Source organism: Erinaceus europaeus, chromosome 9 (genome assembly GCF_950295315.1).
Source record: "Erinaceus europaeus chromosome 9, mEriEur2.1, whole genome shotgun sequence".
Taxonomy (NCBI): Eukaryota; Metazoa; Chordata; class Mammalia; order Eulipotyphla; family Erinaceidae; genus Erinaceus; species Erinaceus europaeus.
The window spans coordinates 55,537,566-55,681,744 of NC_080170.1; the positions used below are offsets into that span (position 1 = coordinate 55,537,566).

Here is a 144,179-nt window from a genome sequence, read left to right on the forward strand (position 1 = left end):
TGTAGGTGGAAAACAAATGATACCGTTTTTGCAGTGCTAGGGATTAGTTGCCATTTTTTACAGTAATCAGATATCAGAGACATGTCTTTCGTGAGTGTTTCCTCGAGGATGTCAAACTTGGATGCCTGAGTTGCACAGTTGGTGCCTGTACTGTGAATCCACTGCTCCTGGAAGCCATCTTTTTTCTTTTTTTAAAATACTTTATTTATTATTGGATAGACAGAACTGAGAGGAGAGGGAGAGAGACAGAGAGACACCTGCAGCACTGCTTACACACTCATGAAGCTTTCCCACTGGCAGATGGGGACCTGGGGCTTGAACCTGTGACCTTGTAATGTGAGTGCTTAACTAGGTGTGCCACCACCTAGCCCCCATCTTTTTTCCATTGTTGCTGTTGTTGTTGCATAGGACAAAGAGAAATTGAGAGAGGAGGGGAAGACAGAGAGAGGAAGAGAAAGACGCCTGCAGACCTGCTGCATTGCTTGTGAAGCACCCCCCCCCCCATACACACAGGTGGGTTGTCTGGGGCTCCAACAGTGATCCTTGCATGGTCCTTGGGCTTGGTACTATGTGTGGCCTTAACCCGGTGCACCACTGCCACTGCCCGACAGTCCCCATTTCCCTCATGCTCCCCATCCCCAGCTTATTTTATTTTTAATGAGAGAGATATAGACAGAAAGACCAAAGCACTGCTCAGTTCTCGTTTATGGTGGTGCTAGAGACTGAACCTGGGACCTAAGGCATATATGTTTTGCATAACCATAATGCTCTCTCCCCAGCCCCTCTACTCTCTTAAAATGTTCTTTGTTAAGAGCATGTGCATGTTCTATTCTCCTATCTCAGCCTAGGAACTACAGGTTTGCTACCCACTAATTCTGTAGTATGTGTGGCTTCATCAAATGTAGTATCACTTCGCACTTCACACCCAATTCCCTACCATATCTTTCACCCGGGCCCTCCCTGCCCTGTCCAAGATTTAGGCTTCTCTCTGTCCCTCCTCACTCAATAGGCACACTCCGCCTCCTGCCTAACATTTCTGCTCATTCCTCTGCACTAAGGTCTATCATTGACTCTCTCTGCCTTCACTGCTTATGTATATAGAGTGAAAGAGCCCACAACATCAAAGCTTCCTTTTTAATGCGGAGGGGGCCGGGCTTGAACCTGCGTCTCACAAAGGACAAAGAAGCACACCGGGGCGGGGGTAGACAGCATAATGATTCATAAAGAGACTCTCATGCCTGAGGCTCCAAGTTCCCAGGTTCAATCCCCCGTATCACCATAAGTCAGAGCTGAGCAGTGCTCTGGTTAAAAAACACACACACACACACAATGAAGAAGCACACTGAGTGAACTGTTTCGCTGCCCGCCCCCTCTCAGCCATCAGCAGCCACCATTGTGTCTACTCCACGCTCCGGCCATGCAGGTCCCTCCTGTGCCACTCGTCTCTCCTCTCTGTCACTACCCTGTGCCCCAACCATTATTGGGCACTTCTGTCATCATTCGGGCCTTTTTTGTCAGTTCTCAAAGCTTCCGGCGTCCTGGGTTCTTCGCACCGCCACCTGGTCCTCTCCTCACCCCTTTCCACCACTTCCCGGCTTCTTCGCCGTCAGGGGGCACTCTGACATCATTCCTGGGCGCTTTGGCCCGTCTCTCGCCACCACCACTCGGGCCCTGGCGCCTCAGCTATCGGCTCTCGGTCTCTGCTCCACCTTCTGCGCAGAATCTCGGCGCTCTTACGTCACTTCTCTGCACCATCGGCGGCATTTCCGCCGCCAATATCTATCTTCGTTGTCGTCTCTCCACGCTGTTACTTTGAGCTCGGGTAGCCCTCTGCCCTTTCCACCACCACTAGGCCCTCCCTGTTTTTACCCTCCCCGACACCAGCGCTTCACCAGTTATCTTCAATCCGCCAGCCGCCACCCTGGGATCTTTCCGAGCAACGTACTTGTTTATTGGAAGCTGTGCTGCGCTGCCTTTCCTAGTCGCACGGTCCTCTGCGTCACTACTATGTGCCTGTGCCTCTTGTCACCCTGGACCGTCTACGCCACCACTCCATCGAGACTGATTCTCTTTAGTCTAGAGGTCCGTGGCCCTTTCCACCACTGCTTCGCTCTTTGGCTACCAGTTCAAGCCCCCATTCTCCACCTGCATGGGGGAGGGGGGCGGGGGAGCTTCACGAGTGGTGAAGCAGTGCTGCAGGTGTCTCTCCTCTCCTTCCCCCTTCTCAATTTCTCTTTATCCACAATAAATAAATTAAATTAAATAGTAACACTTGGTAGGCAGTAAAGACTTCACTGAATAGGGTGCATGCCTATGGAGCCCTGGCACCACATGAGAATGCCACAGCACATCTGAAGCTCTAGCGCTATGGTGTCTCCTTTTATCTGGAAAAACAAAAACAAAAAAAAGCTTGGGGCCAGTGGAATTACATAAGCATGAGGCCCAGGTATGACTGTCTGTGTACACACACATACAGACATACCTGTTTTGCTTCTCCATATACATCCTAGCTCTCAAAAGTCAGGACAATGTGTGCCAGCATATGAAACTTCCTTTCTTTTTTACCAGGATTATTGTTGGAGCAAAGTGCCGGCAGGGTTCCACTATTTTAGTGACCATCCCTCCCCCCTTTTTTTCCCCATAAAAGGTGAGAGAAATAGAGAGTGGAAGAGAATAAAGACAGACACCTGTAGCACTGCTTCATCACCCCTGAAGCTTCCCCTCTGTCGGTGGGACCAGGAGTTTGAACCTGTCTTTGCATATGATAACTCATGTACTCTACTGGTTGAGCAACAACCCAGAACCAAAACATTACCTTCTATTTCCAAAGAAGTAATAGTTTGAGGTAATAAGGTCCATTTCTGTCAATATAGGCTGAAAATGGTGGTCCCAGACCTGCCTTCATAGAGATTTATTTTACAGACAAATAGCTCCAGAAACCACCACCATGTGACAGGCACTTCAACTAGAATGTATCTCAAAAGGACTTGCAGATTTCTGGTGGGTTTTTGTGGGACTATGTGGAAGTTTGGTAGAGCTTAGGGAAGCTCCCCCCATCTTCACGGATGGAGGTCTGAAAAGACACCTCTCTTGTTAGCCTCTCTCCATAGAGATGAGCCAAGAAACAAAAGCCTATCAGACTCAGCTTGTCCTCTATAAGACTCCCGAAATTCACAAAGAGCCCTCATCCTCTCTCACCTAGTTCCCCTGCTGTCAGCCAAATGGTTACCTGCTTTAGAATTCATTCACTCAAAGTTCACACATTCCACTTCACCTTTTGATCACAAAGGAAGAGCACATCCTGTCACACACTCCTAACACTGGACAAGTGAAAAGCCCCCCAAGACCTTATTTCATGGAGCCCTTTTGATGTCTTTAAAGCCTTGTTCTTCCTTCTCTATCTCACCATACTGGTTCAACCACTATTCTTCTCTCAAATGCCTTTAGATAATTAAATGCCTGCATTAGGAGACCAACTGTATTGATCTTTATGTATCAACTCTTGTCATACCAGCCCCTGCCATAGGGGCATGCTGACCTTTAAGAAACCTGTGAATTCTGACGTATGTGAAAACTGTTCTTTGTCTAGCCTTCTATATTAACCCAAACCTGTTGTTTTTGACGGGTTATGTTGTTTTCGCCGGGCTGGCTTCATGGGCGGGTAACAAACGACCAGGGACTCATGGTTGAGCTGTAGGCAGTATCTCTTTATTCATGCAGGACGCAGCACAATCTAAGACGAGCTAAGTTAAACTCAAAGTACAGTACTCTAAAACTCACAATGCTGTCTTTATATATACTTGCCAAGTAGGGTGGAAACAGGATGTGACATAGAGAGGGTGGAGAGAAAAGTGACTGGCGAAAATCAGAGTGTGACAAGGAGGGGGTGGAGCAGGTGAGAATCCTATCACTGAACCACAAATGCCCTGGAGGGAAGGTGGTACTTGTTAACAGTGGTTATGTAAATAGGATAGTGTTAAGCAGGGGGGATTTAAACCAAATGAAACAGAAGGGGTCTCATGCATACCAACACAAACCCACCCCCCCCAATAAATGAGTGTGTTCGTACCAGAATCCTCCCCGAATTTCTTTCTTTTCACACCGTCTCTTGAACTAGTGATGGAAACTCGGTAAAGTTTACCTTGCTAGCTGAGAGTCAATCCATGTGAGCTCCAGCAGGTTTTAAAAAACTCATAATAATAAACCTCAATGTATATCAAATCACTTGAAACAGTAAAAAAATGTAAAATCTTACGAGACTTAAAATTAACTTGTAGGCCAATGATGTGCCATCTAGTCCCAGTTTGTGTTCTGGCAGCACATGGGAGTTCTACAACAGTGAGACGCTCCAGTGCTGTGGATGTGTGGCTAGTAAAACAGGCACACACCTAGGTGAGCTATCTTGCCAACCTCATCTCTACCAAATGAAAAAAGTCTGTCTGGAAGCAGTGAAATAGTGCAAGAGAGACCTAGGTGTCACACACAGACACACACACTTAAATAAATAAAAAGCATGTGTGCAAGCAGTATAGCTCACTTGGATAGTGTGCTGCTTTGCCATGTGAGTGACACAGGTTTCAGTCTTACCTCCTTACACTGATGGAAGATTCAATGCTGGAAGCTGTGCCTCTTTCTGTGTGCCTCTGAAAAAAGTCAACCTGAAGCAGTGAAGTCCCAGAGGTGACCAATAAATAGAATTTTTAGTGCTAGGAAAATACCATAGAGGTTTATGCAACAAATTTTCATGCCTGAAGCACCAGAGATCCCAGGTTAATCCCTGGCATCATTAGCCAGAGTTCAACAGTACTATGGTAAAAATAAGCCTTTAGTGCACAAAGGCCTGATACCCCATGATTAATCCACAGCATACCGTCTATCAAGTGCTGAGCAGTGCTCAGTTTTAAAAATAATGACAAGGAAGGTAGCTTCAATGTTCTGGTAATCTCCCACTCTTTCTCTGAATGAAGATATTGGCTCAGAGAGGCAAAATAACACATGTGTAAGGCCCAAGTAAAAGATGTTTTCACTTAATGTCATCAGTAGTTTATAAAAAAAAAAATACTGTGACAATAAGTGATCATGTTTCACTTTGTGGTCTCCTTCCTTGTCCCTGTTTACTAAGTCCTGCTTATAAATGAGATCATTCGGGAGTCACGCAGTAGCTCAGCAGGTTAAGTGCACATGGTCTGAAGCACAAGGACCAGTATAAGGATCCCGGTTTGAGCCACTCCCCACCTTCAGGGGCGTTGCTTCACAGGCAGTGTGAAGCAGGTCTACAGGTGTCTATCTTTTTCTCCTGCTGGGCTAGCTTGAGGGTGTTTCTTCCCGGGCATGTGCTCTCTGGGTTGGAGAGAATTCGACCTGAGCCAACCTAGGCTGCTGCTTACTCAGAGACGCGGGAGAGGAACCAGGAACTCTTGTGGCTGATGGGAACGCAATGCAATGTTTTATTGATCATAAAAACCTGCCCTTTACATCTTCTGAGACGGAAGTGGCAGGTCAGAAAAAGGACATGGGTAGGAGAGTGCGTGGAGAGAAGGAAAAGAGTGTGAAGATAGCAAGCTTCCATCTCACCAGTGGGGATTAAACCAATGCCCTGCAGGCAGGACGGGTCTCAGACAAAACAATGATTATGTAAACAGACCACAGCATCAAGCAATGGAGCAGGGGGGAGCTGGCATAATGCCCAACACTCTCCCCCTATCTTCCCCTCCTCTTTTTCTCTGTCCTATCTAACAATGATGGCATTAATCACAACAATAATAACTACAACAATAAAAAAGGCAACAAAAGGGAAAATATTAAAAATTATAAAAAAAACCCTGAGATTCAGTATTTTGTCAGTTTCTTTTTGCCTTATCTCAGTTATATAATGTCTTCAAGTTTGATTCATGATACAAAGGAGATGACTTTCTTTCTTTCTTTTTTTTTTTTTTTTTCTTACCAGAGCACTGCTTAGCTCTGGCTTATGGTGGTGTAGGGGATTGAACTGGGACTTTGGAGCTGCAAGCATGAAAGTCTCTGCATAACCATTATGATATCTACCCTCCACCCGACTTTGTCAATTTTTAATAGCTGAGTGTAACTACCAATTTTTAAGATGAAGATCCTAATAGTAAAGTTTTTACTTTGAAAAAATTATTTGGAAGGCAGGGGTAGATAGCATAATGGTTATACAAAGAGACTCTCACATTTGAGGCTCCAAAGTCCTAGGTTCAATCACCCACACCACCACAAGGTAGAGCTGAGCAGTGCTCTGGTTGAATTATATATATATTTGGAGTTGAACACATGGGTTACTGTTGTGATGCAGTATACTGGCAACCATAGGAAATCCAGGGCACACAGTGGACTGTGGGTGGATCCAGTCTGTGCAGATGTACAAGACATTGTGGGTTGACTGAATAGACTCAAAAAGCACAGCCAGCTGGAAGTCTTTTCTTTTGGGCTGCTGTTTCTTTTCCTGGTCAGATGCATCAGCTGAGGCTGTTCAAGGTGCTCGCAATAGATACTTCTCCTGGGAGTTGAACATGTGTGACTCAGCTAGCCAGTAAACTCTAACACTCCCCTACAGCCATGAGCAACCTATACCTCAGCTGGTAATTGTTTATCTTATGGGACTGAACTTTTGGTAACTATTCAGACTTTATGGACCTAGCATTTTTTTTGCCTCCAGGGTTATTGCTGGGGCGCAGTGCCTGCAACATAAATCCACTGCTCCTGGAGGCCATTTTCCCCTCTTTTGTTGCCCTTGTTGTTGTTGTTATTATTGTTGATGGTGTTCGTTGTTGGATAGGACAGAGAGAAATGGAGAGAGGAGTGAAAGACAGAGGGAGGGAGAGAAAGACAGATACCTGCAGACCTGCTTCACCACTGCCTGTGAAGCTCTCCCCTACAGGTGGCGAGCAGGGGGCTCAAACTGGGATCCTTACGCTGGTCCTTGCATTTCACGCCATGTGTGCTTAACCCGCTTAGTCACCGCCTGACCCTCTTTGCCTAGTATTCTTTTCTAAAAAATTTTTTTAGGTTTCTTTTTTTAAAATGTATTTATTCCCTTTTGTTGTCCTTGTTGTTTTATTGTTGTCATTGTTGTTGGGTAGGACAGAGAGAAATGGAGAGAGGAGGGGGAAGACAGAGAGGGGGAAAGATAGACACTTGGAGGCCTGCTTCACCGCCTGCTTCACCGCCTGGGAAGGGACACCCGTACAGGTAGGGAGCCGGGAGCTCGAACCGGGATCCTTACGCTGGTCCTTGTGCTTCACTCCACCTGCACTTAACCCGCTGTGCTACTGCCCGACTCACTCCCTATGGTATTCTTAGCCCCTGATAATTGCTTATTTTGCAGTACATAGATATTTGCCCTTTACCCTTGTATCACCCTAATAAAACTTTGATTCCTTTAAACCTACTCCAAGCCATCCCTCAGCTGAACTATTACGCACCACAGCCAAAGCCCCTTTTAATTTTTAGTTACAACAGGTTACTATATCAAGGACCTAGGTTCAAGCCTGTTAGCACTTGCAGAGGGTAAACTTCACAAGTGATGAGGCCGTGCTGTAGATATCTCCCAGCGTACATCCCCACCCCCAATTTCTCTGTCCTATCAAATAAAAGAAAAAAATGGCCATGAGGAGCTGTAGATTTATCATTCAGGCACTAAGCCCCAGCAATAGCCTTGTTGGCAGATTTTTGATTTAGGTTTATTTCGTTTTTCACTGCTGGGGCTTCACTGCTCCAAGTCAAATTGTTCAGTGATAGAAAAACACAGTACTCAACCTTCCTCCAATGTGCAGGACTTGGACCTGAGTCACAAGCATGGCAAAACAGTGCACTATAAACTAGATGGTCTCAACTCATATGTGGGACTTATTATTTTCTTTTTTTTGCCTCCAGGGTTATCTCGGTACCTGCACTACAAATCCACTGCTCCTGGAGGCCATTTTCCCATTTTTGTTGTCATTTTTGTTATTGTTGTCATCATCGATGGGTAGGATAGAGAGAAACGGAGAAAGGAGGGTGAGCCAGAAAGAGGGAGAAACCTGCAGACCTGCTTCACCGCTTCTGAAGCAACCCCCCTGCAGGTGGGAAGCTTAGGGCTTGAACCCAGAATCCTTACACTGGCCCTTGCACTTTGTACCACATGAACTTAACCCACTGTGCTACTACCTGGCCAGAATTTTTTCCAGTTTTTTTATAGAACAGAGAAATTGAGAAGGAAGGGGAAGATACAGAGGGGGAAAGACCTGCTTCACACCTTGTGAAGCTACCCCCCCTGCCAGTGGGGAGCTGGGGACTCAAACCAGGATCCTTGTGCTTTGTACTATGTATGCTTAAGCCCACTTCCACCACCCCGTTTTTTTTTTTTTAAATACAATATTATTTATTATTGAGTAGAGAGATCCAGAAAAAAGCGGTGGCAGAGAGAAAAACCTACAGCCCTGCTTCACCACTTGTCAAACTTTTCCCCTGCAGTTGAGAACCAGAGGCTTGAACCTGGGTCCTTATGCACTTTATGTGAGTACTTAACCAGGTGTGCCACCACTTGGCCCCAAAATACTAGCTGTGTTATTTCATTTTTTGTGTACTGTATAAAAGGCTGTGCCACTGCTAGCTGGAAACTAAGGACAGTAATGGACGGCAAGGTGAAACTTGCACTGGTTGTGAAAAGACAGGGGAAGAAATGAAAGAAATGGGGACTTCCGGAGGTGGAGCTAGAGCAGCAGATTGCTTTCTCTCCTCCCCTCTCCTCTCCTCTCCCGGATCAACTAGGAATACCAAAGGAGACCAACCAGGACCAAAACAAGACAGGACTAGAATGACCACAGGAACCCAGTAAATCACCTGTGAGTACAAACACATGTGGCTGGTGACAGAGAGGAGAGAGGAGAGACTCCTAACAGTTCAGCAGTTTATCAGTGGAGACACCACCTCCAGTCTGCTCCACCAACAAGGGGACAGCTTAAGGGAGGAGAGGACTCCCCAGAGACTCACCAAGTGCAACTCTGAGTCTCCATTGCTACTACCCTCAGAATCTAGAGCAGTAGCAGAAAGGGACACCAGGGGACAGAGATCTAACCGGGAAACTCAAGAGAAGACCTATACCTTGGGGGCATAGCTGAGGGGCTATGAAAGTCTCTTTGTATAACCACTGGATTATCTCTGCCACACCCTGCTTTATCTCTTGGTCAGAAGTCAGTGATTAAGCTAAGAAGCCTATGGATAGTTTAAAAGCCCTCAGGCTCCCATAGCCTACAGGGAAGAAAAAAAAAAGAGGCTTTTAAACCACTGAGCTCCAACTCAGGGATTGAAACAACTGTTAACTTCCACCACTGTGAACCCTTTAATTAATTTACTTAGACACAAGTCAATCCAGGCAATAGTGATAAATAATTTGAAAAGTACTGATAAAGGGAACTCATAACATAATATATAAAGAAGAAATATTGGAGAATCGAACCAGGACAAGAGTCCAGCTAAAAGTCCTCCAGAGGGTGAAGCACAAAATAATGAGTTCAACATCCAAACATTAGCTAAGGAAATAATAACAGGAGTGAGTAAAGAATTTGAAAAAATTGTAATCAGAAATGCAGGAACAACAAATGAGAATATGGAAGAAAATTCTAATTATCTCATGGTTATTAGAGAGCTGAAAGCTGAAATCGCTGAGATAAGAATGCAACTAGCTGAACAAGCTAAAACAGTATCAGAGCAGGGCAACAAAATAGATGAACTCCAGAAAGCAGTAGAGGGCAGAGAGAATAGATTTGATTTTCTTTTTTTTTTAATATTTATTTTATTTATTCCCTTTTGTTGCCCTTGTTGTTTTATTGTTGTAGTTATTATTGTTGTTGTAGTTGTTAGATAGGACAGAGAAAATGGAGAGAGGAGGGGAAGACAGAGAGGAGGAGAGAAAGATAGACACCTGCAGACCTGCTTCACCACCTGTGAAGCAACTCCCCTGCAGGTGGGGAGCCGGGGTTCGAACTGGGATCCTTATGCCGGTCCTTGTGCTTTGCGCCACCTGCGCTTAACCCGCTGCGCTACAGCCCGACTCCCGAGAGAATAGAATCTATGAGGCTCTTTTCCGCATAAATTTTAAAGACATTTTCAATGAAACGAATCCAATTACAAAGAAGACTAAGGCAAGTATAAACCTATGGGACTACATCAAATTAAAAAGCTTCTTCACAGCAAAAGAAACCACTACCCAAACCAAGAGACCCCTCACAGAATGGGAGAAGATCTTTACATGCCATACATCAGATAAGAGTTTAATAACCAACATATATAAAGAGCTTGCCAGACTCAACAACAAGACAACAAATAACCCCATCCAAAAATGGGGGGAGGACTTGGACAGAATATTCACCACAGAAGAGATCCAAAAGGCCGAGAAACACATGAAAAAATGCTCCAAGTCTCTGATTGTCAGAGAAATGCAAATCAAGACAACAATGAGATATCACTTCACTCCTGTGAGAATGTCATACATCAGAAAAGGTAACAGCACAAATGCTGGAGAGGGTGTGGGGTCAAAGGAACCCTCCTACACTGCTGGTGGGAATGCAAATTGGTACAACCTCTGTGGAGAACAGTCTGGAGAACTCTCAGAAGGCTAGAAATGGACCTACCCTATGATCCTGCAATTCCTCTCCTGGGGATATATCCTAAGGAACCCAACACATCCATCCAAAAAGATCTGTGTACACATATGTTCTTAGCAGCACAATTTGTAATAGCTAAAACCTGGAAACAACCCAGGTGTCCAACAACAGATGAGTGGCTGAGCAAGTTGTGGAATATACACACAATGGAATACTACTCAGCTGTAAAAAATGGTGACTTCACCGTTTTCAGTCGATCTTGGATGGACCTTGAAAAAATCATGTTGAGTGAAATAAGTCAGAAACAGAAGGATGAATATGGGATGATCTCACTCTCAGGCAGAAGTTGAAAAACAAGATCAGAAAACACAAGTAGAACCTGAAATGGAATTGGCGTATTGCACCAAAGTAAAAGACTCTGGGGTGGGTGGGTGGGTAGGATACAGGTCCATGAAGGATGATGTATGACATAGTGGGGGTTTTATTGTTAAATGGGACTCTGGGGAATGTTATGCATGTACAAACTATTGTATTTATTGTTGAATGTAAAACATTAATTCCCCAATAAATAAATAAATTTTAAAAAGAATAATAATTAGCAAAACTAAAAAAAAAGAGTATGATACCTTGAACATTTAGTAACATTAATTCCTAGTAGTTATAGGATTTGGACTTTTTAAATGCTGTTTTTGTTGTCTGATATTTGGCAGTGTCATTTTGCTGTTCTTGGACTGGTGTTTTCATTCTTTTTATTTCAGTTAGAGAAATTGAGAGGGAGAGTCACCACAGCACCAGATATTCCACCAGAGCTGTGGTATGTGTATTGGAGCTTGGACCAAGACATGCACCCTATCAGGTACTTCCTGAGTTCCTTCCGCTGCCGCCAGAGGAGAAAGAGGCAGGACAGATTTGTGTGGTGATTAGATTAGTTTTTTGAACTGTTTGCTCGTGAATAAAAAAATACAGCTTCTCCGCTCAGTCTTGCGTCCCTGGTTTCTGTCTCCTGCCCACGAAGCTAGCCCGGCATACTGGCACCCTGAACTTTGACGACAAATGGTGCACCAATGTGGGACCTGACCTGCCCATCCCCAGATAAGTGAAGACTTTGGCTACCTATCCACTATGGGCTGCTTTTTGCTTGTGAAGAGGTTTCCAAAGGCCTCTGCCCTTTCTTCATGAGACTGTTTCTCTGTTTCTGGAACATTTCGCTCTGGGCCACACTCTGGTTTCCACCCACTCCCTGCCCGCAGGAGTCCGCTTGCACCACGTGTCGCAGGACATTCGGCCTCAGCCACCGGTAGCACGGCGGCAAACATGGCGGGCAGGGCTGCGCTTTCTGAATGGCCTGCCCGCCCGTCCTCCTGCTATGAAGTCTGGGCAGATTCCGGACCACCCGGAGACCGCGGGCTCCCTGCTGGGACTGGGCCCCCTGGCCAAGATACCCAGCTCGGCTCTGAAGGCAGAGGAGCTAGAATACGCAGAGATTCGTGCAGTGATGGCAACCTGCAATTCCTGGAAGTGGAGCTGCGCGGGAGGCTACCTCCGGATGGCGCCCCCCCAACAGCTGGGACAGTGCAGATCTAGATTTGTATTTAAAATGACATGTCTTCATAACAAAAGTTTTTCTCCTTGTGTATTGAAGACCATGTTTATGTGTGTGTTTGAAATTTGGTAAACATTAACATTAAGGTTAAAAATGTAACTTTAAGGCTACATTCTTACCAGGCAAAGTTAAATGAAAAAGGTTTTCAACATAATTCTCATGAAGGTAAAATTAACTTACATTTAAAGTCTGAAGTAAAAATTAGTTAAAAATTAATATATTTTAACTAATTTGGTCTAAAAAACCTGCGCACACCTAGGGTGTGTCTCCATCTTGAATGGGTGTAACAAAAGGTTAAATAAGACGTTATTGATATGTAAAGCTCTCAAATACCTTCTCATTTAGAGTTAGAACCAGCCCAGGCGTAAGATAGATTGCACAATGGTTATGCTAATGATTCTCATGCCTGAGGCTCTAGCAGTGGTTCTTTGCCTTACCACATTTTATTGTGCTTAAATTGGTTAAGGAGCCTTAAAATGAAACAAGAAAGACCTTCCAAATTTATAAAGATACTTAAAGCAATTATAATCATCGAGTAATCAATTGTGGTAAACTTCTAACCCGCTACAAGTTTTGTTTCATAAGTAAGTAAATTGCAGCTGTCAAATTCTCTACAGAAAAGCAGAATTCCCGTGGCTGACCTTCCTCATGCAACATTTCACTCCCTGGCAATTCTTCCGTGGATACCTGCTTTGAACTGGCACTTCTATCGGACTTACTGGTACACAACTCTACAGTAGCTTTCCTTTATGCTGCTGGGTTTCTCAAAGACTGACTGCAGCCAGCTGCCTTGGGACTCTATAGGCCATACCCTCCTCCCTAATGCTAGGTAATGCCCACAAAGACAGGAAACACTTGTGGAGGCAAGAAAAGCCCACAGAAGCAGGAAAGGTCCTTTAGCTTGATAAAGCCTTGCCCACAGAGGCAAGAAACGCCCCCCTCAGGCCTTCCCTTGGCAGCACACTGGTTCTTGTTGCTCGCTTGTTCCTCTATGTTTGTGCCAGTTTTTTTTTAAAATGCCTGTACGATATAGGTTTCTATTCACCTCACACTCCTGATACTATGGTCAATTAGTTAGAAAGGGGGAATTGTTGGTATGCTTCTGGTTCTGCTTCTGGGATCTCTTCTGTTACACTGCTTGACATTGTGGTCTATTTACATTATCATTCTGTTACATTGGTTTAGTCTCACTCCTCTCCCCACGCCTCCGGGAGATTTGGTTTAGCCCTTGCTAGTTTCGAGCTTCTTCTTCCTTCTCCCCGTCCCCTACCCTAGGTACTTCCTGAGTTCCTGCCGCTGCCGCTGGAGGAGAAAGAGGCAGGACAGATTTGTGTGATTAGTTTTCTGAACTGTTTGCTTGTGAATAAAAAAATATAGCTTCTCCACTCAAAAAAAAGAAAGAAATGGGATAGAAGGGTAGAAGGGTCATGGGCCATGATGATGGAAAAGTAGATTGAGGAAGAGAGAATCTTGAAGACACCATTTATGGGGAGATGGGAGGCTTCTTTTTTAAGAACTAAACTGTCAACAACTATACTGTAAGCCATTAACTCTGTGTGTGGCCAAATCACCTTATGCTGGGTTGACTAAATACACTTTAATGAAAACTCATGAAGTCTTCAATCTGTTAAACAGCAACTACATTTAGATTTTCTTCATATATTGTACCTATGTTGTCCTTAATTATCTACTGGAAATTGATATACATGTCTCTCTAGTAAATGGAACCACCCCACCCCAATTTTTTTTTTTAATGGAGTACTCCTTTACTCTGGTTAATGGTGATGCAGGGGACTAAACCTGGGACTTTAGAACTTCAGGCATTAAGGTATTTTTGCATAACCACTAAGTTATTCTCCCCCATGAAGGATGATAAATGACATAGTGGGGGTTGTATTGTTAATGGGAAACTGGGGAATGTTATGCATGTACAAACTATTGTATTTACTGTTGAATGTAAAACATTAATTCCCCAATAAAGAAATAAATTTTAAAAAAAGGTATTCTCCCTGTCCACATCCCAAATCTTTTAAGCAGTAATGATCAATCATAATCACTTCATAATGATCAACTTCATAATCACTAGAAATGCAATTATCACAGTACTGACATTACACGGATATTATTCAGAATCCCTGAATATGGCTAGCAAATTGCTCAACTGGATAGTGTGCCCACTTTGCCATGCTCACCCTAGTTCAAACTGACCCCAACTGTACTGAAGCAGTGTTGCAGGTGTGTCTGTCTCTCCCTACCTCCCCCCTTCCCTCTCTATATAACTCTATCCAACAAATGAAAATCAAAAGCAGTGACACCACAGCAATCACACACACACATCAATATAGATACATTTCAATTATGTAAATTCAAAGTTATCTAATTTTGTAAAACATACTAAGAAATAGTCTAGATATTTAATTTGTAATATTCTCTAGTAAGTGGGTTAGAGTAATATATGATTGTGACTTTTTGTATTGATATTTGACTTTCTGAAATACATTTTCAGTGATAAAACATTTATCATTTTATTTTTTTAACAATGGTTCACAAATGAAATTTTAGGATTAGTTTTTATCAATATACATGTGTATATGACCCAGTAACACAACCACCAAAGTTTCAGTACCATGAAGCCAGACACCCCTTCCAGTATTCAACCGTTACAATTCCCTTCCCAAATTCCTCTGACAAATAGCAGTTTTCACAGCATATAGTCACTTTGGTTTTTACTACCTTTTGCAAGCTCACTGATTTTAGTTATTTATCCATATATGAATGAAACCATCAAGCAGTTGTTTTTCCCTATTTCTTGTACTGGGTATAATCAACACCTCTAACTATTTAGTTCTGTAAGACACATTGCCATTTTTTTTTTCTTGAGTGGCACAGTAAGTAAATATTAAGCATCCTACAATTCTTCCCCCCATCTCCATACCAAAGCTTAATGGTGGTGCTAGGGATTGAATTTGGGACCTTAGCTCAGGCACGAAAATCTGTAAAAAAAAAACACTATATTATCACACAAGCGCATATTATACATTTTCCCCAGTCAGACCTCAATATGCACATGTCAACTCCTTACTTCAGCTGTTGTAAATAGTGCTTTCAAATTGGTGTCTTTCTTTGTATCCTGATGGATGCCTAGGGTTGATATTGCAGGATTGAAATTATTTCCATATTTTCTAAGGAATCTGTTTCATTGTCCATGGAAATCACAAACCCTGAACTGCCACCCAAATTGTGTGACCAGAGCACTGCTCAGCTCTGGCTTTATGGTGGGACAGGGGATTGAAGCTGGGACTTCAGAGTCTCAGATTCTCTTCACATAACCATTATGCTATTTACCAGAGTCCCACTCAAACTGTATCAGTCTCACTATGCTTTTAATTTGCAGTCTGCTATTAAGTGACAATTTTTCAAGTGTCTGTGGGCCTTTTCTTTGGAAATGCCTATTTAGATACTAGGCCCATTTGTTTATATTTTGCTCAGGGTTTTTTTTTGTTGTTGTTACAATGTTTACTTATTTTAAATATCAACCCTTTGTCAGATATGTGATGTGCAAATATATTCTCAATTGCTGTAATAAATTTTTAAACTTGTATTTTCAATGTGGGGAGGGGAGTCTTTAATATAATGCATTTTCTTATAAAGAAGCTGGCTTTTTTTTTTTTTTTTTTGGTAATAGAAAATGAGAGCAGAGCACCAAGTTTTGGTTTCAGTGGTGGTGAAAACTGATCCTGGGGCTTCAGGAATGCAACTCCTATGCTCTACCATAGATGTGATTTTTAACAAACAACTTTCCAATTTCCGCTTTTCTTTAAACTTTGTATTCTTTGCAAAAACAAGTCTTTCCCACAAATTTATAGGATTTCTAACAATTTAGAATTCTATGTTGAGTAAACAGTGTGATCTACTTACAGACTTTTGTCAAATTCCATTTATTTTAGTTTTTCTGAAATATAATTTGTTATCAAGTAAGTTTTGAACACTGCATAAATGTTCTACCATACTCTTTATATGGGTAGGGTCTCTCTCAAGTATGAATTCTCTTGACTACGGCTGGAGCACAGATTAAATGTTTCAGCAGTTTTCGGAAGTTTGTAAGGTTTTCCTGCAGCATGAATCAACAGATGGCGAGTAAGATTTGAAGATTGTTTGAAGGTCTTTCCACATTCTTTACACTTGTACGGTGTCTCTCCAGTATGAACCCTCTGGTGATCAGAAAGGTTTGAGGTTCTGCTGAAGGCCTTCCCACAATCTTTACATTTGTAAGGTTTTTCTCCAGTATGGATTCTCCGATGTTCAGTAAGGTTTGAGGTTCTGCTAAAGGCTTTACCACACACCTTACACTTGTAAGGTTTTCCTCCAGTATGAAACCTCTGATGTCCAGTAAGGTTTGAGGTCCGGCTAAAGGTTTTACCACATTCTTCACATTTATAAGGCTTTTCTCCAGTATGAATCCTCTGATGTTCCTTAAGTTTTGATTTAGAGCTAAAGGCTTTAACACAATCTTTACACTTAAATGGTTTCTCTCCAGTATGCACTCTGAGATGCTGAGTAAGAATTGATGATTGGTTAAAGGTTTTACCACACTCATCACATTTGTAAGGTTTGTCTCCAGAATGAATCCTGTGATGTCGAGTAAGTTTTGAACACTGATTAAAAGTTTTACCACATACTATGCATTTGAAAGGCTTCTCTCCCGTATGAACTCTCTGATGTTCAGTAAGGCTAGAAGACTGGATAAAAGTTTTGCCACATTCTTTACATTTATAAGGTTTGTCTCCAGTATGAATTTTGTTGTGTCGAGTAAGTTGTGAACTTTGGTTGAAGGCTTTACCACAATCTTTACACTTGTAAGGTTTCTCTCTGGCATGACTTATGTTATGTTTATTTAGATCTGACCACTCATTAAAGACCTTTCCACAAGTATTACATATAAATGGATTTTTCTCTGAATTAATTATACCATGTTGAGTAAGTGGTGAAGACTCACCATATTCCTTCTGTTCATAAGGCTCCTCCTTTATAATCTGGATATTCCTCTGTAAAATGAGGTCTAAAATTTGGTAAGAGAGTTTAGTACATTTATTATATTTATAATGTTTCTCTGGAAAAACAACAGATTTTCCTGATGGTTTATATTCTTGATCTCCCTTTGCAATGAGACTTTTATTATGAGTAGTTATCCCAGTTTGGACATCTTTACAGTATAATCTCTTCTTCCTATCACACTTCACTGTTTCTTCCAAGTCTATCAATGTCATTGCTTCCATGTTGTACCAAAAGCACAATTTTGAAATGAATCTTCTATTGGTGACTTTGGTAAAAAGTCCTTTGTGTCATAAGATATATCTGCAAGATATCAAATGCATGGTTTCACTTAGTACATTCAGGGATATGATACACGCACACACACACACACACACACACACACACACACACCAAGCACTATTCAGCTCTGGTTATGATGGCTCTGGGGACTGAACCTGGAAACTCTGGTGCCTCAGGCACAAAATTATTTCTTTCCATGGCCATTATGCTGTCTCCCCAGCATCCTCTCTCCTTTTTTAAGACAGAGAAAAATCAAGAGGGAAGTGGGAGGTAGATGAGAAAGATACCCACAGAACAGCTTCACCACTTATGAAACTTTTCCCCTGCAAGTGGGAACTGGGAGTGTTGAACCCAGGTCCTTGTATAATGTAATATTTTACAGTTCTTAATCCATACTAATTACAAAATATCAGGAGACAGTTAAGCATCAGGACGCCATTCCATCATAAAAACAAGCTTATCAAAACTATATTGAACTCAATGCTTTGATATTCTAGAAATCAATTTTAAGAGTACATCTAAAAATACTAATGATGAATAGTTACAAATTTATTCCATTTGTTGCTTAGAACTGCTTTTCCTTTCTGACATGCAATGCATAATATAAATGAGAAAGCAAATTTATGGATCTCCATGCAATTTCTTGGAAAATTTCATTCTATTCTATTCTATTCTGAGTGCTAAAGAGAAAGGCAATGTACCATAGACATTGGGTTAGTGGCTTTAGAGAAAATAAATGTGTGTAAGCATTTGACTACCATACTTTGTACAAAACTTAGGAGGATGAAAAGATATCCTGGGGGCTGGATATGGTACCCTGGTTAAACAGAGGCATTGCCATGCTAAAGAAACTACACTCAAGCCTCTTGATGAGTGTAGTGAAGCAGTGCTACAAATGTTTCTCTTTCTTCCTCTCTCAATTTCTATCTGTTCTATCAAGAGGAAGGAAGGAAAGAAGGAAGGAAGGAGCAGGCTGGCCAGATGGTGGCGCACCTAGCACTCACATTACAGTGCACAAGGACCCAAGCTGAAGCCTCTGGTCCTCACCTGCAAAGGAGAAAGTTTCACTGAGTAGTGAGGCAGGAGTGCAGCTGTCTCACTCTCTTTCTCCTCCTCCCTCCTCAGTTTCTAATCTCTATCTAATAAATAAATAAATAAATAAATAATATTTTTAAGAGGAAAGAAAAGATATAAGATCTCTATAATCGAGAGTCAGGCAGTAGCGCAGTGGGTTAAGCCACGTAGTGCAAAGCACAAGGACAGGAGTAAGGATCCCGGTTCAAGCCCCTGGCTCCCCACCTGCAGGGAAGTCGCTTCACAGGTGGTGAAGCAGGTCTGCAGGTGTCTATCTTTCTCTTCCCCTCCTCTCTCCATTTCTCTCTGTCCTATCCAATGACACTAATACCAACAATAAAAACTACAACAATAAAACAACAAGGGCAACAAAAGGGAATAAATATTTTTTTTAAAAAAGATATCTATAATCTCTACAATTACTTAAAAAAGTTGAAATCCATAATCTTTTTTAAATATATATATATTTTTACTTATTTAGTAGAAATAGAAATGGAAAGGGGATATAGAGAAAGGAGACTGGGGAGACTGAGTTATTATAAAAGTCATGAAATCTTTTTCTATGCATCAAGTCTTTTCCTACAATCCAGTATCTTTCCCTAGTTTACAGTGCTGCTTTTTTCATAAAAACAAATTAACCTGTGGAGTTGGGCAGTGGCACATCTGATTGAGCACACATATTTCCATGTGCAAGGACCTAGGTTTAAGGCCCTAGTCCAACCTGCAGGTGTAGCAATGGTACCATTTCTTCTCTCTCTCTCTCCCTCCCTCCCTCAATTTCTCACTGTGCTATCAAAATTAAAAAACTAATGAAATTTTTAAAAGTTGGGCTGTATGCAACCTGGGAAGTCACAGTGTCTAGAGTAATTAACTTACAACCATGAGGTCCCAAGTTGATTCCTAAACCACATGTGCATGAGTAATGCTCTAGTTCTGTATCTCCCCCTCATTTCAACCATAAAAAAATAAATCTTGGGGCTAGGTGGCAGCTCACAGGGTAGAGGTTACATGTTATTATGCACAAGGACTTAGTTTAAGTCCCTGTTCCCCATCTGCAAGAAAGAAGAGTCTTAAGCAGTGGAACAGTGCTGCATGGCTGCATATTGATCTCCTTTTTCTCCTTCTGTCCTTCATCTTCTATCAAAAAAAAAAAAAAAAAAAAAGAGGATGGGGAGATAATAAAATGGCTATGCAAAAAAAAAGACATTCATGTCTGAGTATCAAAGGTTCCAGGGTTGCACCCCAACACCATAAAAAACCAGAGTTCAGCAATGCTCTGGTAAAACAAAAAACACCACAATCAAGAAGTTCAACACCACACCAGGAATGGTGAATCCATGTGAAAACTAGGTCTGAGATGATCCTGGTGGCAATAAATAATAGTGGGCAAGGGTAGTTAGCATAATGGTTATGCAAAGAGACTCTCATGCTTGAGGCTACAGGGTCCCAGGTTCAATTCCCCATACCACCCATAATAAGCCAGAACTGAGCAGTTCTGATAAAAAATGAATAAACAATAGCAATAAAACTAAGCAGGGAGAAAGCATAATGGTTATGCAAAATTAAATTTAATGTATGAATATCTTAAGTCCCGGGTTCAGTCCCTGGCTCCACCATATACCAGAGCTGAGCACTGCTCCAATTTAAAGAAACTAGTGGGGGGGGGGGGGCATGTGGTGGTGCACCTGGTTGACTACATGTTACAATGCACAAGGACCCAGGTTCAAGCCCCCAGTGCCTACCTGCAGGGAGAAAGCCTCACAAGTGGTGAAGCAGTGTTGCAGGTGTCTCTGTTTCCCCCATCCTCTCAAATTCTGGATGTCTCTATCTGATAAATAACAATAAAAATAAAACTAGTAGGTTGTAGAATTAGGTCAGCAATATGACAGATGTCTCACATGCATGAGGTTTTTGGTTCAATAGAAAAAAATCACATTTAAAAAAGATTCAACTGAAATCAGAAATGAAAGCAGAAGCTTAAATAATTCCATAAAAATACAAATTACTGGGGGCTGGGGACATTGCATAGTTGTTATGCAAAAAACTCTTATACCTGAGGCTCAAGGTCCCAGATTCAACCCCCCACCCCACCATAAACCAGAGTTGAGCAGTGCTCTGACTCTGTCTCTCTCATTAAAATAAAATAAATAAAATAGGGCCTGGGGGAGTGATTGGAGCAGCTGGTTGAACAAGCAGATGTTACTGTGCACAAGGATCAGGGTTCAAGTACCCAGTCCTCACCTGTACGGGGAAAGCTTTGTGAGCATTGAAACGGTGCTGCAGGTGTCTCTCTCTTCCTCTCTATCTCCCCACCGCGCTCAAGTTCTCTGTCTCTATTCAATAAATATATATAAATTATAAATGGCAAACAATTATACGCCCAAAATTGGATACTAAACTAAAATAAAGTAAATAGCAACAACATACCTGTACTTGAAAAGTAAGTTGACAGATCAATCAAAAATCTCCAGAACAAACTTCTTGGCCAGATCAATTCAATGGATAAATAAAGCAAAGATTTGAATAAACATTATGTTCTGGTAAGAGACATCCAAGATACGAAGACTAAAGTTTTCATACAGTTTCTGTGAGGTCAGCATTATCCAAGTATCATAGCCAAGAAGTACAGCTCAGTGATAGAACATAACCAATAGATAAAAATACTAACTACCTGTGGTGATTATTGATGCAAATTTCTTCAATAAAAATATATCAAGTTGGGAGCCAGGCGTAGCATAGTGGGTTAAGCGCAGGTGGCGCAAAGCACAAGGACCAGTGTGAGGATCCCAACGACATCAACAACAACAGCAATAATAACTACAATGACAATAAAAAACAAGGGCAACAAAAAGAAAAAAATAGTCAACATTGTTCAGTCATCTACAGATTTAACATAATCCCTCTGAATAGTCTTCACAAAACATGGGCTTGTCATAGACACGACCCAGATTCAACTCCAGCCCACACCACACTTAAGGAAGCTTTAGTGGCTTTATATTTGGTCTACCTGTCTCTTTTTCTGTAAAAACATGTTATATATATGCTCTTTTCTTTTGCCGGTAGGATTATCCCTGGGGATCAGTGCATATACAACTCTACCATTCAGGGCAGTTCCTCCCTTCTTCGAGATAGGGTGAGAGAGAGGGAGGGAGAGACTCCTGCAGCACTGTTACACTACTTGTTATCCTTCCCCCAGCAGGTGGAAACAGATTTTTGAACCCACCCAGGTCTTTTGGTCTTAGTGTACATGAGTAACATGTGCTTCATTACCTGCCATCTATCTGAAAAAGTAAGCTAGAGCAGCAAAGCACTAGTGATGTCAAATAAACAAACCTAAAATGTAGGGGCCAGGTAGTGGCGCACCTGGTTAGCAATTACATCACAGTGCAAAAGGACTCAGGTTCAAAGTACCTGGTCTCCCCCCTGCAGGGGGAAAGCTTCATGAGTGGTGAAGCAGGGTTCCAGGTGTCTTCTATCTCTTTTCCTCTCTATCATCCCCTCCCCTCTAGATTTCTGTCTCTATCCAATAATAGATAAATTTTAAAAATTAAAAATAAAAATCAGACCAAAAACGTATCCTAGTATATGCACAATATTATAGAACCACACATAGCTGTCACAACCTTTTTAAGGAAAATGTGATGACTCCCATACTGAGTGATATAAAGAATGACAATGTTATAATTATAAACACTGTAATACAACCATTAACAGACTCAAAACAATGGATTTCAATAAGAGACTAGATATAATCTTAGATTATATTTTTGCCTCCACAGGGTTACCGCTGGGAATCGGTGCCCGCACTATGAATCCACTGCTCCTTTGCCCTTGTTATTGTTGTCACTGCTGTTGTTGCTGGATAGGACAGAGAGAAATCAAAAGAGGAGGGGAAGCCGGCGAGGGGGAGAGAAAGATAAGACACCTGCAGAACTGTCTCACTGCTTGTGAAGCAACCCTCCTGCAACAGGGGAGCTAGGGGCTTGAACTAGGATCCTTACACCAGTCCTTGCGCTTTGCGCCATATGCACTTAACTCACTGCACCACTGCCCAGCCCCAGTTTTATTGATTTTATTTATTTTAATGAGAGACATATAGACACAAACACACCAGACCACTGCTTAGGTCTGGTTTCTAGTAGTGGAGATAAAACCTGAGACCTCAAAGTCTCAGGCTTGAAAAGTCTTTTGTAGAACCATTATGCTGCCTCCCCAGCCCTAATCTCTGATTTTAAATGAACTTTGACAAAGTGAATATGGGAAAGGAAATCTTGTAAACAACTGAAGGTCAAGATAATTATGAATAACACTGAAACTTCACCTAAAACTACATACACGAACCAGGTAGTGGTGCACCTTGTTGACTACACATATTATATAGTGCGCAAGGTAGGTGGATTTGAGCCCCTGGACCCCACCTGCAGAGGGAAAGCTTTGTAAGTGGTGAAGTAGTGTTGCAGGTGTCTGTCTTGCTCCCTCTCTTTCACCTCCTTCCCCCTCGATTTTGGCTATCTCTATCCAATAAATCAAGATTCAATCCCCAGCACTACCATAAGCCAGAACTGAACAGTGCTCTTATCCTTCTCTCTCACAAAAGAAAGAGGGGGAAAGGAGGCAAATAAGCAATTTCAACTTCTAAATGCATGTCATTTCATAAGGAAAACATGCAGCCTCTGGCAGCTTGGAAGGATCAAAGGATAGGGTGTTGGACTTGCAATCATGAGGTCAAGTTTGATCTCTAAAATTATATACACTACAGTGATTCTCTGCTTCTCTCTCTGTGTTAACATATAAGTCTTAAACATACAATACATTATGGATTGGGAGGTAGTGCAGTTGACTCTCAAGCATAATGTCCCAAGTTCAATAACTGGCACTACATGTGCCAGAGTAGTACTCTGGTTATCTTTCCTCCTTCACATAACTAAGTACATCTTGTTTAAAAGATTAAGCACTGGAACCAGACAGTGGCATATCTGGGTGTATGTGTCATAATGATCAAAGGGTCTTAATCTAAGTCTCTAGTTTCCACTCACAGGGTAAAAGCTTCAAGAGTAGTGAAGCAGTGCTACAAGTGTTTTTTTTTTTTTAATTACACACACACACACACACACACGTCATACTAGTCTCAGACAGGACACTGACCTGAAATAAATGACAGTTTCTCTTACATCTCTTCTGACTTCCTTTCCAGGTGAAAACATAAGAAAAATAATCACAGCTTTGCCTTCAGAATATGCCTTTAAATGCATCAACACACCTCTTCGCAATATCCTACAAGGAGACCAAATTGTAAGTTGTCCCTCATTGCTAGTGAACACTGTTCTACTGCAGCAACGGGAAATGTGAGTGGTACTGGCTTGTCCCTTTCAGGCCCCTGTAGGAGTGTCCAGCTCCACCTCTGCACTGTGGTGGGAGGAAAGGCTTGAAGGAGCCGGGAACCATGTCCACAGATCACCAGGAGCTTGGATCAGCCAGGCCCCACAGACACAGGTTTCTGCAGGGTACCCCTTGCCTCCTAGATCCCAAGGAGAAGGGACAGGAGCTTCCACCCTGGGGCCTGGAAGGGGTGTAACCTCTCCAAGTACCTGACCCCAATAAACTGCCTGGTAATTTTTTACTTAAACCAAGTTGCTCATTAAATTTAACTGGATATCAGTAACCCCAGGGAGACAGTATAATAGTTATGAAAAAAGACTTTCAAGCCTCAGGCTCCAACGTCCCCAGGCCCAATCCTCCTTTACCACACAATAAACCAGAGTTAGACAGTGATCTGTTAGAATGCACATGGTGGCCCATGAGGTGACAGTAGAAAAAGGCTTGGTTCTCTCACATTAATGAATAAACAAATTAAAAAAAATTTAAATAGCTGGGGAGAGTATAATGGTTTTGCAAAGACTTTCATGCCTGAGGCTCTGAGGTCCCACGTTCAATCCCCAGTACCACCACAAGCTAGAGCACTCTCTGGTTTCATTTCTATGTATTTCTATCTTTAAATAAATACATAACATGATCTTTCTTAGAACTTCCTTTGTGCTACAAATCCCAGACACCTAATTTTTGTTTCTCAAACTTATTTCAAACCAACAATCCCCCACTTGCTGAGGGAAGCTTCAAAGTTGCCTTCTATCTCTCTCACACACTCACTCACTCTCCATCAAGCAAATTAAAATTTAAAAAGAAAAAATGGCCTGGGAGTTGAGTAAGGTGCTGGTTTCTCAAACAGGATGTCCCATGTGGAATCACACATACTGCTCTGATTTTCTCTCCTTCCTCTCTAATAAATAATTAAATAATAATAATAATCATGGGGAAAGACCTTTACAAAAACAAAGGTGATTCATAGGTTTGGAAAGCGGCGCACACATTGGTCTCATAACAAGCTCCCTGCAGTGCTGCTCCCTCGCGAGAGCCATTCCAGATGCACTGGGCTGGTAATTCAAACGTTAAAAGAGAAACAGGCCTAGAGAGTTTTCCATGCCTTCAATTAGACACCCGCCCCCCCAACCCCTGTGTAAATGAAAAGTCAAAGAACCACCAGTGAACAAGAAAAAAAAACTAAGGTGGGTACTGTAGGGTATTTTTATGCGTTTAAACAAGAGAAGCTTTTATAAATCTCGTTTTTATTTACTTATTTTTAGCAGAGCTGCTCAGCTAGCTCCTGCTTATGGTGGTGAGGATTGAATTTAAGAATTTGGAGCCTCAGGCATTAGTCTCTTTGCACGATCATTAAACTATCCAGCCCTGCCCTCTTTTTCTTATAATAACCAACCTTTACAAATCAGTAAGCATTGTAAACGTTTTGTTTTTCAGAGGCCCCCTCTCACAGCAAGTGCTACACCTCCGCACCCCGACGGACTGACTCACCAGGGCCCACTGACACTCTTCCCGCTCCTGCCCCTCCCTGCACGGTGTGCTGCGGCCTGTGTCCCCCCCAACAGCCCCACCCAGACGGGCGTCCCGGGGACACCTGTCCAGCTGCCCCTTCCGACAGGACGCCGCGGCGGGGGAGGCTGGAGGAGCCGGGACCCTCGTCCGCTCAGTCCCGGGGGGCGCGGGGCAGCCAGACCCACAGACTCGGGCTGCTGCAGGCGCCTCGCGGGGACCCCGCCCCCTGGGCCTCGCGATCCCGAGGAGAAGGGACAGAAGCCTTCACCCTGGGGCTTCGGAGGGAACCCGAGCTGGCCTAGGGACGGGAGCAGGGCGACCTCTACCGCTGCGCCGCTTCCAGGGCTTTACGGCCGACCGAAAGCGGAGTCTCGGGATCACGCCCCAGGCCGCACTCACCGTTTGCCGCTGGCTCCGGCCCTGCGGCGCCTTCCCAGATCTGGAGTCCGCGCTGCGTCCTGCACTAGGCGCCTATCACCTACCAGCAGGAAGGGGCGATGCTGAGAAAATGGCCGACCATGTGCGCACATAGACACCAGCAAGTCTGACGGCCTAGAGAGACCTTCGAGACCGCTGCGAGCATCGCCCACCCCCAGTCCTGGTTGGACGGGAATCCAGCCACACAGGGAGCAGCTACAGACCTACCGCTGTCCAATCAGAACCTGTGCAAGTTGTGTGACTGGGGCCCCGTCCAATCACCTAGAAGTGATACTGCACAGCCATAAGGTATTTCCATTTTTATTGTTTAAAGTTCTCCAGAGTCCTGGTCACCCGCTGGCAGACACCTGCTTTCTAGCATCTGGGTTCAGGCCCCAGGCACCCCGTGCAGGGGGAAGGAAGCATCAAAGGGGGTGTGTGAAAGTAGGGGGCGGTGTTACAGGTGTCTCATTCTCTGTGTCCCTCTCTATCAAAAAAGAAACGGGGGAAATATGGCCGCTGGGAAGAATGGAACCATGAAAGCACCCAGCCCCAGCAATAATCCTGGTAGAAAAAGGTTCAAGATTCTCTTCACACTTACTGTTTTCCACAGGAACAAGGCTGCTCTAGTACATTCCCACCAACAGTGTACCAGATTTCTTCCATTCCCTCCACAGCCTCACAACCTGTTGCTTCCAATCCTTTTCCCTTCCCTTCCCTCTCTTCCCTCCCTCTTTTCTCTTCCCTCCCCTCCCCTTCCCTCCCTTCCCTTCCCTCTCTTTTGATAGAGAAATGAAGAGACCCCTGCAATACCACTAGTGGGCGATGGGGGATTTCAGTCCCAGTTCTCCTACATGGAATGTGCTCAACCTCTTGAACCCGGACCCCTTTCCAGTCTTTTTGATATAGGTCATTGTCACCAGTTTGCAGTGGTATTTTGTGATTTTTAACAAGGAGTTCTTGAAAAATAGTAATTTGGAGAGATTTTTCATAGATATGGGCCACGTGCATGCTTTTTTCCTGCCCCCCCCCTTTTTTCTTAGAGACAGAAAAAGAGGCAGAGGGAGAAAGTGAAAGAAACCACCTTACAGAAGCTTCCATCAATGAAGTGGAAGCTGGGCTAGACGCTGTGTGGTGCACATGGCAAAGAGCACACTATATTGCTGCCCTGTATGCTTATTTGGAGAGGTTTCTTTCTTCTTCTTTTCCCTTTATTTATTTATTGGATAGAAGGATAGAGACAGGTAGAAATCGAGAGGAAAGGGGGTGATAGAGAGGGAGAGAGACAGACACCTGCAACCCTGCTTCACCACTTGTGGAGCTTTCCCCCCCTGCAGGTGGGGACCAGGGGATGGAACCTGAGTCCTTGTGCATTGTAATATGTGCACTCAACCAGGTGCACCACCACCCGGCCCCAAAAACATACTAGAGAGGTTTCTAGTATGTTTTTAATGGGCTTTGTTTTTTTTTTTTCGGTTGTTGATTTATATGTTTTTTAAATATATTTCCTACATTGATCCTTTGTTAGCAAATATTTTCTCCCAACTGCTAGCTTTTTTTTTTTTAAGATTTATTTATTTGAGAGGGAGCAAAAGAGGGGGGGGAAGGTAAATTAGAACATTACTCTGGTACCTGTGATGGCAGGAATCAAACTGGTAGCCTCATATTTGAGAGTCCAGTGCTTTTTTTTTTTTTTCCGCCAGGGTTATTGCTGGGGCTTAGTGCCTGCACCATGAGTCCACTGCTCCTGGAGGCCATTTTTTTCTCCCCTTTTGTAGCCTTGTTGTGGTTATTATTGTTATTGTTGATGTCATTTATTGTTGGATAGGACAGAGAGAAGTAGAGAGGAGGGGAAGACAGAGAGGGAGAGAGAAAGACAGACACCTCCAGAACTGCCTGACCACCTGTGAAGCGACTCCCCTGCAGGTGGGGAGCCAGGGGCTCAAACCGGGTTCCTTATGCCGGTCCTTGTGCAGTCCAGTGCTTTATTAACTGCACCACCTTCCAGGTCCCTAGCTTGTCTTTTATTCTTGTGGAAGAATCCTGCAATGTATAAAAGTTTTAAAGTTGATATAGTCCCATTTGCTTATTCTAGTTTTGCTTGCCAGTGGGGTTGAGTCTTCAAATGTTTTAGTCTTTTAACACTTAGGTCTTGAAATGTTTCACCTATGTTTTCCCATATATGTCTTATAGTTTTGGGTCGAATATCTAAGTCTTTTGCTGTCAGTAGGGCTTCACTGCTCCAAGCTGACTTTTTCAAATATGAAAAGAGAACTAGAGAAAGAGAGGGAAAGATGCCACAGCACAAAAGCTTCCTCCATTGTGGTGGGTACTGGATTTGACTTTCTGTCACATACATACAATACAGTACAATACACCATCTTGTTGATCCATAATATCAAAATCTTTAATCCATTTTGAATGAATTTTAGCATACAATTTTCATTTACTTCTTTATTTGATGGGGCAGAAAGAAATTAAGAGAGAGAGGGAGAGAGGTAGAGACTTGCAGCACTGCTTCACCACTCATGATGCTCTCCCCCTGCAAGTGGGTATGGGGGGCTTGAACCCTTATCTTTGCACCATGTAATATATGTGCTGGTGCACCATCACTCAGGCTCTTATGATCATCATCATCATCATTCTTCTTCTTCTAGCGTTTGCCCTTCTTCCGTAGCCAGTCAACAGCGTCAGGTTGAGCCTGATGTAAAGTTTCGAGACCTCCTTTAAATCTGGAGAGGTGGCAGTCGTTGACTATCATCATCATCATCATCATCATCAACTTCTTCTCTTCTTCCTCCTTCTTTCCCTTCCTCTCCTTCCTCTTTTTCTTCTTCTACTTCTCCTTTTCTTTTTTTAAAAATAAAAGTGTATTTTATTTTATTAATCTTGGGTAGAGACAGAGAAAGTGGGAGGGATGGGGATGTTAGAGAAAAAGAGAGAGCAGCAGCACTGCTTTACCACTTGTGAAGCTCCCCCTTCCCTCCCTGCCACAGGTGGGGTGATTTTCTATTCTTCCTTTCTGAGAGGAAGGAAACTAGAGTATTACTTTGGTGCATGCAATACTGTGAATCAAACTCAATAACTTAGTTTTTTATTTTTTAAAAAAAAATTTTTGGTATTATCTTTATTTATTCATTGGATAGAGACAGCCAGAAATTGAGAGGGAAGAGGATGATAGAGAGGGAGACAGACACCTGCAACACTGTTTCACCACTTGCAAAGCTTTCCTCCTGCACATAGGGACTGGGAGCTTGAACTGAGGTCCTTGTGCATTGTAACATGTGCATTCAATCAGGGGCACCACCACCTGGCCCAGTTTTTGCTTCTGAATTATTATTTTTTTACCCTGTGACTGTACAGGTTATTATTATTATTATTATTATTATTATTATTTTACCAGAGTGGTGCTCAGCTTTGGCTTATGGTGGTGCGGGGCATTGAATCTGGGATTTAGGAGCCACAGGCATGAGAGTCACTTACAAGTCAAAGGAGGAGGGAAGAGTGAAGAGTGGCCAAGAATCTCCCTGCACACATGCCTCTCAGTGCACCCGAGTTTGAGTTTAGGACATTATTCCTGTAAACTGACCTTATTGCCTTTTACTCTCCACTCAGCAGCTATGACCCAGTGGTTTCCCCTCTTCCTTTCACAGCAGCACTGCAGCCACAACACTTATGTTCCACTCAAGACCTCCCTCCAGCTTCTGCCTAGAAGTTCTTTCCTGGGCTCTTCACTTTGTAGGCTCCTACAGGATCCCTCCCTCCCTCCCTTTTCCCCTTCCTTCCTTCCTTTCTCCCTCCCTTTGTTCCTTCCTTCCTTCTTAAAATATTTTATTTACTTATTGGATAGAGACAGAGAGAAAGTAAGAGGGAAGGAAGACCCAGGGAGAAAAAGAGAGACACCTGCTGCATTGCTTCATCATATGTGAGACTTTACCCCTGCAGGCAGTGACCAGGGGCTTGAACCCCGGTCCTTGAGCATTTTAAGATGTGTATGTTCTATAGGGTGTACCACTGCCTGGCTCCTCTTTTACATGAAATTTCCCTTCTTCCCCAGCAGAAAGTGGAAGTACTCCTCAGTTTTACTAATGCTTGGGATGAGCAGGCATTAACTTTTTGCAAATTGGTGACTTGCTATGTCATTGTTTCAAGGTATATTTCCTTTGTATAGGTGAATGTGAACTTGTAATTTGCTCTCTCTCTCTCTCTCTCTCTCTCTCTTTGCCTCTAGGGTTATTGCTGGGGCTCAGTGCCTGCATTATGAATCCACTGCTCCTGGAGGCCATTTTTCCCTTGTGTTGTCCTTGTTGTAGTTATTGTTGCCATTGCTGTTGTTGTTGTTGGATAGGACAGAGAGAAATGGAGAGAGGAGGGGAAGACAGAGAGGGGGAGAGAAAGACCTTCAGACCTGCTTCACTGCTTGTGAATCGACCCCTCTGCAGGTGGGGAGCCAGGGGCTCAAGCCAAAATCTTTGTGCACACTCCTTTTTTAAGCTTTATTATTTATTTATTTTTCTCTATTAGAGCACTGCTCAGCTCTGGCTTCTAGTGTTCTGGGAAACTGAACCTGGGGCTGTAGAACCTCAGACAAGAGAGTCTTTTGCATAACCATTTTGCCCCCCCCCTTTCTTTTTGTTAAGTGTGTGTGTGTGTGTGTGTGTGTGTGTGTGTGTGTGTTTTGCAGAGCACTGTTGAGCTCTGGTATCTAGTAGTGCCAGGGACTGAACAGGTGATTTCAGAGCCTGAGGCATGAAAACCTTTTTGCAGCACTCCTTCACCAAAGCCAAGCTTTCCTCCTGCAGGTGGGAATCTGGGGCTTCAATCTGGGCCCTTGAGCATGGTAATATGTGCTCTTAACTAGGTGTGCTATCACCCCAGCTTCCTTTCATCCTTCCTTTTTCTCTCACTCTGTCTTTCTCCTTATTTGATACAGAAGTTGAGAGGGAAGGGGGAGAGAGAAAGACACTTGGCTGCACTGCTTCACTGCTCATGAAGCTTCCCTCCTCATGAAACTTTCCCCTTCTAGGAAGGGACCAGGGGATTGAACCCAGGTCCTTAAGCATATAATGCGTACACTCTACCCAGTGCGCCATCACCCAGCTCCTGGTCATACATAACTTTTCCAACTGTGGTGTGAGGAGATTATACAGATACGGATTTGAGCTGTTATGTGCTAGTAATTACATATTTTTTAAAAAAGGATTTACAAAATTAGACTCAAGTTCTGACCATCCCATCTAGTCATTTTAATTGTTCCTATGCTACAGAATGAATTAATGAGATATTCATCAACTATCCCCATTCTGACTTTCTCCATCCCCTGGTACATCCCAGCCCCAGGCTCCATGCCTAGATGACAGATCCTGAGACAAAAGCCAGACCTTGTGTGCACATGCGCACCACACTCCTTAATGGTTCATGCAGTGGGCATCATCCAATCAGGGCCCACAGAGGGATGTGTGACTGGGACCCTGTCCACTCAGGGTTTAAGGAGGGGCCAGGCCCAGTGCAGTGTGGGCCAGGGGTGGCGGGTGTCCGCCTCAAGGACTCTCTAGGCATTGTGTCTTGTTGGTGCGCACAAGGCCCATCTTGGCTGTGGGAGCCGCTCTCGCGTCGCGGTGACCAGGCCCGCGAGGACTCAACCGGCGGGGGGCAGAGGACCCAGGAAGAAGGGCCCGGGGCCGGGGGCTGCGAGGACGCAGCAGGGCCTAGAGCCGGCAGACGCGGGTGAGTGCGGGGACGAGAAGGATGCTCTGGGGGACCGCTCCCCTCCCCCACCTACTCGCTCCCGCCGCATTCCGGGGGTCCCCCTGCTGTCCCCTCCCGGCGGGGTCCCCGAATCTGGACTCACGTCACCGGGTTTGAGACGAGGTCAGATGGGGGCCGCGCGGCCCGGGGGGGGGGTTCCCCGCGAGGCGCCTGCAACAGCCCGAGTCTGTGGGCCTGGCTGCCCAGCGCCCCCCGGGTCTGAGCGGACGAGGGTCCCGGCTCCTCCAGCCTCCTCCCGCCGCGGCGTCCTGTCGGGAGGGGCGGCTGGACAGATGTCCCCGGGACGCCCCGTCTGGGTGTGGCTGTTGGGGGGGGGGCACAGGCAGCCGCACACCGTGCAGGGAGGGGCAGGAGCGGGGAAAGTGTCAGTGGACCCTGGTGTCAGTCGGGGTGCGGAGGTGTAGCACTGGGGTGCTGTGAGATGGGGCTTGTAAAAGCCAGGCACTTTCAGTGCTGAGTTGTAAAATCAGTTACTACAAAGAAAAGAGTGCGGACTGGGAGGGCACGCGGTGCACAGAAAGGTTGAACTGTCTGGCATTAGGTCCTGAGTTTCATCCCTGTCATCGCATATGCCAGAGGGATGCTCTGGTTCTCTCTCTTCTCTCTCTTTAGTTAGTAAATAAATAATTTCCTCAACTATAGAAAGTAGTGACATACTATTTATTTATTTATTGCCATAAATAGGTAGGCAGGTTCCAGTTACTTGAAACTATAAAAATCCCCTGAGCCTATTTTACCTTTGTTCCTTAGTGGAAACAATGGTTCTGTGTGCTCTCATTTTCAGAGGCTGTCGCTTTTTTGTTTCCATGAAGGGGAATTATCGTGTGCCTGTTTTACAGTGTTTGTGACAGGTCCACCCCAGGGCATCTGGGGTCTATAGGAGCAGAATCAGCACTATCAGGGCATTTGTTTAAAAAACATGTGTGAGCCTCATTTTTTTAAAAAAAATTTTTATTTATACAAAGGAAACATTGACTAAACTATAGGATAAGGGGGTTACAACTCCACACAATTCCCAACATCAGAACTCTATTTCCAAAAAAAAAAAAAAAAAAAGAACTCTATATCCCATTCTTCAACCCTGTGGGAGTATGGACCCAAGGTCATTGTGGGATGCAGAAGGTGGAAGGTCTGGCTTCTGTAATTGTTTCCCCACTGAACATGGGCGTTGACAGGTTGATCCATACATACTCCCAGCCTGTCTCTCTCTTTCCCTAGTGGGGGAGGGCTCTGGGGAAGCAGAGCTCCAAGGCATATTGGTGGGGTTGTCTGTCCAGGGAAGTCTGGTTTGCATTATGCTAGCATCTGGATCCTGGTGGTTGAAAAGAGAGTTAACATACAAAGCCAAACAAATTGTTAAACAAGCATGGACCTAAAAGTTGGAACAGTGCAGATGAAATGTTGGGGGGGTCCTCCATTTTGTAGAGATCTAGTAGGCATATTTTAGTTATATTCCAAAGGGCCTGGGGCTATACTAGTTTTTCTTTTTCTTTTTCTTTTTCTTTTTCCCTTGAGCCTGAAATCTTATATGCAGGTGGATCCAAGCTATTCTCTGGGGAGATGATGTCATGGCTGAAAAAGGCCTAGAAAGCTGGATCAGGGAAAAGAGTAGCTCCCTAATATGGGAAAGGTGTATAAATATTGTTGACTGTAAACCCCATTGATTTGATGTGCTCTGGGACCCCTATTCAGCTTAGAAGGTTATGTGACCTCTGCATCCCTGTAGATCTGAGCTCACATTCTGTGGTCACGAGTAGTAACAGTCCAAACTGCCCCAATATTGGCCCATCTTTGTCAGGTGTAGCATAGAGTATGTAGTCTGTCCTCCCTTCGGAGGATGGAACATTCTCTACCATTGTTGATCCAAGTTGAAGGCAAGGACCTATGGTGGCCCACAAAGAGGTCTGTTGTGTTGTTCCTGGTAGAAATGACCAGTAACAATGGAGAGAGGCGGAGTCAGGCAGTAGCACAGCGTGTTGGGTTAAATGCACATAGCCGGTTCCAGCCCCCGGCTCCCACCTGCAGGGGAGTCGATTCACAGGCGGTGAAGCAGGTCTGCAGGTGTCTTTCTCTCCCCCTCTCTGTCTTCCCCTTCTCTCTCCATTTCTCTCTGTCCTAGCCAACAATGACGACATTAGTAACTACAACAATAAAATAATAATAATGAAAGCAAGGGCAGCAAAAGGGAATAAATAAATAAATAAATATTTTTTTAAAAAAGAATAAACATTAAAAAAATGGAGAGAGGGATTTATTCGAGGTCTAGGCCCATCATGTCTGTTTGGGAATCTCAGGACTCACAGATTAAGGTCCCAGCGTGAGCCTCATTCTAAACCCACAAATTAACATTTCCCTCCCTCCCTTCCTTTCTTCCTTCTTTCCTCTTTTCTCCCAGGGCTTAAATGAAACTTCAAGCCTACTTGATTCTACTCCTCATTTTTCTCTTCCTTTCTTTGTTTCTTTCTGTTTTGAACTAGAGGGTGAGGAACAGGGAGAAAGAAAGAGACACATGGGGTTTGGTCCATAGTGCAGCAGGTTAAGCGAGTAAAGTGCACATTGACACAAAGTGCAAAGACTGCTTAAGGATCTGGGTTCAATCCCCTGGCTCCCCACCTGCAGGGGGGTTGATTCACAAGCGGTGAACCAAGTCTGCAGGTGTCTTTCTCTCTCCCTCTCTGTCTTCCCCTCCTCTCTCTATTTCTCTCTGTCCTATCCAATAACAACAACAAGGGCAACAAAAATAAAAAAATAAAAAGGCCTCCAGGAGCAGTGGACTCTTAGTGCAGGGACTGAGCCCCAGCGATAACCCTGGAGGCGGGAAAATAAAAGAGAAAGAGATATATCACTGCTCATGAAGCTACCCCTTTGCCTGGCACTTGCATTTGGTGGCCAGCGACTCATACTCTGCTCCTCGTGCATAGCAGTGTGTGTTGTAAGGATGGTCTCTCAATTCTAAAACATCCTTTTTTTTTTTTTTGCCTCTAGGGTTATGGCTGGGGCTCACTTAGTCCCTGCACTACGAATCCACTGCTCCTGGCAGCCATCCTTTTTTCTTTTTCTCTCTCTTTTTGTTGGATAGGACAGAGAGAAATTGAGAAAGAAAGGGAAGGTACAGAGGAGGAGAGAAAGAGACACCTGCAGACCTGCTTCACCGCCTGTGAAGCGACCCCCTGCAGGTGGAAGCCTGGGGCTCAAACCAGGATTCTTACGCAGGTTCTTGCTTTGCACCATGTGTGCCACCATCCAGCCCCCTAAAACATCCATTTTATATATAAATAGGACGGAAACTTTGAGAGGGAAAGGGAGGAGACGGGGGGGGAGAGAAAGAGAGACACTTACAGCACTGCTTTACCACTTATGAACCTTCCCCATTGCATCTGGGAACCAGGGCTTGAGCCCTGGTCTTTGGGCACAGTAATGTGCTCAACCAAGTGTGCCAACACTTGGCTGCCCCCCCCCCCATAATCTTTTTTTGTATGGGCCCCAGAACTCTTTTATTTATTTATTTATTTAAATTTATTTCTTTATTGGGGTATTAATATTTTACATTCAACAGTAAATACAATAGTTTGTACATGCATAACATTCCCCAGTTTGCCATTTAACAATACAACCCCCACTATGTCATTTATCATCCTTCATGGACCTGTATTCTCCCCACCCACCCACCCACCCCAGTGTCTTTTACTTTGGTGCAATACGCCAATTCCATTTCAGGTTCTACTTGTGTTTTCTTTTCTGATCTTGTTTTTCAACTTCGGCCTGAGAGTGAGATCATCCCATATTCATCCTTCTGTTTCTGACTTATTTCACTCAACATGATTTTTTCAAGGTCCATCCAAGATCAGCTGAAAACGGTGAAGTCACCATTTTTTACAGCTTAGTAGTATTCCATTGTGTATATATACCACAACTTGCTCAGCCACTCATCTGTTGTTGGACACCTGGGTTGCTTCCAGGTTTTGGCTATTACAAATTGTGCTGCCAAGAACATATGTGTACACAGATCTTTTTGGATGGATGTGTTGGGTTCCTTAGGATATATCCTCAGGAGAGGAGTTGCAGGATCATAGGGTAGGTCCATTTCTAGCCTTCTGAGAGTTCTCCAGACTGCTCTTCACAGAGGTTGGACCAATTGACATTCCCACCAGCAGTGTAGGAGGGTTCCTTTGACCCCACAGCCTCTCCAGCATTTGCTGCTGTTAGCTTTTCTGATGTATGACATTCTCACAGGAGTGAAGTGATATCTCATTTGCATTTCTCTGACAATCAGAGACTTGGATCATTTTTTCATGTGTTTCTCAGCCTTTTGGATCTCTTCTGTAGTGAATATTCTGTCCACGTCCTCCCCCCATTTTTGGATGGGGTTATTTGTTGTCTTGTTGTTGAGTCTGGCAAACTCTTTATATATGTTGGTTATTAAACTCTTATCTATGTATGGCATGTAGACCCCATTCTGTGAGGGGTCTCTTGGTTTGGGTAGTGGTTTCTTTTGCTGTGAAGAAGCTTTTTAATTTTATGTAGTCCCATAGGTTTATACTTGCCTTAGTCTTCTTTGTAATTGGATTCGTTTCATTGAAAATGTCTTTAAAATTTATGCGGAAAAGAGTTTTGCCAATATTTTCCTCTAAGTATTTGATAGTTTGTGGTCTAACATCCAAGTCCTTGATCCACCTGGAATTTACTTTTGTATTTGGTGAAATACAGTGATTCAGTTTCATTCTTCTGCATGTTTCAACCCATTGTTTCCAACACCATTTGTTGAAGAGACTCTGCTTTCCCCATGTAATAGTCTGGGCCCCTTTGTCAAAGATTAGATGTCCATAGGTGTGGGGCCTCATTTCTGGGCGCTCAGTTCTATTCCACTGGTCAGTGTGTCTGTTCATGTTCTAGTACCAAGCAGTTTTGATAACAATGGGCCCCAGAACTCTTAATGATTCTGTGTATGCATATCAACCTTAAGAAGCAACTCTGAAGTGGTGCACAGTAGAGGTTTCCTAGATTCACAAATGGAATTTTAAGAAAAATCATCTGTCTCTTCCTCCACAGATACTGCTTTTCAGCTTATAGATACTAGTATTGTTTTAATTCAGTGCTTACCAACAATTTTACATAGTTAAGTAGGAAGACTCCCCGACAGTGTGCTAGAGTTAAGTCCAGACTTTTAGGTCAAGACTGTTTTACAGAGGCCTGGATGGGGCAAGCTGAACAGTATTCTGGGGGGAAAAAATTAAGAACTGGAAAATTCATCTTTTATACTTTTCTGTGTCCTGCCTGTAGGTGAGTTTTTACCAAGTGAATAGTCTGTGCTGGTGTCTTTAGAGGCGTAAACTCAAGAAGCAGCTCTGAGCTCTTCCTATAATCTCGCCTGGAAAAGAAGTCAGAGGAATAGCAGGAGACAGGATTGGCATTTTTTTTTTCTTCAGGTAAGTGTTATATTCCAGTTCAGGGACTATGTCTTTTCTTCCTGAAGTGACTTGGATTTAGAAATTGCAAATGTTTATTTCTCTGCTTCTGATCTTTCTTCCTTTTTTTCTTTTAAATTTTTTATTATCTTTATTTATTTATTGGATAGACACAGCCAGAAATCAAGAGAGAAGTGGGAGAAGGAGAAGGAAAGAGAGACACCTGCAGACCTGCTTCACTGCTTGTGAAGCGACCCCCCTGTAAGTGGGAAGCCAGGGACTCCAACCAGGATCCTGCATTTCCTACTATGTGTGCTTGACCCAGTGCGTAACTGCCTGACCCCCTCCTCTTTTTTTCAAGAGTTAAGTTACATTAGTTCCTTAGATCGTTCTTTTCATTACGTTACAGTCTTCTTTATATTGTCTTAATCCAGGCTTTCTATATGAGATTAATAATTTGGACCATGCGCTGGGAAGACACCATATAAGTTATGCCAAAAAAAATCATGCTTGAGGCACTGAGGTCCCAGGTTCAGTCCCCAGCACCACCATCAGCCAGAGCTGAGCAGTCCTTTTACCTCACCCTCACCTGCAACCTCTCCTCTCCACTCTCTGTTTCTCTCATTAAATAAATAAAACTTCCGGCCCACATCTGCAGGGTGGGAAGCTTCACAAGCAGTAAAGCAGATCTGCAGGTGTCTGTCTATCTCTCCCTATCATCTCCCCCCCTCAATTTCTGTCTTCAGACAAAAAAATAATAAAATAAGCTATTAAAAATATACAACATGGCGGCTGGACGGTAGGGCAGTGGGCTAAGTGCACATGATGCAAAAAGCACCAAGGATCCTGGTTCAAGCCCCAGATCCCCACCCGCAGGGGAGTCACTTCACAAGTGGTGAAGCAGGTCTGCAGGTGTCTGTCTTTCTCTCCCCATCTCTGTCTTCCCGTCTCTTGATTTCTCTCAGTCCTATCCAACAATGATAGCAATAACAACAACAATGATAAACAACAAGAGCAACAAAAGGGAAAAAATAGCCTCCAGGAGCAGTGGATTCATAGTGCAGGCACCGAGCCCCAGCAGTAACCTTGGAGGCAATAAATAAATAAATAATATTAAAAATAACTAATTGGACTGAAAGTAATGATCTGTAGTTGTTGAAAATGCTTTTTTTTTTTTTTTTTTGTCACAAATCAAGGGGGAAGTTGTTGAATTCAATATTCCTACTGAGGATGGGTAAGTTCTAGGGAAGGGTTCATTTTTAGGTCCCAGATAGATGCTTCATCAGCATAAAGTAATTGGATAGATCAGCAAGATGATGCTAGGATTCAGAATTCCTCACAGTTTTCTGAAAAAGAGCCTTGCTAAATAGAATGTGAAAAACTTAACTATTTAAAGTACACTATTTCTGAACATTATAGCTATATGTAACTTGAGATTTGCATATAATTGCTGTTTTTTTCATAATAAGATTCATGTTTCATTTAATATTTTTCTACCAATACCACAATAGTGGTGATGTGTCTTTCCTATTAGGCACCTACTGTCAGTTCTTAGACTTGCAGCTGATGTTTTGGAAGGGGTTATTTGTTTTCTTGTGGTTAAGTTTGGCAAGCTCTTTATATATTTATTAGCCTCTTGTCTGATGTGTGGCATGTAAAGATCTTCTCCCATTCTGTGAGGGGTCTCTTAGTTTGGGTAGTGATTTCTTTTGCTGTGCAGAAGCCTTTTAATTTGATGTAGTCCCTTAGGTTTATACTTGCCTTAGTCTTCTTTGTAATTGGATTTGTTTCATTGAAGATGTCTTTAAAATTTATGCAGAAAAGAGTTCTGCCAATATTTTCCTCTAAGTATCTGATAGTTTCTGGTCTAATATCCAAGTCCTTGATCCAGCTGGAATTTACTTTTGTATTTGGTGAAATATAGTGGTTCAGTTTCATTTTTCTGCATGTTTTAACCAATTTTTTCCAACACCATTTGTTGAAGAGACACCACTTTCCCCATTTAATAGTCTGGGCACCTTTGTCAGAGATTAGATGTCTATAGGTGTGTGGGCTTTCTTCTGGGCTCTCAGTTCTATTCCACTGGTCAGTGTGTCTATTCATGTTCCAGTACCAAACAGTTTTGATTACAGTGGCCCTATAATAAAATTTAAGATCTGGGAGTGTGATTCCTCTAGTTCTGTTCTTCTCAAGATTGTTTTGGCAATTCTAGGTCTTTTCTGGTTCCACCAACACCATTTATTAAAGAGACTTTCTTTTCCCATTGGGCAGTTTTGGCCCCTTTATGGCCTGTCGTGTACCTATACATGTGTGGGGTTAGTTCTGGGCTTTCTATCATTTATATAACAGAGCACTGCTCAGCTCTGGATTATTGTGGTGCTGCAGAATAACCTGGGACTTATCTATGGTGCCTCAGACATGAAAATCTCTTTATATAACCATTATACTGCCTCCTCAGTCCTATTCAATAGTCTTGGGGGGGGGCAACCCAGCCCCCTAGGTTCTTTTTTATTTATTTTTTATTATTTACTTTTCCTTTTGTTGCCCTTGTTGTTTAATTGTCATAGTTATTGTTGTTTTTGTTGTTGATGTCATCATTGTTGGATAGGACAGAAATGGAGAGGAGAGGGGGAGTAAAAGAGAGACACCTGTAGACCTCCTTCACCGCTTATGAAGCCACTCCCTTGCAGGTGGGGAGCTGGGGGCTTGAACCGTTATCCTTATGCCAGTCCTTGCACTTCGCCCCACGTGCGCTTAATCTACTGCACTACTGCCCGAACCCCCCCGCCCCGGGTTCATTTTTAATTCCAGTTCTTAAAACTACAAGGTTATATTGTCATTTTGCTAGTTCTTTTTAATTGTAAACTGTTATTGCTTGAAGTGTGTATTTTAGTAGGTTATTTCTTTATTCTTAAATTATTTTATTTCTTTTTGTTTTATTGGATAGAGACAAAGAAAAGTCAAAAAGGAAAGGGGAGCTAGAGAAAGAGAGAGAAAGACACCTGCAGTACTACTTCACTTGTGTAGCTTTCTCCTTCAGATGTGGACTGGGGACTTGAAGCTGGGTGGGTCCTTGAGCATGGTAACATGCACTTAACTTAACCAGGTGTGCGACCACCCACATCTCTGCACCTTACTAGTTTAAAAGCTGATTTCCATGTGCGTTTTCTTTTGTTGTATTTCACTTTATTGTCTTTTAATGTTTTGATTTCCATTTTGACCATATTATTTATACAAGAATATGTTATTTTTTCCATTTTGACCATATTATTTATATAAGAATATGTTATTTTTTCCCCAGATGTTTGTGGAATTTCCATCTGCTTTTGATTTCTAGTTTCATTTGATTGTAGCTTAATAAAATACCTAAATGATTTCATTCTTTTACATATATTAAGACTTATTCTATGTTATGCAAACAGACTCTCATGCCTGAGGCTCCAAAGCCCCAGGTTCAATTCCCTGCACCACCATAAGCCAGAGCTGAGCAGTGCTCTGGTAAAAAAAAAAAAAAAAAAAAAAAGATAAGAAAAAAAAATAAAGGAAGAAAGAAAACTGTAAAAAAAAAAAAAAGACTTATTCTATGAATGAAGAAGTTGCCTACACTTAATTGTTTGATGTCAAATTGAGAATACTTTCTATTTTTGTTTGTGTGTGTGTGTCTCCACAGTTATCAATGGGACTTGTTGCCTGCACTAAAAATCCACTGCTCCTGGTGGTCATTTTTTCTTTTTCTTTTTTTTTTTTTTTTGATAGGACAGAGAGAAATTGAAAGATGTGAGGGGCTAGGGAGGGGGATAGAAAGACACCTGCAGACCTGCTTCATCGCTTGTAAAGTGACCGTCCTGCAGGTGGGGAGAATAGTATTCAAATGAACTTTTGTCTATAAACTGTAGTGTAGTGCAATAATGTCCTTTTAAAATGTCTGTCTGCGTTTTCTAATCATTTGAGATGGGAATATACACTCTTCTCTCCCATGTTACTGTCTCTTCCTTCAACTCTGAATGCTTGTTTTATTCATTTTTTAAAATTTATTTACTGGGAGTTGGGTAGTAGTGCAACTGGTTGAGTGCATGTGGCGCAAAGCACAAGGGCCACTTCAGGATCCCGGTTTGAGCCCCTGGCTCCCCACCTGCAAGGGAGTCACTTCACAAGCGGTGAAGCAGGTCTGCAGGTGTCAATCTTTTTTCTCTGCCTCTCTGTCCCCTCCTCTCTCCATTTCTCTCTGTCCTATCTAACAACGATGATATCAATAGCAACAACAACAATAATAACTACAACAACAATGAAAAATGACAAGGGCAACAAAAAGGTAAAAAATAAATATATTAAAAAATTATTTATTTATTTATTTTAATGAGAGAGACAGACAGACACCAGAGTACTGCTCAACTCTGGATTATGGTGGTACTGGAGACTGATCAAGCCTCAGCATGAAAGTCTTTTTGTGTAACCATTATATTGTCCTCCAGACCTGTTTTATTCATTTGTTAACCCTGGTATTAGATGCACACATATTAATAAAAGTTAGTATATTTTAGAGCTTCTTAGTGAGTCACAATTCATTATTTATAATGTCTTTATCTGTTACACTTTTTTTACACTTATCATGTATCTCTGAATAATAATGTGATAATCTATTTCTCTTACCTATCATCTCTGAAATATCTTTTTAAAAAATATTTATTTACTTATTTTCCCTTTTTGTTGCCCTTGTTTTTTTATTGTTGTTGTTATTGATGTCATCGTTGTTAGATAGGAAAGAGAGAAATGGAGAGAGTAGGGAAAGAAAGACAGAGAGGGGGAAAGATAGACACTTGCAGACCTGCTTCACCGCCTGTGAAGCGACTCCCCTGCAGGTGAGGAGCCAGGGGCTAGAACTGGGATCCTTACGCCGGTCATTGCGCTTTGCACTACCTGAGTTTAACCCACTGCGCTACCGCTCAACTCCCTGAAATATCTTTTTAGTGTGGTACTGGCATCACATATGTGCATATTTAGAACTGAGTCTTGCTGATAGTTCTTCTTTTTAGTTATCCATTCCTCTAATTTTTATCTTGATTGGGCAAGTTCAAATTATTTACATATAAAATTATACTAAAAGGGAGGAACTAAATATTCTTTTTTTTTTTACTATTGTTGTTTGCTGTATATTTTAATTCTTTAAAATGTTTGTATTATCTTTATTTCATAAAGACAGTCAGAAATTGAGAGAGAAGGGGGTGATAAAGAGGGAGAGAGACAAACACCTGCAACCCTGCTTCACCACTTACAAAGCTTTCCCCCTGTAGGTGGGGATCTGGGGCTCAAACCCTGGTCCTTGCACGTTGTAATGTACGCTCAACCAGGTGCACCACCACCCAGCCCCCTATATCTTAATTATTTTTTTTTTAATTTTTATTTATTTTCCCTTTTGTTGCGTTGCCCTTGGTTTTTTTTAAAATAAATAATTTTTTTTTTTAAGAAAGGAGACATTAACAAAATCATAGGATAGATGGGGTACAACTCTACACAATTCCCGCCACCCAATCTCTATATCCTGTCCCCTCTCCACTAGCTTTCCCATTCTCTATCCCTCTGGGAGCATGGACCCAGGGTCCTTGAGGTTTGCAGAAGGTGGAAGGTCTGGCTTCTGTAATTGCTTCCCCGCTGAACTTGGGCGTTGACTGGTCTGGTCGATCCATACTCCCAGTCTTCCTCTCTCTTTCCCTAGTAGGGTGGGTTTCTGGGGAAGCGGAGTGCCAGGTCTCATTGGTGGGGTCTTCAGTCCAGGGAAGCCTGGCCGGCATCCTGATGGCATCTGGAACCTGGGGGCTGAAAAGAGAGTTAACATACAAAGCCAAACAAATTGTTGAAGAAGCATGGACCCAAAGGATGGAATAGTGGAGATAAAGTATTGGGGGGTACTCACTGCAGATTCTAGTGTACTACTGCTTTCAGGCATATATCTGCCCTGGTTTATGGATACGTGTGGACATATGCTCTATCTCCTGGAACCTGGTCTATATCTAGGTTTTGGGACTTTGTTAGGAAGTGAACCACCTGGGATGGAGTTAGAGAATACTATGAAAGGAAAGATCTCACCCGAGTGATGAAGCTGAAGGGTTGTCATTCCACACCTGAAGTCTCTGGACACAGTCTGAAGTGAAGCATGATGAGGTGGCACTCGTTGTTGCCCTTGTTTTTTTTATTGTCGTTGTAGTTATTATTGTTGTTGTTATTGATGTTGTCATTGTTAGACAGGACAGAGAGAAATGGAGAGAGGAGGGGAAGACAGAGGGGGAGAGAAAGATAGACACCTGCAGATCTGCTTTACTGCCTGTGTAGCGACTCCCCTGCAGGTGGGGAGCCGGGGGCTGGAACCCGGATGGTTATACTGGTCCTTGCACTTCGTACCATGTGCGCAAGAGTCCAATTTTTTAATCCATTGTGCCACCTCCTGGACAACTCAATCCTTTCTGTTTTCTTGAGAAGAATGATAGCTTAGAGTTTTATCTCAACCTTGCCATGGTGTGCCAAAGAGGAAAAATAGCTTAAAGTAGATGGCAGCAATCTTTATATCATTTTAGTGTGTTTTCGTCATCATTAGCACTTGGTTGTGTTGCTGTGGTTTCTTTCTTTCTTTCTTTCTTTTTGTTGTGGTTTCTATATGGATTTCTAGAGTATCATAAAGGCATTCAGGTCATTATATTGTTAGTAACTTTGTTTTTCATGGTGTAACAGAGTACTGACTCTTCTTATTTGTCAGTTGCATAACGTACTTATAAGTGCAAGTTTCATAGATTTGAATTTTAAAGTATTTATTCTGATTATAATAAAAAGAATAATGTATTTGATATCTTCCAGATACTTCTTTTGACACTCAAGGCTTTATGCCATATCATCTGTATAGGAGTCATTCCTAGTAGTACTTTGGGAAAAGATATGGAAGCTGTGGCATTAAAAGACTTGGAAGAAACAGTGAAATGTGAAGAGCAGAAAACTTTATATTGTAAAGATGTTCAAACTGTGATAACTAAGAATCTCACTGCAAAAAGAGATCAGAGTTATAAAATACTTTGGGGAAAACGCCGTTGCAAGTCAGCTATACTTCCTGAGAACCAATATAAATGTAATAAATGTGTGAAAGTTTCTTATCAAATTTTAGACCTTATTTTACATCAGAATATCCATATTGGAAAGAAGGAGCCTTATAAATGCAATGAATGTGGTGAAACTTTTTACCTGTCTTCAACTCTTACTCAGCATGGTAAAACTAAGTTAGAGAAAAATCAATACATATGTAATATATGTGGAAAAGTTTTTAATGAGTGGTCACATCTAAATAAACATAAAATAACTCATTATGGTGAAAAATCTTACAAATGCAAAGATTGTGGTAAGGCATTTTACCATAGCTCTGAATTTAATCGACATTATAGAATTCATACTGGAGACAAACCGTACAAATGTAAAGAATGTGGTAAGACCTTTATCCAGTCCTCAAGCCTTACTGAACATCAGAGAATTCATACTGGAGAGAAACCTTACACATGTAAAGAATGTGGTAAATCCTTTAACCAATGCACAAAACTTACTCGACATTATAGAATTCATACTGGAGACAAACCTTACAAATGTAAAGAATGTGGTAAAACTTTTAACCAGAGTTCAATCCTTACTAGACATCAGAAAATTCATACTGGAGAGAAGCCTTACATATGTAAAGAATGTGGTAAAGCCTTAAGCTCTAAATCGAAACTTATTGAACATCAGAGAATTCATACTGGAGAGAAACCATATAAATGTAAAGAGTGTGGTAAGGCCTTTAGCCGGACCTCAAACTTTTCTGAACATCAACGGTTTCATACTGGAGAGAAACCTTATAAATGTAAAGTATGTGGTAAAGCCTTTAGCCGGGCCTCAAATTATGCTGAACATCAGTGGGTCCATGCTGGAGGGAAACCGTACAAATGTAAAGAATGTGGCAAAGCCTTTAGTCAGGCCTCAAAGCTTAGTGAACATCAGAGGGTTCATTCTGGAGAAAAACCATACAAATGTAAAGATTGTGGTAAAGCCTTTAGCCGGACCTCAAATCTTACTGAACATCAAAGAGTTCATACTGGAGAGACACCTTACAAGTGTGAAGAATGTGGTAAAACCTTTAAACAGTCTTCAAGCCTTACTCGACATCAGATCATTCATACTGGAGAGAAACCTTACAGATGTGAAGAATGTGGCAAAACCTTTAACCAGCGCTCAAGCCTTACTCAACATAGAAGAATTCATACATGTGAGATACCCTATAGATATAAAGACTGTGACAAAAACTTTACAGAATGCTCAAAACTTATTCAACACCAGATAGTTTATACTGGAGAAGAATTGCACAGCGTGGAAAAGCCTTTAAGTGGAACTCAACCCTTACTCAACATCACAGAATCCATAGTGGATAGAGATCCTAAATGTGAAGAAGATGACAAAGCCTTTGTTTTTTTAAACAGATACTAGAAAACACCAGAGTGCAAAAATTTAATCATTAAAAAAAATTTCCTTAAACATTAACTATGCTAGAACAAGAGTTTTCAGCCCTAGACTCCAGGATTAATGTTGGCATTACATATGCCAAAGAAGACTGGTAGTCTGGTTTCTCACTCTGATAAAAATAAATCATCTTTTTTTTAAAAAAAGATTCTTAAAAATCATCATATTAAAATTTTTAGGGCTGAAAAGAGAGCTCACCAGGTAAGGTGCCTACATTGCTTCACAAGTGGTGAATCAGTGTTGGAGGTGTCTCTCTTAATCTCTGTCTCTCACCCACTGTCAAGAAAAAGGGAAAAAATGGCCACCTGGAGCAATGGAGGAGGAGTGCTGGCATTGAGCCTATCAATAACTCTGGTGAGAAAAAAAATAAATAATTTTTATTACACATTGAAAATAACTACCACAAAATACAAAGGCAGCCAAAGGAATTGGGAGAGGATATTGCATCTCACAGTGTCCTACAAGGGACTTATACCTGAAATATACAGAAAAAGTATATAGGGGAGGGTGGTAGCTGACCTGGTAAAGTACATGTATTACCATGCACAAGGACCCGGGTTCAAGCTACCAGCCCCCACCCGTAGGAGGAGAGCTTCACAAGCAGTGAAACAATGCTTCAGGTGTCCTGTCTCCCTTTCTGACTCCTACGTCCTCAGTTTCTCTCTGTTATATCAAATAAAGTTTAAAAAGAAAAAGTATACAACTCACAAACAAAACCCCCAACTAACTCAATTTCAAAAATACTAATGAACTATAGACACTTAAAAACTATTCAACATCATTTTTCATTAGGGAAATGCAAATTAAAACTACAGTACCCTCACTGGTAAGAATGACTTGTGTCAGGAATATTGGGAACAATGGCTGACAAGAATGTGGGGAAAAAATTTAATGAAATTGAAACAAATTATCTTTGCTCCTGTAATACCATTTTTTTTGCATTTTTCACAAGGACATGAAAACTCTCAAGGATATATGCACATCTATGTTCACTGCAGTACTATTTACTATAACCTTAATAAAGACTCAATTTGGCAGTCCATCAATAGATGTCTGGATAAAGAAGTCTTAGGGTATATACTCAGTGGAGTATTAACTACTAAGATAACATCATATGAGACAAAAATAATGAAACTAGGTTATTATGCTTAGTGTAACTAGAAAGTAAAAGACATCTACATGATGGTTTTACTTATGTACTAATGTGTAACAAATCAAGTGAACTTGCAAAATAATATCAGGTTTGTATACTCTGAACTATGGTATCTATCAGGAAATTGGGATAGGTGGTATAGGAGATTGGTAGAGGGGTCTGGTTAAATTACACTGAAACTGGTGATGTTTATACACAGTGGGCTGTATATACATGTATATGTGTGGAACTTTTTCTAAATTCATATAGTAGTGTAAATGTTAAGTCAATAAAAATAAAACAATCACTCAAATCCTCCATTGAAAAAGTATTTAAAAGTAAAAATAAAGCTGAAGTAGCAGAATGGTTATGCAAAAAAACTTCATGTAATGTGTCAGACTCCAAAGTCCCAGGTTCAATTCCCTGCACTACCATTAACAGTGCTCTGTTAAAATAAAGATAAAAATAAAATTTAATTGAACATCAAAATGTGCAACAGAGAGTAGTTACATCTCAGTACTGTAAATCAGTATTGCGGAGAACACGTAGACCTTTTATTAGTATGTTTCAAAGAATGATGGTGATGGCTTTTTGTACATATATATTTCATTGAAGTATGTCTTATGTTGATGCTATCTGAGTACATTGAATAACAAATTTTAATGTACATCTTCTCTCATTGCTTATGTGACACCTTCAGTCCTAGTATGTATGTGAAAGAAATCATGTGGTTGATTGTTGCTATTTAAAGATATGGCATGCCCTTACTGTTGATTCATGTGTAATTTTTCACATATATTTAATTTTCAATGAGTGATCAAGGGCAACATAAGTGACAATACGTGAAGGAAATCTAAATTCAATTGTAATTTATGGTTGACTTACATTTTTTTTTTAATAATGAAATGTTGGTTTGTTTTCATTAATAGATTTACTTTTCAACATGAGTTAATTTAGACTTTTACTTTAAACAGACTTATATACAAAACTTATATACCTGACAGTGCTGCTATGTACCCACCAGGATTTTTTTTTATATTTCTAGAAGCTTGACAAAAATATGTGCCCATCTGTATGATCATACATAACTTATTCCAGTTGAGTTTTGTCAGCCAGTTGTGGTTCTTGTTTTTTTACACCCTCACTTTGCCTCCACTATGTTCTCATCTTGTAAATTTGGCTCTTTTATCAGTGTTAACTCAATGGTCTTTCTGGTTTATATGTTGAATTTTATGTCCTTATTTTGTATACAAACAATACCCACTCCTTCTGGCTTATTTTGCTTTGCATATGTTGTATTTTTTGCTACCATAATTTAGGTATTTAAAAATGTTATGTTGGTATAAATTGTTATGAAGTAGGTGTTTAGGACTTCATTATTCAGTTACTAATACACAATAATTCTCAAGTTTATAAATTGTTTTGCCTAGTGTCCATTAAAGACAGAAACCTTGTAGTCTGTTAATATATTAATGTGTCATAATAGCAATAGAAAAAAGTAGAGAATATATGTGATGAGATTGAAATAAAGAAATATTAGAAGAAAATAGAATTGGACTGTTGGTCATCTTTATGTTGTAGATACATATGTTGATTTTTATTTATGCACATCCATAATTATTACTATTCAGTGTTTCAGTGAAATTACTAAAACAAAAATGACAGAAATCAGACTAAATGATAGCTATTCATTAACAGGCATAAAATAATTTGCATCCATTTTTATTCTATTATCTTTATTTATTGGATAGAGACAGCCAGAAATCAAGAGGGAAAGGGGTGATAGAGAAGGAGAGAGACAGACACCTGCAGCACTGTTTCACCACTCGCAAAGCTTTCCCTCTACAGGTGGAGGGACTGAGGGCTTGAACCTGGGTCCTTGAGCATTGTAATACGAGCACTCAACTTGGTAAACCACCACCCGGCCCCTACATCCTTTTTTTTTTTTTTTTTTTTTAAAGAATCTCAGTGTGGAAATTACAGAGGCACAAATGTTACATCCTTATATAGAACAGGAATATATCTTGTGTGACCAGGCTTTGGTGTACTGATTGAGCTAAGTTATGCAAGGACCCATATTCAAACTCTGATACCAATCTGCAACAGGGAAGCTTCACAAGTGGTGAAGCAGATTTTCACGTCTCTCCCTCTCTCTCTTTTACCTCCAGGGTTATTGCTGGGACTTGGTGCCTGCACTATGAATCCACTGCTCCTGTGGCCATTTTCTTGTTTCTTTTTTTTTGATAGGATAGAGAGAAACTGAGAGGGTCGCTTGTGAAGCAGCCCCCCTGCAGGTGGGGAGCTGGGGGCTTGAACAGGAATCCTTGAACGCATCCTTATGCTTTGTACTATGTGTGACCACCGCCCAACACCATTTCTCTTGGTTTTTATCTTCTCTACCCCTCTCAATTCCTCTTTGTCCAATCAAATTAAAGGGGGGGGCGGGGAATGGTAACCAAGAGTGGTTTATTCATCATACAGGCACTGAGCCACAAAGATAACCGGGTGGCAAAAAAAAAAGTCTTGTGTGCTTGTAATCTGTTTTGAACAACAGTGGATTTTGAAATACTTTATTTAGATTCATATTAATGTTAAATATTTCAATGTATAATGATATAGAATATATAGAGAATGATACATATAAATATATAGAGAAGTGGTCTGGGAGGTGACACAGTGGATAAAGCATTGGACTCTCCCATATAAGGTCCTGAGTTCAGTCCCTGGCAGCACATGTACCAGAGTGATGTCTGATTCTTTCCTCCTATCTTCCTCATTAATAAGTAAATAAAATCTTAAAAAATAAATATATGGAGAATATTTTTAATAGATAGAATATATATATATACACACACTCTCTGTATACCTTGCTATGTAATACACACACTAGAAGACCCAGTTGAAAATATTAATCTCGGGCTGAGTAGTGGCACACCTGGTTGTTGAGTGCACATACTACAATGCACAAGGACCTGGGTTTGAGTCCCTGGTCCCCACCTACGGGGGGGGGGGGGACTTTGCAAGTAGTGAAGCAGTACTGCAGATATCTCTTCTCTCTCCTCTATTTCTCCCTCCCCCCTTGATTTCTTATCTCTATCCAATAAATTAAACATAATTTTAAAAATACAAATACAAATATTACTCTCACCTCAAAGTACATCTGGTGAGGTTTATTCCTGTCAGTTTAGAATAACATTTAAAAAAAATATTCCCTTTTGTTGCCCTTGTTGTAGTTGTTATTGTTGATGTCGTTGTTGAATAGGACAGAAAGAAATGGAGAGAGGAGGGGAAGACAGAGGGGGAAAGACACCTGCAGATCTGCTTCACTGCTTGTGAAGTGACTCCCCTGCGGGTGGGGAGCCAGGGCTTGAACCAGGATCCATATGCCGGTCCTTGTGCTTTGCGCCACGTGCGCTTAACCTGCTGTGCTGCAGGTGGGAACCGGGGGCTTGAACCGGGATCCTTATGCGGGTCCTTGTGCTTTGCACCACGTGCACTTAACCCGCTGTGCTACCACCCGACTCCCCAACATTTATTTTATTTTATTACCTACAAATAGAAAGAAAGCACTGCACAGAAGCTTCCTTAAATTCCTAACGGCACACTATCCAAGTAGGCTATTTTGTCAGCCCATAAAATAACTTATTTTCCCCCACCAGGGTTATCACTGGGGCTTGGCACACAAATCCACAACTTGCAGTAGACATTTTTCCTTTTTTTCCCCCCTATATTTGATAGGACAGAAATTGAGAGATAGAGAGGGAGAGAGAAAGAAAAGAAACACCTTCAGTATTTGCTTCACTGCTTGTGAAGCTTTCTCCCCTACAGGTGGGACTGGGGTCCTTGTGCATGGTAACAAATGCGCTCAACCAGTGTGCCGCTGCCTGATCCCCACCAAAAAAAAATTTTTTTTTAAATATGAAAGTAGGGCCAGAATGATTGCATAGCTGTTTAGACAACAGCCTTTCATGCATGATAACTTGGAAACCCCAGGTTCAATTTCCAGCATCACCATAAGCCAGAACTGAGTAGTTCTTTGGTCAATAAAATACATGAAATAAGTAAAATAGAAGAACAAATATATGAAGGAGCCAGGTGATGGTGCACCTGTTTAACTGCACAAGGACTCAGGCTCAAGTCCCTTGATGCCTACCTATAGGGGGAAAGTTTCACAAGTACTGAAGAAGTGCAGTAAATGTTTCTGTCTCTCTCCTCCTTTCTCTCTCCTCTCCTCTCAATTTCTGTCTCATTCTGATAAAAAAGATGGTAGCCTGGGAAGTAGTGTGGAACTGGAAACAATGCAGCCCTGAGTTTGATCCTGGTACTGCATGTGTCAGAGTGATGCTCTGTTTTTCTCTGGCTAGTGAGTGGATAGATATTTGTTTATTTATTTTATTATTTTATTATTTATTTAAGAAAGGAGACATTAACAAGACCATAGGATAGGAGGGGTACAACTCTACACAATTCCCACCACCCAATCTCCATATCTGTGGATAGATATTTAAAAAGAAAATTGTTCACCATCATTCTAATGAAATGAAAATATCTGTAACTTGAATTCATTTCCCCAGAAAAATACTTGAATAAAAGTATTTATTAGTGGTAGAGGAGAAACAGAATGAGATCATCACTCTGGCACATCCATTCTGGGGACTGAACTCAGGAATTTATGTTTTTAAGTCTAGTTTCCAGGTGAGCTTGTTAGGACTTGACCAATTATTTAGTAAGTAATTAACATTGGAGTGGAGGCTTTCATGTGCTAGGTAACAGTAAGGAAGCAACCCTGAGAAACACATTTCCTATGTTTTATGGAAGGTCTCCTAAAAGGAAATTGTATAGAGTATAAAAGAGGGGAGAAACCCTCGATATTGCCATAATAGGACTTGCTATATTAGAGGCCACCACAGGAGATTGAACATTTCGTCTTAACATGGTATCTCCCCCCCCTTTTTTTTTTGAAGGAGGTGGAATATAAGGAAAACGACTACGGATGCCTGACAATTTTGTGGATTTTGAAATTAACCCAGGGGGCTGTGGAGACAGCATAATGGTTATGCAAAAAAACTTTCATACTTGAGGCCTCGAGGTCCCTCGTTCAACTCCAGTGCAATCAAAAGCCAAAAGTTGAGCAGTGCTTTTATCTCTTTGTGTATCTTTCTCTCATTAAAATAAATGCATAAAATATGTTTTTTAAAAGAAGCTATGCTTAAGCAACGTTTTTCTTTAAACCACCCTAATCCAACCCCCATCCCCAAAGCCCAGCAATCATTTAGTATAAATGAAATGGCAGGTGGGACAAGGTGGGAGGGGGAAAGGACCTCACTATAGCAGATGACCAAGACAGGTGCCCGTGCTGTGAGCCCCTGAGTGGTGCAGTGGGCGGGGCCAGACGGGGTGTGGGCAACATGAGCCCCACCCCCCGCGCTGGGGCAACATTCTTTGCTCTAGCTCTCAACAAGGGCCGCCCTGAGTGTGACTTTCTTCTTTTCACGGTAACTGCACATTCTCCACTGTCAAGTCTGCATATCTTAGCTGTGTGAATGCTGTCGCGGCTGTCATTTCCTATCCCGGCCAGTTCATTCGTCTCTAAGGTATTGGCGGAGGAGTAGCTCCTTAGCAATTTTGTCCCAGCAGCGGCGCCGTAGTTGGGCGCGGGCGCGAGTGTAGAGCCGAATGTTCGCGGTAGGTGGAGTCTCTCCTGAGAGCCTGCGGTGCCTTTGGCCGCAGGGTTGGGGTGCGGGGTTGTGGGGTACTCAGACTGTTGCCCTCACTGCATTAGGGGGCTGCAGGGCCTGTGTCTTCCCTTCACTAATGAATCCTAAGGTTGTTTCAGTCTAGGAGACCTTGATGTTTAACAGGGACCCCAGCACTGTCTGAGAGCCTCCCTGGACCTGGAGCACCTGCTGACTCGACCAGACTTAAAATTTAGCACCCCAAGTTGACGGCGTCCGGCTTTGGGGGAGCACCTCCTCTTTTCCCTACCCCTACCCCACACAGGCTACCTTTCCTAGCCAGGCAGAGCTCAGAATCTCCTGTCCTCCTATCTTCTCCCCCGCTATGGTGCTGAGAGTCCAGGCCTGGCCCACACCTGGGGGATTGCAGAATGGGCATTATTATTAATATTATTATTATTTCTTTTTATGATTTACAGATGTAGGTGCCAGGAACTGGGGTTTATTGGATTGGACTGGTACTTTATTGGATTGTCATGTTCACACATACAAGTGGAGTCTCCTAAACCTTCACTATGGCTGCTTGTGCAGCTCCACCCAGTCCTCGTGGTTTCTCCTAGAGGAAGGCCCTGTGTATGTGTGTCTGCAGTTTGAGTGTAAGGCACTCGTTTTTATGGGTGATTAAAAAGAGAAAGCAGGAAAGCATTTATGCGACGAGGAGGGAAGATTTCTCTTTTGCTGCCTTAGAGGAAATTTTTCTGTCCTCCCCCTCTTCTGCAGAAATTGATCTCCTATGGGATACGATAGGTAATAGGGTCTGTGGGAATGGTTAAGTCCTGGGTGGTGGTACAGAGGGCAAGGAGGAGGTGAGGACTTTTTTCTTTAAATTCTTTATTGGGGGATTAATGGTTTACAGTCGACAGTAAAATACAATAGTATGTACATGCATAACATTTCTCAGTTTTCCACATAACAATTTAACCATTAGGTCCTCCTCTGCTGTCATGTTCCAGGACCTGAACCCTACCCCCCAACCCCAGAATCTTTTACGTTGGTGCAATACAGCAACTCCAGTCCAAGTTCTGCTTCGTGTTTTCCCTTCTGATCTTTTTTTTCTGCTTCCACCTATAAGTGAGATCACCTCATATTAATCCTTTTGTTTCTGACTTACCTCATTTAACATGATTCCTTTAAGCTCCATCCAAGATGGTGAAGAAGGTGAATTCACTATTTTAGCTGAGTAGTATTCCATTGTGTATATAGATCACAACTGGTCCAGCCACGCATCTGTTGTTAGACACCTGGGTTACTTCCAGGTTTTGGCTATTACAAATTGTGCTGCTATGAACATTAAGTATACACAAATCTTTTTGGATGGTTGTGTTTGGTTCCTTAGGATATATCCCCAGGAGAGGAATTGCAGGATCATAGAGTAGGTCCAGTTCTAGCCTTCTGAAAGTTCTCCAGAATGCTCTCCACAGGGCTTGGACCAACTGATATTCCCACAAGCAGTGGAGGAGGGTTCCTTTGTCCCCAACAAGCTCTTCAGCATTTGTTGCTGATACCTTTTCTGATGTATGACATTTGAGGTGAGGACTTCTGACCCTCTTGCTAAGTGATAACACAAGAGGCACCTGTGAACCAGGAAGTAGGATGCCATCAAACACTGAACCTGCTGGCATGTTGTATTGGATTCCCAGTCTGCAGAGCTCTTGAGAAATCATTATATACCTTTGAAGCTGTTGAGGGAGAGAAGGCACCACCCAGAAATAGAAGTGGTTGCAGGTGTAGTTGGAGCCTTTGGCTTTAAAGAGGAGAAACTTTGGGGGCATTTGCTCTTGCACTATCTCTCCTGGGACCACCATGTGACCATAAAGCTTGCAAGTGAGTCCTCTCTTTGTCTTTTTATTTCTCTCTCTAATATGTTTTGTTTTCAACAAAAGTCTAATTTAACTGAATAATCGTGCTCTTTTATCAATTAATTGTTAAGATAAGACTCTCAGAATGGGGACAGAGGATGTCCTCCCCTTATCCCTTTAACAAAGCCACCCAACTTACTGTGGTTTTTATTGCTGCAGTAGCTGGGAGAAAGACACTTGCAGCCTGAGATGGGTAGGAATGACTGGTCCTTCCTGTCCACTTTTTTTTTCCCCAGACCTGTGCTTCACCATTTAGATCACACTTTAAAAAAAATTCTCAGTAAAAGGTTGAAGAGGTAGCATAATGGTTATACAACAGAGTTTCATGTCTGAAACTCTGAGGTCCCTGCACAACAAAACCATTGCTCCTGATGATCACTAAAAAAAAAAAAAAAAAAAAAAGCAAGAAAGAAGGAAAAAAGAAACTGAAAGGGGAGGATGAAACATGAAGAGAGAGAGAGGGGGTGGCAGGTGGTGGTAAACCTGGTTGAGAGCACACACTACCATGCACAAGGACCCAGGTTCAAGCCCCTAGTGAAGTCTGGAGTTCCATTCCTGGCATCACATGGGCCAGAGTGGTGCTCAGCTCTCTTATATTAACAAATAAATAAATCTTTTTTAAAAAGGGGAAAAAATAAGGAATCAGGTGGTAGTGCAGCGGGTTAAGCACAGGTGGCGCAAAGCTCAAGGACCAGCGTTAGGATCCCAGTTCGAGCCCCTGGCTCCCCACCTGCAGGAGAGTTGCTTCACAGATGAAGCAGGTCTGCAGGTGTCTATCTTTCTCTCACCGCCTCTGTCTTCCCCTCCTCTCTCCATTTCTCTCTGTCGTATCGAATAATAATGGCAACAATAATCACGACAACAATAAAAAACAAGGGCAGCAAAAGGTAATAAATAAATAAATATTTAAAAAATAAAACCACCTTTAGTAGGTTCACTTCACAAGTGGTGAAGCAGGTTTGCAGTTGTCTATCTCTCCCCTCTCCATCTTCCCACCCCCCAATTTATCTCTGTCCAAAATAAATAAATAAATAAATAAATAAATAAAATGGCCACAGAAGCACTGAACCCTAGCAATAACGCTGGAGACAAAAATAAAATAAAAGTAAATAAATCTATTCCCCTCCCCCACACTTACATCCCCAAAACACTGGAAAAAACCAAAAACAAAAGAAGATCAACGTTTAGCTGGACTTCAAAAGAAGCATTAGAAGAATGTGGTATGTAATTAGAATGATGACATGTAGTTCAGTACATGTGAATGGATGATTCTTTGATGTTGTATTTATATTTATTTGTATATTTATTTATTTATTTGCCCTTTTGTTGGCCTTGCTTTATTGTTGTAGTTATTGATGTCATCATTGTTGGATAAGACAGAGAGAAATGGAGAGAGGAGGGGAAGACAGAGAGGAGGAGAGAAAGATAGACACCTGCAGACCTGCTTCACCGCCTGTGAAGTGACCCCCCTGCAGGTGGGGAACTGGGGGCTCGAACTGAGATCTTTAGGCCCGTCCTTGCGCTTTGCGCCACCTATGCTTAACCTGCTGCACTACCGCCCAACTCCCATTTATTTATTTTTAATTTATGTTTTTCATCTGAGTGCTGTTCAGCTCTGGCTTATGGTGGTGTGGGGAATTGGTACTGGAGCTTTGGGGCCTCAGGCATGAAAATCTTTTTGCATAACTATTATGCTAGCACTTCTGCCCTGGGTTTCCTTTAACTACGAAGCAACTTCTCTGTTTCTCACTCCCCTTCTGTTCTTCTTTGCCTTGCCTTCTGTGAAGAGAATGGGCATTCTGTAATTAACTGAAGGTCTTAGCACTTGTATGGAAGAGACTCCAGGTAGGGAATAACACTCAAGTTTGAATCCAAAGGGAGAGTGATACTGACTTATACCTATTGTGTTTGAGACTCAGAGTGGGAGGTATAACATCAGAAAGACAAAGGAAATGTATTTGAAGTTGGCTGGTTTTCTCAATATGATAAAAAAAAAAAAAGGGAAGAGAAATTATGCCTCTGGGCTATCGGTGTACAGTGTTTATAATAAACTATTGTTGTTTTGCTAAGGAAATGTGACCTTTCCCAGAAGAATAGTACTATTGTTTGTCTACTTCAAAGCATTAAATCTTTTGGTTATAATTAGTTATCAGTTCCTATTAATGGAGCAAAAAGAATTGTTTAAATTGTTTGATATTGATCTGTGATGAAAATAATCTGGAAACAAGATTCTCTAACATGTACTTGAACCTGGAAATAAAGTTCATCAAATATACTAGGTGGTAGTAGCATTTTTATGTTCTGGGTAAATATAAGCGTCTAATTTAAGAGACATTCCAACGGTAAGTAGCATAGAGAGTTTTTTCCCCCAGCTTCTCTACATGACCAGCCAAGAGTATTGAAGTTGGAAACACATCCAGGAGCACATTTCATTCACCATTAATACTCACCAATTCCAAAAATGTGTTTCCATTAGAGAGAAGCCCATGGTCAGCTCAAGATGCTCCATGGCAGCAGAAATTCAAGATGGCCTGTTAAAGAGTGGCTGGTGAATTTTTTTTTTTACATGTTTACTTATATTCCCACTGATATGGTCTCCTGGAATTCTGCAGGCTCAGAACCCACACAGGATGGTCTGGAACATAGGGTCACAGGTCCTCACAGAACACAGTGGTCAGTCATGCAGTGCTGACCCTGTTTCTACTCCGCAGTAGTTACCACTTGTCTTCAGGACTGCTTGGTTGGTCTTTCATCAAGTTCTACAAGGAACTGTGAAATATATATATATATATATATATATATATATATATATATAGAGAGAGAGAGAGAGAGAGAGAGAAAGAGAGAGAGGTTTTTTTTTTTTTTTTTTTTTGCACTCCCCCCCACTATAGCTCAGCTTTGCCTTATGGTGGTGCTAGGGATTGAACCTGGAATCATGAAGCTTTAGGCATGAAAGTCTTTTGCATAGCCATTTAGCTATCTCCCCCCTCACCCCAACACCATGTGTTTTTGTGTCCACACTTGCCATGAATTGCTTTCTCACCAACTACAAGGAAATTGTACATGTCATATTCTTCCTCACTACTGTACTTGGCAATTTATTGTGCTATTGAAATGATTATTGTCTCTTTTAAATTTTATTTTTACTAATTTCTAGATGTTTTATTCACTTTATTTTAATGAGCGAAAGATACAGAGAGAAAGACACTCATGGGGCGGGGGTGGGTGGGTGGAGGTGAAGAAACACCAGAGCACTGCTCAACTCTGGCTTATGGTGGTGCTGGGGATTGAATTTGGGACTCAGAGCCTCAGGCATGAAAGTCTGGCATAACCTTTATGCTGTTTCCCCAGCCAGATTAATTTCTTTCTTTTCTTTTTTTTTTTTTTGGTGGTACAGGGGATTGAACCTGGGATTTTGTAGCCTCAGGCACGAAAGTCTATTTGCATAACCATTATCCTACCCCACCTTCTTTTTTTTTTAAAAAAATTCTTTTTCAAATCTTAAGTTTTTTATTTTATTTTATTTTATTATTATTATTTTTTTATTTAAGAAAGGATTAATTAACAAAACCATAGGGTAGGAGGGGTACAACTCCACACAATTCCCACCGCCCAATCTCCATATCCCACCCCCTCCCTATTTCTTTCTTTTCTTTTCTAATTAATTTGTTTTATTTTTATTTTAAAATAGTTGTTAGTTATAATTGGATAGAAACAGAGAAAAATTGAGAAGGGAGGGGGATAGAGATGGAGAAAGACACCTGCAGCTCTGCTTCACCACTTGTAAAGTTTTCCCCCTGCAGGTAGGGGACTGGGGGCTTCAATCCTTATGCACTATACTGTGTGTGCTTAACCAGGTGTGCCACCACCAGGCCCTAGATTAATTACTTTCTTTTTAAAAAATATTTATTCCCTTTTGTTGCCCTTATTGTTTTATTGTTGTAGTTATTATTGTTGTCATCCTTGTTGGATAAGACAGAGAGAAATGGAGAGAGGAGGGGAAGACAGAGAGGGAGAGAGAAAGATAGACACCTGCAGACCAGCTTCACCACCTGTGAAGCGACTCCCCTGCAGGTGGGGAGCTGGGGGCTCGAACCGGGATCCTTACGCTGGTCCTTGCATTTTGCTTAATTCCTTTCTAAGTAACTAAGACTCATAATAAGTACTTGATGTGTGAAATTGGTTGTCTTTAGGTTACTTGAGAAAACCTCACATATAGATCCTAAGGTGCATCTCCATTGTACTGATCATGTCTCTGTATCCTCCTAGCTCTCCCTTAGCACAATGGTCACCCCACTGCAAGAGCAAATGAGATGTTGGTGTTTCTTTTCTTTTTTTTTTTTTGAAGAATTTTTTTCTTGCCATTCAGGCTTATTATTATTATATTTTTATACTTTTATATATAATAATATTATTATATAATATTTATTGGATAGAGGCAGCCAGAAATCAAGAGGGAAGGGGGGTGGTAGAGAGGGAAAGGGACAGACACCTGAAGCACTGCTTCACCACTTGTGAAGCTTTTTCCCTGAAGATGGGGACTGGGGGCTCGAACCTGGGTCCTTGTGCATTGTAACATGTGCACTCAACCAGGTGCACCACCACCCAGGCCAGAGATGTTTCTGAGAATAGAACAGAGACTACATTTTCAGTTGAGTTCAGACAGGAAAAGGTAGTCATATGTACAAATGATATTAGGTAATGTTTACTAGAAGAGTGATGGCAATTCACACCGTTTGATACTTGAGTCCAAAGATGGTTCAGAATTGACTGTCAATCTGTAAAGTACATTTAGGGGCCTTTCCTCTAGTAGCAACCTTTTCTCCTTAGATTAAAATTTTTGTAATTGCCAACATAGAAGACTGGAGAGATTTATTTTCCTCGACAAGCTTGCCTTTCTCCTTCTTTTCTAGAACAGATTTTGTTTTTATTAATTAATTAATTAATTAATTTGCCTCCAGGGTTATCACTGGGGCTCAGTGCCAGTACTGCACCACTGCTCCTGGTGATCATTTCTTTTTTCCATTTTATTGGATAGGACAAAGAGAAATTGAGAGGGGTAGAGGAGATAGGGAGAGAGGAAGACAGACACCTGCCAACCTTCTTCACTGCTTATGAAGCATCCCCCTTCCAGGTGGGGAGCCAGGGCCTCAAACTGGGATCTTTGCAAGTGTCCTTGCACTTTGTACTATGTTCCCTCAACTGGTTGCGCCACCACCTAGCACCTCAAAATTTTTTTATTTATTAACACAATTTATTAACAAAGGGGAGGAAAGAGGATAAGGACACCAGAGTATCTTTTTCGTACATTGGATACCAGTAATCAAACTTGGGGCTTCATACTCCCAAATTCAGCACCCTACTTACTGTGCTACCTTCTAAGCTTCTTTATACTTTTTTTTTTCCTTGCTGGGGCAGGAGAGAGAGAGAGGAGTAGAGAGGAGAAAAAAAGAGATATGTGCAGAACTGCGCTACCACCTGTGAAGTTTCCCACTCCCTGTGTATATGAGACCTGTGGATTTGAACCCTGGGCCTTATGTATCATAACTTATGCTCCCTATTGAGTGTGTCACTGCCTGGTCCCAAGTTGCTTGCTCTGTTGATAAAATGTTCTCAATCTAGATTTACACATAGTGTTTGGTATGAGCACATATTTAAGAAATATGCACAAGTGAATGATCAGTGAAGCCCAAAAACTATTTACAGGAACAGTCAGCAGAGGGGGAGGATGTGACTTCTTCATCGTTAATCTTTAGAGAGCCATGCTACCTAACAGGGTTGTGTACACTCTAGGTTTTTGATTTATTGAATTATTATTAACTGACAGTTAGATTAAGCAATAGAAAATAATTGCTCAATCAACCTACCAACATTTTAAGTGTCACTGGTCTTATTACCTAGAAGTCATAAAGTGACAACACAAAGAGGTCACCTCCATTCCCATCCCCCCTGATTGCTATCTCCCTCTCTACCTCCCCTTCCTCTCTCAATTTCTCTCTGTCCTTTCCAAAAAAAAAAAGAAAAAGAAAGAAAGAAAAATGACCACCAAGAGCAGTGGATGTTTAGTGCTCACCAACCTCCTAGTGATAACCCTGGTGGCAATAACAATGTAAAAATAAATAAAGTTCAGCTCTTGTATCTATTTGAGTGGCTTTTACTTTGGCTCTTTATAGCAGCAAGAATTTAAGAGGACCTGTGGGAACATGCTTCTGTGCTGAGCTTGCCTCACATTCTTGCTTTGTTACCGTGCTGACTTAGTCTCCTGGAATTCTGCAGACCCAGGGCACTCATTCAGGGTAATATGAGGCAGAGAGTCACTGCTCCTTACAGAATCCGCTGCTCTAGCCACTCAGTGCTGTCTATTCTCACAGTTTTTTTTTTTTTCCATTTTATTGGATGGGACAGAAAGAAATTTAGAAGAGAGGGAAGGAGAGAAAGATAGAGACCTGCAGACCTCCTTCGCCTGCAGGTGGTGAGCTGGGAACTGGGACTGAGATCCTTGTGCTTTGTACTATGTGCGTGTAACCCAGTGCGCCATCACCTGACCCCATTCTCACCATTCTTTGGTCATCTCCCATCTGTCACATTTTATCAGGGCTGCAGTACTTTTTATTTTATTTTAATATATTTTATTTTGTTTTATTTTATTTATTATTCAACAGAGCCCTGCTCAGTTCTGGCTAATAAGGCACTAGGGATTGAACCTGGGGCCTCAGAGTCACACACAGGAGAGTTGCAGGATCATTATGCTGTCTCCCAGCAGTACTCTTTCATTCACATTAAAGCAAGGATTTACAACAACCTAGCCTCCATAGATTCATGTGTCCACACTAGCAACTGAGTTGTTATTTCTGCAATTACAGACAGGGAAATTGAATACTTCCTGAGCTATTGCTATTATTAAGTTCTTCCATTTAACTTAATTATTTCAGGCTTAGGATAGTAAGTTGATGTGTGGTTCTGGTTTTCTTTCTCTTTAATGGACAAAACCTCTCTAAATAATTCCTCCTTAGGGGTGGGGAAGACAGCATAATGATTATACAAAAAGACTCTCATGCCTGATGATCTGAAGTTCCAGGTTCAATCCCCCACACCATTATAAGCAGAACTGAACAGTGCCCTGGTCTAAAAAACAGTTCCTCCTTAGTAGTCCCACTGTAATGACCATTAATATAATTTTTAGATTCTTCTGAACAGCAGGATAAATTGGAAGAGCATAAGATGTTATTTACATCTTTGCTAAGGTCTGCTTTCACTAGACAGATAATGATTTCTTTTTCAGTAAAGTACAGATATGAAACATAAGATCATGTACTTATATAAGAGACATTAGGTATTAAGAGTTGAGGGATGTAGACTCTTAGAAGAGAGTCCATTGATTGTAGCCTGAGTCCAGAAACTACCACAGAAAAAGCGATAGTATTTGTAAATTACAGTTCTATATAATTATAATACTGACATGTACCACAAAAGAAACTTGTATCATACAGAATATACATTAAGTTCATATAATATTCAGTGATAATAGTTAGAAAAGAATGAATTAATATTGAGTGATGTCATTTTTATAGGAGGTTGTATAACAAGATGTAAAATATGGTGATCATGGTCAGATGGTGGATGTCTACTGTGGAAAATGAATTCATGACAGAGGAGTTGTGTGAGAATTGGTTTGCAGTGTTCTGAGTCCTCAGTTTCTTTGGAAAACTTTTGAATTTCTTTATGAGTAGTCTGGGGAAGATAGTCATAGTTGAGACTTCCACTGGTCTTTCAAAGAAACTGTGTCTGGGAGAAAATGAATAGTCTTTAGGATCAGGAATTGAACCCCTTTCTGCTTTTTTAAAAAGATTTTTAAAAAGTATTTTATTGGGGGTCGGGCGGTGGTGCAGTGGGTTAAGCGCATGTGGCGCAAAGCGCAGGGACCGGCGTAAGGATCCCGGTTCGAGCCCCCGGCTCCCCACCTGCAGGGGAGTCGCTTCACAGTTGGTGAAGCAGGTCTGCAGGTGTCTATCTTTCTCTCCCCTTCTCTGTCTTCCCCTCCTCTCTCCATTTCTCTCTGTCCTATCCAACAATGAATTGTGTCAACAAGGGCAATAATAATAACCACAACGAAGCTACAACAAGGGCAACAAAAGGGGGAAAAAATGGCCTCCAGGAGCGGTGGATTCATGGTGCAGGCACCGAGCCCAGCAATAACCCTGGAGGAGGAAAAAAAATATATTTTATTTATTTTTTATTTTTGCGATAGATGCAGAGATAGAAAGACACAGAGAGAAACACCAGAGCACTGCTCAGCTCTGGCTTATGGTGGTGTGGGGGATTGAACCTGGGACTTCGGAGCCTCAGGCATGAGAGTCTCTTTGCATAACCATTATGCCATCTACCCCCACCCTTTTTTTAAAAGATTTTATTTATTAATGAGAAAGTAGGAGGAGAGAGAGAAAGAACCAGACATCACTCTGGTACATGTGCTGCTGCAGATTGAACCAGGACCTTATGCTTGAGAATCCAAAGCTTTATTCACTGCACCACCTCCCAGACCATACCCCTTTCTGCTTTTACGCGCCACCATAGATAAAATTTACTAGTCTAGATATTCAGGGACTAAACACTTGCATTACATTTCTGACCCACCAGTGACTTTTCTGTTGACTTTTCCTACATTCAATCAGTTTTAGCTGCATACAGCAACTGCTAGACCCTATTACAATTTCATAGAATTGAAATACAGGGCAACCACCATCTTCTTTGAGTGGTAGAGGATTTGGTCTAACCTCCCTTCCGAGAATGGGGCAGTCTCTACCATTGTTGATCCATGCCGGAGCTCATGTCGGTTGGCTCTCAGCCAGGAAGGTAACCGACGGGTTCTCCCTCACTCGTTCAAGAGACGATGTGAAATAGAGACAAGGGAGAATTGACGATGTGAAATAGAGACGGGGAGAATTGAGGCACTCTTGTTTATTTGGGGGTGGGCTTGGGTTTAAATAGGGTTTAAATAGGGTTTCAGACAAAGAACATTTTTCAAATACATCAGAAATTACAGGTTTCTTAAAGGTCAGCTTGCCCCTATGGTAGGGGGCTGTTATAACAGGAATTGATGAGATACATAAAGGTCAAGACAATTATTCTCCATGATGCAAGCAACTTAATTATCCAAAGTTATTTGAGAGAAACATAGGGGTTAAACCAGCAGGGTGAGATAGAGAGAAGATAAACAAGCTTAATAGCTATCAAAAAGCTATAAGGAAATGAAGTTTGGAGTTTCATTGACTGATGTCAGAGAGGTGTTTGATGGAGTATGCTTTCTCTAGTGATCAAAAGTGAGGTGATTGTGTGAACTCTAGGTGACTATGTGAACTTTGAATGAACCTTAAGGCAGGCAGCCATGTGGCCTGCAGTTAGTTGGGAGAGGCAGTGAGGTCTCTGTGGGCTTGAGAGTCTGAAAGGGAGAACTGAGTCTGAGAGACTGTTTTTCCCCTTTGCTAATCTTGGTTGAGAGAGACTAACAAGGGAGTATCTTTCCCAGACCTCCATCCAAGGATGGGGGGAGTTTTCCCTAAGCTCTATCAAGATTACACATAGCCCCACAGATCCACATTGAGGGCAAGGTCCTAAAGGGGCCCAATAACACAAGATGATTTTTTGTTTTTTAAAACCAGAGCACTATGCAGCTCTGGCTTATGGTAGTACTGGGAATTAACACACTCAGATGTTAGTTCATTGTCTGGAACAAAAAGAACTGGTTTGATGATTAAAATCAAATAGAGCACATTGAACTTACTTGTCAACCATCCAAAGAACAGAGCAAACACCTATGTAGAGAGCAGTAGTGGCAAATGTTTATTACCTTACAGAGACTAATAGACAGGGTGGGGGATATTGCATAATGGTTATGCAAAGAGACTCTCATGCCTGAGGCTCCAGAATCCCAGGTTCAATCCCTCACACCACCATAAGCCAGAGCTGAGCAGTGCTCTGATGTTTCTGTCTCTTTCTCTTCATCTCTCTCAAAAATAAAATAAATAAATTTTTTTTTTAAAAAAGAGACTAATAGACATACAATGTGTACCCAACCAGTGCACATTCTTGATTATGATAAACGCTTTTATTGCCAGTTCACCTTATTTGTTGCAGGATCCTTTGTGGCCAGGATGTCATGTTTTATTTGTCTCAGTATAATACATATGCACCTCCAAATAGAAGTTCAAGACTTTAAAAAAAATCTTTACTTATTCCCTTTTGTTGCCCTTGTTGCTTTTATTGCTATAGTTATTATTGTTGTTGTTGTTGTTGTTGCTGTCATTGTTGTTGGATAGGACAGAGAGAAATGGAGAGAGGAGGGGAAAACAGAGAGGGGGAGAAAGATAGACACCTGCAGACCTGCTTCACCGCTTGTGAAGTGACTCCCCTGCAGCTGGGGAGCCGGGGGCTCGAACCAGGATCCTTACGCCAGTCCTTGTGCTTTGTGCAACCTGTGCTTAACCTGCTGAACCTGCTGTGCTACTGCCTGACTCCCAGTTCAAGACTTTTTTATACGCAGACTCCATTGCTATAAATCATACAAAATATAAATTCAGATCCATTTATGTACTCAAAAAAAAAGAAAGAAAGAAAGAAAGAAACAACTAGGTCACTCTTAACTATTCAGTCATACTTCTGGGAGAATCACAGTTTCATTATATGTGTTTACACTGATGGAAGGCACATAGTGAAAAATGACATATAGTTAAACCTAGAACTTTTGCAAAATTGTTGTAGTACAATCTGTATCCTAAATGGAAATCAGATCAGCTTTATCTCACTGGCATGAATGTTAGTGGAGAGTCACACTGCTCTAAACTTTTTGTTGGTCCTAGTGGCATCTCTGTCATTGCTGATTCTTGCTGTGCTTGGATCAACGCAGCAGGCCAGGTGAAGCAGATTATACCCTACCTTAAAGAAAAAGCTATTGATTGTTTTGACTCAATCACATTTGTCCTCTTAGCCTAGGTTGGGTAATTGGGGTTCCTGTTTTGGCAGTATTTTACAAGAAATTGTCCTTATTTTTTCACAGTGGTTTTAGCTGATACATTACACCCTATCCGTAGTTTAAAGGGTTCTATGTGGATGCTCTGGCATTATCAGATTACCATGATAACGAGTGTCACGGTAATCTGGTAATCTTTCTCTATAGTGAACTTTAAGGATGAAACAGCACCATCCATCAGTGAAGATGGGAACTATTATTTCCTGAATTGAAAAACTTCTCACTAATGATATAACACCCATAGTGGGAAACTAAGAATAGATTATGGCCAGGTTATCTATATAAAAGAGACTCTTAATCTGAAGCAAGCATATTGGGAAACTCACCCATTATCTGATCACAAGTGAGACAAGTTCTAAGCCAGAGTACTCTCCAGCAAACAGCCAAGGAAGCAATATAAACTTCTCTTAGCAGTCATTCCAAACTGTCAGGATTTGATTGGCAATGAAAAACTTCTTGAAAAATCGATCCCCTATCTCCATTTTATGGCCAACACAAAGCAGATATGCACACCTAACCCACATGATGCCTTCTTTTAAAAATATTTTATTTATTTATTATTGGATAAGACAGAGAGAAATCAAGAGGGGAGGGGAGATAGAGAAGGAGAGCGACATAGACATACCTGCAGCCCTGCTTCAGCACTTGTGAAGCTTTCTTCCTACAGGTGGGGGCCAGAGGCTTGAATTTGGGTCCTTCTGCATTGTATCATGTGCACTCATCCAGGTGCACCATCACCTGGCCTCAGATGCCCTTCTGTATATGAAAAACTACTTACAACTTAATTTTTTTTATTTATAAAAAGGAAACATTGACAAAATCATGAGATAAGAGGCGTACAACTTCACACAATTCCCACCAGACCACCATATCCCATCCCCTCCCCTGATAGCTTTTCTATTCTTTAACTCTCTGGGAGTATGGACCCAAGATCATTGTGGGATGCAGAAGGTTGAAGGTCTGGCTTCTGTAATTGCTTCCCCGCTCAACATAGGCATTGACAGGTCGAACCATACTCCCAGCCTGTCTCTCTCTTTCCCTAGTGGGGATGGGCTCTTGGGAAGTGGAACCCCAAGGCACATTGATGGGGTTGTCTTTCCAGGGAAGTCTGGTCACATCCTGCTAGCATCAGGAACCTGGTGGCTGAAAAGAGAGTTAAAATACAAAGCCAAACAAATTGATCAATTGTTGAACAATCATGGATCTAAAACTGGAATAGTGCAAATGAAGTGTTGGGGGGGTCCTCCATTTTGTATATAGCTAGTAGGTATATTTTAGTTATATTTTAAAGGGCTTATAGCTATACTAGTGTTTGTTTTGTTTTGTTTTGTTTTGTTTTTGCCTGAGCCTGAAATCTGATATGCAGGTGGATCCAAGTTATTGTCTGGGGAGATGATGTCATGGCTGGGAAAAGGACCAGAAAGCTGCATCAGGGAAGAGATATGGGATAGGGGTATAGATATTGTTGACTGTAAACTGCATTGATTTGATGTGATCTGGGGCCCAAAATTAGCTTAGGAGCCTGTGTGACCTCTGCACCCCTCTATATCTGAGCTCACATTCTGTGGTCATCAGTAGGAACATTCCATGCTGCCCCAGTATCAATCCATCTTCCTCAGGTGTAGCATAGAGTATGTTGTGCATCCTCCCTTCAGAGGATGGAACATTCTCTACCATTGTTGATCCAAGTTGAGGGCAAGGTCCTATGGGGGCCCACAAAGGGATCTATATTGTTGTTCCTAATAGAAATGACTAGTAACAATGGAGAGAGGGATTTATTCAAATTCTAGGCCCATCAAGTCTGTTGGGAATCTCAGGATTCCCCGATTAGGGCCCCAGCTGGTAGAGTGGCCCGATAGTGACTAAAGAGTCATCGTTAAAGTATGCCAGTCTCTTGCCCTTATTCAACTTTTGCAGTCTTTGCTTTGATAAGGTTAGCTTTGGAATGAGTGAGAGAACTGTAATAGGAAGTAGGTGAGGAGGGTATCTAAGTCTAAGTGGACGCTATTTTATTATGAACTTGATACTGACTCATTACAGACTATTGTGTATTTTTGCTTTCAGGTATATGTTTTGCCCTAATTTATGGATACATGAGAATATACGCTCTATCTAACAGGACCTGGCTTATATCTAGATTTTGGGACTTTGTTAGGAAGTGAACCTCCTGGAATGGAATTAGAGAATACTGTGAAAGGAAAGGTCTCACCTGAGTGATGAGGGTGAAGGGTTGGCATTCCATGTCTGACGTCTCTGTACACAGTCTGAGGTGAAGCATGCTGAGATGGTACTTGTTGCATTAATTAGGTTGGAATCCGCAGATGCAAAATCATTTGGTATGACTTGAGAGAAGCATGCAGGAAAGTGAACCCCAACCCAGAGGTTCCAGGATTGAGAGAAACATAAGCTCTATAGAGGTTGTCTTAGGGTTTAAGAAGACAATAGATAGTTATTTCAATAATCACATTGTTTGACAATAGATTAACTTTGAAAAATCCCTTTGTTAGGATTTGCTGTATCATAGACACCATCACCATATTTTATGTCCTTTGACATTATTTGCATATAGCTATGCCACCAGTTGCTTTTGTTCTCCCTGGAGTAAGCTTTTAAGAGAGTCAACATATCAAAGACGCTGCTATGTGTTAAAAAGACTCAGTCTGTGCTTTAAAAAGTTTGAGACATTTAAATAGTTTTTCCCCCTCTCATATTACTTAAATAGTTATTTATATGACTACAAATTAATAGGAGTGTATATAAACACCATTCCCACCACCAAAAGACTGTGTCCCATTCCCCCCCCCCCCCCCCCCCATTGGGAGCATTGGGAACCTGATAGATCTTTGGATGGAGGTCTGAGAAGATAACCTCTTGGTAAGTCTCTCTCAACCGAGGTGAGCATAAAGGGGGAAACTCAGACTTGGTTCTTTCCTTCTTGACTCTCAGGCCCACAGATACCCCAGTACTTCCCTCCATTAACCACAGGCCACATGGCCGCAGATTCACTTATTCAAAGTCACCTTCTGATCACAGAAGAACACGCCTTATCACACACTTCATCACACACCTCAGACCCCAGACAAGAGAAATTCCAAACTATATGGCCTTTTGATATTCATCTTCTCTCTGTCTCACCCTACGGGTTCAACCCCTATGCTTCTCTCAAATACCTTTGGATAATTAAGTTGCTTGTGTCATGGAAAATAACTGTCTTGTATCTCATCAATTCCTGTCACACCAGCCCCCTACCTTAGGGGCATGCTGACTGTTAAGAAACCTGTAATTTCTGACATATTTCAACAATAATTAACTTCATTGCTTTTCTATTTAACTCATGTCCACTTTGCTAATAAATGGACTCTAGGATTCTGGGATTCTAGGACTCAGATTCTAGACACGCTAAGAGTCCCCTGGTGTCTTTTACTTCGTGTCACCCCTGTCGTGAGCGAGAAAGAACCAGCCCGTTACCTTTCCCCTGGAGACCACCCCGCCGGAGAGGGAGAGAGATACCCCGAACCCCCCCCCCCCCCCATGAAGCTGAACATCCACTCTCACCCTCCAGCCAGGGTTTTTACTTTGGCCCTACTGAAAAACTACTTACAACTTTCTTATGGTAATAGCCTCCAATCGGGTTACCTGACGTATTCAACACTTCCCTATGTCTCTGTCTCCTTTTGAATCTCTGCCCAAATGGCAGTTGTAATGAATGATTCCCAAACCTCAACAAGCACTTAGGAAATAATTTAGAGATTTTATCATTTCATTGGTGTTCATGGATTTCTGTAGCATCAGTGAATCATGGTGATGTTTAAAGGCCCAGGCAGAAGCCCGTTTGGAAGTCAGAAGTGTTGGACCTGTCTTGCTAGAAGGTCAACTAAGGAAGTTTGGTTCTGTTCCAGGTACTCCCCACACAGGTGTTTTCCTGATTTGGGTGGTCTGGACATTCACTGTTGTTGCCATTAACCCAATTAAAGTTCCAGCACCAGAACTGAACCCACTGTGGGCCAGAATTCAAGGATAGAAGGGTTAAGACCTGCATTTTTTTTCAACTTTTAAAAATGTTTTATTTTCCATCAAATAGAAAATGTTTATTTTCTGGCATTATTATAGATAACATAATAGTTATGCAAAGAGACTCTCATGCCTGTGGCTCCAAAGTCTCATGTTCAGACCTCCTCCCCTTTAAACCAGAGCTGAGCAATGCTCTGGTAAAAATAAACAGACAAATAAATTTTTAAAAGAAAAGAAAATGTTTATTTGCCATTTTCTGTTTCTATGGAAGAATAGTTTAAAACCACTCAGCAGTTGTCTCTAGCCATGCAGTGGCCTGAACAGTGGGAGCTGCAGTCTTCAGGGCAAGCTGAGCACTACCATCAGTAGGGAAGTGCTGAACAGGCACAAAGGGCAGCCACACACTTTCAGATTAGGTGCAACCTCAGGCTGAGCCTCAGTGGGCTCTGGACCTGGAGGAGCCCATTCACCCTGTAACCCCTTGGCCATAGCCTTTTCAGTAGCAGCCTGTTCTCCTTTTTCAGTCTCTTCAGGATCTCTGTGAAAGTAGAGCTCAGGGATGGACTCTCACAGGTGTGCACGGAGATAGTGCCACACATGCGCAGGACTTCCTGGGTCTACATCCACCACATGAGACCCACTGGGTGGGCTCCTTTGTTGTTGGAAGAGATGGCAATGTCCCCATAGTGCAGAGGAGAGTCTGGGCTACACAGAGCAATGGTAGGCAGGTTAACATAAGAAGCTTCTGTGAGGGAGTCAGGCAGTGGTGCAGCGGGTTAAACGCACATGGCTGAAAGCACAGAGACCGGCATCAGGATCCCAGTTCCAACCCCCCCCCCCACCTGTAAGGGGTTTGCTTCTCAGGCAGTGAAGCAGGTCTACAGGTGTCTATCTTTCTTCCCCCGCTTTGTCTTCCCCTCCTCTCTCGATTTCTCTCTGTCCTATTCAACAACAATGATAGCAATAACAACACCGATGATAAACAACAAGGGCAACAAAATGGGGGGGGGAAAAAGAAGCTTTTATGAGAGGCTGGTGGTCAGCACTGGGATCAGTAACCACAGGAAGTCTTGGTTCTTGGAAAGCTGCATAGATCTGCTTAGTGAAGGTTCCAGAAGTGAAGCAACCAGCTGTGGTAGCAGCCACTGGCAGCAGTGAACTTCAGCACAGTTTGCAGGCCAGCATTCCTGGAAGAGATCAGAGTGATATCAGCTGAGATTTCAGTGGCAACGATGGCATGTGCTGCTAACTGAAGTTTCTCCTATGTTCTCTTCAAACTTATGATGTAGATGTGTTATCAGATTCGTAGGCAGAGATGGGACATACACTGAGGATTTAATGTAGGAACCAGTGTTTATTATGCTGGCAGACCCAGCCGGACTCATGTCCACAAAAGACTGGGTCCTAAGCACAATAGTGCTTACTCTTATACAGTTATCAGCTTTCCCATAGTAACTCAGAGCAACAATCTTAAGAGGTTACTTTTTCGTGTGTGTGTGTGTGTGTGTGTGTGTGTGTGTGTACAGAGAGTACAACTTGTTTGGATTATCAGCAGACTCAGGTAGAAGTAACAGATTTTAAAGTTACCAATAGTTCGAGTCCACGGCTCCCCACCTGCAGGGGAGTCGCTTCACAGGTGGTGAAACAGGTCTGCAGGTGTCTATCTTTCTCTCCCCCTCTGTCTTCCCCTCCTCTCTCCATTTCTCTCTGTCCTATCCAACAATGAACAACATCAACAATGGTAATAATAATAACCACAAGGAGGCTACAACAACAAGGGCAACAAAAGGGGGACAAAATGGCCTCCAGGAGTAGTGGATTCATGGTACAGGCACCAAGCCCAGCAATAACCCTGGAGGGAAAAAAAAAGTTACCAACTAAGGCCTCTTTGATTACAGCAGTAGAAAGCTCTGTTTATGTTGGGAGTAGGGGAAGATTGCTGCCAACTACATTTTTCTCTTTTCTTTTTTTTTTGCCTCCTGGATTGTTGCTGGGGCTCGGTGCTTGCACTATGAGTTCACTGCTCCTGGAGGCTATTTTTTCCCCCGTTTGTTGCCCTTGTTGTTTATCATTGTTGTTGTTATTGTTGTTACTGCTGTAGTTGTTGTTGGATAGGACAGAGAGAAATTGAGAGAGGAGGGGAAGACAGAGGGGGAGAAAAAGATAGACACCTGCAGTCCCGCTTCACCGCTTGTGAAGTGACCCCCTGTAGGTGGGGATCCTGGGCCTCAAACTGGGATCCTTATGCCAGTCCTTGCACTTTGTGCCATGTGCACTTAACCCGCTGTGCTACTGCCCAGCTCCTGCATTTTTCTTTAACTCTGGCCTTTTCTTTTTAGAAGGTAACCCTTGCTTGCCTTAGATGCCATAAACTTTTCTGTTTATACATGTGCTCTTCCATTTGAAAGTCAAGGCCGGTGCCATGTAAGTAGGTTTCTGGCGCAAGGAATCTGAGTAGATTCTCCTCCTTCATTTGCAGTACATCAAGGGCTATGGACATTGTGGATGTTTTCCATTAAGCTGTGTCAGGAGCTGAGAACAATGCTGTATGGAACAATGCTTTCTTTCTTTCTGGATAGTACAGAAAGGTGAGCCCTACAATTTTTTAAAGTTATATTTGTTTATGAGGAGGAGAGAGAGAAGGTGAGAGAAAGAAGGAGAATGAGAAAGAGAAAGAGAAAGAGAGAGAGCACAAGTGAGCCAGTACTCCTACAAATAGGATGCTAGAAGTTGAACTCAGGACCTCATGCTTGAGAGTCTTAAGACTCTATACTCTGTGTCACCTCCCAGGCCCTGAGCACTTTAAACTTTATTATTTAAAGTTTCCTCACATTCTGATAAGGATGGCTTATAGATAACAAGATGGAGAACTTAGTCACTGATCACTGAGCCATTACTGAGTGAATACCAACCAATTTTCTATCCCACAAAAGGTGTGTAATATATTATGTTAAGAGTATTGGGCATAGACAGCATTTTTTTAATACCTGCCTGAAGAGAAGGCTTAATTATATAATGAAAACACAAGAGTGAATCAGATACTGTAAATATGTGAAGGAAAGAAAGATGGAGGAAGCCTGGTTTGAGTTACAGATTTGCTTGCATAGTGGGCAGGTAGAATGGCTGGTGGAGGCATGTATGTGATGAAACATGACCACTCCTAAAAGGACTGGGTGTGGTCAACAAGTACACACACACACACACACACAAACACACACACTCGCTCACTCTCACTTATTTCTTCCTTTTTGTTTTTTGTTCCTACTGAAGTAATACACACTCATAGATAAAGAATTGTCACTCTGTTAGAAGTAAAGATCTCTTTTTATGTTTTCACAAATAATTGTAACTAACAGTTTAATACACATTACATAGCTGGCTTAAGGTGAAAACCAATTTTATTTTATTTTATTTTATTTTATTTTATCTTATCTTATTTTTTTTTCCTCCAGGGTTATTGCTGGCCTCGGTGCCTGCACCATGAATCCACTACTCCTGGAGGCCATTTTTTCCCCCTTTTGTTGCCCTTGTTGTTGTAGCCTCCTTGTGGTTATTATTATTACCATTGTTGATGTTGTTCATTGTTGGATAGGACAGAGAGAAATGGAGAGAGGAGGGGAAGACAGAGGGGGAGAGAAAGATAGACACCTGCAGACCTGTTTCACCACCTGTGAAGCCACTCCCCTGCAGGTGGGGAGCCGTGGGCTCGAACTATTGGTAACTTTAAAATCTGTTACTTCTACCTGAGCCTGCTGATAATCCAAACAAGTTGTACTCTCTGTACACACACACACACACACACACACACACACACACACACTCGCTCACTCTCACTTATTTCTTCCTTTTTGTTTTTTGTTCCTACTGAAGTAATACACACTCATAGATAAAGAATTGTCACTCTGTTAGAAGTAAAGATCTCCTATTATGTTTTCACAAATAATTGTAACTAACAGTTTAATACACATTACATAGCTGGCTTAAGGTGAAAAACAATTTTATTTTATTTTATTTTATCTTATCTTATTTTTTTTTCCTCCAGGGTTATTGCTGGGCTTGGTGCCTGCACCATGAATCCACCACTCCTGGAGGCCATTTTTTCCCCCTTTTGTTGCCCTTGTTGTTGTAGCCTCCTTGTGGTAATTATTATTACCATTGTTGATGTTGTTCGTTGTTGGATAGGACAGAGAGAAATGGAGAGAGGAGGGGAAGACAGAGGGGCAAGAGAAAGACACCTGCAGACCTGCTTCACTGCCTGTGAAGTGACTCCCCTGCAGGAGGGGAGCCGGGGGCTCGAACCAGGATCCTTACGCCAGTCCTTGCGCTTTGCACCAGGTGCGCTTAACCCACTGCGCCACTGCCCGACCCCCTATCTTATCTTATTTTGTTTTATCACCAAAGCACTGCTCAGCCCTGGCTTATGTAGGTTTGGAGGATTGAACCTGGGACATTGCTGCCTCAGGCATGAGAGTCTGTTTGCATGACCATTATGCTATCTATCCCCACCCTAAAAAACTAATTTTTATAAGGAACATTTGGGTAAGTAACTTTTACTATTTCTCAATATATGCATACATAGGAAGAGTGAAACTAATATAGTATATGATGAAAAAAATAATTGTGTGTTGGTATGCTTCTAGTTCTGCTTCTGGGATCTAGTTCTGCTTCTGTTACATTGCTTGACATTGTGGTCTATTTACATGGTCTTTTCTGTTACATTGGTTTGGTCTCACCCCCCCCCCCCCCCCCCCCGCTTCCGGGAGATTTGGTTTAGCCCTTGCTAGTTTTGTGCTTCTCCCTTCTCCCCGCCCCCTAGCCTATGTACTTCCTGGGTTCCTGACTCTGAGCTGGAGGAGAAAGATGGAGGAGCACATGGTGTGGTGATTAGGTTGTTTGCCTGCTCGTGAATAAAGATTAAACTGCGTTCTCAGCTCAGCTGTGTGTTTCTGGTCATCTGTTACCTGCCCGTGAAGCCAGTCAGCGAAAACAACAATTGTGAATTCTGTCAATTTGCTTTTTTGTACTATGAACACTTTAGATATCAGAGATTTTTTCTAAGTTTTTAAATTGTGCAAGAATAGATGTAACACAAAATCTACCATTTGATAAATACAGTTCCTGACATTAAGTATAGTCACATTGCTATGTGAGTTGTATATATTTGACTGGGGTAGGAAAATGCATAGTCTGTGAAAGTATCTTAGGAACTACTATGTAGTGTATTTGTCTCTATGTGACATTCAAACACACACATGCATAATTATTTCTCCCAGTAGTTTCAGTGTTGCTTTATTTCTTCAGTATTATGACTTATCTAAAAGATCATTATTGGCTTAAATATTTCTAGAGGATGTTGAGATATGTGAAGGTTAATAATTAGGGTAGTTAATGAATAAATTCCAAGGTCAAAATTTCAGAAGGAAAAGTTTATTGTTGCTATTACTTAGCTAGAGATGGAGAAGGAGAAAAAGAAGAAGAGGAAGAAGGGGAAGGAGGAGGAGGAGGAGGTGGAGGAGGAAGAGGAGGAAGAGGAGGAGGAGGAGGAGGAGGAGAAGAAGAAGAAGAAGAAGAAGAAGAAGAAGAAGAAGAAGAAGAAGAAGAAGAAGAAGAAGAAGAAGAAACCAAAACACCAAAGCTTTCTTTATTGTTGTGGGGGCTAGGATCAAACCTGAGTCACACATGGTAAACCAGAACACTATCCAAATGAACTTTTTTTGCTAGCCTAAAAGGAAAAGTTTAAATATATTTTTATTTATTTGATAAGAGATATACTAAGGAAACAAGTTTTTTGTATATTGGGAAATGCTTCCTCACATTGCAACTTGTTTTTTGACTTTGATATTTTGGTAGCTTAAAAATATAACTCAGTGGGGAAGCAATTATAGAAGCTACACCTTCCACCTTCTGCACCTCATAATGTCCCTTAGTCTATGCTCCCAGAGGTATAAAGAATAGGAAAGCTATCAGGGGAGGGGATGGGATATGGAGTTCTGGTGGTGGGAATTGTGTGAAGCTGTAGCCCTCTTATCCTATGGTTTTGTCAGTGTTTCCTTTTTATAAATAAAAATTTAAAAAATGAAACAAATTATTTTAAAAACTATAGATGAAAAGTAAATTTTGTGCATTTATTGGTGGGAATATAAATTTGTGCAACCACTATGGAAAATATTAGTGAGGTTCCTCAAAAACATTAAAGTAGAGCTACCATACTATCCAGAAAAATATATATATTTAGAATGTAGAAAATTATATCTAGGAGACTTCCAAAAGTGGGGCTATGGAGCAGCAGCAGCCACGTTTCTCTCCTCTCCTCTCCTGGATCAACTAGGAATACCAAAGGAGACGATCTGGGACTGCAACAATGCAGGACTAGAACGACTTCAGGAACCCACCAAATCACCGGTGAGTGAAAATACTTGTGGTTTCTGGACAGAGAGGAGCCTAGGGAGAGATTAAGTGACTGGTAACAGTCCGGCAGTTTACCAGTTGGGGCACCACTGGTAAACTGTTTCACTGTTTCACTGTTAAACTGTTCCAGTCTGTTTCACCAATAAAAAGACGGCTGAAGGGAGGAGAGGACTCCCCTAAGACTCACCAAATGCAACTGTGAGTCTCCACTGCTATTGCCCTCAGAATCTGGAGCAGTGGGGGAGAGGGGCTGTGCTGACACCAGGGGACAGAGAACTAACCAGTAAACTCAGGAGAAGATCTATACCTCAGTGGCTTAGCAGTGGGGCTGTGAGAGTCTCTTTGCATAGACACTAGATTATCTCTGCCCCACCCTGATTTATTTCTTGGTCAGGAGTCAGTGATTAAGCTAAGAAGCCTACTTATAGTTTAAAAGCCCTCAGGCTCCCATAGCCTACAGGGAAGAAAAAGACCAAAAGAGGTTTTAACAGCCACTATGCTCCAACCCAGGGATTAAAATAATATTGAAACAACTGTCAATTTCCACAACTGTGAACCCTTTAATTACCTTACTCAGACAAAGTCAATCCAGGCAAGAGTAATCAGTAATTTGAAAAGTACTGTGAGAGGGACCTCATAACATATTATATAGAATGGTTAAACCAACAAGAAGAAATAGTGGAGAAATGAACCAGGACAAGAGTCCAGCTAAAAGCCCCCCAAAGGTTGAAGCAAAAATTAATGAGGTCAACAGCCAAACACTAGTAAAGAAAATAGTCACAGGAGTGAGTAAAGAGTTTGAAAGAATTGTCATCAGAAATGCAGAAACAAATGCGACTCTGGAAGAAAACACTAATTATCTCAAGGTTATTAGAGAGCTGAAAGCTGAAATAGCTGAATAAGAACACAAATAGCTGAATAAGCTAAAACAGTATCAGAACAGGGTAACAAAATAGATTAACTCCAGAAAACAGTAGAGGGGAGACATAATAGAATAAATGAGGCTGAAGACAGATTTAGCAAGATCGAGGATGAATTAGAGACAACTAACAAGAAGTAAGAGATCTCAAAAAGAGATTAAGAGATTCTGAAAACAACAATAGAGACCTATGGGATGACTTAAAAAGAAATAATATACGCATCACTGGCTTACCAGAGGAAGAAAGAGAGGGAGGGGAAGAAAGCACTCTTCAGGACATAATAGCTGAAAACTTCTCTAGTCTAGACATCAAAGACCATAAAGGTTCAAGAAGCCCAGAGGGTCTCAAACAGAATTAACCCAGACTTACAGACATCAAGACACATCATATTTAGAATGGAAAGGAATAAGGATAAAGAAAGGATTCTCAAGGCTGCAAGAGAAAACAAAGAGTCACCTACAGAGGAAAGCCACTATGATTAGCAGCAGGTTTCTCCACACAAACACTACAGGCCAGAAGAGAATGGCAAGATATTTATCAAGTGCTCAATGAGAAAGGCTTTCAACCAAGACTACTGTATCTTGCTAGACTGTCATTCAGACTAGATGGAGGCATACAAACCTTCTCAGACAAGGAACAGTTGAAAGAATCAACTATCTTCTCTTCCAATCTGTATGCCTTTAATTCCTTGTTCCTGCCTGATTGCTATGGCAAGAACTTCCAACACTATGTTGAATAGTAATGGTGATAGTGGGCAGCCCTGTATAGTACCTGATCTGAGGGGAAATGCTTCCAGTTTTTCACCATTGAGTATGATGTTGGCTATAGGTTTGCTATATATAGACTCCACTATCTTCAAGAATTTTCCATCTATTCCTATTTTTTGTAGTGTTTTGATCATAAAGGGATGTTGTATTTTGTCAAAGGCTTTCTCTGCATCTATTGATATGACCGTGTGGTTTTTGGTCTTGCTTTTGTTGATGTGGTGGATCACATTGATTGATTTACGTATATTAAACCAACCTTGCATGCCTGGGATAAACCCCACTTGGTCATGATGAACAATTTTTTTGATATACTGCTGTATCCGGTTGGCTAGAATTTTGTTCAATATTTTCGCATCTTTGTTCATCAGAGATATTGGTCTGTAGTTTTCTTTTTTGGTTGTGTCCCTGTCTGCTTTTGGTATCAGGGTGATGTTGGCTTCATAGAAGCTGGCAGGGAGTATTCCAGTGTCTTCAATCTTCTGGAAGACTTTTAAAAATAGAGGTATTAGTTCTTGTTTGAAAGTTTTGTAGAATTCATTTGTAAAACCATCTGGTCCAGGACTTTTATTTTTGGGAAGATTTTTGATAACTGTTTCAATTTCATTAGCTGTGATGGGCCTGTTCATGTTATCCACTTCCTCTTTACTTAGTTTTGGCAGTTGGTAGGTATCTAGGAAAGCATTCATTTCTTCCAGGTTCTCTAGCTTGGTGGCATATAGTTGTTCATAGAAGCCTCGCATGATATGTTGAATTTCTGCAGTGTCTGTTGTGATTTCTCCTCTTTCATTTACTATCCGATTTATTTGGGTCTTCTCCCTTTTTTGTTTTGTGAGTCTGGCTAAAGGTTTGTCGATTTTATTTACTCATGATAGTATACATGGAAAAACCTAAGGAATCCAGCAAGAAGCTTTTGGAAATCATCAGGCAATACAGTAATGTGTCAGGCTATAAAATTAACATTCAAAAGTCAGTGGCATTCCTCTATGCAAACACTAAGTTAGAAGAAATTGAAATCCAGAAATCAGTTCCTTTTTCTATAGCAACAAAAACTATAAAATATCTAGGAGTAAACCTAACCAAAGAAGTGAAAGACTTGTATACTGAAAATTATGGGTCACTACTCAAAGAAATTGAAAAAGACACAAAGAAGTGGAAAGATATTCCATGTTCATGGGTTGGAAGAATTAACATCATCAAAATGAATATATTACCCAGAGCCATCTACAAATTTAATGCTATCCCATCAAGATCCCAAGCACATTTTTTAGGAGAATAGAGAAAATGCTACAGATGTTTATCTGGAACCAGAAAAGACCTAGAATTGCCAAAACAATCTTGAGAAAAAAGAACAGAACCGGAGGCATCACACTGCCAGATCTCAAACTGTATTATAGGGCCATTGTCATCAAAACTGCTTGGTACTGGAACATGAACAGACACCAGTGGAATAGAATTGAGAGCCAGAAATGAGGCCCCACACGTATGGACATCTAATCTTTGACAAAGGGGCTCAGACTATTACATGGGGAAAGCAGAGTCTCTTCAACAAATGGTGTTGGAAACAATGGGTTGAAACATGCAGAAGAATGAAACTGAATCACTGTATTTCACCAAATACAAAAGTAAATTCCAAGTGGATCAAGGACTTGGATGTTAGACCAGAAACTATCAGATACTTAGAGGAAAATATTGGCAGAACTTTTTTCCACATAAATTTTAAAGACATTTTCAATGAAACGAATCCAATTACAAGGAAGACTAAGGCAAGTATAAACCTATGGGACTACATCAAATTAAAAAGCTTCTTCACAGCAAAAGAAACCACTACCCAAATCAAGAGACCCCTCACAGAATGGGAGAAGATCTTTACATGCCATACATCAGATAAGAGTTTAATAACCAACATATATAAAGAGCTTGCCAGACTCAACAACAAGACAACAAATAACCCCATCCAAAAATGGGGGGAGGACTTGGACAGAATATTCACCACAGAAGAGATCCAAAAGGCCGAGAAACACATGAAAAAATGCTCCAAGTCTCTGATTGTCAGAGAAATGCAAATCAAGACAACAATGAGATATCACTTCACTCCTGTGAGAATGTCATACATCAGAAAAGGTAACAGCAGCAAATGCTGGAGAGGGTGTGGGGTCAAAGGAACCCTCCTGCACTGCTGGTGGGAATGTCAATTGGTCCAACCTCTGTGGAGAACAGTCTGGAGAACTCTCAGAAGGCTAGAAATGGACCTACCCTATGACCCTGCAATTCCCCTTCCTGGGGATATATCCTAAGGAACCCAACACATCCATCCAAAAAGATCTGTGTACACATATGTTCTTGGCAGCACAATTTGTAATAGCCAAAACCTGGAAGCAACCCAGGTGTCCAACAACAGATGAGTGGCTGAGCAAGTTGTGGTATATATACACAATGGAATACTACTCAGCTGTAAAAAATGGTGACTTCACCGTTTTCAGCCAATCTTGGATGGACCTTGAAAAAATCATGTTGAGTGAAATAAGTCAGAAACAGAAGGATGAATACGGGATGATCTCACTCTCAGGCCGAAGTTGAAAAACAAGATTAGAAAAGAAAACACAAGTCGAACCTGAAATGGAATTGGAGTATTACACCAAAGTAAAAGACTCTGGGGTGGGTGGATGGGTGGGGAGAATACAGGTCCATGAAAAATGATGAATTAAATAGTGGGGGTTGTATTGTTAAATGGGAATCTGGGGAATGTTATGCATGTAAAAAAAAAAAAAAAAAGAAGTAGAAACACAAAGCAGAAATTGACTGAGTTTGGAGTATGGCACCAAAGTAAGAAAGCAGAAGTACACTAGAGTTTGCAGTGAGTACCTCCCTAATACTTCCTCTCCACTTTTCCAAGCTTTGGGTCCAGGATTGCTCAACAATTTGTTTGGCTTTGTATGTTAACTCTCTTTTCAGTCACCAGGTTCCAGATGCCATCAGGATGCCGGCCAGACTTCCCTGGATTGAAGACCCCACCAATGTGTCCTGGAGCTCAGCTTCCCCAGAGCCCCACCCTACTAGGGAAAGAGAGAGGCAGACTGGGAGTATGGACCGACCAGTCAACGCCCATGTTCAGCGGGGAAGCAATTACAGAAGCCAGACCTTCTACCTTCTGCAACCCTCAATGACCCTGGGTCCATGCTCCCAGAGGGATAGAGAATGGGAAAGCTATCAGGGGAGGGGGTGGGATATGGAGATTGGGCGGTGGGAATTGTGTGGAGTTGTACCCCTCCTACCCTATGGTTTTGTTAATTAATCCTTTCTTAAATAAAAAAATAAAAAAAAAAATAAAAAAAAAAAAAAGAAAGAATCAACTATCACAAAGCCTGCCCTGAAAGAAGTTCTGAAAGGTCTCCTATAAACAGACCACCATCAATATTCCATATATCAGCACACTCTAATCTACAAGAATGGCATTAAAATATCTTCAATCCTTGATATCAATAAATGTCAGTGGCCTGAATTCACCTATTAAAAGGCATAAAATAGGAAGATGGATCAGAAAACACAACCCAACAATATGTTCTCTACAGGAAACCCACCTAATTCAACAAGACAAGCACAGACTCAAACTGAAAGGATGGAAAACTATCATACAAGCCAATAGCCCACAAAAAAGGGGCAGGAACAGTTATTCTCATATCTGACACAATAGACTTTAAAAACAATAAAATTTAAAAAGATAGGGATGGACATTACTTAATGCTCAGAGGATCAGTCAGTCAAGAGGACTTAAACAATTATTAACATCTATGCACCCAATGAGAAATCATCTAAATACTCAAACATCTACTGAAAGAGCTACAGCAATATATTAACAGCAACACAGTCACTCATAGTAGGGGACTTCAACACCCACTCTCTTAACTTGACAGGTCATCTAGATAGATAAACTAGAACTATTGGACATTTTCAGTGTCATTCATCCCAAGAAACTGGAATATACATTTTACTCAAGTCCACATGGATGATTCTCAAGGATAGACCTTATGAGATACCACTTCACTCCTGTGAGAATGTCATACATCAGAAAAGGTAACAGCAAAAAATCCTGGAGAGGTTGTGGGGTCAAAGGAACCCTCCTACACTGCTGGTGGGAATGTAAACTGGTCCAATTTCTGTGGAGAACATTCTGGAGAACTCTCAGAAGGCTAGAAATGGACCTACTCTACGACCCTAAAATTCCTCTCCTGGGGATATATCCTAAGGAACCCAACACACCCATCCCAAAAGGTCTGTGTACACATATGTTCTTGGCAGCACAATTTGTAATAGGCAAAACCTGGAAACAACCCAGGTGTCCAACAACAGATGAGTTGCTGAGCAAGTTGTGGTCTATATACACAATGGAATACTACTCAGCTATTAAAAACCGTGACTTCACCATTTTCAGCTGATCTTGGATGGAGCTTGAAAAATTCATGGTAAGTGAAATAAGTCAGAATCAGAAGGGTGAAACAGAAGGATGATCTCACTCTCAGGCAGAAGTTGAAAAACAAGATCAGAAGAGAAAACTCAAGTAGAACCTGAACTGGAATTGGGGTATTACACCAAAGTAAAAGACTCTAGGTGGGTGGGTGGGGGGGAGAATACAAGTCCGAAAAGGATGACAGAGGACCTACTGGGGCTTGTATTGTTATGTGGAAAACTGGGAAATGTCTTGCATGTACAAACTATGTTATTTACTGTCGAATGGAAAACATTAATTGCCCAACGAAGAAATTAAAAAAAAAATAAAGGTAGGGGATGGGATACGGAGTTCTAGTGGAGTTCTAATTGTACCCCTCTTATCCTATGGTTTTGTCAATGTTTCCTTTTTAGAAAGAAAGAAAGAAAAGAAAAGAAAATTATATCTAAATGTGTTAATATTCTTTTTATAGTTATCTTAAAACCCTAAGTTTTAAGGTTTCCAAGACAAACATTTCATTATATTTTTTCTCTCTTCCTTTTTTTCTTTCCTTCTTCCCCTTTCTTTCTTTCTTTCTTTCTTTCTTTCTTTCTTTCACTAGGGTTATCATTAGGGCTCTGTGCCTACACGATGAATCCACTGCTACTGGCGACCATTTTTACCTTTTTTCTATTTTTTTTTTTCACATTACAGAAACAAATTGAGAAGAAGTGTGAGGTAGAGAGCAAGAGAGAAAGATAGACATCTGCAGACCAGCTTCAACACTCTTGAAGTATACCTCCTGCAGATGGAGAGCAGTGGCTCAAATGATGGTTGTTAAGCATGGTGATATGTATGCTTAACTGGGTGCACCACCACCTAGCCCCCCATTATATTTTCTTTTGTGATATAGATTTTAGTGTTTCAGCATTTATATTTCATTTAAATGATATTTACAAGAAGTGAAGCAGGTCTGCAGTTGTCTTTCTCTCTCTCTCTCTCTCTGTCTACCCAACCTCTCTCAATTTCTCTTTGTCCTATCTAGTAAAATGGAAAAAAAAAAAAAAAAAGGCTGCCAGGAGCAGTGAATTCATACTGTAGGCACAGAGCCCCAGCAATAACTCTGGAGGCAAAAAAAAAAAAAAGATGATATTTACTAAATACATCTTATCCTGTGAAATAGGCGGTACACCAGAGTCCGGCGGTATTGCAGAGGATTAAGCACACATAGTGCAAAGCTCAAGGACCGGCATAATGATCCTAGTTCGAGCCCCTGGCTCCCCACCTGCAGGGGAGTTGCTTCATTAGCGGTGAAACAGGTCTGCAGGTGTCTATCTTTCTCTCCCTCTTTCTATCTTCCCCTCCTCTCTCGATTTCTTTCTGTCCTATCCAGCAACGATGACATCAATAACAACAACAATCATAACTACAACAATAAAACAAGGGCAACAAAAGGGAATAAATAAATAATAAAACAAAGAAATAGGTGGTACACATTAACTATATAGGAATATAAAAAGATGGATACAGTATCTTAAGGTAAGTTTGATTTGATGTCTGGAAACACTAGATGATACCAATAGGAGAATTCTAACAGTGAAAAATTACCAGAATATGTGTTTAAAGAAGAATGAGAAGGGAGTCAGGAGGTAGCGCAGCGGGTTAAGCTCACGTGGCGCAAAGCTCAAGGACCGATGTAAGGATTCCAGTTGGAGCCCTCGGCTCCCCACCTGCAGGGGAGTCGCTTCATAAGCAGTGAAGCAGGTCTGCAGATGTTTATCTTTCTCTCTTCTCTGTCGTCCCCTCCTCTCTCCATTTCTTTCTGTCCTTTCCAACAACGAAGACAGACAACAATAATAACTACAACAATAAAACAACAAGGGCAACAAAAAGGGAATAAATAAATATTAAAAAAAAGAAGAATGAGGAAAAGATTATCTTTATAAAGATGTACAGGTTTTAAAGTAAACTAAAAAGAGAAGGCTTAAACACTTAGCAGGCACATTTATATTTATTATTGATAAGCCATAATAATAACTAAGAGTTTTAAAGCATGGCTTATCATTTACAATATGTGTTCATTTGCTCTTTAACTTGAAAAGACCATGTGATCTAGAAATGGTTATATTTTACTTGATTTTTCTTTTTTTTTTTTTCCTTTCTTTTTTTCTTTTGTGGTTATCTTGATCCTGCATGATTCCACTGCTCCTGGTAGTTTTCTTTTCTTTTTAATTTCAGATAGGAAAAAGACACTAGAGCACTGTTCCACTCTTCATGGAACTTCATCTTAATGCTGAGCATGGTACTCCCATGTGGTTCTAGGTCTTGATCCTGGGTCCCCGGAAAATGGTGAAATGTGCACTGGGTGAGTTACATCCTGGACTCTGCTAGATTCTATTATTGGGACATTGTATAGAATGGGGGGCCAGGTGGTGATGCACCTAGTACTAAGTACAAGGACCCGGGCAAGGATCCAGGTTTGAGCCCTGGCATCCTATCTGCAGTGGGGACGCTTCACAAGTGGCAAAGTGAGTCTGCAGGTGTCTTTCTCCCTCTCTAGCTCCACCTCCTGTCTCTGTTTCTCTTTGTCCTATCCAATAAAATGAGAAAAAAAAGAGGGGTTGGGCTGTAGCCTAGAGGGTTAAATGTACATGGCATGAAGCGCAAGGACCAGATTCAAGTCCCTGGCTCCCCACCTGCAGAGGGGGTTGCCTCACAAGTGATGAAGCAGGTCTGCAGGTGTCTATCCTTCTCTCTCCTCTCTGTCTTCCCCTCCTCTCTCCATTTCTCTGTCCTATCCAACAACAACATCAATAATAAAAATAATAATAACCACAACAGTGATAAAACAACAAGGACAACAAAAGGGAAAATAAATAAATATTTTTAAAAAATGAGAAAAAAGGCTGCCAGGAGCAGTGGATTCATAGCGCTGGCACTGAGCCCCTGTGATGACCCTGAGGCTTAAATAAATAAAATAAATAATGTTGTGCAGTATGTACTAGGAATGTTTTTAAAAAACTTTTTAATTTTATTTTAATGAGAGTCACAGAGGAATAAACAAGAGAAGAGAAAGAAGAGGCAGGGAGAAAGAGAGAAAGAGAGAAAGAGAGAGAGAGGAGAAAAAGGAGAGAGAGAGGAGAGAGAGAGAGAGAAAGAGAGAAAGAGAGAGAGAAAGAGAGAGACAAAGACAGACCAGAGCACTGCTCAGCTCTGGTTTATGGTGGTGCTGGGGACTGAACCTGGGACCTCAGCGTCTAAGGCATGAAAGTCTTTTGCATAACTGTTATGCTGTTTCACTAACCTGAATTTTTTTTCCTCCAAAATAATCATGGAGTTCAGTGCCTGCACTACAAAAAAGGCTCTTACAGGCCTTTTAATTTCCTCCCCATTTTGTTGCCATTGTCGTTGTTGTTGGCTAGGACAGAGAGAAATTGAGAGAGAAGGGGAAGACAGAGAGGAAGAGAGAAAGGCAGATACCTATAGACCTGCTTCACTGCTTGTGATGCGACTCCCCTGCAGGTGGGGAACGGGGGTTGGGGGGGCTGGAACCAGGGATCCTTATGCTGTCCTTGTGCTTCACACTAAGAGCACTTGACCTGCTGCACTACCACCCGCCCCCTCATTTTTTAATGTTTAAATTTTAATAAACAGGAATTAGCTAATGACTCATTTCAGACAAAGAATTAGTGAAAATTAACTTTAGTATCTATGTTCTGCAAAGTTTGTGCTCAAATTAGGACCAGAAGATGAAGAATCTAGAAAATTCTGTTGTTTTCACCCTAATATTTAAGGGGAAGAGTAACATTATTAATAAAAGTGATCATTAAAATAAATTAAAAGAAGTCTTAAAAATAAAGTTTAGCTTTGATTTATTTATTTATTTATTTTTATTGATACATAGAGAAAAATACAGAGTGAGTGAAGGAGAGACTAGAGCTCTGATCAACCCTGGTTTATGGTGGTGTTGGGGATTAACCTGGTACTTCAGAACTTCAGGCATGAAAGTTTTTTGTTACAATGCATAAGGACCCAGGTTCAAGGCCCCAGTCTCCACCCGCAGAAGGAAAGCTTTTCGAGTGATGAAGTGTTGTTGCAGGTATCTCTCTCGCTCTATCATCCCCTTCCCTCTCAGTTTTTGGCTGTCACTATCCAATTAATAAAGATTAAAAACAATTTTTTTAGTATAACCATTATGCTATCTCCCAGCCCAAATTTAACTTTGGAAACATTTCAGTGGAAACATTTTGTAGTTTGTTAACAGCTCCAATCTTACACCCTAAAATGTAGAGATGATTTCCTTTCAAAGTCCCCCAACCCCAACACATTTGTATATACAAACATACTATTATTTTATTTATTTATTTATTTATTTATTTATTTATTTATTTATTTATTCTACCAGAGCACTGTTCAACTCTGATTTATGGGGGTACTGGGGGGTTGAACCAGGGACTCTGGAACTTCAAGCACAAAAGTCTTTTTTATAACCATTATGCTATCTTCCCTGGCCACAACACACACTTAATAAAGGAAGTTAAGTACTATTAAGGATCCTTTCTCTGCCTTCATTTCTGTTTGCTGTTTTGTCTGTCTCTCTATCTGAAGAAAAAAAAAAAGTCATCCTGGAGCAGTGAAGACAATAAAGAAGAAAAAGGAGGAGGAGAAAGAGAAGGAGAAGAGAATGTTTATGCCTAAGTCTCTAAGGTTCCACAATGAATTCTTGTCACCACCATAAGCTAGAGCTAAGTAGTGCTTCAGTTAAAAAACGGATTAAGTGGGAGTTGGGTGGTAGTGCAGCGGGTTAAACACAGGTGGCGCAAAGTGCAAGGACCGGCATAAGGATCCTGGTTTGAGCCCGTGGCTCCCCACCTATAAGGGAGTCGCTTCTTAAGCGGTGAAGCAGGTCTGCAGGTGTCTATCTTCTCTCCCTCTCTCTGTCTTCCCCTCCTCTCTCCATTTCTCTCGTCCTATCGAACAACGATGATATCAATCACAACAACAATAATAATTACAACAATAAAACAACAAGGGCAACAAAGGAGGATAAATAAAATAAAACAGATTAAGCAATGCAATAAAATTGTCTGGATTATATAACTGCCCTCAAATTGGAGTGGAGAGGTCTGGAATAAGGTCCCAAGTTTAATCTGTAGCATCATATATGCCCAAGTGCTGCTTTGGTTTTTCCCCATATCACCTCATCCCCATTAATAAATAAATCTTTAAAAAATGATAAAAACAAACTTCTAATGGAGCAATATAGAAGTACCTCTCTTTCTCTCTTCCTTTCACTCCTATCTCCCCATCCCTGTCTATCTCTATAAAGATATAGTGTTGGAGGTTATTGCCATGGCAATCATACAGGAACAGGGAATTGGGGGATGCAGACTGGAGGAGAGGAGGTCAGGCTCTCACTATTTGCAAATGATATGGTGGTGTGCATGGAAGGGCCTGGAGAACCCAGCAGGAAGCTTTTAGACATTGTCAGGCAGTGTAGTGAGGTGTCAGGCTGCAAAACTGACATGCAGGGATTGGTGACATTCCACAATGCAAACACTAAGATAGCAGAGGAGGAAATTCAGAAATCAATTCCTTTTACTATAGCAACAAAAACGGTGGAAAATGTAGGAATGGGCCTAATGGAAGAGGTGAAAGACTTATATACTGAAGGTTTTGAGTCACTATTTGGGGAAATAGAGGAGGACACAAGGAGGTGGAGGGATGTTCTGTGTTCATGGGTTGGAAGAATTAACTTCATCAAGTTGAGTGTACTGCCCAGAGCCATGTACAGGTTTGGTGCAATCCCTATCAGGATCCCAACCAATTTTTTGGGAGAGTGGAATGAGGGCTGCAGATGTCTGTCTGGAGCCAGAGGGGACCCAGAGTTGCTGAGGCAGTCTGGGAGTGGGGTGGGGGGGCAGAGCTGGAGGCATCACACTTCCAGATCTTGTATTGGGCCATTGTGGTTGAAGCTGCTTGGTGCTGGAACATAAATGAGCACCCTAGCCAGTGGAATAGAGTTGAGAGCCCAGGGGTGGGTCCCCACATCTGTGGACATCTAGTCTTTGATGTGGGTGCCCAAAATATTGAATGAAAAGGGGAGAGGTGTTAGAGGAATTGAGTTGAGGCCTTCAGAGTAGTGGGACTGAACTACTGTATTTCACCAAACACAGAGGTGGATTCTGGATGGCTCAAGGACTTAGATGTTGGACTGGAGACTACCAAGTGCTTGGAGGAGAATATTAGCAGAACTCTTTTCTGTCTAAATGTTGATGACATCTTCAGTGATACAAATCTATTTGTAAGGAAACTGAATCAAAGGTAAACCAGTGGGACTACATCAAATTAGAAGGCTTCTGCACACCAGGGGAAGCCACCACTCAAACAAGGAAGCCTCCCACAGAATAGGAGAGGATCTTTACATGCCATACATCAGACAAGAGGCTAATGACCAAGATATGTGGAGAGAACACTAAGCTCAGAAACTGAAAACAGGTGACCCCATCCAAGATAGGGAGAGGATATGAACAGAGTATTCTCCATAGGGGAGATTCAGAGGGTCAGCAAGCATGTGAAGAAGTGCTCCATGTCATTGATTGTCAGAGAAATGCAAATAAAGACAATTATAAGATACCATTTTACTCCTGTGAGAATGGCATACATCAGAAAAAGCAGCAGCAACAAATGCTGCAGAGCTTGTGGGGACAAAGTAATCCCCCTGCACTGATGGTGGGAATGTCAATTGGTCCAACCCCTGTGGAGCATAGTCTGGAGAACTTTCAGAAAGCTAGAAATGGACCTACCCTATGACTCTGCAATTCCTCTCCTGAGGATATATCCTAAGGAACCCAACACACCCACCCAAAAAGATTTGTATACACCTATGTTCATAGCAGCACAATTTGTAACAGCCAAAACCTGCAAGCAACCAAGATGTCCAACAACAGATGAGTGACTGAACAAGTTATGGTCTGTATACACAATGGAATACTACTCAGCTAATAAAAATGGTGACTTCACCTTCTTCACCATCTTGGATGGAGCTTGAAGGAATTATGCTAAGTGAAGTAAGTCAGAAACAAAAGGATGGATATGGTATGTTCTCACTCAGACAGAAGTTGAAAAATAAAATTAGAAGGGAAAACATGAAGCAGAACTTGGACTGGAGTTGGTGTATTACACCAAACTAAAAGACTCTGGGGTGGGTGGGTGGGGGGCTCAGGTCCTGGAACATGATGGCAAAGGAGGCCTTAGTGGAGGTTGAATTGTTATGTGGAAAACTGAGAAGTATTATGCATGTACAAACTATTGTATTTTACTGTTGACTGTAAACCATTAATCCAATAAAGAAATTAAAAATAATAATAATAAAGAAAGAAAAAGAGGGGTCAGGCAGTGGTGTATCTGGTTAAGCATACACATTACAGTGTGCAAGGGCCTGGGTTCAAGACCCTGATCCCCATCTACAGAGGGAAAGCTTCACAAGCGGTGAAGCAGGACTGCATTTGTCTGTTTCTCTCCTCTCTACCTACCCTTTCCCTCTTGATTTCTGGCTGTCTCTATCAAATAAATAAATATAATACATAAAAAATATTAAAAAAAAGAAAGAAGTGGTCACCAGGAATAGTGGAGTCCCTGCTATAGGCACCAAGTCTCAGAAAAAATTCTGGTGGCAAATAAATAAATAAATAAGAAATAAAATAAAAATAAAGCAAATATTCTTTAAAACCAAAAATCAGAGTGGAAGCCTTTAGGAGATGAAGGTAGTAGAGGCAATAATTGGGAAAAAGACCTGATGCATTGGTGGTAATGTTCCATTTTCTATTTTAGTCAAGGTGAGGTTACATGAGTGTATTCAATTTGTACTAATCCACAAAGTTGTATATTAAATAAAGGGCAGACTTCTGAATGAATACTACATTGCATAACAGATTCTCATTGATTGATTGATTTTTTTTTTTTTTGAGGAGAGGAAATGCTGGTTGTCTCAGGTAGTACTAAATTTCTCTCTATAGTATATGTTATACTCTCTACCAAGGTGCCACTCTCCCTCCACTGTAATGCATTGTTGTGTCCTCTTCTTTCCCTCTCAACTCCTTTTTCTCTCCCCAGCCCCACCTGGCTTTAGCATAAATGAATTTCAAAAAGCCTAACAGGCAGTTCATTTCTAGACCTTTTTTAAAAAACAGCAATCTATACAATGGCATATTCTAGTATGTCAGCTCCCTCAAGATATTCTTCTCAGTTCTAAGATTTCTTCTGAGGCAAGAGAGGTGTCATAGTGGCTGAAGCATTGACCTTGGGCTTGAACCTGAGTTCTACACGAGGCAAGGCAGTACACTCCAAGTGAGCTATTTTGCCAACTCACAAATGTCCTTTTGCATAATCATTACACTATCTCCTTGGCCTCTGTTTAACTTTTTTTTAACATCTTACTAATGTACACAAATAACATTACTTTGCCTTGAACTGTGGGTTGGTATACTAGAAATATAACTCAACAAAAATATTTTTTGGAATTCAGTTAAATAATTTTAAGTGCTATGTGGTTGGTATTTGCTGTTATTTTTGTGTCTCTGACTGGGCTCTGCTCATAAATAGATCAAATAAATGGCACAGCCACAGTGGAAACTGATTCTTCCTTGATGAGGAACTAGGAGTATTACTATTATAGTCAATGTGGTTAGGTCATGCAGCTGAGAAAGATCTTAGTGTATGTGTTAATAACATTTGAGAGTCTAGCATTCCTTTCTCTAGCTTTCTCATATGACTCTAAACAAATCTCATTTTCTCTCACACTCCCTTTTAAATGTGTTTATTTACTTTTTTTTTTCTTTGACAAAGAAAGCAAGAGAGTGAAAGAGATTGAAGCTTCCTTCAATGTGTTGGGAGCTGTGTTCAAACCTGGGTTTTGTACATGATAAAGCAGTACATTGGCAAATGAACTATTTTGCCAACCTTACTTGACTTTCTGATTCTCACTTTCTTCATCTTCACATGAGAAGAGTTTAAAATTTATACTAAATTTTTTGCTCAGACTCTATCATCTTGTTATTTTTCTTTTTTGTTTCTTTTTACCAGCTCTGGTTTATGGTGGTTTGGGGGGGGGGGATTGAACCTGGGACTTTGGAGCCTCAGGCATGAGAGTCTCTTTGCATAACCATTATGCTATCTACCCTGCCCCCATCTTGTTATTTTTTTATATTTTTTTAAATTTATTTTTTATTTAAGAAAGGATAAATTGACAAAACCATAGGATAGGAGGGGTAAAACTCCACACAATATCCATATCCCCTCCCCTCCCCTGATAGCTTTCCCATTCTCTATCCCTCTGGGAGCATGGACCCAGGGTCCTTGTGGGTTGCAGAAGGTCTGGCTTCTGTAATTGCTTCCCCACTGAACATGGACGTTGACTGGTCGGTCCATACTCCCAGTCTGCCACTCTCTTTCCCTAGTAGGGTGGGTCTCTGGGGAAGCAGAGCTCCAGGACACATTGGTGGGGCATCTTGTTATTTTTTAAAAAGATTTTATTATTTATTTATGAGAAAGACAGGAGGAGAGCGAAAGAACCAGACATCACTCTGGCACATGTGCTGCTGGGAATTGAACTTGGGACCTCATGCTTGAGAGTCCAAAGCTTTATCACTGTGTCATCTTGTTATTTTTTTATTATTCTTTCTTTTTTAAAAAATTTTTTAAAAAATATTTATTTTATTTATTTATTCCCTTTTGTTGCCCTTGTTGTCTTATTGTTGTAGTTATTATTGTTGTTGTCGTCGTTGTTGGATAGGACAGAGAGAAATGGAGAGAGGAGGGGAAGACAGAGAGGAGGAGAGAAAGATAGACACCTGCAGACCTGCTTCACCACCTGTGAAGCGACTCCCCTGCAGGTGGGGAGCTGGGGTTCGAACCAGGATCCTTATGCTGGTCCTTGTGCTTTGCGCCACCTGTGCTTAACCCGCTGCGCTACAGCCCGACTCCCTTATTCTTTCTTTTTAAAATTAATTTTATGTATGAGAAAGAGAGAGCAGAGGACCACTCCATCATATGTAGTGCTGGGGATTGAACCTAGGATCTCATGCATGCAAGATATTACATCTATCTGGAGAACTGCCTGCCAGAATGTGATTATTCTTTTTCTAGGTGGCTTCTTCCCTCCTCATATTTTAAACACAGTTATTTCCCCTTCCACCTCGGACTAAGTGAGATTCAATTCCCTTAATGTGAGCCAGATCCCAACAGTCTCTTTCCCTCTCATACCATATCTCCAAGCAAATCAATTGCACAAATAGCTGCACCCAGCTGAAATTAATTCAGAGATTTTTCTACAAGTACCTCCCAGATGTTATCTGCATTTTTTGAGATTAAAAACATAGTTGCATATTTACTTGCTTCTTCATTCTTTTCAAATTATTATCTTTATTTATTTATTGTATAGATCCAGTCAGAAATCAAGAGGGAATGAGATGATAGAGAGGGAGAGAGACAGAGAGACACCTGCACCATTGCTTCACCACTTGCAAAGCTTTCCCCCTGAAGGTAGGAATTGGGGGCAAGAACCTGGGTCTTTGTGTATTGTAACATGTGTGCTCAACCAGTTGCACCACCACCAGGCCCAACTTCTTCATTGTTTTCCTCAACAATAATGCCTTGCTTCTACCAAGTTTGATGGGGATTAAAGCAAATGATATGTGATTTTTATTTTATGAGTAAGTTGTCGGGACATTGTGAGGATGTGGTTGAGCTTGGCAGGGCTCAACCTGAGGAGTTTGTCTATCCTGTCAGTCTGTTTCTCTACGGAGAGGTTGAGCAAGGAGGAACAGGAGTAACCCCAAAGGTTTGCCTTGTCTTATCAGACTCCCTGCCTCACAAAACACCCTGCATTCCTGATACTATGGCCATTAGATAAAAAGAAAGGGGGAGATGTTGGGAAATTGTGAGGAGCCTCACATTCCTTAAGACATTAAGCCAGCTCCCCTGCTCCACCCTGCATTCCTGATACTATGGCCTATCTACATAATCATTGTTTTGCCTGAAAGATCCCCACCCATTCCATTCCTTTGATCTATCTTGTTTTTACCCTCCCTGCCTCCAGGATAGCACTAATCCCACCAGTTAAAACCCTCGCAAGAGTTGCTAAGGAAGTTTCTACCATACCAACACCCTTTTGCCTTTCTCCATCCCTTTCCTAGACATTTCCGTTTCCAATTTATCACTTCTGAGTCTGGCCTTCAAATGTTGCTCTCTGATCAATAAAGACATTGCATTGCCATGCCACGTGCTTGGTCCACAAGTCATCTTTCCCTCATTGATGAGTGAGTAGCAGCCCAGGCTGGCTCCAGTCGAGTTCTCTCCAAGTCAGAGAGCACGTGCCTGGGAAGAGGCACCCCCGTGCTAGCCTGGCAGTAAATCACACAGCTAGATGGAGAGCTGAGATGAGTAGCTGGGTGAGTGAATAGAACTGGCAATAGAAGCCTTGGACATTGTGTTTTTCATGTTCATTTTTCTTTGCCACCAGGGTTATCGTTGGTGCCTGAATGACAATTCCACTGTTCCTGGCAGAGTAATTTTTTCCCTTTTTTTTTTAAAAAAAAAGTATTATTCTTTTATTTTTTTTAATTGTTATTTTTCTATTTGATAAGACAGAGAAATTAAGTGAGAGGGAGAGTTTGAGAGAAAGAGAGATGTTTGCAGCACTGCTTCACCACTCATGTAGCTTCCTTCTTGCAGGTGGGGCTAGGAGCTTTGAACCCGGGCCCTTGTACATGGTAACCTGCTTATTCAACCAGGTGGGCTGCCACTTGGCTCCATGGTTTCCATTTCTAACATAAGCTGGTAAGTTTTTCTTTCATAAGCTGGAGTGGGGACCATACTAGAGATGTTAATATAGGAGCCAGTCAGTGGCGCACCTGGTTAAGCGCTCACATTACAGTTCACAAGAACCCAGGTTCAAGCCCTTGGTCCCCACCTGTAGGGGGAAGCTTCACAAATGGTGAAGCAGGGCTACATGTTGGGCTGCGCCATGGAGAAGAGAGAGAGGAGATCCAGAGCGAAGAGGGAACACAAATCTTTATTCGCACAGGCACCTCAGAGTTGGGTGAGAGCGCAGTGGTTCGGGCCATGAGGAGGTAGCAAAAATGGCTACATCCTGGACCATCCTCCCTTGCGTCCTAATCACCTAAGTGAAAGGCTGTCAAGAGAGCAGAAGGGCTTTATAGGGCAACAACCAGGAGTGACGTGTTGGGACAGGATTGGTTGAAAAAGGCACTGTGAGAATATTGCGGGAAGTGGCAAAGCCTGAGGGGACAGCTAGGCAGATGTGACTGCATCTGCATAATTCCCCAGTAGCTGCAGGTGTTTCTCTGTCTCTTTCCCTCTCTATCTTCCCCCTCAATTTCTCTCTGTCTCTATTCAGTAGTAAATAAATAAGTATATTTTTAAAAATTTAAAAAGGAGATGTTAGTGTCAGAAGGCTGAGACATGGAAAATTTTCCTTTCAACACATTATGTTGGGGGTACACAATAGACACTTAAATAAAAATGTATCAATGATGTATCAATGGCTTTTAAGCCTGAGGAACTCAGGGAAAAGATTAAGGCTAGTCTGTGAATGTGGAAGTCAGATTCATATAGATTTGTGTAAACTCATAAGACTGGATGCTGAGTGAGACCCTAGGGAGGGACTAGAGACCACCAACAAGGCTAGAACCTGCACCAGGGCACTCCTATATTAGTGGCATAGCAGAGGAGGAAGAGCCAGCAACAGGGACTCTAGTAAACAGCTAGGAAGAATGGAAACAGAACTATCACAGAACCCAAGAGAAGTCAGATTTTCTAGAATGAGCATAACTAGCTCTACAAAGTGCTCTGGGATGTCAAATAATACAAAGATAGTGAGAAAGTTGCAGGGCTCGGGACTAGATAATGGTGCACCTGGTTGAACACAGAAGTTACCATGCCATTTGTCAGAAATGAGAGTTCCTCTGATCTCTCTTCCCATTACCCCATCTTTAAATAAAGGAGCAGTGGCTCTGGTGGTGGCACAGTGTGGGGTAAAACTCTCATTTGTCAGAAATGAGAGTTCCTCTGATCTCTCTTCCCATTCCCCCATCTTTAAATAAAGGAGCAGTGGTTCTGGAGGTGGCACAGTGTGGGGTAAAACATTTGATTCTCAAGCATGAATTCTGAATTCAATCTCTGGTATCTTATGTGCCAGAGTTATGCTCTTGTCTTCTCTCTCCCTCTCATTAACAAGATTTTAGGTGCCAGGGACTGGGAAATAGCTCATCTGGTGGTACTCCTTACTATGTGTGAGGACTATGGTTTGAGCCCCTTCTCAGCATGTGAGAGCACCATGTAAAAGGTGAAGCTTCACAAATAGAATGTCTTCCCTCTCTTTCTCTGTCTCTCGTCCTCTATCAAAAACAATTTTAAGGGACCAGGTGGTGGCACCCCTGGTTGAGTGCACATGTTAGAATACACAAGGACCCGGTTTTGAGCCCCTGGTCCCCACTTGTAGAGAGAAAACTTTGCAAGTGGTGAAGCAGGGTTGCCGATGTCTCTCTGTCTTTCTTCTTCTCTATCTCCCCCTTCTCTCTTGATTTCTGGCTGATTATATCAAATAAATAAATGAAGATAATAAAAAATTAAAAAATAATTTAAAGATTCCACCAGGAGCAGTGGAACCTGTGCAAGTTGTCTGGGCTACAGAACAGACTGTCCAGAACTTAGGGTATTGTTGAAATGAGAAAAAATCAGTCAGTACAGAGGACAGAGAGATGAGAAGAGACACAGAATACAGAGTTGGAAGAATAGTCAATAGTGAAATCAGGTTCAGCTTAATGTCTCTAGAAGTTTATATTTCAGTGGAGTAGCACCATAAATGTTCCATGTAAATATACCAATGTATAGCTTGCCTATGTTCAGCAATAATATGCCAAAAAGGCACTTGCTCATAGTAGCAGTAAATAATATATCTAGAAAAAAATACAAGGCACCTTATTTGTATAAAGTTAGGGAATTACATTTAGAGTAAAAGATTAAAGAAGACTTGAATAAATACTGTGCTTTTGGGTAGAAAAGTACTGTAAATATCTTTTCTAACTAAATCAGTGAAAGATTGTTGCAATTTCCAATACAATCCTATTTTTTCAAATGACTGTAGTGTGATTCCAACATGTATTAAGGGAAACATGACCTTGTCAGTTACTCTAATATAATATAAAGCTAAAAATTAAAGCCAGGATTGAAAGGGCAGACTGACCTCCCATTTGTGTTCTTAGTCTTCCAGCCACACTGCCTCTAGCATAAATGAGGCCTCCCTCTAATCCCCTCTAAACATTCAGAGCCCAGAGAGAAGAGAGGTTGGCCAGGTTTCACACAGCTTCTTGGTGACTGTCTCTATTACAGAAACATGTCCCAGGCAACCTCCAAGGATGTTAGCACCAAGCAGCACCAGCTCCAATACTCCTCCCCTGGGAATTTTTGGATGTGGAAAAGAAGCATAGGGTTTGGACCAGCAATCCTGAGACAATCTTACTGGGGCAGCTTCACCTGGGGAGTTTGTGGTTGGAATGTGGGGCTCCTCCTTGGGACAACACCCAACACACCTCAGCAGGTACCATTCACCTGTGGCAGAGCCAGAATCACACCTGCCACCTTGGTCCCAAACATATTCTGGTCAGCATATTCTGGACATGAACCCCCACATCATGTTCCCCAGGTATACAGGGCTCTGAATTCAGGAAGCCTTTTGTAAGGACACTCCACCCCACCCAGGAAGTGTCTTCGCTCTGCTCTAAGCCTCAGTGTCTCTGAACCTCTGCTCTGGCTTTGCCTAAGACAAAAGCTGTCAGCATCTAGAGAGGTGGGGACACTTGCAGACAATTCAACACTCAGCTCTCTGACCCCTGCCAGAGTATTAATAATTCATTGGCTTCTCTATTAGACTAGGAGAGAACAAAGCAGCGAAAGTTCATATTTCAATAGAAGCTGAGCGACAAGGCTTGGGGGCAGTTTTACTCCTGGGGAGCCTCCACAGACGGAGGTCCCAGGACTCTGTCCCACAGCAGCCAAAATGTACTTCCTGAAGGCACAAAAGAGAAGGAAGATGCAGGACTAGGCAAGACAGTTGATTAGACCCTGTCCAACTCAGTCTCTGACCCCGCAGATCTCTTAACAGATTATGAGATCAAGGGGGTCAGTCTTTGGGTACTCGTGTATAAATCTCCTCCTACATGTATAATTTATATATGTATTTAAGTCCTGTCCCCGTGGGTGGGGTCTTAACCTTCTCCTTCTGGCTTTCTGTCTACCTTCTCCCTGCCCACTGCTTGCTCCCGTGGCCCAAGTACTAGGTCTTTTTTTTTCTAAGTTTTTTTTTTTTTTGGTTTATTATTATTATTTAGTGATTTGCAAAATTACAAAATAACAGGGGTACAATTCCACACCGATCCCACAACCAGAGTTTTGTGTCCCCATTCCCTCCATTGGAAACTGCAGTGACATTGGGCTTTTTTTTAGGGGGAAGGGACCGACAGAGAAGAAAAAAAGAAAAGAAAAGAAAAGAAAAAGCTGCCACCATGGTGACGCTTGCGCACTAGCATTGCTTATTTCTGGCTCTGGCTCTGGCTCTGGCTCTTTAAGGGTGACGTGCGACGTGCAAACGGGTTTAGCATCAGCGGGTCTCGGAGGACTATCCAATCAGCTCCTGCGAGAGGTAGGGGACAGACACCTTATCCAGTCAGAATCTAAGCTGGAGCCGCCGATGGGCGGTGCTCGCAATCTGCGTGGAACCCTAGCTGGGCCTGTCTTCCCGGCGCAACCAGCTCGGAAGGGATCTGCTCTTTCTTCTCGCGGTGACTCGGGACTCTGAGAGGACGGTGCAGGGCCTGTAGCTCGGAGTCCGGAGCCCGGAGCCCGGAGCCCAGGACCCCGGGGCAGGGCTCGCTGCGGTGTTCAGGGCCAGGAGCACGGCGCTGCTCCGCAGCCGGCGGAGGACGGCAAGTGCAGCTCTCAGGGCCGGAGCCGGGAGGAGCCGGTTCAGACCGGCCTGAAGACGCTGGCAGTGCCCGGCCGCGGAAGCCTCGGGGTCGCTCTTCCCGTCCTCCTCCGCGTCCCCCTCGAGCCCCCTTCTCAGCCCCGGGAGCCCCGGCCCCCTTCTCTGCCTTTGGCCGCGGGTCACGGGGGGCGGGGTAGTCGTGGGCTCCAGACGCGAGTTTCTGTCGGGCCTCGGGGGGGGGTCCCCCTGCTGTCCCCTCCGGGAGGGGTCCCCGAGTCTGGACTCACGTCACTGGGTTTGATACGAGGTCAGATGGGGGCCGCGCGTCCCGGGGGGGGGGTCCCCGTGAGGCGCCTGCAGCAGCCCGAGTCTGTGGGTCTGGCTGCCCCACGCCCCCCGGGACTGAGCGGACGCGGGTCCCGGCTCCTCCAGCCTCCCCCGCCGCGGCGTCCTGTAGGAAGGGGCAGCTGGACAGGTGTCCCCGGGACGCCCCGTCTGGGTGGGGCTGCTGGGGGGACACAGGCCGCAGCACACCGTGCAGGGAGGGGCAGGAGAAGGGAGAGTGTCCGTGGGCCCTGGTGAGTCAGTCAGTCGGGATGCGGAGGTGTAGCACTGGGGTGCTGTGAGATGAGAACTCAGAAAGCTGGGCGTTTTCAGTGCTTCGTAGAAGTTGGTTATTTCAAGACAAATAGCAAGACAGAGAGATTCCACTTGCATCAAGGCGTGAAAGTGCCCTACAGTCCCCGTTGCGCACGTTGTCCTTCATCACTGGTGGTTCTCTGGCTTCTCATTACACGGGTTGGGGTCTTTGTCTCACTGGAGTGAAGGTTTGGAAACATCCATTGTGGGCCTGTCTGGGGGATTTTGTACTTGAGCTCCCAGCATGGTGTCTGGCCCTGGGTGCTGAGGGAGCAGCATCAGCTCAAGCCTGGGCCCCCTCCAAGCCACTACTTTTGCATAACCATTATGCTGTTTCCCCAGCCCTCAGACTACCATTGTTGAGAGTGGGTCCAGAACAGCTGATGATCTGCGTGCACATCAAAGCTTGAGAAACAAGGCTTAGCTGTGTAGGTTTCTATTAGCTTCGCAGTGAAATTCTAAGATCATCTCCAGTCTCCTCTTCTTCAGGTCGTGAAAATTAGTTTTGATTCACTGCTCTAGACAGTTTTAAGGAGTAACTTGAGTAAAATAGGAAGGTTCCTAGACTATGTAATGGAGTCCAGGCTTTGGTCCGAGGGGAGATTACAGGATCTGCTCTACAGGGCTCTCGAAGGGGCAAGTCAGTGCAGCCAACATTGATCCTTGCTCCTGCAGAGTTTATGGATTGGTATGTTCCCTGAAGACAGGAAGGAGAAACTCAGGATTTGGTCTCCATGTTGTAGGTTATTGTTCCTGAAGTCCTTCATAAGCATTAAACATTAAAAAGACTGGGAAGTTGAACGTTTTGTGCTTTTCTGCCTTGTGCCTGTAGGTGAGTTACCAAGTGAAGAGGCCTCATTGGTGCATGTAAAGGCAGAGTCTCATGAGCCAGCTGTAACTTCACATAATCTTACCTAAAAAAGAAGTTAGAGGAGTAGGAAGAATTGGCATTTTTTAAGGTAAGTGTCCTGTCCCAGACTGGTGTCTTCCTTAAATGACATGCATTCAGATATTGCATGTGCTAATTTTCTACTTATGTTGTCATCTTACCCATGATTTCACTTCCTTTTTTAAAAATTTTACTAGTGACTTAATATTTACCAAATTATAAGATAACGGGCATAATTCTACAACTTTTCCACCACCAGAGTTCCACTTTCCCGCTCCCTCCATTGGAAACTGCAGTTCTCCCAAGATCATAGATATGGGTTGGCTATTACTTATTTAAAGGAGACATTAACAAAACCGTAGGATAGGAGGGATACAACTCCACACAGTTCCCAACACCAGATCTCTATATCCCATCCCCTCCCCTGATAGCTTTCCCATTCTCCAGCCCTCTGGGAGTATGGACCTAGGGTCGTTGTGGGTTGCAGAAGGTGGAAGGTCTGGCTTCTGTAATTGTTTCCCTGCTGAACATGAGCATTGACTGGTCGATCCATACTCCCAGCCTGCCTCTCTCTTTCCCTAGTGGGGTGGGGCTCTGGGGAAGCAGAGCTCCAGGACACATTGGTGGGGCTGTCTGTCCAGGGAAGTCTGGTCAGCATCTTGCTGGCATCTGGAACCTGGTGGCTGAAAAGAGAGTTAACATACAAAGCCAAACAAATTGTTGAACCATTATGGACCTGAAGGCAGGAATAGTGCAGATGAAGTATTGGGGGGTACTCACTGCTGACTATTGTGTACTTCTGCTTTCAGGTATATATTTTGCCCTAGTTTATGGATACGTGCGAACATATGCTCTATCTCAGGGAACCTGGTCTATATCTAGGTTTTGGGACTTTGTTAGGAAGTGAACCACCTGGAATGGAATTAGAAAATACTATGAAAGGAAAGGTCTCACCTGAGTGATGAAGCTGAAGGGCTGTCTTTCCACACCTGAAGTCTCTGGACACAGTCTGAAGTGAAACATGCTGAGGTGGCACTTGTTGCGTTGATCAGGTTGGGATCGGCGGATGCAATATTATTTGATATGAATTGAGAGAAGCATGCAGGAAAGTTCGCCCCACCCTAAGGTTATAGGACTGGGGGAAATATAGGCTGTATATTGGAAATGTGAGGTTCTTGCTGTCTTAGGGTTCAAGAAGACAATGGATAGTTATTATTATCATCACATTATTTGGTAATTGGGTTAACTTTGAGAGGTCCCTTTGTTAGGGTTTGCTGTATAATACTCAGCATCTTGTAAATAGCTGTGCCACCGGTTGCTTCTGTTCTACCTGGTCTAGGCTTTTGAGAGTCAACATATCAAAAACTCACCCTGTGTATTAAAAAGATTCAGTCTGTGTTTTAAAAAGTTCGAGACATACAATTTTTCCCCTCTAAAAGTAATTAAGTAGTGATTTATATGACTACAGTTTAATAGGAGTGTACATAAACAGCATTCCCACCACCAAAAGACTTTCCCATCCCCCCCCAAGCCACATGTCTACCCTCCCCCTCACCACAGGGTTTTTACTTTGGTGCCCTACTCAATTTAGTCAGATCCTGCTTCTAGTTTCCCTTTCTGTTCTTCTTTCTCAACTTCTGTTGATGAGTGGGATCATCCCATACTCATCTTTATCTTTCTGACTTAGCTCAGTTAACATAATCTCTTCTATATCCATCCAGGATGGGTCAGAGAAGGTGGGTTCATTGTTCTTAATAGCTGCATAGTGGCTATTACTTCTATAACTATCTATCTATGTTTGTTTATGTATTTGTCCCCCCCCTTTTTTTTTTCTTTTTGTGGACCTGCCTTCTCTTCCTAAGTCACGCCTATACCTCTTACTACTTCTAAGTGTCTTTCTTTTTTTTTCTCTTTTCTCTCAGGGTCCTGATTGAATTGGGGTTCAGAGCCCTCTACTCATCTTTTAATTTTTTTTATTTATTCCCTTTTGTTGCCCTTATTTTATTGTTGTAGTTATTATTATTGTTTTTGTTGATGTCTTTCGTTGTTGGATAGGACAGAGAGAAATGGAGAGAGGAGGAGAAGACAGAGAGGGGGAGAGAAAGATAGACACCTGCAGACCTGCTTCACCGCTTGTGAAGCGACTCCCTTGCAGGTGGGGAGCCGGGGGTTCGAACTGGGATCCTTACACGGATCCTTGTACTTCGTGCCAAGTGCGCCTAACCCGCTGTGCTACAGCCCGAACCCCCCCCCCCCCCATCCTGCCACTCATCTTAACCTAACATTTCTCCCCCTCTGGGAATATGGACCAAAATTCTTTCTGGGTTGCAGAAGGTGGAAATTCTGACATCTGTAATTGTTTCTCCTCTGGACATGGGCATTGGCAAGTTTATCCATATCCCCAGACTATTTCTGTCTTCTTTCCCCAGTGGGGTTGGGCTCTGGAGAGGAGGTTCCAGGACACATTGGTGAGGTCATCTGCCCAGGGAAGTCAGGATGGAATCATAGTAGGATCTGTAACATGGTAGCAGAAATACAGTATGATATAAAGGACAAAATGTTTAATATAGGAACCAAGAAGTAGGAGTAGAGCAGATGAGAATAGGGGTCTTGGTGGAAAGAAGTAAGGAAGTCTATTTTAGGTATTCCTAGGGAAGTCTATTTTAGGTATTCCTGCCCATGACTTCAGCAGTTTTTTGCTTGAGCCTGATAGCTAACATGAAGGTGGACTAAAAATATTGTCTGGGAGGATAGTGTTAGAGTTGATAATAGGAATAGAAAGCTGGATTAGAGCAGAGAGTAACCCCCAAACTTGAAAAAAATATATAGTACAATTAACTGTTTACCTTATTGATCAGATTTAGGACCCACATAAATTCATATTTAGCACAGGAACCTGTATAACCTCCCAAGTCCCTGTCAGTCTGAGCTCATGGTCTATGATCACAGCTGGGAACATTCTAGGCTACACTCATTTCAGAACCATTTTTCCTTGAGTTGCAGGGTGATGACCCAGGTAAGGTTCTGGAGAAGCCCACACAGGCTTTATGATAATGTTTCTGATAGAAGTGACCAGTGATGGTGGAGAGAAGCAACTACTAGAGGTCCATTATGTATATGTGAGAATCCAAGAATTCCCTGACTAAGTCCCCAGGTAATGGGGTGGCCTAGTATTGGCCCAAAAGGCCATCATTTAGTGAGCCAGCCTCTTGCCCTTTTCCAGCTTTTGTAGTCTCCCCCCCCCCCATTTTTTCTGACTTTTTCCCAGTTGTTAAGGTGATGAATATTATTTGTTGTAGAACATGACTTGACTTCTTAAAAAGTTTTTGAAAATAACTTTTTTCTATATATGAGCTGCCTTATTTTTCTTCCTCCTCCTCTTCATAGAGACAGAAACTGGAAGAGGAGGCAGTGACAGAGAGGGAGAAGAACACTTACAGCACCGCTTTACTGCTAATCAAACTTTACCCCCCTGCAGTTGGGGACCAGTGATTTGAACCAGGTCACATGCTTATTCTACTGGGTGCACCAGCCCCCTCTAAGGTTTCTTTACATTCTCTCTCTTTATTTATTTATTTATTTATTTATTTTGCCTCCAGGGTTATTGTTGGGTCTCAGTGCCTGCACCATGAATCCACTGCTTCTGGAGGCCATTTTTTTTCCCTTTTTGTTACCCTGGTTGTTTTACTATTGTTGTGGTTATTATTATCGTTATTGATATCGTTGTTGTTGGATAGGACAGAGAGAAATGGAGAGAGGAGAGGAAGACAAGACACCTGCAGACCTGCTTCACTGCCTGTGAAGCGACTCCCCCTGCAGGTGGGGAGCCAGGGGCTCGAACTGGTATTCTTACGCCGGTCCTTGGGCTTTGCGCCACATGCGCTTAACCCCCTGTGCTACCGCCTGACCCCCTCTTTACATTCTCTTAATGCAGGCTTTTTATGTGGGGGGAAGAATTCAGATACTGAGTAATGTCCTGAAATGGCTGAAAATGCTCCCTTTCTCACAGATTAAGGGGAAGGTGTTGAACCCATATTCCTGATAACGATCATGGGTTAGTGCTGGTATGTCGGTGAACCAGGAAGTTGTTTCATGGTTATATCCCATATAGATTCTTCATCAACTCTATTATATAGACTAGCAGTAAGAGAATGGATACATAAGCAAGATGACTCTATGGCCCAGAATTCTCAAAAGTTCTGTATTAATGGTAAAGACTCAATTATTTAAAATAAAATGAATAGGCTGGGGAGATAACATAATGGTTATGCAAAAAAGACTTTAATGCCTAAGACTCTGAGGTACCATCCTCAGAATTAGCACAATCCTCAGAAGTACCATAAGTCAGAGCTGGGCAGTGCTTTTTTTTTTTCTCTTATCTCTCCCTCTCTTTATCCTCTCTATCTAAAATAAATAAATTAGGAAAAAACAATATTTCACACCATGATATGTATAGGTGACTTGAAATTTCCACAACATAGTTTTTTCATAATTAGGTTCATAGTTTCGTTTACTTTTGCCACAATATCACAGTTGTGTGATGTGTTCTTATGTATATCAAGCATTACCATCTATATGTCTGACTATATATAGCTGGTGTTTACATCATTCACTTGGTACATCTCTGTCAGGTGCATCAATTATAATGTTAATATTTTCCCATTTATTCTTAAGGATCTTAGACATTTACTGAGAAACATCCACATTTAACCTAGAAACTCCTTTTTAATTTCAGAAAAGTAAAATTGGAATCGTATATGTAGCTTATATTTGAGTATCTTTCTGCTCTAACATAGAATGTAACACAACTGAAAACTGATCATAAAAACAAATTTTTGTTCTTTTTTTTAAAAATTAGTGATTTAATGATTTATAAGACTGCAGGAGTATAGTTCCATATTGCACCCATTCTCAAAGTTTTCTGACCCCCTCACCATGTCATGATAACCACCATCCTTACAAAATCTTAGATACAGTTTAGCCTTTTTTTTTTTTTTTTTTGGTAAGTTCAGTTCCTTATATTTCACACATGAGACAAAACATCTAGTAGTTATCTTTCACTTCCCTATTTAAAAAGTTTTTTTTTTGAGGGGGCTGGGTAGTAGCACATCAGCTTAAGTGCACACAGTATGAAGCGCAAGGACCCTTTTCAAGGATCTACTTTATTTGTTTTTGTTGTTGTTGTTGTTGGATAGGACAGAGAGAAATGGAGAGAGGAGGGGGAGAGAAAGACAGACACCTGCAGGCCTGCTTCACTGCCTGTGAAGCGAATCCCCTGCAGGTGGGGAGTTGGGGGCTCAAACCGGGATCCTTACGCTGGTCCTTGCACTTTTTGCCATGTGCGCTTAAGCCACTGCGCTACTGCCCGACGGTGTCTTTCTTTCCCCTTCTCTTTCTCTCCTGCTCCCTCTCAATTTCTCTTTGTCTTATCCAATAAAATGGAAGGAAAAAAAAAAAGAGGACCTTCAGGAGAAGTAGATTTATAGTGTAGGCACCAAGCTTCAGCCATAACCCTGGAGGCAAAAAAGTTCTTAAATTTTTTTTATTATGTTTATTTATTTATTAGATAGAGACAGCCATAAATTGAGAGGGAAGAGAGAGACAGAGACAACCTGAAGACCTGCTTCATTGTTCATGAAGCTTAATTTATATAATTTGTTTAACTGGAATTACATCCATGGGTGGTTAATGTTGTTTTTCTCCCAAAAAAGATTGGTTATTTCAGCTGGATCAGCAGTACAGACCATGAATTACATGTATGAGGCCCTGAATTCTATCCATAGCAGCACACTTTTTCTTTTAATTTATTTTTTATTTAAGAAAGGATAAATTAACAAAACCATAGGATAGGAGGGGTACAACTCCACACAATTCCCACCACCCAGTCTCCATATCCCATCCCCTCCCCTGATAGCTTTCCCATTCTCTGTCCCTCTGGGAGCATGGACCCAGGGTTGTGGGTTGCAGAAGGTGGAAGGTCTGGCTTCTGTAACTGCTTCCCCGCTGAACATGGATGTTGACTGGTTGGTCCATACTCCCAGTCTGCCTCTCTCTTTCCCTAGTAGGGTGGGTCTCTGGGGAAGCAGAGAGCAGCACACTTTTTAAAAATCTTATTATTAGATAGAGACAGAATTGAGAGGGGAGGGAGAGAAAGAAAGGGGAAGAGACAGAGAGACACCTGAAGCCCTGCTTTACCACTTGTGAAGCCTTCCCACTGCAGGTGGGAACCCAGGGCTTGAACCTGGGTCCTTGTGCACTGTAATGTGTCTGCTTAAGCAGGTGCACTACTGCCAACCCCCCAGCAGCACACTTTTTTAAAAAGAGAGAATCTGGCCTGGGAAGTGGTATAGTAGGTAGGGTACTGAACTTCCAAGCAAGTATGAGATCTCAAGTTCTATCCCCAGCTGTGTAATGGTAGAGTGATGCTCTAGTTCTCTCATTAGTAAAAATCAGTAAGAGTGGTGATATACTCAGTAGAGTACCTAAGTTACCATGTGTTAGTATCTAGGTTCAAGCCCCTGGCTCCCATCTTACTGTATGGGGCAAGTTTCATGAGCAATGCTATAGGTATCTCTCCTTTTCTTTGTCTGTCTCTCCAAGACTCACCATCTTATCAAAATGAAAACTTTAGGGGCAGGGGGAAGGCTGCTGGGAGAGGTAGAAATACTGGTAGTCCTAAAGCCCCAGTAGTAACCCTGGTGATGACAAAAATAAAATAAAATAAAATAAAATAAAATAAAGTAAAATAAACAAATTCCTGAGTGGTGAACAGGTTGCCAGGTACCTCACTCTTTCCCTCTTTATCATTTCCTCTCTCTTTTGCTTTCCTTCTCTGTCACCACCCCCTCAATTTCTCTCTGTCCTGTCTAATAATAAAAAGAAAAGATGGGGTGAGGGGAGAAAAAAATGGCTAGCTGGAGCACTGGATTTGTAATTTTGTAATGCAAGCACTAGGGCCCTAGTGGTAATCCTGGTGGCAAAAAAAAAAAAAAAAAAAAAGACTGAAGACTGAACTGAAATAAGAAATGAAAGAATTATAAATAATGTCTTATAAATAACTAAGATGCAATGGCAACTAATTACATGCCAACAAATTTTATTTTTAAAGGTGACTGTTCTTTTTTTAATACATTTTTTATTTGATATGACAGACATTGAGGTAGGAAAGGGAGATAGGGAGAGAGAGAGAGAGAGACATTTGCAGCACTGCTTCACCATTAGTATAACTTCCCTCTGCAGGTGGGGACCAAAGGCTTGAACCTATGTTCTTGCATATTCTTCATTCAGCCAGATTTCCCACTGTCCATTACTGTCTTCCTTATCTCTCTGGTTTCTATTATGGCTTCAGTCATGCTTTCACTGAATATTTTCTTGATGTTTTCTTCCATAAATCTTTTTATTTCAATGAGATCACTAAGAGCATAGCTTTGAAATCTTGTTGCATTTAGGAGTTTTCTTTGCATTGATGTCCTAGTCCTAGTCCAATATTCATTGTACGTGATTTTATTTGTGCTGTCTTTATTTTAATTTTTTTTTTTCAGGGTTTTCATGGGGCTTCTTCATGCCTTGATAATTCTATCTTTCCTGGCATACTCTTATTTGTAACTAATCTAAAAAAAAATTAGATAGAGAAGGAAAGATAACCACAGTACTGCTCCACTGCTTGTGAAGCTTCCCTTGGCATGGTGTTCCCATGTGGTGTCTGGGGCTTGAACCTGCTTCCTTGTACATGTTAAAATGAGGACTTTACTCCCAGCACTAGGTGCTGATCAAGTTTTATCTCCATGAAAACCAAGGCCAGGTGTGTCTTCCTTTGAGTAGAACTGGACAGTGAGCTTGGGATCAGAGTCACAAATGTACTTGATTGAGATTGTAGCTCCAGGGTTCCTCCAAACCCAAAAAGTGAGGTGTTAGGTGTAATGCAAACTAGTGAGAAAACAGATTCTGGCAGGAAGTTTGGCAGTAAATGGAATGTTTTGTTGGGCTTCTCATCCATGATTTGTTGCTAAGGAAACTTGAGTTTCATTCTGACTTTTTCCAAAGAGCCAATATTTTCTGTAAGGCTGCCCTACCATTCCTTGCCTGTTTTAAATGTTTTGTTTCCGATTTCCCTCTATTGTAAAATTTGGATACACAGTTGAAATAGAAGTGGAACCAGGCCAGGTAACAGAAATTGGACTGAGTGGCAGTAGCTGGGGAGATATTCTCTATATTTGTTGCTTAAGTCTCTCTGTCTTCATCATTTGTATGTTGGACTGCGCTTTTTGTAGTTTATCTGTGACCCAAGCCTATTTCTTTTTTTTTTCCACCGTCAAATAATATATTTTTAAAAGAATTAGTAGATTTTTATTTTATTTTGTTTATTTATTAGTGAGAAAGATAGGAGGAGAGAGAGAAAGAACCAGACATTACTCTGATACATGTGCTGCCGGGGATCAAACTCAGGACCTCATGCTTGAGAGTCCAAAGCTTTATCCACTGCACGACCACCCGGGCCACTCAATCTTCTATCGAAGCATCTTACTTTAGAATTCTTTTTTTTTTTAATTTTTTAAAAATATTTATTTTCCCTTTTGTTGCCCTTATTGGTTTTCTTTTGTTGTTGTTATTGATGTCGTTGTTGGCTAGGACAGAGAAATGGAGAGAGGAGGGGAAGACAGAGGGGGAGCGAAAGACAGACACTTACAGACCTGCTTCATGGCTTGTGAAGCGACTCCCTTGCAGGTGGGGAGCCGGCTGGAACCGGGATCCTTAAGCCGGTCCTTGCGCTTTGCACCACATGCGCTTAACCCGCTGTGCCACCGCCCGACTCCCTACTTTAGAATTCTTAACTAGCTGAACATTCAGCAGCACCATTGTTGATGTCACCTATGATATCATGAGAGTAGTAGTCATCAACATAGTAACCCACAAACTTAGCAGTCCCCAGAATTTCTTTGATAGTCCTAGAGAGTTCTCTACCTAAAGATCAGTGCCTCATTTATTGGACAACTGACAGTTTCATTAAAAGTGGTGTTTCCACTGTGCTTAATGTTTTTTTGCTTCTCTCTGTCTCTTGGTGGTCCCTTGAGGGCTTTAATGATGAGAGCAGAGACAGAAGGCTCCGCCTCAGCCATGGCTTGTTCTGGATGGTTCATTTCATTGTAATCTTCAGACCCTTCCAAACACTGGTAGTCTTGGTAATATTATCACCAACTTTTTTGGAGACAGACTGAGCAGTCCAGTCTTGGGGACCAGGACAGAAGTGGCACCATCTTCCCCACCAGTGCACCTCAGGTATATGAACTTTGATCTCATAGGGGTCCAACTTTGGCAGCATGGTGGATATAGCTGGTGTTGAATGAATCCGGATTTAGGATGACTGAAGAAAGTTGCACCTTGACTATCTCTGACAACCTAAGTCTATTTCTTTCCAGGGTTTTTGATGTATGTTATAGGGACTTTGATTATCTTGTGTGAATTTTATTTTTTTAATTTCCTGCTGGAGGTTTCTTTTTTTTTTTTTTTTTTTTTCCACAGAGCACTGCTCAGCTCTGGTTTATAGTGTTGCTGTGATTGAACCTGTGACTTTGGAGCCTCAGCCATGAGAGTCTCTTTGCATAACTATTATGCTATCTATCTGCACCCCCTGGAGTTTTTCATGTAAAAAAAGATTGAGTTGAAGGAACAGAGGGAGAAAGGGAAAGATACTGTAGAACTGATACTTCACCTTGTGTGGTGGGGGCCAGGCTCAAATTTGGTTTGTGTGCATTGTGCCTTCCTAGGTAAACTATCTGGTCAGATGACCTATTTTCAGCTATTATAAGTTTTAGTAATTATTTTTTTCCTTATATGCTTTTGTGTGTCTGTCTCAGGTTTATTCTTTATGATTACAGTGATAATCCTATGAAAGACTTTACAATTCTAAGGAAAAAGTATGATAACTGAAAGTGGTGGGTTTGTCATGTAGGCACTGAGCCCCAGCTATAACCCTGGTGACAAAATAAAATATAAAGACTTATAAACTACCCTTCTTACTTGTTGATAGCAACAGCAAGTTATATTTTATATTGTGTATCAATTGACACAGTTATATGATTAAAAAAGAATTTTTTTTTTTCTGTACCAGAAGTAAATTATTTGTACTGCATTACTAAGCTTAAAATGATTCATCATTTGTTTATCACCTTTTGGAGAGCTCTTTTAATGATTTTATTATATATATTGTCTAGAGTTCTTTTTCTTTTCTTTTTTTTAAAAGTATTTTTATTTATTTATTTATGAGAAAGATAGGAGGAGAGAGAAAGAGCCAGACATCACTCTGGCATATGTGCTGCCGGGGATCGAACTCGCAACCTCATGCTTGAGAGTCCAAAGCTTTACCACTGCGCCACCTCCCAGGCCACCATTTTCTTTTAACTTGAAGACAGTAACTTTTTTTTTTTGTAAGGAAGTCTGATGGTAATGAACTCCTAGGGAGTAAACACTTAGTAAAGACATTTGTGCTTCCAAGTGTTTTTTATGTTTTGTTTTGTTTTAGTTTTAAAAGGCAAATTTGATTCAGCATTTATTATTGAAAGCTTTTGTTCATTCTTGAAGTTCAACATCACACTTGCTTTTTGCACAAGGTTGTTGAGAAAATCCAGTGGTAGTAATATAGAGGCTATCTTTTACATAATAAGTTGTTATCTTGCTGCTGTCAGTAGTCACTTTTCATAAACATGCTTCTCCTCAGATAATAGGCGAACTTGTTTGAAAGCCTAATACTGATCTTAATGTGTTACCAGGGGGTTCTATCTATAATTATTAAACTAGAAATAAATATAGGAGTTAATTTATCCCTGGGCTAGTATGCCAGTGACTTGTCATTTTTCTTTCTTTCTTTTTTTTTTTATATAATATAAATCACCCATTTACTCTGTCAGTTTAAGTCCTGAATTAAAATCCTTCAGTTTTAGGGAATGACCAAGGATGGACAGTGTCAAGAATAACAGGATCATTCTCTGGGGCATAGCTGAGTTACCAAATGCTTATGTCAATCTGGAATAATGCCTTGAAATGAAAAATGGACCCATTTTAGACCCAAGGTTCCTTCAGGGAATTCTTTAGACTGGTGCACCCTGACTTCCCCTGTCTCTGTATCTGGTGTGGGGTAGTGGTGCCTTGCAGAGCTCTGCTGGCTTATATGTCCTCTGAATAATAAGTGGTCATTGACAGACATTTGCAGAGTTGATCTTGGCAAGTTTTGTGATGGTCTCTAAAGGCACAGTATGTGTATGAATTATGCTGTCTTTTTTTTCTTTAGTCATCACTAATTTATTTATTTAAGAAGGGAGACATTAACAAAATCATAGGATGGGGGGGTACAACTCCACACAATTCCCACCACCCAATCTCCATATCTCATCCCCTCCCCAATGTAGTCCCGATGCATTTTATCCCCTTTCCAATATCCTCCAAGCAGTATGGGTTTGGTATAATAGGATTTTAACATATGTCCCTTTGAGTGTACTAAGTGGAATAATTTACTTGTTATCTTTCAGATATATCTTATGACACCCAGGACTTTGTGTCATTCACGTATAGAAGATTAATTCTCAGTTGTGCTTTTCAGAAGATATGGAAACTGTGGCCTTGAAAGACATGGAAGAACCCGTAGAATGTGATGGACAGAAAAGTTTATACTGTAAAGATGTCCAAACTGTGATAAATACCCATAATATTATTGTCAAAAGAGAAAAAGGATATAAAACATCTTGGGGAAAGCATCATTATAAGTCAATTATGCTTCCTGAGAAATATTACAAATGTAACAAATGTGGAAAAATCTCTTATCAGATGTTAGACCTTATTATACATCATAATATATATATTGGAGATGAGGAGCCTTATGAATGCAAGGAGTGTAGTGAAGCTATTAACCAGTCTCCAACACTTTCTCAGCATGGTACAATTAAATTAGAGAAAGATGCATTTATATGCAACGTATGTGGAAAAGTCTTTAATGAGTGGTCAGATCTAAATAAACATAAAATAATTCATACAGAAGAGAAGACTTTCCAATGTAAGGATTGTGGTAAAACCTTTAATGAGGACTCAAAACTTACTCGACATTATAGAATTCATACTGGAGACAAACCGTACAAATGTAAGGAATGTGGTAAAACCTTTAATTACTCATCAAGCCTGACTGAACATCGTAGAATTCATACTGGAGAGAAACCTTATAAATGTAAGGATTGTGGTAAGACCTTTAATCAAGGCTCAAAACTTACTCAACATTATAGAATTCATACTGGAGACAAACCTTACAAATGTAAAGAATGTGGTAAAACTTTTAACCAGCGCTCAATCCTTACTAGACACCAGAAAATTCATACTGGAGAGAAACCACACATATGTAAAGAATGTGGTAAAGCCTTAAGCTCTAACTCAAAGCTTATTGAACATCAGAGAATTCATACTGGAGAGAAACCATATAAATGTAAAGAGTGTGGTAAAGCCTTTAGCCGGACCTCAAACTTTTCTGAACATCAACGGTTTCATACTGGAGAGAAGCCTTATAAATGTAAAGTATGTGGTAAAGCCTTTAGCCGGGCCTCAAATTATGCTGAACATCAATGGGTCCATATTGGAGGGAAACCTTACAGATGTAAAGAATGTGGTAAAACTTTTAGCCAGGCCTCAAAGCTTAGTGAACATCAGAAGTTTCATTCTGGAGAAAAACCATACAAATGTAAAGACTGTGGCAAAGCCTTTAGCCGAATCTCAAACCTAACTGAACATCAAAGAGTTCATACTGGAGAGACACCTTACAAATGTGAAGAATGTGGTAAAACCTTTAAACAGTCTTCAAGCCTTACTCGACATCAGATCATTCATACCGGAGAGAAACCTTACAGATGTGAAGAATGTGGCAAAACCTTTAACCAGCGCTCAAGCCTTACTCAACATAGGAGAATTCATACATGTGAGATACCCTACAGATATAAAGATTGTGATAAAAATTTTATGACAAGCTCAAAACTTGTTCACCAGGTAATTTGTACTGGAGAAGAGCTGCATGGTGTAACCAGTGTGGCAAAGCCTTTAAGTGGAACTCAACCCTTACTCACTGTTGCAGAGCCTGTAATGGATAGATATCCTAAATGTGAAGAAGATGACAAAGCCTTTGTTTTTTAAACAGATGTTAAAAAACACCAATGTGCAAAGAACATTTAAAGGTTAAAAAAAAAAAGGAATTTAACTAAACATATCTATTGTAGAGCATAGTATTTGCATGCTTGAGGCCACAAGTTCAGTTTTTGGCACCACATATGCCAAAACTGAGTAGTGTTCTGGTCTCTCATAATAAGTATTTAGAAAAAGAACAGATTCATTCTAAAAAATCACACTAAAAGACTTCTCTGCACATTGAAGTTAACTAGCAGAAATTAAAAAAAAAAAACTAGCATTTTGGAAAGGATATTTGCATATAGCATGTTCAAAAGTGGTTGACATTCAAAATATATAGAAAAATCATACAATCAAAAACAAAAAACCCAGTTAAAAGTATGCAAGATACTTTGCACACTTTTAACAGTACTCCAAAGGCGGTACTCCAAAGACATACAATATCAGTGTGACATTTGGAAAAAATTAACATCACTTTTTATTAGGGAAATGTAAGTTGAAATCACAGTGGGATAGTCTTCACACTAATTAGAATGACTAACCGCAGATTTCAGCCAACTTTGGTAAGCATCTGAAGACAAAAGGAACTGGTTCCTTGTTGGTAGTAATATATACTAGCAAAACCCTTGTGGAAAAGAGTTATTAAAAAAAAAATTCCTTTATCAATGCTATACCATTACCAGAAGGACAATAAAACACTAATTTGAATGCCTACGCATTTTTGTTAATAGCAGCACTATTCACAACCAAACTATGGAGCCAACCTAAATGCTTTGTCATGGGATGATTGGATAAAGAAACTGGGATGTATCATCTGTGGATTGCCACTCTGCCATTAAAAAGATGACATTGTATCTTTTGGGAGAAAATGGATAGAACTCAAGTGATTATGCTCAGTGAACTATGTAAGGAAATGGAAGACAAAACTAGCTTAGAATAAAACAACCAAGCTGACTCAGACTCTAAAAGCCTTGGTGGGTATCAGAGGAACTGGGATGGGAGTTTGAGGTGAGGGTTCTCTGGCGGCACTGTGGATATGATGGATCATATATAGATATGAAACTTTTTAGTCCTAAAATGTTATAATTTTGTAAACCAATATTAATAAAAAAACAAAAGCATTCAGATGTTTCATCATTGAACAAATATTTAAAAAAATATAAAACACCCAAGTGAGCATCAGAATTTCCAAGAGAAAATAGTAATAGCACTTTTTTTTTTTTTTGCCTCCAGTGTTATCACTGGAGCACTATGAATTCACTGTTCCTGGAGGCCCTTTTTTTTCTATTTTGTTGTCTTTGTTATTGTTGGATAGGACAGAGAGGAGGGATGACCAGGAGAGAAAGATAGACACCTGTAGACTTGTTTCACCACTTGTGAATTGACCCCCCAACCCCTACAGATGGAAAGCTGGGTGATTGAAAGTGGATTGTTATGCTGGTACTTAGGCTTCACACTATGTGTGCATAACCCCATGCTACCTCCCGGCCTCCGTAGTAGCACTTCTTAGATACTAGTTTTGTTTATTACACAGTAAAGTGAAATACTTAATCCTTTTGTTAATAGACTTCAAAGGATTAAAATAATGGAATTTTTGCACCAAATATACTTACTTAAAAAGTCTTTTTCAGGGGGTTGGGCTATAGTGCAGCGGGTTAAGTGCACATGGCACGAAACTTGAGGACTAGAGTAAGGATCCCAGTTCAAGCCCAGACTCCCTATCTGCAGGGCAGTCGCTTTGTAAGCGGTGAAGCGGGTCTGCAGGTGTCTTTCTCTCCCCCTCTTTCTTCCCCTTCTTTCTCCATTTCTCTCTGTCTTATCTGGCAACAACATCAATAATAACCACAACAATGATAAAAAGGGCAACAAAAAGGAAAAAACAAGTTTTTTTTTTTTAATCTTTATTGGATAGAGACAGCCAGAAATTGAGAGGGTAGGGGAGATAGGGAGAGAAAGAGACCTGCAGACCTGCTTCACCACTTATGAAGCTTTCCCCCTGCAGGTGGGGACTGGGGGCTTAAACCTGGGTCCTTGAGCACTGTAATGTGTGCTCAACCAGGTGCACCACCAAAAATATATTTTTCATATTCACACTTTTCAAGATTTTGAAAGGCAGTATATTATCACTAGTTTGTTGTCACTTAACTAGTGGAGTTGTTTTAAAAATGTCCTTTGTTAGGCAGATTCATAGTACCTAATTTTCATTGATGAATATGGACAAAATATAAGGTGGTATATATGGAGAAATTCTAAATGGAGTTGCTATTTATAGTAGACCACCAGAGCTATTGGGGCTTGGTGTTTGCATGTGTCTATGGAGGCTTACTTTTTTAAAAATGTAATACTGGATTGTTCGGTAATTAATGACATTTTCTTTTTTAAAAAATATTATTGGATAGAGACAGAAATTGAGGGGGTAGATAGGGAGACACCATGGTCTGGGAGTTGGTGCAATGGATAAGTATTGCACTCTGACATGAGATCCCAAATTCAATTCCTGGCAGCACATGTACAAGTGATGTCTGGTTCTTTCTCTTCTTTCTCATTAATAAATAGAATCTAAAAAAAAAAAAAAAAGGAGACACCCACAGCCTGACTTGACCACTCATGAAGCTTTCCTCCTATAGGTGGGGATTAGGGGCTTGAACCTGGGTCTGTGTGATTTGAAATGTGTGTGTTTAAACAGGTGCACCACTGCTTGGCCCCATGACGCATATTTTCTAGGCAAAAATGTGTCATGACTTTTCTGGAAATCCAATAAATTGACGTTTTGGTGAATTTGAATTAGTATGTATTTAATCAGCTTTTGGCATTAATTTAGATTCTTTAAACAAGCCTTTTTAAAATTTTCTTTATTGGTGAATTAATGTTTTACATTAAAGGTAAATACAATAGTTTGTACGAGCATAACATTTCTCAGTTTTCCATAAAACAATACAACCCCCCCACTAGGTCCTCTGTCATTCTTTTTGGACCTGTATTCCCCCCCCCCACACACACACAGTCTTTTACTTTGGTGCAATATGTCAATTCCAGTTGAGGTTCTACTTGTGTTTTCTCTTCTGATCTTAAGCCTTTCTATGTAATAACTCACAATGCTGCTACATGGTCACCAGGATTATTTTTTTTTCCTATAAACTATTTGTAAAAACCTGACAAAAATGGTGTCTGTTTGTGCAGCCTACTATGACTTAATTCCACTTAGTTTTTGCCAGCCAATTGTAATTTTTTAAACATAAACCGGAGAAACAGAGTGAGAGAGACCTTAGCACTAAAATTTTTTGTATGTGTGGGCTGGCCTTGAATCTGAGTTGCGCAACCCTTTTTAAATATATATCCTACTCTTCTCTCATTTTTTAATTTTTTTTAAACCAGAGCACTGCTTAGCTCTGGCTGATGGTGTAGGGGCTTGAATCTGGGACTTTGTAGCCTCAGGCATGAGAATCTCTTTGCATAACCATTATGCTATCTATCCTTTGCCCTTTCCTACTCTTTTCTCTCTTTCCCTACTATTTTCTCCTTTTACAGCCTTAGCTCTTTAGCCAATCAGCATTGTATTTTTAGTGTTTTTTTTTTTCTATGTGTGATTTTTTTATATGTGTATTGTACAGGAGTGATAAAATCCATTGTTTCATTCTGATTTGCTTTGCATAAACCCCTCAAGCTCCCATTTTTCTGAAACTAAGTAATTAATTTTTCTCTTCTTCCTCCCCCATCCCCCCCTTTTTTCCTAGCTTACCACCTTTCCTGCCATGGCTTTGCTGGGCCTTTGTATCTGGAATTCCACTGCCTCCAGCAGACTCCCTCCCCCCATCATAAATAGGAGAAAGATAAGGATAGATGGAAGGCGAGACAACACAGCACCACTCCACTGTTTGTAAAACTTATCCTCTGCATGTTATTCTTGTGTGATGGTCAGGTTCTGACAGTGCTTTCTTTGAAGCATTTGATGGTTTCTGGTCTAGCATGCAAATCTTTGATCCCCATGGAACTTTCTTTTGTATGTGGTGAAGTATATTGGTCCAGTTTCATTCTTCATGTTTCAAGCAAGATTTCCAGCACCATTTGTTGAATAGACTCTTCATTCCCTCTCTCCCTCTCTCTTATATCTATATTTATTTGATAGAGATAGCCAGAAATTGAGATGAAGGGGGTTATAGGGAGGGAGAGAGACACCTGCAGCCCTGCTTACCATTCACGAAACTTTCCTCTTGCAGGTGGGGACTGGGGGCTTGAACCCAAGTCCTTGAACTCTATCCTGTGCACTCAACCAGGTGCACCACCACCTGGCCCCGAGACTCCTCATTCTCCATGTGATGTTTTGGACTCCCATGTCAAAAATATGATGTCTGTAGGTGTGATAGTTTATTTTTGGTCTCTTAATTCTTTATTTTTTTTGTTTGTTTTTGTTTTTTGACTAGAGCTTTGCTTAGCTCTGGCTTATGGTGGTATGGGGGATTGAACCTGGGACTTCAGAACCTCAGGCATGAGTCTCTTTGTATAATCTACATCCCATTTTTCAAGCTCCCAGGCCACCTTTCATTCTGTGCACATTCTCTTCTGCCTCTGAACCTGCAACTTTGAGTTCCCCTAGCCCACTGCTCACGGATGTGTGCAGGGCTGGTTCCTCTTGATTTTTCTGGTCACTGCAGATGCCTTTAGGACTACTTAGAACTGCAGCCTCAGCTCACTGCTACACTTCTCTATAGCCCTGATCTTCTCTTCACTTGAATATTAATTTGTGCTTTGTCCATATCTATTCTTCATATAATGGCCAAATTAATAGTCTGGCTCAGCCAGGATGGAGGATAACATGGGTCCTTTTGGTACCTCTCTCGACATGAACAGGGCCCCTGCCTATTAGAGTAAGTGTGGGAGTGTACAGGGGCTGAATGAATAATATAAAGATTTTTTAAAAAATTTATTTCTTTATTGGGAAATTAATGTTTTACATTCAACAGTAAATACAATAGTTTGTACATGCATGACATTCCCAAGTTTCCCATTTAACAATACAACCCCCACTATGTCATTTATCATTCTTCATGGACCTGTATTCTCTCCACCCACCCACCCACCCCAGAGTCTTTTACTTTGGTGCAATATGCCAATTCCATTTCAGGTTCTACTTGTGTTTTCTTTTCTGATCTTGTTTTTCAACTTCTGCCTGAGAGTGAGATCATCCCATATTCATCCTTCTGTTTCTGACTTACTTCACTCAACATGATTTTTTCAAGGTGCATCCAAGATCGGCTGAAAACGGTGAAGTCACCATTTTTTACAGCTGAGTAGTATTCCATTGTGTATATAGACCACAACTTGCTCAGCCACTCATCTGTTGTTGGACACCTGGGTTGTTTCCAGGTTTTGGCTATTACAAATTGTGCTGCCAAGAACATATGTGTACACAGATCTTTTTGGATGGATGTGTTGGGTTCCTTAGGATATATCCCCAGGAGAGGAATTGCAGGATCATAGGGTAGGTCCATTTCTAGCCTTCTGAGAGTTCTCCAGACTGTTCTCCACAGAGGTTGGACCAATTGACATTCCCACCAGCAGTGCAGGAGGGTTCCTTTGACCCCACACCCTCTCCAGCATTTGTGCTGTTACCTTTTCTGATGTATGACATTCTCACAGGAGTGAAGTGATATCTCATTGTTGTCTTGATTTGCATTTCTCTGACAATCAGACTTGGAGCATTTTTTCATGTGCTTCATGGCCTTTTGGATCTCTTCTGTGGTGAATATTCTGTCCAAGTCCTCCCCCCATTTTTGGATGGGGTTATTTGTTGTCTTGTTGTTGAGTCTGGCAAGCTCTTTATATATATTGGTTATTAAAGTCTTATCTGATATATGGCATGTAAAGATCTTCTCCCATTCTGTGAGGGGTCTCTTGGTTTGGGTAGTGGGTAGTGGTTTCTTTTGCTGTGAAGAAGATTTTAATTTGATGTAGTCCCATAGGTTTATACTTGCCTTAGTCTTCTTTGTAATTGGATTCGTTTCATTGACGATGTCTTTAAAATTTATGCGGACAAGAGTTCTGCCAATATTTTCCTCTAAGTATTTGATAGTTTCTGGTCTAACACCCAAGTCCTTGATCCACTTGGAATTTACTTTTGTATTTGGTGAAATACAGTGATTCAGTTTCATTCTTCTGCATGTTTCAACCCATTGTTTCCGACACCATTTGTTGAAGAGACTCTGCTTTCCCCATGTAATAGTCTGGGCCCCTTTGTCAAAGATTAGATGTCCATAGGTGTGGGGGCTCATTTCTGGACTCTCAATTCTATTCCACTGGTCAGTGTGTCTATTCATGTTCCAGTACCAAGCAGTTTTGATGACAGCGGCCCTATAATACAGTTTGAGATCTGGGAGTGTGATGCTTCCGGTTCTGTTCTTTTTTCTCAAGATTGTTTTGGCAATTCTAGGTCTTTTCTGGTTCCAGATAAATATTTGTAGCATTTGTTCTATTCTCCTAAAAAATGTGCTTGGGATCTTGATGGGAATAGTATTAAATTTGTAGATGGCTCTGGGTAATATATTCATTTTGATGATGTTAATTCTTCCAACCCATGGACATGGAATATCTTTCCACTTCTTTGTGTCTTTTTCAATTTTTTTGAGTAGTGACTCATAATTTTCAGGGTACAAGTCTTTCACTTCCTTGGTTAGATTTACTCCTAGATATTTTTTTGTTGTTGTTGCTATATTAAAGGAATTGATTTCTGGATTTCAATTTCTTCTAACTTAGTGTTTGCATAGAGGAATGCCACTGACTTTTGAATGTTAATTTTGTAGCTTGACACCTTACTGTATTGCCTGATGATTTCCAAAAGCTTCTTGCTGGATTATTTAGGTTTTTCTATGTATACTATCATGTCATCTCAAATAAGGAGAGTTTGACTTCTTCTCTTCCAATCTGTATCCCTTGAATTCCTTGCTCCTGCCTGATTGCTATGGCAAGAACTTCCAACACTATGTTGAATAGTAATGGTGATAGTGGGCATCCCTTTCTAGGACCTTATCTGAGTGGAAATGCTTCTAGTTTTTCACCATTGAGTATGATGTTGGCTGTCGGTTTGCTATATATGACTCCACTGTCTTGAGGAATTTTCCATCTATTCCCATTTTTTGTAGTGTTTTGATCATAAAGGGATGTGGTATTTTGTCAAAGGCTTTCTCTGCATCTATTGGTATGACCATGTGGTTTTTGGTCTTGCTTTTGTTGATGTGGTGGATCACATTGATTAATTTATGTATATTAAACCAATCTTGCATGCCTGGGATAAACCCCACTTGGTCATGATGGACAATCTTTTTGATAGACTGCAATATCCGGTTGGCTAGAATTTTGTTCAGTATTTTTGCATCTATGTTCATCAGAGATATTGGTCTGTAGTTTTTTTTTTTTTTTTTTTTTTTTTTTTTTTTTTTTACCAGAGCACTGCTCAGCTCTGGTTTATGGTGGTGCAGGGGATTGAACCTAGGACTTTGGAGCCTCAGGCATGGGAGACTGTTTGCATAACCATTATGCTATCTACCCCTGCCCTGTAGTTTTCTTTTTTGGTTGTGTCCCTGTCTGCTTTTGGTATCAAAGTGATGTTGGATTCATAGAAGCTGGCAGGGAGTATTCCAGTGTCTTCAATCTTCTGGAAGATTTTTAAAAGTAGAGGTATTAGTTCTTCTTTGAAGGTTTTGTAGAATTCATTTGTAAAACCATCTGGTCCAGGACTTTTATTTTTGGGGAGATTTTTGATAACTGTTTCAATTTCATTATCTGTGATAGGCCTTTTCCTGTTATTCACTTCCTCTTTACTTAGTTTTGGAAATTTGTAGGTATCTAGGAAATCGTCCATTTCTTCCAGGTTCTCTAGCTTGGTGGCATATAGTTGTTCATAGAAGCCTCGCATGATATGTTGAATTTCTGCGTTGTCTGTTGTGATATCTCCTCTTTCATTTACTATCCGATTTATTTGGGTCTTCTCCCTTTTTTGTTTTGTGAGTCTGGCTAAAGGTTTGTCGATTTTGTTTACTCTTTCGAAGAACCAACATTTACTTTCGTTGATCTTTTGTATGGTTTTCCTATTCTCAGTGTTATTTATTTCTGCCCTAACTTTAGTGATTTCTGTCCTTCTGGTTGCTTTAGGGTTCCTTTGTTGTTCTTCTTCTAGGTCTTTAAGGTGTGCAATCAGGCTGTTTATTTGTGCCTTTTCTTGTTTCCTAATGTGTGCTTGTATAGCTATGAACTTCCCTCTTAGGACTGCTTTAGCTGTGTCCCAAATATTTTGATAGCTTGTGTCTTCATTTTCATTGAACTCTCGAAACATTGATTTCTTCCTTGATTTCCTCTTTGACCCAGAAGTTGTTAAGAAGTGTACTGTTGAGCTTCCACATTTTGGGACTGTTACTAATCTTTTGTTGATTGTTAAGTGTTAGTTTCATTCCACTGTGGTCTGAGAAGATGCTTGGGATGATTTCAATGCTCTTGAATTGGCTGATGCTGTCTTTGTGGCCTAACATATGGTCTATCCTTGAGAATGACCCATGTGGATTTGAGTAAAATATGTATTCCAGTTTCTTGGGATGAATGACTGAAAATGTCCAATAGTTCTAGTTTATCTATCTCTTCATTTAGCTCCCTTATGTCTTTATTGATTTTCTGCCTGGATGATCTGTCAAGTTGAGACAGTGGGGTGTTGAAGTCCCCTACTATGATTGTGTTACTGTTAATATATTGCTGTAGCTCTTTGAGTAGAAATTTGATATATTTAGAAGGCTTCTCATTGGGTGTATAAATGTTATTAATTGTTAAGTCCTCTTGGTTGACTGATCCTCTGAGCATTAAGTAGTTTCCATTCCTATCTTTTTTAATCTTATCTATTTTAAAGTCTATCCTGTCAGATATGAGAATAGCTGTTCCTGCCCTTTTTTGTGGGCCATTGGCTTGTATGATAGTTTTCCATCCTTTCACTTTAAGTCTGTGTTTGTCTTGTTGAGTTAGTTGGGTTTCCTGTAGACAGCATATTGTTGGGTTGTGTTTTCTGATCCATCTTCCTACTCTGTGTCTTTTAATAGGTGAATTCAGCCCATTGACATTTGATATCAATGATTGAAGATATTTTAACGCCATTCTTGTAGAGTTTTAGAGTGTTTTGATATATGTCCTATTTGTGGTGGTCTGATTGTTTATAGGAGACCTTTCAGAACTTCTTTCAGGGCAGGCTTGGTGATAGTTGATTCCTTCAACTGTTGCTTGTCTGAGAAGGTTTTGATGCCTCCATCTAGTCTGAATGACAGTCTAGCAGGATATAGTATTCTTGGCTGAAAGCCTTTCTCATTGAGCACTCGATAGATATCTTGCAATTCTCTTCTGGCCTGTAGTGTTTGTATGGAGAAGTCTGCTGCTAATCTTATGGGTTTTCCTTTGTAGGTGACTCTTTGTTTTTCTTTTGTAGCCTTCAGGATCCTTTCTTTATCCTTTTTCCTTTCCATTCTAAGTATGATATGTCTTGGTGTCCTTAAGTCTGGGTTAATTCTGTTAGGGACCCTCTGGGCTTCTTGAATCTTTATGTCTTTGATGTTGTCTAGACTATAGAAATTTTCAGCTATTATGGCCTGGAAAATGCTTTCTTCCTCTCCTTCTCTTTCTTCCTCTGGTATGCCAATAATGCGTATATTGTTTCTTTTGAAGTCATCCCATAGGACTCTGTTGTTGTTTTCAGCATCTCTTAATTTCTTTTTGAGATCTCTTACTTCTTTTTTAGGTGTCTCTAATTCATCCTCAATCTTGCTAATTCTGTCTTCGGCCTCATAGATTCTATTCTCTCTGCCCTCTACTGTTTTCTGGAGTTCATCTATTTTGTTGCCCTGCTCTGATACTGTTTTAGCCTGTTCAGCTAGTTGCATTCTTAGCTCAGCGATTTCAGCTTTCAGCTCTCTAATAACCATGAGATAATTAGTATTTCCTTTCATATTCTCATTTGTTGTTCCTGTATTTCTGATTACAATTTTTTCAAATTCTTTACTCACTCCTGTTATTATTTCCTTAGCTAATGTTTGGATGTTGAACTCGTTATTTTGTGCTTCACCGTCTGGGGGACTTTTAGCTGGACTCTTGTCCTGGTTCGATTCTCCAATATTTCTTCTTGTTGTTTTAACCATTTTATATATTATGTTATGAGTTCCCTTTATCAGTACTTTTCAAATTATTTATCACTATTGCCTGGGTTGACTTGTGTCTAAGTAAGTTAATTAAAGGGTTCACAGTGGCGGAAGTTAACAGTTGTTTCAATAGTATTTAAATCTCTGAGTTGGAGCTCAGTGGTTTAAAAACCTCTTTTTTTTTTTCCTTCCCTGTAGGCTATGGGAGCCTGAGGGCTTTTAAACCATCAATAGGCTTCTTAGCTTAATCACTGACTTCTGACCAGGAGATAAAGCAGGATGTGGCAGAGATAATCCAGTGGTTATGCAAAGAGACTTTCATAGCCCCTCAGCTATGCCACTTAGGTATAGGTCTTCTCCTGAGTTTCCTGGTTAGATCTCTGTTCCCTGGTGTCCCTCCCTGTCGCTGCTCCAGATTCTGAGGGTAGTAGCAATGGAGACTCAGAGTTGCACTTGGTGAGTCTCTGGGGAGTCGTCTCCTCTCTTAAGCTGTCCCCTTGTTGGTGGAGCAGACTGGAGATGGTGTCTCAACTGATAAACTGCTGAACTGTTAGCAGTCACTTAATCTCTCCTTAGGCTCCTCTCTCCTCTCTGTCACCACCCACATGTGTTTGTACTCACGGGTGATTTACTGGGTTCCTGTGGTCATTCTAGTCCTGTCTTGTTTCGGTCCTGCGTGGTCTCCTTTGGTATTCCTAGTTGATCTGGGAGAGGAGAGGAGAGGAGAGGAGAGGAGAGGAGAGGAGAGGAGAGGAGAGGAGAGGAGAGAAAGCGATCTGCTGCTCGTAGCTCCGCCTCTGAATAATATAATGATTTAATCTCCTCTCAGCCTCTGATCAGGGAGGGAGAGGTCAGATTCCAGCAGGAGAGAGAGAGAGAAAATAAGAGTGAAGCTGATCAGACAGTTTTTCACTTCTGGAATATGCTCTGGCCATTTTTTCTTGTTTCACTTGGTAACCTTGACCTGGGTGAGAGCATGACTTTCCCTCTATCTGTACAGATACTCTCCACCCACAAACATACCCATACTCTTGGGTGGAACAGAGGGCTCTCCAGGCAGCATCAGAGTTATAGCCAGACCTAGATTACTCTGACCTCTGTTCTTCAGGCCAGTGGCCACAGGTGTCTGGAGTGAGACCTGATTCAGTGTCCCCACCTACTGCAATTGTGGCCTTTCCTGTAGCTACTGCAGGGGAAGTGGCACAACATGTTTCTCTAGGCACCCTTCTCAAGTACTGCCAGGCTGGTGATCCAGGTAGTAGGATGTCTCTAGAATGTGGTGCTTGATTATCAGGGTTCCAAGTTCTGTTGGGCTTTGTGACCAGAAGGTGAGGTCATTTCCTACATCACTACCTGGGCTTCTTTCTTTTCTGCCTTAGGATATCCCCAATGGTATTTGATCACCGTTCACTCCCATGCCATGTCCACACCCACTCACACTAGTACAGATTCCACAATCCCCAAGAAGGAGGAATCAAACCAGGCATTAAGTTATGAAGACACAGATCTGGTCAGACCCATGTCTTCTTGCCAGTGATGAGACCCTGCAGAGCCTGTATGCCACTCAGGCAGCCCAGACTCCCTTGTGAAGGTGGGGTCACTCTGGCATCTCTTCCTAGGATGTCATCTGGGTGGTGTGTCTACATACACACATGTACCCATCACCCATGTCGGGCAGCCCCCCTGCTCCATCCTCCATTGCTATACTATGGCCTATTTACATAATCATTGTTTTGCCTGATCTATCTTCCTTCTACCTCAAGACCTGCCCTGCCTTCAGGGTATTACTTAATCCCACTGGTTAAGACCTTTGCAGCAGTTGCTAAGGGAGTTTCTACCATTAGCCTGCTCTTTCCTTTCCTCCACCCCCTTTCCTAGCCATTTCCTTTTCCGACTTGCCACTTCCGGTTTCTAAGATTAAAAAGTGTTGTCTCTGATCAATAAAGGCATTGCGTTCCCATGCTGCCACGAGTTCCTGGATCCTCCCGCCTGCAACGCTAGCCTGGCATACCCACTTTGTGGTTGTCCTTTCTTTTTCTCTCTTGTCAATCCCCTTCTCTCTCTGTCTTCCTCTATCTTATTTTTTTCTCTGTGTGTCTTAGTCTTTCTGTGTTTTTGATCAATCTTTTGGACAAGCACATTTAGGTATTAAGTCATATGAGGCCCTGGCACCAACTAACAGAAGTTCTAGATCCACAGACATCACTTAAGTCCTCTAGTCCCAACTGAATTCTTTTGTTGCCCTTGTTTTTTTTATTGTTGTAGTTTTGTTGTTGTTGTTGGATAGGACAGAGAGAAATGGAGAGAGGAGGGGAAGACAGAGAGGGGGAGAGAAAGATAGACATCTACAGACCTGCTGTACCAATTGTGAAGCGACCCCCCTGCAGGTGGGGAGCTAGGGGGTCAAACCGATATCCTTCCACCCGTCCTTGTGCTTTGCGCCACGTGCGCTTAACCCACTGAGCTACCGCCCAACTCCCATCCCAATTGAATTCTATCACTACATGGGCGTTGGTTGGCAGGTTGACCCCTGCTCTCAGATTGTCTCTGTCTTTTCCTAGTGGGACAGGGGCTTGGAGAGGTGGAGTTCCAGGGTACTTTGGTGAGGTCATCTGTCCAGTGAAGTCAGGTTGGCATCATGGTAGCATCTGCAACTTGGTGGCTGAAAAAGCATTGAGATATAAAACAAGACAAATTGTTTAATAATCAGGAACCTGAAGGCAAGAATATAGCAGCTGAGATTTGAGGTCTCCATTTTGGGAGAGGGCATGTGGGCAAAACTTCATATGGATATTTTATCTGTTTTAAGATTCTTTTTACCAGTAAAGTTAGAAATTAATTTTGTGACTTGTCTTTCTCACCTGATGTTTATTTATTTGACTCAATATGAATTTTCAGATCATGCCTAAATTTATTGTTTTCCAACTCCCATTTACTGATCCCAGGGCAGCTGAATCACATGTCTTTCTTACTGATGAGGAGTATGGATTTGTGTGTGGGTGTCTGTGTGTGAACTTTATTCCACTTGTCTACCTGTGAATTCTTGTGCCTGTACTACACTTTTTTCTTGAGAATTGTTTGGAGTCGGTACTGCGTCATACATCTCTAAATATTCCTGACCTTTGATAAGAGTTGGGGTGGTTTTCCTTCCTGTCTTCTGTCATCAGAGGTTTCTTTATGTTTGGGAGAGAGCATGGTGCTTTTTTTACTGAGACTGTGGTGCCCCAGCAAACTGGGGCCCCTCAGCAGATACACAGTGATGAAAGAAAGCTCACAAAACACTCAGCTGAAGTTATTTGGCACAGCCAAAAAAGTACTTCTGGTTCCTGTCAAGAAGTCAAAATTTATTTTTGGCCTCCAGGGTTTTATCACTGGGGTTTGGTGCCTGCACTGCTCCTGGTGGCCATTTTTAAAAATTTATTTATAAAAAGGAAACATTGACAAAAATCATAGGATAAGAGCGGTACAACTCCATACAGTTCCCACCACCAGAAATCCATGTCCCATGCCCTCTCCTGATAACTTTCTTATTTTTTATCCATCTGGGAGTATGGACACAGGGTCATTATGGGGTGCAGAAGGTGGAAGGTCTGGCTTCTGTAATTGCTTTCCTGCTGAACATGGGCATTGTCAGATTGGCCCATACTTTCCAGCCTGTCTCTCTCTTTCCCTAGAGGGGCAGGGCTCTGGGGAAGCAAGGCTCCAGGACATATTGGTGGGGTCATCTGCCCAGGGAAGTCTGGCTGACCTCATGCTAGCATCTGGAACCTGGTGGCTGAAAAAAGAGTTAAGATATAGAGCCAAAGAAGTTGTTGCCTAATTATGAACCTAAAGGCTGGAATAGTTCAGATAAAGAGTTGGGGGGGAGGTGTCTCTCATTTGTAGATAGTTAGTAGTCCTTTTTTAGTTATATTCCAAAGGGCCCCTTATTATACTAGTTTTTTTTTTTCTGAGCCTGACATCTGATATGCTGGTGGACCCAAGTTATTGTCTGGGGAGATGATGTCATGGCTGGAAAAAATGCTAGAAAGCTGGATCAGGGAAGAAAGTTGCTTCCAAATATGTTCGCTTAACCTGGTATGCCACCGTCTGGCCCCCATGAAGTCAAATTTTTAAAAAAATATTTATTCCCTTTTGTTGCCCTTGTTGTAGTTATTATTGTTGTTATTGATGTCGTTGTTGTTAGGACAGAGAGAAATGGAGAGGGGAGGGGGAGAGAAAGATAGACACCTGCAGACCTGCTTCACCACCTGTGAAGCGACTCCCCTGCAGGTGGGGAGCCGGGGGCTCGAACCAGGATCCTTATGTTGGTCCTTGCACTTTGCGCTACGTGTGCTTAACCCACTGTGCTACTGCCCGACTCCTAATGAAGTCAAATTTAAGGGGACTGCATGGTGATGCACCCCACTTGGTCATGATGAACAATCTTTTTAATAAACTGTTGTATCCGATTGGCTAGGATTTTGTTCAATATTTTAACATCTATGTTCATCAGAGATATTGGTCTGTAGTTTTCTTTTTTGGTTGTGTCCCTGTCTGCTTTTGGTATCAAAGTGATATTGGCTTCATAGAAGCGTAAGGGAGTATTCCAGTGTCTTCAATCTTCTGGAAGACTTTTAAAAGTAGAGGTATTAGGACCTAGCATACTTAACCCCTGATGATAAATGCTTATTTTGTGTATCTAAATATATGTCCCATGCTTTTGTAATGCCCTAATAAACCTTGTATTGTTTAAACCCGATCCCAGCTCTGTGCTGTGAATTCTTTTATGCACCACAGCTCCCCAAAGCCCCTTTTATTTAAATTAAGTTGCAACAGGAGAGTGGTTTCACCAGTGGTTTAACTGCTGCATTTGTCTCTTTTGCACTCCCTTCTCTATCTCACCTTCCTTCCTCAATTTCTTTCTGTCCTACTATAACAAACAAACAAAAGATAGATAAAAAGTCAGATTTAGAGGTATAGTTCCTTTTAACCCCTTGCCTGTCTCTTCATTCTCATTGATTTCTGTGTCAAGGATGGAAGGCAAGTGAGTAATAAAAGTGAACCTGCCTCACTGGTTGAGAGCTTGGCTGGAGTGCAGTCCCACTTCTTGGACACACCTGTGGGGTCCAGGAACTGTCCCCCCTCAAGTCAGGAGTGAGGCCTGTGGGAACCATGTGGTGTGGAGCTTGAAGAGTGGTTTCCCAAAGGGAGGTGCAGGTACTGTTCTGCAAAGGCTGAAACATTGTTGATTCTAGGCAGAGTCAGTGTCTGGGCAAGAGCAGCTATTCTCTGGAGCCCTTGCCATATAGAGGATGCTTTTGGGTCCTGTCTCATGGTGCTGCTCCACAGGGCTGGGGTCAAGGGACTGTACCCACCCACCCCCATGCCACACCAGTCTGTCACCTTCTTGGTGGCCTGAGCCCTACTGTGCCTCTCTCTAGACCTCTCCCCTGAGAGCAGATAGCACCTCCTGGGGATTGCCAGGGGCTGATGGTGCAAACAGGGCCTGGATATGTGAGCTGGGGTGTCCACATGCAAGTGTGACCCCATGAGGGTGAGGTCTAGGTGCTGATTGCAGGACCCGGAGCTAGTTCTCCAGGCTGACACATGCAGAAAAATAACTCAATGAGTCTCAAGATTTAAAAGGGATGGTTTTTTATTTCTGCCCCCAGGAGGGAAAGCAAGCAGTGCAGTAGTGTGTCTGCTCAATTTTGAGGCACAACTGCTTGTGGCTCATCAGCATTGCTGGGTGGAGATTGTGGCCCAGGTGCTGCAGTGCAGGTATTTGTGGGAAGGTTCCCACAGCCCATGGCAGCTCTGGGCTCTGCAGGAGTGGCCTGTCCACAGTGGCTGAGCCTGGAGCAGGTGAGTGAGCTCTAGGGTAGGGAAGGTATGTGTGTGGGGTATTTTTTCCTATGGGAAGGAAATCACACTTGGGAGTCTCCCACCTGGTCTGTTTCTTTGTGCCTCTGGAGCTTAGAACTTGATTTCTTTTGTCGTGAACTCATCTTGTGGGTTTGGCTTACAGTCCACTTCCTCTGAGAAGCCCTCCTTGGTTGTCCAGACTTAGCTCCCCATCACCTCCCATACTTTGAGGTCTACCCAATTACATTTCAGTGAGAATATGTGGATCTGTCTGTCTGGTGTATCCCTCTTTGACTGGAATATACATACCAAAACCAGACACTCACTGTTCAGAACTATTTCCCTGCACCTAATGCCTCAGTCCAAAAGATTCTTGATTAATATTGATTGAACAGCTCCAGGAATTTTCTTCATGCCTGCATTATTGGCGAGGCGATTTCACATAAAGAGAAAAGGACAGAGTCAAATCCACTTCTTCCCTGGGCCAATATAGGTCACTGTAGTATGTGAGTGCTTGGTATTTGGAAGTTTTAAAGGTTCTGTGGGCACAGGCTTCCTTGTGGACACACCCAGCAGAAGCACTGTGTGTTGAGCCTACCATCAGCATGACTATCCTCCAGGCCAAGACCCAGGAGACAGCCCTCTGTGAAGGAAGCAGTGGGTCCTCTTTAGATACCACATCTATTAGCATCTTGATTTAGGACTTTGCAGGTTCCAGAGAACTGAGAAATCAGTTTGTGATTTAAGGCTAAAAAATTATTAAAAAATAATTCCAGTTGCTTTTTTACTTCTGACACTGGAGTAACAGTGCTTTTTTTTTTTTTTTTTTTAGTTTTTATTTATAAAAAGGAAACATTGACAAAACTATAGGATTAGAGGGGTACAGCTTGGGAGTTGGGCGGTAGCACAGCAGGTTAAGCGCAAGTGGCGCAAAGCACAAGGACCAGTGTAAGGATCCCGGTTCGAGCCCCTGGCTCTCCACCTGCAGGGGAGTCGCTTCACAGGCGGTGAAGCAGGTCTGCAGGTGTCTATCTTTCTCTCCCCTTCTCTGTCTTCCCTTCCTCTCTCCATTTCTCTCTGTCCTATACAACAATGACGACATCAATAATAACAACAGTTAAACAACAAGGGCAACAAAAGGGAATAAATAAATAAATAAAAAGTATTTTTTAAAAAAAGAGGGGTACAACTCCACACATTTCCCACCACCAGAGCTCTGTATCCCATGCACTCCACTGATAGCTTTCCTATTCTTTATCCATCTGGGAGTATGGACCCAGGATCATTATGAGGTACGGAAAGTGAAAGATCTGGCTTCTGTAATTGCTTCCCCACTGAACATGGGCACTGGCAGGTCAATCCATACTCCCAGCCCGTCTCTTTCCCTAGTGGGGCAGGGCTCTGGGGAAGCGAGGCTCCAGGACACATTGGAGGGGTTGTCTGCCCAGGGAAGTCCGATTGACCTCATGTTAGCATCTGGAACCTGGTGGCTGAAAAAAGAGTTAAGATATAGAGCCAAACAAGTTGTTGCCTAATCATGAACCTAAAGGCTGGAATAGTTCAGATAAAGAGTTGGGGGGTGTGTGTCGCTCATTTGTAGATAGTTAGTAGTCCTATTTTAGTTATATTCCAAAGGGCCCATCTTCCTCAGGTGTAGCATAGAGTATAATAATATATAGCTTTCAGGTGTGGACTTTGTGCTCAAGTGAGAGGTCTCCCCTGCCCTCCAATATAGCAGTAAAGCAGTCTGAGAGATGAGAACCACTGCTCCCTGCTCTTCCTATCTCCTTGTCCAGGGTCTTTGAACCTAAAACCCATGACAAAATGTAGTGTGCAATGCTCCTCCTTATTTTAACATTTCTGGGTAGTTTATATTTTGCATGCTGGATATATTCATTGTTTGGCAAAGACATTTCTATAGTTAGCAAAGGGGAGAGGGAACAGCGGGCATTTAGTCATAGGTTAGGATCAAACCTAGGGCCTCACACATGCAAGTTATGCTCTTCAACACTGAACCACCTCCTCCCACTCTCTCTTGGAAGGATGCAAGGATGGATTTCATACATTTTCTCCGTAGGTGCATTCTATTGCTTGTCCACAAGAGGGCGACACAACACCATGCTACATTTAGTTTACAAGCTTCCCCTTTAAATGTACCACCCGTTTCTGGCTCAGTTGTTCATTTTTCTATGAAATATGATGCCAATTGACTTTAACCTTTTCTTTGTTGAGATTTTATTCATTTCAAGAGATAAAGAGAAGGCCGGGCAGTGTCATACCTGGTTTAGCGCACATATTACCATGTTCAAAGGCCTGGGTTCAAGCCACTGCTCCCCAGCTTCAAGGGACATTTCATGAGTAGTGAAGCAGGTCTCCAGGTGTCTATATTTCTTTTCTTTTTAAAATTTATTTATTTATTCACTTTTGTTGCTCTGTTGTTTTATTGTTGTAGTTATTATTGTTGTTGTCGTCGTCGTTGGATAGGACAGACAGAAATGGAGAGAGGAGGGGAAAACAGAGAGGGGGAGAGAAAGACACCTGTAGACCTGCTTCACCGCCTGTGAAGCGACTCCCCTGCAGGTGGGGAGCTGGAAGCTCCAGCCGGATTCCTTATGCTGGTCCTTGCGATTTGTGCCACCTGCGCGTAATCCACTACACTACTGCAGGACTCCTTGGTGTCTATATTTCTACCTCCATCTCTATCTCTCCTTCAACCTCACATTATTTTTGTTCTATAAAAAAAAAAAGCTATAGAGTGGCAACTCTAAAAACAACTCAGAAAAGTAGAGTGCAGGACTTGCATGCCTGGGCTCCAGGTTCCATTTGCTGTGTTTCAGGAATGATGTTACTTATGGAGGACACATACAGACCATACCTTCAACAACATCAGGATTTATTGAGAAGACAGGTATGGTGATAAATGAAAGCAACACAGTTTCTTTTCTTGTTTGTTTTTTATTTGTTTTTGTTTTTACTAGAGCACTGCTCAGTTCTGGCTTATGGTGGTGCAGAGGATGAAACACAGTTTCTAATAACGACACTGACTGAGCACTTCTTGTGAGCAAATGCATTGTCCAAGTGCCCACATTCCACATTCACACTGATCTGATAGCACCCAAGTGTGCTTGAAGAAGAGAAAACTGCATCCCAGATTCCAGGCAGTTTACTCAAGAACTCAGGGCTGCTAGGAAGAGACTGGATGCTTTTGTTTCAACATCAGTTCCCTTAATCATCAGGCAACATATGTGTGAAGCCTGGAAGAAATGAGGAAGAGGTGGCCACCTGCCATCTTGAAAAATCAGGGAAATCAGGGACTGCTTGGTGAAGGGCTTCCCTGTGGGTGGCAGGGTGAGAGGAAGACCGAGCCCTCTCTGTCTGGCCCCTGAGGCCTTCCTGACCTCCTGCCTCCCAGTCTGCCTGGCTCCTATGCTCTGGTCTCAGACTGTCTGTGCTGCTCATGCTTCTATTCTTTATTGCTGCCTTCCCAGGACTCCCCTCCCTACTCTTTCTGCTTCCCTGGCTCATATGTCAGTTCCTCTAGCTTGGGAAGAGATCTCCCCAACTCTGGTCAGTTCTGTATCTGTTGTATGTGATACTTGTATATAACAATTTAGAAACTGTTGTTTATCCTGACTACTGAGTTTTGGCTCCACTGTAAATGTTGTCCCTGAGGCCAGTGCCACCCCAGGCTCATATCATCATACTTTGTTCCCTGACTTCCCATCACGAGTTGCCCCCTATCCTGTGGGAGATTCTGTGACTGCCCAACAAGAGCCTGGGAACCCCAAAGCTCAGCACTAGATGAAGGGGTTTGCTTTTGCTCAACAAAAGCTGCATGACAGCTTACCTAGAAATCTCCTGCCTTGCCCCTGTCCCTGTGTAAGCCTCCCATCTCATCTGGGAGACTTGGCACCAGGAGGCTGGGCTGGCTGGGGGTTTAGCTTCAACTGGGAGGTAGGGATGGAGGGATTTCACTCACAATGTGGGTAGGGTCTGAATCAAGTCCAGCATTTTTTTCATCTAACAAATGCTGCTTTGGACATTAGCTTCAAATGACTGTGACTGAGGACAGTGGAGGGCAGGGGGCTGTCCTCAGAGTTCACATTGCTCAGGTGTGAATATAGCAGGTAGGGAGCCACTGGGTGAGCCTCCACCTGACCTCAGAGCAATTCCAAGTTTTTGATGGTGTGATGGTTCCCTTGATGAGACCAATCAACAAGCCTGCCCTCCCTTCTTTCCTGCCTCTTCTTGTTCCTCCTACACTCATTCAGTATTGGTAAAAGAGTTAAGAATCAGTTTTGGTTTAACTAAAGTGAACCAGAAACTCATAGCTGACCCTTAATAATGTTTTTCCAGTCAGAACTGAATGGCTCAGCACATTCTTTTGCTGTTGGGAGTTTCTGCCTGGCACTGAGGTCTGACCACCAAATGGCTCCACTGTCTCTAGTCTGCATTTGCCTTCAAGGAATCCTCTGGTCCAAAGATGTCCATCCCATCTCTTTTTTTTTTTTTCCTCCTCCAGGGTTATTGCTGGGCTCGGTGCCTGCACCATGAATCCACCGCTCCTGGAGGCCATTTTTTTCCCCCTTTTGTTGCCCTTGTTGTAGCTTCTTTGTGGTTATTATTATTGCCCTTGTTGATGCAATTCGTTGTTGGATAGGACAGAGAGAAATGGAGAGAGGAGGGGAAGACAGAGAAGGGGAGAGAAAGATAGACACCTGCAGACCTGTTTCACCGCCTGTGAAGCAACTCCCCTGCAGGTGGGGAGCCGGGGGCTCGAACCGGGATCCTTATGCTGGTCCCTGCGCTTTGTGCCACATGCGCTTAACCCACTGCGTCACCGCCCGACCCCCCATCCCATCTCTTAAACAGCAGCATGAGTGTCCATAGCACTGTGTACAGACCCTTCACATTTAATTTTTTAAATTATATTTATTTATTGGATAGAGACAGCCAGAAACCAAGAGGGAAGGGGATGATAGGGATAGAGACAGAAAAACACCTGCATCACTGCTTCACCACTTGCAAAGCTTTCCCCCTGCAGGTGGGGACTGGGGGCTTGAAACCAGATCCTTGTGCACTGTAACATCTGTGCTTAACCAGGTGAGGCACCACCTTGCCCGTGACCCTTCACATTCTGACCCTTCACATCCCATCTCCTGGACAGATTTTCAAGCATCATTCTAGCTCCTAGAGCTCTGTCCATCCTCTCCCTCATATTTGTGTTTTCATAATAATGAAAGTGCATGCAGCAGACTTAGCACCCATCCCATTGGGCAGTGCTGTTGTAATCCTGGTCCACGCTCTCAGAGTATATTCATCCTGTGTCTTGGCTCAATTTTAATGTCATTGAAAACTTTGGTTGTTCCTTTCTCACCTCACCACACACAGAGTAACTGCTTTCCTAACCCATCAGGCATATTTTATTAGGCTCCTGATCTTAGTATTGCCTGAAGTGGGTTCAAGAATCTGCCTTTATTTCTGTAGATCTCCAGTTGGCACAGATGCTCAGCCTCAGTTCAGCTCTGTCTGTGGCCTCAGCTCCCTCTGTGCCTGAGAGCGATGTGTCACTCAGTGACTGAAGTCTGGAGTCCTGTTTTGTTTGCAGATAAATCATTGTAGTAAACAGATGCAGACATTGCCATTCAATGGCTTTTTGTCTTTCTGTTTGGTATAGACATTTTATTAGCTGCCACAGTCCTTTTGTGCAACGAAGAACCTGGTATATAGATGCCACTTGGATAGTCATTGAATAAGAATTAATGAGTGGCCTGGTTCCATGGTGAGGATTAGGCTTGGTATCTGGCCGGGTTGAGAGGGTACCATGGCCAGGGTTGTCTGGCTGTCTGTGGGTGGCGAGAGGAGCCAGTCTGACCATTCATCACTGAGGTCAGGTCTGTTCCCTAGTGGGAGCAGGGCCTGGCTGCCACTCATCTTCAGAGCTGAGTGGATTAAGAGTAAGGGCCTGGCCCAGGCACACCATAGGCAAAATGCCCCCGTGGGATCATACTATTCCTCTGAGACTCAATTCCACTTCTGAACGGGGTTTCACAAGAAGGGGCATGTTCCTCAAGCACAGTCTGATTGAGTGTAAGCACTTACTTACATATATGTATATATGTGCGTTCAAACACAATGAACTTATACTTGCCTGAGGTAGTAATTTGAGGACAGAATCTTTGATCTTTTATTGCATATTATGATTGTTAATGAGTCACTTTTTTGCTAAAATTATGTTATCATTAGTACTATGCACTATTCACTATTAGGAGGAAATACAGATATCTTTGATTCTTCCTTGCACTACTCTCTGTTTGCATCTAACATAAGTGAGATGCTGTCCCCATGCTGACTGATTAACCATGCTGGGTGATGGGCCTTGTCACATAGGTGGCCTACATGCTTGTCGCCCCTCATGTTGGATGAAGAGCCTTTAATTGTAGATACGACACTGTGTTCATCGTTTTGGAGCAGGTGCAGCACTGCCAGAGTCCAGATAGAACAGTCTACACTGTGTCCTCATGAAGCTTGACTTTGCCATCCCAGCCACCTGCTAGGTGCTGCTTTGGCATTGTGGATGGGTGATAAAAAAGATCTTGGTCTAGGGAGATAATAGTTGAGATGGAGAGAAGAGAAAGAATTCAAGGCTTATGCCAAAGTTGGTAGAAAGTTGAATTGGGGGATGAAAGAAAAAAAGGATTTGTTATAGCTGTGTCTTAGTATGTTTACTCATCCATCTTTCTAGACTGTAGGTTTCTTGAGGTAAGAAGCTGGTTATCTATGTTCTGCTCTTAGTGCAAACACTTTTGGTAGAGTGAGTGTACTCTGAGTGAATAAAGCAATGCACACAGATATACAAAAGAACCAGTAAAAATATATTATCTTGAAGAAATTATCATTTTCCTATTTAAAATTCAAAAGGCCTGTGTTTATACTTATTATGCATTTATTGCTTATTTCACTTTTTATAACTGTTAGTAACACTGAAGCAGCAGGATGTTAATTCATATCAAAGCCATGTCTCTAATGACTGATCTGAAATGACTTAACACCCTCCACAGTGGCAGCTCTACTTTGCCTGTAGAGATCCTGAGAACTCTGTCTTGCATTGTCATTTCCTCCTGTTAAAATATGTTTCTCCCTTGGTGTATTGAACCAAAGTAAAAGACTCTGGGGTGGGTCCAAAAAGGATAATAGAGGACCTAATGGGGGTTGTATTGCTATGTGGAAAACTGAGAAATGCTATGCATGTACAAACTATTGTATTTACTTTCGACTGTAAAACATTAATCCCCCAATAAAGAAATAAAAAAAAAATCTGTTTCTCCCAGCAGTCTAGCATCTGGGCATGGGTCAGTTGAAACTAATAGTGATTGATTATTGAGAAAAACAGAGCTAAGTAATCAAGCCTAGAAAATCTAGCTGCAACTTCCATCATGTCAGGCTTTCTGTAGGGTCTTCTCAGCTCAGGCAATTACACTCATTTAACAGGGACTGGTATGGTTGGGGAAAGGTTTAAATTGGAGCTGATAGTCTACATCCTCTGGAAAGCTGCTGACTCATCTTCTAAACTAGGCCAGATCAAAAGCAAAGCTGAAGTGGCTTGCTCAGGCATTTGCTCTAGAAGAAAGACTCTGGCCTTCCCTGTAAAAATAAAGTGGATTGTAGTTTGTATAATCTCATTGTGGCCTTTCCAAAGAGCTTGAAATGCCCATTTCATTGTTGATTTAAAGTATCAGTGCTAATTGATGCTAATAATGAGACTGGATTATATGACTAGAAATGCACAATGATACTTTAGCTTGTAATATTTATTTTCTAAGTAGAACCCATGGAATTATAGAAACTTTTCCAAATTAAAACCAAGCACAAGTAGATAAAACCTTTTTTGTTTCTATTTTATTAAGCTAGAAATAAAACTATCTAATTAGTAACAGCTGTTTTTTTTGAGCTAGTCTTGGTTTACAAGTTCATAAATATCTTAAGAGTACACTTTCTCAGATTCTCCTTTCATCACCAAAGCACCAGCATCCCTTCAGTAATGCCCATTGAACTCCTGACCCTCTGTACCCACTACCCCTTTGTTACTTCAGTTCTATAGTTCAAATCCATAGTCTGCACTGGGATTTTCTTTTCTTTTTTTTTTTTCTTCTTTTCTTGGTTTTGTCTGTTTGCCCCTATCGATGAAGTCTTTATCTTTTTTATGTCCCTTTAGTATTTTGTAGGTTGTAGGTTTGCAATGAATTCCTTCAACCACTGCTTCTTTCAAACTTTGTCCCCCCTTCAAACCTGATTGATAGCCTAGCTATATAAAGTGTTCTTGCGTGGAAGTCTTTTCCATTCAAAACTTTGAATTTATCCTGCCAGTCCTTACTAGCCTTTTTTGAGCTTCTGTGGAGTAATCAGATGATAGTCTTATGAAGTCAGGTGATTCTTAGCTTTTCTTTTTATTTATTTATTCATTCCCTTTTGTTGCCCTCGTTTCATTGTTGTAGTTGTTGTTATTGATATCGTCATTGTTGGATAGGACAGAGAGAAATGGAGAGAGCAGAGGAAGACAGAGAGAGGGAGAGAAAGTTAGATACCTGCAGACCTGCTTCAGGGGAAGCGACTCCCCTGCAGGTGGGGAGCCAGGGCCTCCATCCGGGATCCTTGCCTTTTGTGCCACCTGTGCTTAACCTGCTGCGCTACTGCCCGACTCCAGATTCTTTGCTTTTCTCTACCAGCCTGCAGGACTTTTTCCCTATCTTTGAACTTTGCCATTCTAATTATTTGTGCCTTGGTGAGTTTAGGTTAAACTTCTTTTTCTTAGAGCTCTTCAGGTATGCTGGAGCCAGCGGTATGTATCTTTAATTTGGGGAGAAATTATCAGCTTATCAAAGGAAGGACTGCAAAAGCTGAATAAGGGCAAGAGACTGGCATACTTTAATGATGACTCTTTAGTCACTATCAGGCCATCCCATCAGCTGGGGCCCTATTTGGGGAGTCAGTCCTGAGATTCCCAAACAGACATGATGGGCCTAGACCTCAAATAAATCCCTCTCTCCATTGTTACCGGTCATCTCTATCAGAAACAACAAAATAGACCCCTTTGTGGGTGCCCCATAGGACCTTGCCCTCAACTTGGATCAACAATGGTAGAGAATGTTCCATCCTCTAAAGGGAGGATGGACAACATACTCTATGCTACACCTGAGGAAGATGGGTTGATATTGGGGCAGCTTGGAATGTTCCTACTGATTACCACAGAATGTGAGCTCAGATCTGTAGGGATGCAGAGGTCACATAGGCCCCTAAACTGAATATGGGCCCCAGATGGGGTTTACATTCAAAAATATTTATTCACCTTTCCCATATTTGGGAGCTCCTTTCTTCCCTGATCCAGCTTTTCTGTTCCTTTTCCAGCCATGACATCATCTCTCCAGACAATAACTTGGATCCACCTGCATATCAGATTTCAGGCTCAGGGGAAAAAAAAAAAAAAACTAGTATAACTACAGGCCCTTTGGAATATAACTAAAATATGCCTACTAGCTATCTATAAAATGGAGGACCCCTCAACTCTTCAGCTGCACTATTCCAGCCTTTAGGTCCATGGTTGTTCAGCAATTTGTTTGGCTTTGTATGTTAACTCTCTTTTCAGCCACCAGGTTCCAGATGCTAGCATAATGCCAACTAGACTTCTCTGGACAGATGACCCTACCAATGTGTCCTGGAGCTTCACTTCCCCAGAGCCCCCACCCTACTAGGGAAAGAGAGAGGCAGGCTGGTAGTATGGATCGACCTGTCAATGCCCATGTTCAGTGGGGAAGCAATTACAGAAGCCAGACCTTCCACCTTCTGCATCCCACAGTTATCTTGGTTCCATACTCCCAGAGAGTTAAAGAATAGGAGAGCTATCAGGGAAGGGGATGGGATATGGAGTTTTGGTGGTGGGAATTGTGTGGAGTTGTACCCCTCTTTTTTTTTTTAAATATTTATTTATTTTCCTTTTTGTTGCCCTTGTTGGTGTTTTTTTATTGTTGTTGTAGTTATTGTTGTTACTGATGTCATTGTTGGATAGGACAGAGAGAAATGGAGAGAGGAGGGGAAGACAGAGAGGGGGAGAGAAAGATAGACACCTGCAGACCTGCTTCACCACCTGTGAAGCGACTCCCCTGCAGGTGGGGAACCGGGGTTCGAACCGGGATCCTTATGCTGGTCCTTGAGCTTGGTGCCACCTGTGCTTAACCCGCTGTGCCCGACTCCTGGAGTTGTACCCCTCTTATCCTACAGTTTTGTCAGTTTCCTTTTTTATAAATAATATAAAAAAAAAAAAAAGAAATTTAGTGGTGGGAATGGTGTGGAACTATACCCCTATTATCTTATATTCTTGTAAATAACTAAATTTTTAATAAAAAAAATCTTATACTGTCCCAAATAGTCCACCTTGACTTTTTCCATATTTTTCTTTCTCTCCCTACTGCCTTCTTCCTCCCTCCTCTTTCCCCATTAACAGGCCCTTGGCTCACTCTGGGCAGACATCTGGGGGTTAGTGCTGATGCTGCGACTTCTTGAGTCAGGTGAAGCCTTTTTAGGACACAATCAGGTCTCTGCCCAAACTCTACCATCATTCCCATATGTTTGTGATCAAAGGCAGCCTGTGGTCTTCAGTCACTTGTGCTCTGGCCATTCACTCAACCACCTTTTTTTTTTTTTTTTTTTTAGGGTGGTTGGGCTTCCTGGAGAAGTGGACCTTAGAGCTGTTCAGATGACTCGTGAGGACTGACCAATGTTTGCTTGGGTAATAGGCCAGAAAGCTCTTCCAATTTGAATTTGTCCCTCTCTAACCTGGGTGACATCTCCCCATCCCAAAAGATGTGTGGAGCATAAGCACTGAAATTGGTAAACTGATTCAGTGGGTCTGGCAGGATATCCTATTTCTGATCTGTGTTTCTAGTCAGAGAAATAGCAGGCTCAGGAGGGAATGGGGTCCTACCCACTGCTGTTGGGAAGAACACCCTGAGATTGAGAGTAACGTGTGCCATTTCCACTTTCCCGCGGGAAGCTCCTCTCTTGGTACTCCCAGTGCTGGTGCTCATAGCCAGTGTGGAAGCAGGGAATTTTGAGGAGTGGGGGCATTTGGGGAGGCGAGGAGAACCATTTGGAGAGCACACTGACTTCCTCTGTGCTGGAACCTAGAGCCACATCCTCTGAACCCTCCTGAACCTCTTGTCTGAGGGACACAATTCAATCCTGTGGGCCCTGAGGGCACTTTGGTGAAGTGGGCACAGCCAGGAAGCAGTGACCAAGAGTGCTTTGGGTGACACAGAGGGCAAAAAGGGGGGCAGTGGGGGGGAGGAGAGTTGGAGGCACTTCTCAGGCAGGAAGATTCTTTGAATCTTCAGGTCCTCTTGCATGTGTGGATTTCACTGCTCCCAGTAGACTTTTTCAGATAGAGAGAAGAGACCCACAGACACAGACACAGCACAGCAGTGATGTTCCTTCTGGTGCTATAGTGTCTCCCTGTGGGGTATGGGAGAGGAGGGAGCTCACACCTGGGTTACCCACGTGACCAAGCAGCCACCTCACCTGGTGAGCTCTCTCTCCCCTCAGTGGCATTCTTGATGATAGTGCAGAGGCTGCTCAGGCTGTGTTGTTGTTGGAGCTTCTCTGTCAGCTCACCTCGTCTGTGAAGACTAATCTGCAGGTGTTTACCTCTCATAATTCTGTTTCTGAGAGTCCAAGGTACAGGTGTCAGCAGGTGGGCTGCTTTCTGAGGTCCCTCTCCTTGGCTGGCAGAGGGCAGCCTTCTCTACATGCCCTCCCTCACATGGGCTTTCCTTTGTGTACAGTCCCAAGGCCTATGTGCGGGGGGCCAGCTTCCTCTCACTAGAAGGATGCCTTCAGATTGGGTTGAAGCTCAGCCCAGAAGCCTCAGGTGAACTTACCTTTTGGAGAATTTATCTTCAAGTGACATTCTGAGTACAAAAACTTCAACATGTGAACTTAGGGAGGGTATAACCTAGTTCATAGCACTACTCTAGACTCCCATAGTTGCTGATGGCTAAGAGATTAGGTGTCGGTTGTGGCCAGGTGTCGGGCTGCGCCACGGAGAAGAGAGAGAGAGGGAGGAGGTCCGGAACAAGTGGGATACACAAATCTTTATTATAGGATCGGGGGAGGGGTGGCTCAGGCCACGTGGAGTCAGCCGACAATGACCGTCACCACTACCTCACCACGGGGCAAGAGAGAGAGAGAGAGGGGTCGCTGAGAGAGCCGAGAGAGTCGAGAGCCGAGAGAGTCGAGAGCCCGGGGGGGGGGGGGGGGGAAGTGAGGGAGCTTTTATTGGGCAACAACCAGGGGTGACATGTGGGGGCAGGATTGGTTAAAGGGGGTACTGCTAGGATTTCGCGGGGTGTGGTAAAACCTGGGGACAGAGACTGCATCAGAATAATTCCTCAGCATCAATTAGGCCCAGAAGTGGGCGAAATCCACCTGGTAGAGTGAAGGGGTTGATGAGGAAGATGAACTTTGGGATGGAGAACTAGCAGCCTTGAGAATCCTGGGGTTTCATGCCCCCGTTTCCTCCTGTAGTGACAGGCAGCCTCTCATCCTGCTGGGCAGCCATGGGATGAGGCAGAACTACATTGTAAACCTTTTGTCCAAGTTCAAAAAAACCAAATCTACAATTGCATACTGAAGTCATGTATTAGCAGAGGTGCATGGAAGATCATTATTGCTGTTTGATTTTTGTGCAGAAGCCATGAAGGACATGACTGAATGCAGTTTAGAGGAAAGCTTTCTGCCTCTACTGTCTGGGAGAGGTGCAGATAAGTAGAACAGCAATAGAAGAGAACAACCAAAAATAAACCTCGCCATGGAGTAAGGGACATTTAGTATACCAAGCACATGCCAGGCGGCCCGGTTCTGAGTGCTTCACATTCATTAACTGTCTGATTTCAAAGCAGCCCTGTGAGGTAAGCTGTCATTCTATTCTTTGTCCAGAAAGAAATTGGTACAGAGAGGTTAAAGTATTTCTCCAAACTACCCAGCGAGTGCACAGCAGAGCTGGGAGCTGAGCCAGGGTCCCTGACTCCAGGCCTCCTCTGTGTCCTAACTCCCAAGGGAGACCTCAGAAATTTGGAAACTTGTCTAGAACAATCCATTTCAGATGCTTTTTTTTCTTTTTTTTAATATTTATTTTATTTATTCCCTTTTGTTGCCCTTGTTGTTTTATTGTTGTAGTTATTATTGTTGTTGTCGTTGTTGGATAGGACAGAGAGAAATGGAGAGAGGAGGGGAAGACAGAGAGGAGGAGAGAAAGATAGACACCTGCAGACCTGCTTCACCGCCTGTGAAGCGACTCCCCTGCAGGTGGGGAGCCGGGGTTCGAACCGGGATCCTTATGCTGGTCCTTGTGCTTTGCACCACCTGCGCTTAACCTGCTGTGCTACAGCCCGACTCCCCATTTCAGATGCTTTTAAAGTCACCATATGCATACATGCATGAGATATGTGATCGTAGATGTGGAGTCTGCAGCTAGGAAGATAAAGGTGGAGAAGCAGTTTCCAAGTCAGTGTTGTGAGTGGTTTTGTAGGGACCCAGCTGGGTTGGGCTATGTCAGCAGACATGGCTGGCTGCCTGCATAATGGTCAGGCCTCCTATTTCTCTGTGGAGTCTTTTACAGACATTGACCCATTTTAATGTGATGACTAGATAGGGAAAAATGTAGAAAGATTGTGAGTAGATGGTGGAGCCTGGCAGAGCCTAACCTATGAGATGAGTCCCTCCAGGTAAGTCTCTCTCTCTACAGAGGGGTTGAGCAAAAAGGGGGACACATAATCTCACAAGGTTGGCGGCTATGTAAGTCTTTCCTCCCCCACAGAAACATCCTACGTCTTCCCACCAGAGCTTGGCATTCCTTAATAAACATTTAAGCCTGCTCCACTCTAAATTTCCTATACAATGGCCATTAGATAAAAAGAAAGGGGGAGGTGTTGGGTAATTGTGCAGATACCCGAGGGTATCCCCCATCCCCACAAGAGCTGAAACCCTATTCCCGGAGTGCCTTGTTTCCTAGCCAATCCAGTCCTGACTTGCCACTTCTGTTTTTTATCCTATAAAGCCTGCTGCTGCGGGTTTGCCCCTTTTTTGCTCCTCTCCTCTCTTCCGTGATGAGACCCAGAGAAGGGCTTCTAGATGTAGTGGGAGGTGGCCATTTTGCTACCTCCAGGTGGCCTGAACCACTCTGCTATTGCCCATTTCTGGGGTGCCTGCGTGAATAAAGATTTCTGTTCCCACTCTGCTCCAGTCTCTTCTCTCTCCCCCAAGATGCAACCCAACAGCTGATGTTCTGTGAGTCAATTATGGTGTCAAGCTCTGGTGGATCAGCAGTGACTATGATGTCACAGCTCCTCCAGTGACACAGCACCCAGGGACAGGCCAGAAATAGCTGTGTGGAAGCCCTTGCCCCTGGCAGCAGTCACACTTCTCTGGGCTCAGACATGGCCTCTGGAACATTGGCAATCCAAAATAGACTGACACCTCCTTCCTCTCCTTGATGTCCCCACTGCTGTGACAGTGTTCTGGGGACACCCAAGGTGACACTCTGCCATCAGGATGTTGAGAAAGTGAGAGGCTTCAGCAGTTTTGGTGTCTAATCATAGTGAGCATTCTCACAGGAAAGTCTGAGGAGCAGCCTCGAGTCAGCTCTGTCCTCACACAGTCCTGTGACCTGGTGAAGGGACACTGGGCTCCGGCTGCTCTCCTCTCTGCTCCGGGGGCTTCAGGCAACTGGCTGCTGCAGGTCCTTCTGGGCCTGGGCCAGCTGATGTTGGTGATGGCCCAGGTCACTGCTGCTGCTGCCCTGTGGACAGTCGCAATATTGGCAGCCGCTGATGAGTGCTCGGAGTTTAGATGCCAGCAGACTGTTCAGATCCTCTTTCCTAAGTTCAGGCCAATGAGGTGAATGCAACAGCCTGAGAAATGTACAACCAATGTCCACTTAATTTAGGAATTTGTTTCCTTGGGGAATAACCTGAGAAATGGGACAATAAACATGTCCTAAAATGATACTCTGAGAGATCTCTTCGGCCCAGGTGAGGGGGTAATGCCATAGATTCCCTTTACAGGTCCAGATCCCTCTCTATAAGGCCTAATGTGTGGCTGAGCAGAACTTCCTTCCAAATGCCCCTCTGGGCATACTGGCTAGTCCTTGCTGTTTTCCAGGGACATGTCAAGTACTTGTAGAGATGGTCCAGTTTAACTCACTTTAACTGTACAAGGGAAGCAAAGGACAAGCTCATTTAGGAGACAGTGGGGGCTTAGGTCCAGATCCCCTACCCTCTATAAAGCAGTTTTCACATCAAGCAATGTATATAGATTTTTCTGGTTTCTCAGTGCATATAAAAGTCACTTGTATGGGGCCAGGTGGTGGTACATCTGGTTCAGCGCACATGTTACAATGCACAAGGACCTGGATTCCAGCCCCCATTCCCCACCTGCAGGGGGGAAAGCTTTGCAAGTGGTGAAGTTGTGCTGCAGGTGTCACTCTGTCTCTCTACCTCTCTGTCACCCCTCCCTCTCATTTTCTGGCTGTCTCTATCCAAT

At 42.1% G+C, this 144,179-nt stretch overlaps 3 protein-coding genes and 1 pseudogene across 15 annotated transcripts; 2 read left to right on the forward strand and 2 right to left on the reverse strand.

The window, feature by feature from the left end:
* Window positions 1–14,720: 14,720 nt before the first annotated feature.
* Window positions 14,721–26,028, reverse strand: LOC103118552 (zinc finger protein OZF-like). 6 transcript variants are annotated; one of them, XM_060197963.1, is made up of 4 exons: window positions 25,903–26,027; window positions 23,787–23,889; window positions 21,287–21,432; window positions 14,721–17,562 (listed from the first exon to the last, which is right to left on the reverse strand). In XM_060197963.1, the coding sequence occupies exon 4, from the start codon at window positions 17,481–17,483 to the stop codon at window positions 16,221–16,223; it is 1,263 nt and encodes a 420-aa protein (XP_060053946.1). In that variant the 5' UTR covers window positions 17,484–17,562; window positions 21,287–21,432; window positions 23,787–23,889; window positions 25,903–26,027; the 3' UTR covers window positions 14,721–16,220. The 6 variants fall into 6 exon arrangements, with proteins under 6 accessions (XP_060053946.1, XP_060053945.1, XP_060053947.1 ...); XM_060197962.1 differs by having other exon boundaries at window positions 23,761–23,889; XM_060197964.1 differs by lacking the exon at window positions 21,287–21,432.
* A 4,325-nt stretch (window positions 26,029–30,353) lies between these two features.
* Window positions 30,354–48,301, forward strand: LOC103118553 (zinc finger protein OZF-like). 3 transcript variants are annotated; one of them, XM_060197999.1, is made up of 4 exons: window positions 30,354–31,647; window positions 36,970–37,115; window positions 37,265–37,355; window positions 43,941–48,301. In XM_060197999.1, the coding sequence occupies exon 4, from the start codon at window positions 44,019–44,021 to the stop codon at window positions 45,582–45,584; it is 1,566 nt and encodes a 521-aa protein (XP_060053982.1). In that variant the 5' UTR covers window positions 30,354–31,647; window positions 36,970–37,115; window positions 37,265–37,355; window positions 43,941–44,018; the 3' UTR covers window positions 45,585–48,301. The 3 variants fall into 3 exon arrangements, with proteins under 3 accessions (XP_060053982.1, XP_060053981.1, XP_060053983.1); XM_060197998.1 differs by lacking the exon at window positions 37,265–37,355; XM_060198000.1 differs by lacking the exons at window positions 36,970–37,115; window positions 37,265–37,355.
* On the forward strand, window positions 31,772–115,365 carry LOC132540407 (zinc finger protein 501-like). Of its 6 annotated transcripts, none has more exons than XM_060198006.1 (3): window positions 31,772–31,791; window positions 99,373–99,499; window positions 110,952–115,365. In XM_060198006.1, exon 3 carries the CDS (start codon window positions 111,028–111,030, stop codon window positions 112,588–112,590), a length of 1,563 nt encoding a protein of 520 aa, XP_060053989.1. In that variant the 5' UTR covers window positions 31,772–31,791; window positions 99,373–99,499; window positions 110,952–111,027; the 3' UTR covers window positions 112,591–115,365. The 6 variants fall into 6 exon arrangements, with proteins under 6 accessions (XP_060053989.1, XP_060053984.1, XP_060053985.1 ...); XM_060198001.1 differs by lacking the exon at window positions 31,772–31,791 and adding an exon at window positions 97,404–98,479; XM_060198002.1 differs by lacking the exon at window positions 31,772–31,791 and adding an exon at window positions 97,404–98,376.
* LOC107522824 (small ribosomal subunit protein uS2-like) lies at window positions 69,658–71,880 on the reverse strand (annotated as a pseudogene).
* Window positions 115,366–144,179: the final 28,814 nt, after the last annotated feature.

Excerpts from the sequence above, each read along its gene's own strand:
- LOC132540407 (XM_060198006.1), top strand. The coding sequence starts at position 111,028 with ATGGAAACTGTGGCCTTGAAAGACATGGAAGAACCCGTAGAATGTGAT.
- LOC103118553 (XM_060197999.1), top strand. The coding sequence starts at position 44,019 with ATGGAAGCTGTGGCATTAAAAGACTTGGAAGAAACAGTGAAATGTGAA.
- LOC103118552 (XM_060197965.1), bottom strand. The coding sequence starts at position 17,483 with ATGGAAGCAATGACATTGATAGACTTGGAAGAAACAGTGAAGTGTGAT.